The sequence below is a fragment of the Pezoporus occidentalis genome, unplaced genomic scaffold (genome assembly GCF_034315485.1).
Source record: "Pezoporus occidentalis ecotype Australia unplaced genomic scaffold, CSIRO_AGI_Poc_V1 ctg187, whole genome shotgun sequence".
NCBI lineage: Eukaryota > Metazoa > Chordata > Aves > Psittaciformes > Psittacidae > Pezoporus > Pezoporus occidentalis.
Genome location: NW_026913715.1, coordinates 151813 through 285447, shown reverse-complemented (window position 1 = coordinate 285447; position 133635 = coordinate 151813). Strand labels below are relative to the sequence as shown.

General features: G+C 59.7%; 9 protein-coding genes across 21 annotated transcripts; 5 read left to right on the top strand and 4 right to left on the bottom strand.

The window, feature by feature from the left end:
* The first annotated feature begins 3146 nt into the window (after window positions 1-3146).
* Window positions 3147-26396, top strand: NPDC1 (neural proliferation, differentiation and control 1). 2 transcript variants are annotated; one of them, XM_062615946.1, is made up of 9 exons: window positions 3147-3294; window positions 16290-16430; window positions 23142-23249; window positions 23392-23571; window positions 23692-23758; window positions 24128-24212; window positions 24910-24989; window positions 25100-25196; window positions 26193-26396. In XM_062615946.1, exons 1-9 carry the CDS (start codon window positions 3201-3203, stop codon window positions 26268-26270), a joined length of 930 nt encoding a protein of 309 aa, XP_062471930.1. In that variant the 5' UTR covers window positions 3147-3200; the 3' UTR covers window positions 26271-26396. The 2 variants fall into 2 exon arrangements, with proteins under 2 accessions (XP_062471930.1, XP_062471929.1); XM_062615945.1 differs by having other exon boundaries at window positions 16287-16430.
* Window positions 26397-31970: 5574 nt separating this feature from the next.
* On the top strand, window positions 31971-36442 carry LOC134162299 (POU domain, class 5, transcription factor 3-like). Its single transcript, XM_062615944.1, has 5 exons — window positions 31971-32564; window positions 33890-34001; window positions 34341-34471; window positions 35049-35213; window positions 35440-36442. The coding sequence occupies exons 1-5, from the start codon at window positions 32010-32012 to the stop codon at window positions 35689-35691; spliced, it is 1215 nt and encodes a 404-aa protein (XP_062471928.1). The 5' UTR covers window positions 31971-32009; the 3' UTR covers window positions 35692-36442.
* Window positions 36443-38747: 2305 nt separating this feature from the next.
* FUT7 (fucosyltransferase 7) lies at window positions 38748-41969 on the bottom strand. The gene is made up of 2 exons (XM_062615943.1): window positions 41749-41969; window positions 38748-40088 (listed from the first exon to the last, which is right to left on the bottom strand). The coding sequence occupies exons 1-2, from the start codon at window positions 41931-41933 to the stop codon at window positions 39005-39007; spliced, it is 1269 nt and encodes a 422-aa protein (XP_062471927.1). The 5' UTR covers window positions 41934-41969; the 3' UTR covers window positions 38748-39004.
* A 3258-nt stretch (window positions 41970-45227) lies between these two features.
* Window positions 45228-77246, top strand: ABCA2 (ATP binding cassette subfamily A member 2). Of its 6 annotated transcripts, none has more exons than XM_062615966.1 (49): window positions 45228-45484; window positions 51728-51821; window positions 54062-54173; window positions 54576-54742; window positions 54968-55095; window positions 55329-55433; window positions 55881-56057; window positions 56135-56353; window positions 56914-57242; window positions 57510-57669; window positions 57860-57988; window positions 58274-58441; window positions 58753-58849; window positions 59243-59416; window positions 59499-59601; window positions 60219-60333; window positions 60680-60870; window positions 61028-61178; window positions 61415-61619; window positions 62163-62327; window positions 62615-62798; window positions 63066-63278; window positions 63567-63763; window positions 63848-64030; window positions 64455-64639; window positions 64741-64861; window positions 65125-65415; window positions 66464-66676; window positions 66848-66950; window positions 67297-67619; window positions 68143-68356; window positions 68516-68621; window positions 68947-69058; window positions 69478-69538; window positions 69778-69952; window positions 70040-70155; window positions 70415-70562; window positions 70922-71045; window positions 71808-71940; window positions 72107-72224; window positions 72335-72513; window positions 72820-72961; window positions 73300-73434; window positions 73647-73750; window positions 73971-74063; window positions 74311-74413; window positions 74567-74704; window positions 74933-75139; window positions 75345-77246. In XM_062615966.1, the coding sequence occupies exons 1-49, from the start codon at window positions 45419-45421 to the stop codon at window positions 75378-75380; spliced, it is 7512 nt and encodes a 2503-aa protein (XP_062471950.1). In that variant the 5' UTR covers window positions 45228-45418; the 3' UTR covers window positions 75381-77246. The 6 variants fall into 6 exon arrangements, with proteins under 6 accessions (XP_062471950.1, XP_062471949.1, XP_062471952.1 ...); XM_062615965.1 differs by having other exon boundaries at window positions 55878-56057; window positions 62618-62798; XM_062615968.1 differs by having other exon boundaries at window positions 55878-56057; window positions 65125-65334.
* Window positions 77247-77801: 555 nt separating this feature from the next.
* On the top strand, window positions 77802-81231 carry CLIC3 (chloride intracellular channel 3). The gene is made up of 6 exons (XM_062615977.1): window positions 77802-77930; window positions 78593-78702; window positions 79413-79538; window positions 79674-79780; window positions 80008-80183; window positions 80445-81231. The coding sequence occupies exons 1-6, from the start codon at window positions 77820-77822 to the stop codon at window positions 80604-80606; spliced, it is 792 nt and encodes a 263-aa protein (XP_062471961.1). The 5' UTR covers window positions 77802-77819; the 3' UTR covers window positions 80607-81231.
* Window positions 81232-81539: 308 nt separating this feature from the next.
* PAXX (PAXX non-homologous end joining factor) lies at window positions 81540-83862 on the bottom strand. Of its 3 annotated transcripts, none has more exons than XM_062615976.1 (7): window positions 83706-83826; window positions 83558-83618; window positions 83394-83428; window positions 83135-83325; window positions 82337-82597; window positions 81968-82061; window positions 81540-81858 (listed from the first exon to the last, which is right to left on the bottom strand). In XM_062615976.1, the coding sequence occupies exons 1-7, from the start codon at window positions 83789-83791 to the stop codon at window positions 81819-81821; spliced, it is 768 nt and encodes a 255-aa protein (XP_062471960.1). In that variant the 5' UTR covers window positions 83792-83826; the 3' UTR covers window positions 81540-81818. The 3 variants fall into 3 exon arrangements, with proteins under 3 accessions (XP_062471960.1, XP_062471959.1, XP_062471958.1); XM_062615975.1 differs by having other exon boundaries at window positions 83135-83329; window positions 83395-83428; XM_062615974.1 differs by lacking the exon at window positions 83558-83618 and having other exon boundaries at window positions 83135-83428; window positions 83706-83862.
* On the top strand, window positions 83784-85312 carry TMEM141 (transmembrane protein 141). Of its 5 annotated transcripts, none has more exons than XM_062615982.1 (5): window positions 83784-83914; window positions 84019-84085; window positions 84187-84270; window positions 84913-85038; window positions 85203-85312. In XM_062615982.1, exons 1-5 carry the CDS (start codon window positions 83861-83863, stop codon window positions 85280-85282), a joined length of 411 nt encoding a protein of 136 aa, XP_062471966.1. In that variant the 5' UTR covers window positions 83784-83860; the 3' UTR covers window positions 85283-85312. The 5 variants fall into 5 exon arrangements, with proteins under 5 accessions (XP_062471966.1, XP_062471965.1, XP_062471964.1 ...); XM_062615981.1 differs by having other exon boundaries at window positions 84907-85038; XM_062615980.1 differs by having other exon boundaries at window positions 84862-85038; window positions 85206-85312.
* Window positions 85313-86950: 1638 nt separating this feature from the next.
* On the bottom strand, window positions 86951-98170 carry ENTPD2 (ectonucleoside triphosphate diphosphohydrolase 2). The gene is made up of 9 exons (XM_062615942.1): window positions 97875-98170; window positions 91169-91286; window positions 90503-90653; window positions 89717-89876; window positions 89389-89616; window positions 88745-89011; window positions 88441-88560; window positions 88054-88188; window positions 86951-87467 (listed from the first exon to the last, which is right to left on the bottom strand). Exons 1-9 carry the CDS (start codon window positions 97983-97985, stop codon window positions 87267-87269), a joined length of 1491 nt encoding a protein of 496 aa, XP_062471926.1. The 5' UTR covers window positions 97986-98170; the 3' UTR covers window positions 86951-87266.
* An 18102-nt stretch (window positions 98171-116272) lies between these two features.
* SAPCD2 (suppressor APC domain containing 2) lies at window positions 116273-129564 on the bottom strand. The gene is made up of 6 exons (XM_062615970.1): window positions 129102-129564; window positions 123275-123408; window positions 119402-119548; window positions 119152-119253; window positions 118506-118619; window positions 116273-118121 (listed from the first exon to the last, which is right to left on the bottom strand). The coding sequence occupies exons 1-6, from the start codon at window positions 129499-129501 to the stop codon at window positions 117993-117995; spliced, it is 1026 nt and encodes a 341-aa protein (XP_062471954.1). The 5' UTR covers window positions 129502-129564; the 3' UTR covers window positions 116273-117992.
* Window positions 129565-133635: the final 4071 nt, after the last annotated feature.

The following is a 133635-nucleotide window of genomic DNA, read 5'->3' as shown; positions in this document are numbered from 1 at the left end:
TCCCATTCATGGTGGCTTTTGCTCAGGGCTCTGCTGCTTGTTGCTCTTCACCTCGGCTGGCTCTTGAGTTCCTCAAAAAACACAGAGAAAATGACACAGGTGGCTGCTGCTGTGCACAGATCAGAGCTGCCAGGAGCTAGTCTCTTGCCTCCAATCTCGAATGGTGATCAGCCAGCTCCACCAGTGGACATGGCACATGAATGGCATCCACGTCCTGGAGACTTCAGGATGAGACCAGAGGGTCTGCTGTGCTAGAGCTCTCCACAGCCTTCTGCTCTTTCTTCTTTTGCCTAGCACTGAATAGAGGTTCCCCCCACTACCTGTGCATTCAGCTCAATTAATTGGGTGATGACTCTGTTCCTCCTAGAAAGGTGTCTGATCTTGGGTAGAAGATGAAGGAAGATGGGAATCTGAGTATTCCCTTGACAGCTTCCTCTCAGACATCCCTGGCATTGCTAATTGCAATTGGAATTGCCTGAGCTCAAGCCCTGTGGGCAGCTTTGCACCTTCCCCAGAAGTTGTTCAGGCTGGAGCAACCACATGGCCTTTGGAGCTGCTTTTTGAGGAGGCCCGTTGGGAAAGCTGGGAGCTTTGCATGCCATTAGCTGGAATTCAGTGGTCTTTATTTGCTCTCCAGACCTGCAGGATGTGAGCAGAGGGTAATGGTCCCAAAAGAAACCCGATCAACTTGGTCAAGATGCAAACTCCTGTAAGTACCAGGGGAGCACGAGGCAGGACACGGGACCTGACCCAGCAGCAGAACCATGTTCAAACTTTGATTAAACCTCCACACCCATGGCATGAACATCGATGAAACCTATTCCCCACCGCATAGGTGGCAGTTTCATGTACTACCAGAAGGTTTATCAGGAGGAGCTAGGGATTTCCATGCCCCACTCCCTGGGGTCCCAATACCAGGCCCTCCAGATAACGGTGCTGCCCTGTGAACATCTCCACCCAGGCACAGGGACCCCTGTCCCAGAGCCCACTCCAGCCCCATGTACCTTCCCAGCTCTCTCTGCAGAATATGCTGGACTCAGGATTTGCAGGTGGTGCTTCCTGGGGCAGAAAGGTCCCTTTTCTGTGGGGCACTAATGTGGCCTCATCCCAGCAACCCTCCACCCTCCTGCACGGCAAAATGCAGCAGGTTAAAGATGTGGTTACTGGCCCCACCATGGGCACTTGCCCCAGTTCTTCCAGCACCACCACCTGGAGCACTTGCTGGTCCCAAAGGTCCATGTTAAAATTGAGAAGCACTAACGAGTACAGAGCTGGAGCAAATCAGAGAGCAAAGAAAACACACGGTATTTCCTTTGAAATTAAAATCCCAGACAGCTGACGGGAGTGAGAAACCAAGAAAATCAAGGAAGAAAGGGAATGTTAGCTGCCTGTTCTGCTGGAGGCAGATGACGAGGCTCAGAGCGTTGTCCCCATGGCTGTGCTGTCGCTCACCTCTGCCTGCACCGTCCTGTGCAGCCGCGGTGGCAGCGGGCACCGCGGGCAGGGAGCAGCCCCTGCCGAAGCCCAGCCCGGCGTTCCCAGCACGCTGCAGCTCCAGCCAGCGCTCCAGCAAACCTCGGAAGTGCAGGAGCCGCTGAGAGGCAGCCAGGGCCCCGCGGATGCCCGAAAGCGGCCCCTGCCGTGCCCGCCGTTGGCTGGGACCAAGCCCAGGCACGCGGCAGGACACCAGCATCGGGAATCCCTCCTCGGAGAATAAGCAAGGAAGAGCCAGCATATGTCGGGCAGCGGGAGCCCGGGCACCAGGTCCCATCCGGCATCGTGCCAAGGTCTCAGGTCTCTGCCCAGAGCATGGGGCTGGAGATCGGCTGCCTGGGTTTTGCAAAGCTGTCTGCCTTGGTTCGGGGTGGGGGGAACCCCTTGCGGGGATGCTAAGATGATAACCTGAGATCCCGGCTGGACTCAGTGGTCAGCATCGCTGGGGTGTCTGTGGGGCATCCTGGAGCTATTGGCATTGGAGGCACAACTCCACTGAGACCCACTGTCCTGCAGTCAGCTGCGATGTTCGCGCTCCACAGAGGAACCAAGGGTTAGAAAACAAACCCTAGAGACATGAGACTGGTCCAGGGCATGTCTGGATGGGGGTACAGAGGGGGTTCAAAAGTGAGCTCACCCCAGAGGAACACAAGCATGTGGCTGTGACGAGGGATGGATGTTTTGGCTGTGCACAGCTCTGCCCAAGGCTGCAGCTGAGATCTGACAAACTCGGTACTCGCAGCCAGGAGCCAGAGTCGCTGGACAGACAGGGACGTAACACTCCTGCCATAGCCTGGGCATGGCCCCAGCAGCAACATGATCTGCACATGGTATTTCCCAGACCCTCCTCCCCAGTTTGTGCCATTCCTGTTGGGACTGGAGCAGTAACAGGGTCCCAACATCCCCTGAGCTCTGCTCCTGGAGCTTGGCAGAAACAGCATTGCTGCTGTCCCGTGCTCCTCATCTCTCTGTGCAGGCTGCATTGCTGGTTTCAAGTTTTATGTCATCTGTCCCACCTGGCATGTACAGACAACCCCACATAAAACACTGATGCTGCCAAGCCGAGTGTGCAGAGCGACTGTCCCATCCTGGCGTGCTGGAAAAAGCTCATGTTTAAAGGAGGGTGGTTTGGGGGCAGGTTAAGCCTCAGTTTATGCCCCACTGAGGGCCTTAATGCCAACATAGGGATCATAGAATAAGAAAATGGTTTGGGTTGGAAGGGACCTTAAAGCTCATGAAGTTCCAACCCCTGCCACGGGCAGGGACACATTCCACTAGAGCATTCCCTCCAGGCCCTTGTCCCAAGCCCCTCTCCAGGTTTCCTGCAGCCCCTTCAGGCACTGGAGCTGCTCTCAGGTCTCCCCTTCAGGAGCCTTCTCTTCTCCAGGCTGCCCCAGCCCAGCTCTCCCAGCCTGGCTCCAGAGCAGAGCTGCTCCAGCCCTCGCAGCATCTCCGCGGCCTCCTCTCTGGCGCTGGATGCCGTCACCCCGTACGTGTCCATCCCCCGCCAGCGGGATCCAGCCCGTCGGGCCCGCAGGGACGTCCGGGATGGGCTGGACCGATGCGGGATGCGCCGAAGGCTCCGGCGGTGCTGCAGGAGGGGCGGGGCCAAGGCTCCACCCCCCAAGGGGCGTTTCCATCCGGATGGCCCCGCCCCGCCGCTCCCGCCGCTCGCGCCGCCCGCGGCCCGCACCGCCCGGCGCGCGATGGTGTCTGCCCGGGGCGCCGCCCGCCGCGGAGCGCTGCTGCTGCTGCTGCTGGCCGCGCTTGGGGCCTGCGGACCGCGCCGCGCCAGTGCCGGTGAGTGCGGGCGCGGGGCTGCCCCGTGACCCCCGTGTCCTTCCCCGGCCCCGCCGCACCGCGGGTGCTCCTGTCCCCTTCCCGAGGGATCCGCGCTGCCCCTCCCGCCGCGATCCCGGTGCTGTCGTTCCCCGCAGCCCCGCGAGCGATCCGCATCCGCGGGCGTTCGGGCTCCCAGCCCCCGGGTCCCTCCCCGCTCCGCCGCCCCCCGCACCGCCCAGGCGTGGGGGAGACGCTGCTGCGGGTTCGGGGCCGCTCGGCACCCCCACGACTGGCAGCGGGGTGCGAGCTGCTCTTGGGTCCCCTCTGTACCGCCCACCCGGTGTCTGACCCCCCCCGCCTTCCACGCTTCCCCCCGGTACCGGGCCAGAGCACCGCCGCCGACCTTCCCCCGCTGCTGCAGGCAGGGTCCCCCCGGGGCAGCGGCGCAGGGGTGACCCCGGCTGCGGTTTGGGGTGTCAGGAGGAGCCCACAGACATGGGGCCTGTCATGGAGCGGGGAGAGAGCATGAACTGGGGGAGAGGCCCTGCCCCGGGGCCCTCGTGAAGCACCTGTATGGGGAAAAACCCTAAAACCAGGAAAACAAACACAAACTGCGGTATCCCGGAGGGGTCGCACCGGACGCGGGGCACCCTGTTCACCCACCGGACGGGGCTGAGGGAGCAGCAGCAGCAGGATTGCCCCTCAGCACTGTACTGGTGACTGCAGTGTTTCTTGTCTCCCCTGGGGCAGAACACGTGTGGCTTTGGTTCCCCACCAGCAGCAGCACCCCCTTTCCTTTCTCACTGTTTCCCTAAGAATTGTTTTGATTTGGATCTGGTTCGGTTTGGGGTTTTAGTTTTGGAGTGTGGGTCAGAGCACTGCGCCTCCCGTTGGGTCTTGCACTTGCCTTGTGCCATGTCCCCTCACTCTGTGCCTGCTGCTGAGGTGTGCGGAGCCATAAACACCCCCCTACAATCCCAACAAACCCTGGGGAGCCCCGGGGGTCGCACTGCTCTCGGTGGCACCAGCAGCGGGGGCCGTGTCCCTGCCTGCGGGACTCCGTGTCTCCGGGCAGGTTCTTTCCGCCTCGCTGGCCCCCAGGGCTGGGGAGCTCCTCCTGGCTCCCAGCATTGTTTGTGGCTCCCATATTGTTCTCCCTGCTCCAGCTCGCAGTCAGCCGCACTGTGTTCCAAGGGAGGGTGAGGAGGCAAAATACGATGCTATATTTGTTTTAAATCTGCCAGTGGTTCAGATCATCCGGGTCTTTCCGTGCTGGGGCTGGAGGCAGAGGTGGGGATGCTCCTGCGCTCTCCCTCTTCCCATGTGTCCAGGCCAGGGTGGCCTGGCTGGGGGTACCAGTGACGCAGGCTGCTATGAGAGGAAGGAGATCCGTGTGGCTCTGGTGCAGCTGCATAATCTCTGCTGCCTCTGAATTAAGGGGTTGAGGTGGGATAAACCGGCTTGGCAGCGCTGCCGCGGAGGGACCCCTCTTGAGGCTGCTTGGGGCTGGCACAAGGGGGGAGCAGAGTTTCCCCTTCCCCACCATTCCCACCCCATTGGCTGGGTCTCTCGGCACAAGCAGGGCTGGGATTTTCAGCTCAAGGGAAGGTGGGGATGGTTTCTTTGTGCTGTTTCCAGTCATGTCGTTGTTGCACTGTCTGGAAGTGCCGATGGCAGCATCCCGTTGCTGGGAGGTTGAGATTGTGCAGCGTGTGGCAGTGGGGAGTTCCAGGCTGGTGTCTCCTGGGATGGCTGGGGCAGCTGGAGGAGCCTCTCTGGGATGCTGAGCAGGGAAGGGAGTCACTGTCCTGTCCCTGCAGCCTTCCCCCCTGAGCGTGGCAGGGCAGATGAAACGTTGGCTGCTTCTTCCCATTTTATCATTGCTTTTCCTGGGCGGATGGGGCAGAGCTGGGTTTTCTCTGCAAGGTGGAGCTGCAGGGCCAGGGGCAGCTCCCACACTTCTGTGCTGGTAGAACTGGTGAGGAGATTGCTGGGGGAGAAGGTCCTGGACCATCATACCCACATCCTCCTGTTTCTGTGGCTTCAGCAAAGCTTCTTCAAACGGAGGCTGGCATCTCCTCCCCCCCACCTTCTGCAGCCCAGAGGCCCCTGCAATCGATGCTGCCTCCTGGGACACAGCAGCACATGGCACAGGTACATCCTCATCGTGCCTGGTGCAAGCTGCAGGAAGGGCAGCAGCTGCTCTGGAGGCGGTGCTGTGGTGGGTCAGTTTTGGCTGGTGCTCCTTAGTTGTGTTTTCCCCACGTCTCCATCCAGCATACCTGGCTTTGGGCACTGCTTTGCCTCCTTTTCTGGATGCATTTCCTGGAGCATTAGTGGCAGTTCTCACCCCTTCCCAAGGAATTTCATTGCCAAATTTCATCTAGTATTAGTATAAAAAAAAATTAAAAAATGAACTGATGGGCAAGAACCTCTTTTGTTAATAGCCCTGAAAAGCTCAGCCCAGCTGCCACAGCCAGCACTTGACATCAGAAACTCCAGAGAAACTGCTCAGCAGAAAACAAGTGGTCCTTTCCAGTCCAAGTGACCCATTTGGCCACGTGTGAATCAGCAGCTCCTCACTGCCTTTCCTCCTGGTGCTGCTCCTCAGGGATGCAGGTGGGAGCAACAAATGCTGGTGCTGATACCAGCTGCCCCAGCCCTGCCGTGGTGCAGGATCCAGAGCTGGGCACAGCAAGGGGAGAGCCATCCCCTATGAGGTCCTCACAGCTCTGCTTGTGGTGTACTGTCCACCTCTTGCTGTTTAATGTGCTTTGCGGTCACTGGGAGCCATGGCAGGGTCAGGGTGCAGTGGGCTGTCCTTGGGGCCATCACTGTGAACACTGGAGCTGGAGCAGCTCCAAACCCTTCTTGGAGCATTATGGTGGAGCCCAGGTGGAAATGGATGGACAGAGGCCACCGCTCTCCATGATCGCAATTCCCAGTGCGGTCAGCATCAAGGAAGAAGAGTCTATGGAAAAGACAGTGAAAATTCCTCCTCTCCTTTCACTGCAGCTTGCTGGGGACCCACAAACCAGTGTGCACCCCAGCTGGGCCCTGCAGGTGCTGGTCTGGGGAGAGCTGGAGCTCAGGGTGGAGACAGTGGTCCCAGAGCCTGGGAGTTGCTGGTGCAGGGTCAGGCCTTTCGGATCAGCCCTCTCCTTGGCGGTTCCAGGTGTGGACTTGGGGTCTGCAGTCGATCCCGAGGGAGCAGGATCCTGGCCTAACCTCACAGCTGGGCTGCACTGCCGGGGGGGGTCCCTGGGGCTGCCCCCCTTCCCCAGGGACCCCTCGGTTCCCAGGGGCTCCCACAGTGCAAAGGGGAAGATGAGTCTGGGATGTTTGCCTGAAACAGCTCTTCTGGGCCGTGGGGGTATTAAGAATTAAATCGGCTTAGCTCTGCCGGGGGGGACACTGGGGACAGGAGGGGTGACAACATGATGGGGGCACTGGGGACAGGGAGGTGGATGGTGCTGGGGTCTAGAGGGGTGATGAGAATACTTGGGATAGGAGAGGTGATGGGTACTGGGGATAGGAGGGGTGAGAGTGCGGCAGCGGTGATGGGGAGGTGTGTGGTGATGGGGAGGTGTGTGGTGGATGGTGTGCTGGGAGAGGAGAGAGCTGGGGATGCTGGGAACAGGAGGGGTGATAGCATAGTGGGACACTGGGAACAGGAAGGTTGATGTGGGTTGCTGGGGACAAGAGGGGTGACGGGGGTACCAGGGACAGGAGGAGTGACAGGGTGGCTTCTCTCCAGGTGCAAGGCACTGGGGACAGGAGCTGCCACCAATCCTGTGCCTGTGTTAATCCCATAAACACAATGCCCCAGTTCTTCATTCCAGTGGGGGGCTCCAGGTCTATCCCTGATGGGTGCACTGGGTCCCCCCCAGATGACTGCCCCCCAATACTCCCCAAACCCCACAGCATGGCCCCAGTGCTGCTGCAGCCACATCTTCCTCCTGTGTCTGGGTTTTGCTGACTGCTGCTGCTGTGGGTGAGCAGAGCAGCAAGTGGCAGCCTCAGGCCTATAGTGTTCCATGAGCTAACGAGAATTGCAACGGGAAGAAACTGGCTGTGAAGTGCCTGGAGTGCACTTTGAATTGGAGGAAGGAAACGCAGCTGGAGCAGGTCCCAGTCCCAGCCTCTTCCCATCCCAGAGCACTGGAACTCTGTGGGCTGCCTGCCCAAACCAGTGCACCCCGGGGGGTGTTGCTGGGGTCCGTTCTGTGTGGACAGAGTAGCAAAGCTTTGCAGGAGAGAGGTTTGCTCTTTGTTGGAGGGACCTGCTCAAGCGTGTTCAGAGGAGGCCATGAGGATGCTCTGAGGGCTGGAGCAGCTCTGCCCTGGAGCCAGGCTGAGAGAGCTGGGCTGGGGCAGCCTGGAGAAGAGAAGGCTCCTGAAGGGGAGACCTGAGAGCAGCTCCAGTGCCTAAAGGGGCTGCAGGAAAGCTGGAGAGGGGCTTGGGACAAGGGATGTAGGGACAGGCCAAGGGGAATGGCTTTAACCTGCCCGAGGGAAGACTGAGATGAGCTCTTAGGCAGAAGCTCTTCCCTGTGAGGGTGCTGAGGCGCTGGCACAGGGTGCCCAGAGAAGCTGTGGCTGCCCCATCCCTGGCAGTGTTCAAGGCCAGGTTGGACACAGGGGCTTGGAGCAAGCTGCTCTAGTGGAAGGTGTCCCTGCCCGTGGCAGGGGTTGGAGCTGGAGGAGCTTTAAGGTCCCTTCAACACAAACTATTCTGGGATTCTGTGACCCATCCCTTCTGGTGGGTGACAAGAGGTGACATGTCAGCTAGTGTGCTGGCAAGGACTCTGCTCATTGCAGCATTGGGGTCCCCTGCGTTCTGGCCCCCTGTTCCCCTCCTGCAGAAAGGAGACAGCGATAGAGGTGGGGATGGTGCTGCTCTCTCTGTGCACCCAGAGAACCCATGGCTGCCAGCGAGGCTTGACTAGGGTCCGCAAAGGAGCATGTTGGGGATCCTGCAGCTCTCACATGCAGGAGGAGCAGCTCTGTCTTCAGAGCTCATCCTCTCACATCTGTTGGGGATTATTTCCCAGCCACCCGCTAAGCCGGGTGGCCCCAGTGAGCCACAGTGATGTGACCCGTCCTGCAGCATAATTCTTGGCTTCCTGGCTGAGAAGGAGAGCATTCCCCTGAGCTGGCTGCCTCCTGCAGGGGTAAAGAACAACAGAAATCTGGGTCTGGCTGTTTGGCACCGCCTGCAGCCCTTTCCCAGCACCCCGGGAAGCGGCTGTACCTCCCTTGGGCTCCCTTTTCCTGGGCTCTCTGCCCATGTCCCGCAGGTCTGTTGCTGGTGTCTAAGTCAGCGCAGGCAGCATGGGGTGCAGTGATGCAGCCCCAGCCCTTCAGCCTGCCTCTGCCCTGCGTGTGTGCCAGGACATGGGCTGCCCGCCTGGGGGTCTCCAAGCTGCTGGAAAGCCATAAAGATCAGTCCCTATAGCACCAGCACGTCCTGCTGGGTGTCTGTGTCCCCAAGCCCCCATCTCAGGCTGATGGGCTGTTGGAAGCACCGAGGCTGTGGGACAGATGGTGGGGGCAGGATGGGGACCCTCTACCCCATGTGGAGCTCCCTGTGCTGCTGCTGCCACCTTTGAGCTGCCCAAGAGTGTTCAATCAGCAAAATCCTGTTGGTGCATCTTCAGGACTGCAGAATGTCTGTGGCAGCGTGGGACGCAGTGAGGAGTGGGAGGGCTCTGGCTTTGCCAAAGAGCATCTGGCCCCACGGGCGTAGCAGCGCTTCATGGGAGCTGCTGCTCCAGGGGGGTGCTGCCAGCCGGGCAGCAGGAGCGTGGTTGGACACCATGGCCGAGCTGTGCCAGTGCGGCTGCACGGGCTCTTGGCCCGACAGCGCCTCGGGGCTCAGCTGGAGGTGGGCGGCAGTGGGTCTGCAGGGACAGCTCACTGGTGGCTGTGGCTCACCGGGCAGCAGACAGGGCTCTGTGGGTGCTGGCCTGCCCATTGGTCAGTGCTGGCAGGGAGACAAGGACACTCAAGGCTGCTTGTGGCTTCCGATGAGTCCATGCTCAGGAGAGCTGCAAAACCCCCGCATCACAGAGCAAGTGTGGTGCAACAGTGGTGCCAGCGCTGCCTGTCCTCTGCCTCCTGGCACCACACTGCGTTGCCCACTGCAGTGCCCCAGAGCACTGCGGGGATGCTGGGGCATCCCCATTGCCAATGGAGCCATGGTACTGTGAACTCAGCATCGCACACTGCTCTCCTGCCTGCGGCGGTGCTTTGAGCCATGGCCTGAGCACCGTGTTTTGCCCATCACACAGTGCCAAACCTCAGAGCCAGTGACAAGAGAACTAAAACTCCCAACCTCAACCCCTGCCCCGTGGGCTCTGGGCAGGGGCACAGCCAGCTGGTATTTGCTTGAGCAAAATCTGATTAACACGACTGAGTGGGTGGTTTGAACTGAAAGAACGAGGTGTTTTTGGCGTGGGGTGGCATCGGGGACACTATGGGATTCCTGGTACTGGTGGGTGCACACCCAGCAGAGCTGGGACTGGCGGTGCAGAGCCAGTGGCAGGTTTGGGTGGGCAGCAGCAGGGAAATTACAAAGAGCATCTGGCATCCCGTTTTATTTATTTTTTATTATTATTTCTTCTCATCCTGAATATCTGAAGCAAAGAACTTGTGGCTGGAGCAGCCCTGGCACTGCAGGGTGCAGCAGGGTGGGGAGGCAGCGTTGTCACCCCAGGCAGCCTGGAGCTGCCCTGAGCAGTTCAAGGGGGCAGTGAGCCAGGGCCGGAGACAGCAGTGCCTGGGAATGGCTGGGATGGGGACAAGGGGGTCTTGCCAGCTCGGTATCCTCCTCACCTGCTACAGGCAAGGGAGCTGCATCCTCTGCTGCATCCTGGCCCTGCCTGGTCCCAGCTGCGGGTCTGGGGCTGTGGTTTGCTGGAGCCGTTTCCATCCATCCAGGTGGCATCTCCCCTTCCTGCAGCCCCGTCTTCCCCTGGTGTGCCAGGTGGGTCCTGGGCCAGGGAACGGGGATTTTTCCAGCTGTCTGAGAGGCTTGAGGAGCAATGACACAAAATGTGGCTCCCTCAGCCTGGCAGGGGGAGGTTGCCTCGTGCTTCCCAGGACCACAGCAGCAAGCTAAGGTTCTGGGGCTGCTTGTAGACGGGCTGTGCAGTAGCACCAGTGGTTGGGGAGGTGAACTATTTGGGGTTGTGAAGAGCTGGATGTTCTCCCACCTCGGGGGCAGCCTGGCTCAGCCTCTTCTGTCCCTCCATTTCCCCCTTGGCATTGAACCTGGAGGGGGACCAGGCTCTGGGAGCCCACTGTGATGGCCTTAGGGCTGCAGCAGGCAGCTGCCCTTGGCACAGCTCCTGTCTCCTCTGCCGTGCAGCCCTGATGCTCCCATAGGCCTCTGCCTCCCCTACACTAGGTCTATCTCCTCCTGGCACTGCGTGCACACCATAGGCAGCAGCCCTGCCTGCAGCAGTGGCATTGACCCAGGTGACTGCCCGTGGTCTCACTTCCATCGCTCCTGGGTGGGGATGCTGCTGGCAGGACCATCCCCTTGGTGGGAGCAGGGTGCATCCGGACAGGGAGGATGTTGCCAAGGGGTCCGTGTGGAGATAGCCACATACCCCTCCCACGGCTCAGGGCTGCTGGCACTGTCCCTCGACTGTGACACCAGCCGTGCTGGGGACGTCTCTGCTGTTGCGCTTTATCAGCTGGATAAAGCCCAGCTGAACCGGAAAAGCTGGAAGCTGGTACCTGAGCCCCAGTGGGCTCAGGGACGGGAAGCACGGTGGCACATTGCCTTTGCCTGGACGAACCTGACCAAGCACAAAGCAAACAAGTGCTTTGCGCTGCCAAATGCTCTCCCGAGGGCTGGCGTGTGCTGCTGCTGCGGGGGGGCCATGCTTCATCCCTCCGTGCCCAGGAGTGGTGTGATGTGGCTGCATCCCCTGCTCCCCATGTGCGGGGTTGGAGTGTGCAGGAGCTGCCTCCGTGCAGGAGGGGTCTCCATCCTCTGCTGCACTGCGGGGGCAGCAGTACGGTGGTGATGTGATGTGATGATGTGATGTGATGTGATGTGATGTGATGATGTGAGCGGCGGCAGCAACACAGGGCTCCCATGGGGCTCCTAGCTGTGGCAGAGCTGGTACCACAGTGCCACAGCTCTGCCCATGTTGCATGTGGGCAGCAGAGCAGGGTGCCAGGGCCCCCTGGCTGACCCCCAGCATCCAGCCCCAGGCTGTGTCCATGGGCATAGGGGTGTGTGGAGCTGGGGCATGGGGGTGTCTCAGCCCCCCTGTTTCTGCCTGCTGCTTGGCAGGAGCCCCTGCCTCAGGGAGGCTGTGGGCAGAGGGAAGCAAAACCTCAGAGGCTGGGGTGCGGTGTGGGGCAGCACATCCATCTGCTCCCCAGCCTGCCTGCCTGCCTGCCCCTCTGCCTGCCCTCCTGCCTGCCTGCTTTCCTGCCCTGCCTGCGGCTGTCTCCAGCCATTCAGGGCCAGGAGCGATGTGCAGAGCTGTGAGAGCCCCAGCCAGTGCCAGCTCACAGCAGAGGCGGTGGGGCTGGGCAGGCAGGTCCCACAGCAGGTCTGACATTACCTGGCTGGAGGAGCAGTGACCTCGGTGTGGAGCTGGCACTCGCTGCACCACTGCGGGGCCCAGGCTGCAGCCCCTGTCAGGGACCGGCTGAGCCCTCGGCCGTGGTCAGCCCTCGGCTGCAGCCCTGTACCAGCGCATGGAGGCTCAGATGGGAACAGAGACCTGCACCCCTGCTTCCCGGGCACCCGGCAGCCGCCACCGCCTGCGGTGGCCCCATGCCCTGGCTCAGTGGCCAAACCACCCGAGGGACTATGTCCTGCGCCCACCGGGCTCTGCCAGCTCATGCTGCTGGCACCGGGTCCGTCCTCTGGGCGTTGGCGCTGCACGGCGCAAGCCCCAGCCCTGATGAATTGCCCTCTGACGTTAACTTTATCTCCCCATCGGCGCAGGGACGCAGGAGGGGCAGGCGCTGCCCTCCCGGATGTGTTCCCCAGCTGATGTCTTCCCTCCTCACCGGGGGGTGTTGAACTGCTTCCCCCGGGCTGTGCCCACAGCAGCTCCGTGCCCTGCCTGGCTAGGCCAGCCCCTCTCCCGGGGGGGTCCTTGGGGCAGGGAAGTTGTCCTGAGCTCCCCCCGCCGCGCTCGCACACCCCCATTTCCTCCTGCGGAGGGGCCGCTCCTGCTCACCCGGCTCCTGCTCCCCACTGTTTGTGTTCCGTGTTTCGCCTGCTGCCTGCCTGCGCTGGAGGCTTGTCCCAGCACAGAGCCCCTGTGAATGGCTCAGCTCTGGTGGCGCTGGGCTCGCTGGAGGTTTGTGCCAGCAGCGGTGGGATGGAGCAGCCCCCTCCTCCAGATCCCCCTGCACGTCTGGGCAGCAGTGTCCTGGCTGAGCCACGGCCGGCGCTGCCTTCAGGCTCGTTACCGCACGTTCCTCTTGCTTTGCCTGACAGCCGGGTTGCGCTGTCCTGCAGGCGGGTCTGTGTCACCCCACTGTGTCCACATCTCCCATCCACCTATGGCCAGGCCGAGCCTCCTGTCCCACAGCAGCCGTGCTGAGCTGCTCTGGTGCCAAGCAGGGGACATGGCAGAAATAGGGGTATCCAAAATTCAGACTCAGCAGTAGCCCCACAGGAACAGAGGCAAGACTGCGAGGCTTAAGCCTGCAAGCTGGCCCTGGCACAATATGTGCTGGTGTTTGGACATGTAGGGACAGGCCAAGGGGAATGGCTTTAACCTGCCCGAGGGAAGACTGAGATGAGCTCTTAGGCAGAAGCTCTTTCCTGTGAGGGTGCTGAGGCACTGGCACAGGGTGCCCAGAGAAGCTGTGGCTGCCCCATCCCTGGCAGTGCTCAAGGGCAGGTTGGACACAGGGGCTTGGAGCAAGCTGCTCTAGTGGAAGGTGTCCCTGCCCGTGGCAGGGGTTGGAGCTGGAAAAGCTTTAAGGTCTCTTCCAACACAAACCATTCCATGATTCTACAGGCAGGCAGCATGGCCATAGCACAGGGTAGAAATGGAACCCATGTGCTGTGCCACCACCTTGGGGTGGGAGCAGGGACCTATGACCAGGATGCTGGGGAAGCCAAGGGGTGGTGGGGAGGGTCAGGTACCTGCCAGAATGGGAGCAGGACCCCACCATGTGCCTGCTGGAGCCCTGGACAGGGTGGCACCAGCCTCCTGGGCACCTGTGGGGCAGGGAGGGACAGTGAGGTTGGGGGATGGCAGTGGTTGGGGTCAGCAGTGTCCCTGTGGCAGTGCTCATCCCCAGCACCCAGCGTGACCAGGGAGCAACTGCTGCTCTTTGGGGTGGGCTCAGACAGCAGCAAAGCCACCGTGGGACCCCCACTCCACAGGGTGCCCCACGCTGCGATGGCTGCTCACCAGCCACCAGCTGACTGCGCACGGGGAGCTCCATCAGCTTCGTGCTGCCTGTCTCACTGCTAATGCCAGGCTGCGACAGCTGGGCAAGCACAGCTCGTTCCTCAAACAGAGATAACGACCTTGCTGTGTGCCAGGCTGCCTTTATTTAACCATTGCTGGGCTCTGGTTGGGGCTGCCCTGCCTGGATCCTGCAGGGTGCTGCACTGCCAGGGTCCCATACTGCCGTGGCTTCATCTCACCAGGGAAGCCTTGGGGGGGACATGCTTCCACAAGCCCATGACAGAGGCCTGGGGGCTCCACTGTCCCACCCCGTGCCCCACAGGGATGTGGCACATCCCCACATGGGGCCTGTGCAGTGCAGAGCCTCCTCCTGCCCCGGAGCCTGTCTTGTGGTGGTTGAACAAAGTGGCCTTGAGCTCGAGCCCGGGGCAGGCGCTCAGGTCCAGTCTAATTGCTGTGTCTGAACATCTGATTCTTTTCCCATGCAGCTCTAGTTCTCCCCCAGCCGCTGGGCTGAGCCCCACTCCATCTCTGGGAGGCAAACCCAGCCCCAAGGAATCCTCTCCAGGCTGCTGGACCTGGTGTGGGCTCAGCCAACCCCAAGTGCAGCTGATGGGAAAACCCTGCCCGCAGGAGAGCCAGTGCAGCAAGGGCAGCTCTACTCCTTGTCACTGCCATTCACACTGGCACTGAATGCAGTGCCCCATGGGGTGCAGTGGAGAGGCGTCTGGGTGCAGCCTGGGGGTCATTAGTAGTGGTTGCACCCTCCAGTGAGTAGTTTAATGGTGAAGTAGGGCTGTGCAAAGGAGGATTTCTTGTGGGTGGCATCTCATGTGTTGCTTGGGGTGGCATCCTGCTCAGTAACTACACCCCTGCTGGGGGTGTAGAGCTGCCTCAATGGTCATAGAACCATGGAATGGGTTGTGTTGGAAGGTACCTTAGAGCTCATTCAGTTCCAACCCCTGCCACGGGCACGGACACCTTCCCTAGAGCAGCTTGCTCCAAGCCCCTGTGTCCAACCTGGCCTTGAACACTGCCAGGGATGGGGCAGCCACAGCTTCTCTGGGCACCTTTTGCCAGCACCTCAGCACCCTCACAGGGAAGAGCTTCTGCCTAATGTCTAGTCCTGGTGGCTCCATCCCGTGCTGGCACGCTCCACTGTGCTGTGCCTGCGGGGATGGGGATGCTCGGGGAGTCCCCAGAGTTGACATGCACCTGCTCACGAGCTGTTTGGTGCAGAGCTGCACCAGAGCTGTCCCTGGAGCTGCCCCTCCGGCACAGGAACAGGCAGATGGTGTTGGTGTGGGCAGGTGAAGGCTGGCGGTGCTGGTGCCAGGAGCGTGGGATGGGGCTGGAGCTGTGACTCATCTCCAGGTCTGGCCCCGCTCCCGGTGGGAGCCCTGGTGCACTCCTGACTGTGAGAAAGCTGAGGGCACGGCCACCCCTGGAGGAGAGCAGCAGCGCTGGGAGCTGCGCTCCATCCAGCCGTGCCCAGCACAGGGCAGGAGTGCACTGAGCGGTACCCAGCTCACACTGCCACCAGCCTGGCAGTGAGGGATGTCTGTGCTCTTGCTGTTGACAGCTTCACTGTCCCAGCAGCTGCCGCGGCCATCAAAAGCCAGGACCCAGAATGTCCCCACAGCCCCGTGCTCAGGTGATAGCTCTGGGCTGGCCCCATGTGTCGCTGATCTGACTGTCGTGGTCCCCCTCTCCAACCCTGCACAGGGTTTGCCACCATCACCCGGTCTCAGGACTCAGCTTTGCATAGGACCTGGGGACTTTGTGTCCCCCCAGGAGGTCCTGCTTTACCCCAGGAGGGGTAAAGAATGGGGGCTGCTCCTAGCCATGGCAGCGCTGCCAATGTGTGCTGGGTCCAGATGGGGTCAGAGCATGGGGGTTCCTGCCTGTCCCCAGGTAGCAGAGAAGTCCCCAGGTGTGACATGGAAACAAGATCCTTAATAATGCATCAAGAGAGGTTTGGGCTGTGGTGTGTCACCAGGGGAGTTTGGGTCCCGTCAGTTTCTTCTGTCATGATGCTGAAGGGATGGAAGCTGAAGCTGCTGCTCCCAGTGAAGACCTGTCACAGCCATGCTAAGGCTCTGGGGGGTGGAGGGCTTGTTTGTGGGGAGGTTGTTTGACAGCTACCACACGCATGTCAGTTTGTGTTGGCTGTATTTCAGCTGCCATCCTGCTCTGCATGGTGCAGGCAGGGGCTGGAGTCTTGTCACTGCCAGCTCTGCACGCTTGGGGTGTCCTGGAGCACCCTGGGGCTTGGGGCATCCCATGCGACAGTGGAGGCTGGGGTCCCGTGTGGGAGGATGGGCGCTGCTTGCTCATCCCTGCCTTGCACAGGTCATAAAATCATAGAACATCTCGAGTTGGAAGGGGCCCAGAAGGATCACCAGGTCCAGCTCCCAGCTCATTGGTGCCTGTGCTTAATTGCAGTCAGTTATGGCTTTGTGAGGGTAAAGGGGGCTGAGGGGCACCTCTGGTGAAGCACATCCACACCCCTTACACGGGGTGCAGCAGGAGCTGGCTGGTGCGCTGGGTCCCACGGGCCATGGACAGACCCTCCTCCTGACCTGTTGTCTCCTGTTCCTGCAGCAGCATCGTGTCCCCGGAGCCTGGACTGTGCTCTGCAGCGCCGGGAGTTCTGCCCGCCGGGCTCGGGAGCCTGCGGCCCCTGCCTGGCCTCCTTCCAGGAGGATGAGCATGGGCGATGCGTCCAGAAGCACCTCCCCACCAGCGGTAGGTGGCCCCCCCTGTTCTGCCCTGCCCTGCCTGCAGACCTGCCCCCAGCCCTGCCTCAGCACTGCCCTGCAGCTGTGCCGCTGCAGGAGATTCCCAAGCCCCCGGTCCCTGCTCCCCATCCTCTGGCTTCTCTCCACAGCAGCCATGTCCCTGTGGGCAAGGCAGCTCTGCTCCCTCTCCCCAGGCACCAACTGTGGGGGGTTGTGGGGCTGTTGGGGAGCACATGGACCTGATTCTGCTCCTTGTCTGTCCTGTATCCACACCAGTGACCATGCATGCTGCTGGGCCCTGCCAGCACCCAGCGGTGCCCAGAGGCCAGGGACTCTGGGGTCTGCCTGGCTGCCCTGCAGGAGCCGGGAACCGGCTTCTGTGCACGAAGCTGTGACTTGTTCAGACATCCTGTGGCCTCACCTATCCTGGGGCTGAGCTGTTTGGGATTTCAGTTCCTGGTTCCCATTGGTTTGAGATGTTGGGCTGTGGTTTGTGGATGCAATCTCCTCCTCTGGTGATGCCCAGCATCCGTGGTGGGAGGGTTGGAACCAGCAGCACTGGGTGGGAGCCCTGCCTGGCTGTGCAGGAGGCACCGGGGGCTGCTCTGGCTGTGATTCCCCTGCTCCAGGTTCCCATGGGAGCTGAGGGGCTGTGGCAATGGGCAGAGATGGGCAGAGCATCCCCAGGCAGCAGCAGCCTGTGGTCACCTGTGGCACTTGCACAAAGGTCTTCCACCCACTACTGCGGAGCCTTGAGGAGCTCCCAGTGCAGCCATGGCACCTGCACCCAGCTTGGTCGCACAGCAGCCAGAGCGATGAGAGAGGGGATGGCACAGGGAAGAGAGAGGGAATGGCACAGGGAGGAGAGAGGGAATGGCACAGGGAATGAGAGAGGGGATGGCACAGGGAATGAGAGAGGAATGGCACAGGGAATGAGAGAGAGGATGGCACAGGGAATGAGAGAGAGGATGGCACAGGGAATGAGAGGGGATGGCACAGGGATGAGAGAGGGGATGGCAGAGGGAATGAGGGGGTGGCACAGGGATGAGAGAGAGGATGGCACAGGGAATGAGAGAGAGGATGGCACAGGGAATGAGAGGGGATGGCACAGGGATGAGAGAGGGGATGGCAGAGGGAATGAGGGGGTGGCACAGGGATGAGAGAGAGGATGGCACAGGGATGAGAGAGGGAATGGCACAGGGATGAGAGAGAGGATGGCACAGGGATGAGAGAGGGGATGGAACAGGGATGAGAGAGAGGATGGCACAGGGATGAGAGAGGGAATGGCACAGGGATGAGAGAGAGGATGGCACAGGGATGAGAGAGGGGATGGCACAGGGAATGAGAGGGGATGGCACAGGGATGAGAGAGAGGATGGCACAGGGATGAGAGAGGGGATGGAACAGGGATGAGAGAGAGGATGGCACAGGGATGAGAGAGGGGATGACACAGGGATGACAGAGGGAATGGCACAGGGATGAGAGAGGGGATGGCACAGGGAGGAGAGAGGAAATGGCACAGGGATGAGAGGGGATGGCACAGGGAATGAGAGGGGATGGCACAGGGATGAGAGAGGGGATGGCACAGGGAATGAGAGGGGATGGCACAGGGATGAGAGGGGATGGCACAGGGATGAGAGAGGGGATGGCACAGGGATGAGAGAGGGGATGGCACAGGGAATGAGAGTGAGGATGGCACAGGGATGAGAGGGAGGATGGCACAGGGATGAGAGAGGGGATGGCACAGGGAATGAGAGGGGATGGCACAGGGATGAGAGAGGGGATGGCACAGGGATGAGAGAGGGGATGGCACAGGGAATGAGAGGGGATGGCACAGGGAATGAGAGGGGATGGCACAGGGATGAGAGAAGGGATGGCACAGAGAATGAAAGAGGATGGCACAAGGATGGGAGAGGGAATGGCACAGGGAATGAGAGAGGGGATGGCACAGGGATGAGAGAGGGGATGGCACAGGGAGGAGAGAGGGAATGGCACAGGGAGGAGAGAGGGGATGGCACAGGGATGAGAGAGGGGATGGCACAGGGAATGAGAGGGAATGGCACAGGGAATGAGAGAGAGGATGGCACAGGGAATGAGAGAGAGGATGGCACAGGGAATGAGAGGGGATGGAGAGGGGATGGCACAGGGAATGAGAGGGGATGGCACAGGGAATGAGATGGGATGGCACAGGGATGAGAGAAGGGATGGCACAGAGAATGAAAGAGGATGGCACAAGGATGGGAGAGGGAATGGCACAGGGAATGAGAGAGGGGATGGCACAGGGATGAGAGAGGGGATGGCACAGGGAGGAGAGAGGGGATGGCGCAGGGAATGAGAGAGGGATGGCGCAGGGAATGAGGGGATGCTCAGGGACGAGAGAGGGGATGGCACAGGGTTGGGGTCCAGCCTTGGCATTTGGCAGTGAGCAGGGCTGATGCACCCTGCCACAGGCTCCACATTGCCAGGTACCAAATGGCTTTAGCAGTTGTTTGTGGTTTATTTTTTAGTGTGAAGTCTCTGGGAGCAAATTCCCCTCTTGGAAGGGCTGCTCATGCGCCAGCATCTCCATAGCAACCCCACTCGGTGCTGGCTTGGGCAGGGAGATGCAGCCACAGTAGCATCTCGCCCATCTTTGGCAGAGATGTGGTACCGCGGTAGCATCCTCTGCCAGCTGCTGTGGGACCACGGCAGTGTCCTCTCCAGCTTTGTTATGGAGATGTGCAGTCGCATCTTCTGAGAGGACACTGGGAGATGAATGGAGCCCATCCCAGGGTCTCTCCCAGCCCCATCCTGTTGTTCCAAGCAATGCCACCAGCTTTGGCAACAAAAGTCGGGGGGGTAAAAAAGTGGGATCCCCTCCGAAATTCTCCATTTTAGCAGACAGGGGAATGCCCAGCTCCTTTTGGCAGGGAGGCACTAATTTATCCCATGGGTGCTTTTGCATCCTACAGGTACCTCAGTCTGTCAGCAGCAATAGCTGTGTTTGGGGGAGTGCAATGCAAAGGGGGGGGCTGCCATGGCTCAAGGATGCAGAACCCTTTAAAGGGGCTGCCCACGCTGTGTGGTAGCATGGGCAGCGTGGGCAGCCCCTTTAAAGGGTTCTGCATCCTTGAGCTGTTTGCCACTGGCAGTGACGCCGATCCCGGGATCCCAGCAGCTGCCACCGTCATCCCTGCGATTGGTTGTGGCTCCCAGCAGGAGCGTGGGCAGGCACCAGGGCTCTTCTCCCTCATCATACCCTTACAGACAGGCACCAAGAGCAGGTTTTGGGGGTGACAAGCAGCGGGTTTGGGGTCTCAGAAGAGCGATGCATGTGAGCGGCATGTTCCTGCCATTGGTGACGGCGTGCATGGGTGTCTTGGCGTACCCGGTGCGGCACTGGCACAGAGGTGAGACGGGACGCACGGGACCTCATGGCGCGGAGCATCCTGTTCCCTGCATCTCGCTGGTGCTGCCTGTGCAGGGGTCTGAGCCCCCCAAACCCTGCCAGGACTAGATCTGAATTTGCTGTGATGGGTTTGCATAGTGTGGTTTGGGCTGGTGGGTCCTGGTCGCTGTGTGACCCAGCCAGCACTGAGTGAGGGCTGAACCCCCCAGGCTGTGGGAAGCGCTTTGGGAAGAGGAGGAAAAGGAGATCCTGGCTTATGTCCCTGGGGATTCCCCCCTTCCTGCCTGCTGTGCTGCCAGCAGCTAGGAGGACATCGGCTGTCCTAGGGCAGGACTGTAGAAATCAGTGGATTTGTAGGAATTTTGTGCCCTCCTGTGGAGGCTGTCGGCATCAGGTCTCCCCCGCCCCGGGCAGAAGCCACGTCCCTTCTTGCTCCCTGCTGTCCCCAGACCGATCACAGTAACTCTTCAGACCCCCAGCCTTGAGCCCTGGAGACCCTGGGGAGGGGGGAAGGCCCGGGGAAGACCCTGGGCTGGGTGCTGTGTGCAGGCAGGCAGTGAGATCTACCATGAGAGGGCACCCGTGCCCTGTGCAAGCCCTGTGTGCACCCTGCATGCACCCTGCATGCCTTGTGGATGCACAGCCTGCACTTTGCATGCACCCTGTGCCCACCAGCATTCCCAATGCACTGCAGTGGAGCTGGGGGAGTCTGTCAGCATGCTGATCTGCTCCTCTTGAGAGATCTGGGATCTGTTCCTTGGGGAGCAGCTCTGGGCCAGCATCTCAACCCTGTGTTTCACCTCCGTGGTGCCCAGCGGGAGCCGCCATTGGTGCCAGAGCAGTTCTGCCCTGAGGATGCAGGGGGGTCGCAGGTGTGGCATCAACAGGGGAAGTCTCTTTGGCAGAACACAACAGGGGTGTGGGGATTTAGCCCCTGACAGGGAACTTGGTGATGAAGCTGTTGATGAGGGTGAGCAGCACTGCCAGGGCAGTGCTGGCAGCACTGGAAACAGTAAACAGCGTGGCTGCCCTGGCTTTCCTTGTGCTGCTTGGCACAGCGGGAGGCTCAGAGTGACCTGGGAGCTGCTCTTGCTGGTTTTCCAGCTTTATTTTTCCTTTTCCAGCCATTCATCCTCCTGAAGCATCTGCTGTTGAAGGCCAAGGGGTGCCAGAGCAGGGCTGAGCCCCAGGCCTGATGGTGACACATGAGCGTGGGCAAGGCTATCCCTTAGCTCCTGTGGGAATGAGGACTGGCCTTTCCCCAAGTGCTGTAGGAAGCTAGGGCCACGCTGTCACCACGGGGCACAGGGCTGTCACCCCCATCCTATGCCAGGTCCCTGCCCATCGGGAGAGCCTGGCCCTGTGCTGGCGCTTGGCACCAGGACACTCAGCTGCTGGGCACAGCACTGGTGGCACAGCCCGGACCTGGCAATGTGGCCATGGTGCTGCTTTGCAAATTGCTTTGGGGTGAAAGTAACAGGGTCAAAGAGCTGGGGGTGCTCCAGCTCCTGCCAGGGCTGGGGGCTGGGGCAGTTCAGGGCACAGGGACAGGAGACAGTGGCTCTTCGTGACTTGTTTAAAGCAAAGTGCCCCCTTCTAAACTGTTCTTGGCTGGCGTGGCTCTGAGTCACAGCGTGCCTGAGTGGCCTTTGTGCCCGGCTCCGGAGGGAAGTGGGGTTTATTTCCAAACACTGGGAGTGAGGCGGGATTCCCGAGGAGCTGCAATTGTTATAACCTTGCATCATCCCGGAACGGAGCTGCCGGTATCACCTCGCCTTTGTATGGCTTGATCTCCCCTCGGGGCTTCCCGCTGAGGACCGCCTGAATGCGGCAGTGGCGCAGGGAGCAGGGATGGGGACAGGGACGTCTCCTGCCTTTGAAGCTGAGTTTAATCCTGTTAATATCGCAGTGGGAAGATCAGAGCTTGGCTCTGCTCAGCAGCTCTGGGGACAGCAGCTCCACTCCTGCTCTGCACTGTCCCACTCTAGGTGGGCACCGTCCAGGCTGGGATGTGGATCCTGCCCATGTCCCATGCCACAGGAGCACCCAGAGCTTGGTGGAACCCTGCCTTGCACTGGGCTGGGGCAGCCAGCCATAGAATGCCCAGCCAGCCCCACGGTGGTCCTCACTGCAACCTTCCCCAAAAGGGCTGCATCCTGCCTCGCACTAGGCAGAAACCAGATCCTCAGCTGCAGTGAGGGATCCCACCAGCTCCTCGTCAGCCCTGGACGAGCTGTATTCTGGGGTGGCTCCAGCCCTCCAAACATGCAGAATGTGGGGTGTCTGCTCTGAGAGACCCCCCTGGAGCCCTGATCCAGCTCTGGGGCAGCAGCACAAGAGGGACGTGGAGCTGTTGGAGCGAGGCCAGAGGAGGCCACGGAGATGCTGTGAGGGCTGGAGCAGCTCTGCTCTGGAGCCAGGCTGAGAGAGCTGGGCTGGGGCAGCCTGGAGAAGAGAAGGCTCCTGAAGGGGAGACCTGAGAGCAGCTCCAGTGCCTAAAGGGGCTGCAGGAAAGCTGGAGAGGGGCTTGGGACAAGGGCCTGTAGGGACAGGCCAAGGGGAATGGCTTTAACCTGCCCGAGGGGAGACTGAGCTGAGCTCTTAGGCAGAAGCTCTTCCCTGTGAAGGTGCTGAGGCGCTGGCACAGAGTGCCCAGAGAAGCTGTGGCTGCCCCATCGCTGGCAGTGTTCAAGGCCAGGTTGGACACAGGGGCTTGGAGCAAGCTGCTCCAGTGGAAGGTGTCCCTGCCCGTGGCAGGGGTTGGAGCTGGAGGAGCTTTAAGGTCCCTTCCAACACAAACCAGTCTGGAATTCTGGGATTCTAGAAAAAACAGTGTTCAGATGTGCCCTGCCCGCTCTTGGAGCAGCCCTGCTGCAATTCACCCTGCCAGACCCATCCGTCACACAAGAGCAGGACAGCTCTCCTGGTCTCTCTTCTGGTCCAGCCCATGTCCCTCCTCCCCCTGTAAATCCCCCAGGAGCAGGGACATGGGGCAGGCCCTATGCAGTGATGCTGGCTTCCTGCTCTTACAGGGCTCTGCAGTACTTGCTGGCTCTGGCATGGGGTGGGAGCTGTGGCTGCTGTTGCTCCCACATCCTCCAGCATTTGTGGGGTGAAAAGCATCCAAAAAACATCAAGGACATGTGCAGGTTCCTGGTCTCGGCTTTGGGACCGTGTGGTGCTGGAGGGCTCCATCCAAGTGTGCTTGGACTCCAAGCCACCCGCCATTGCCTGTGCTGGATGTGAGCCGCGTCTCGGCAGGGTTCTGGGTGTCCTGGGGCTGGGAGCCCATCCCAGGGTGCCCGGCTCATGCTGCTCTCTCCCGGCTCAGGGCGGATGTCCCTTTCCACCTTGGAGAAGGAAATCGATTTCCTGGCAGACGTGCTGGCCAGGCAGGAGGCTCCTGGCTCCCACCTGCTGAGGGATGGCAAGCTCAGGTGTAAGTGTCTGCTCCCCACCTCCCACCACTCTCTGCAGTGGTGCTGGGGACCCCATGGCAGCCAGGCCCTGCGCTCCAGGCTGCTTTGCCCTCCAGAGCTGCCTGGGCGCTGCTCTGCTCAACCCTTTGCTTTCTCCTGCAGCCACCCTGGTCCCTGCCAGCAGCAGACAGCGTGTGCCCAGTGGGCTGAGGCTGGGGCTGCTGCAGCAGGGTCCCGCCAGCAGCAAGGCAGCCACCACCCTCGCCACCTCCACCACCGCCACCATCCAGAAGTACCCGGTGGAGGCGTCCCCCATCCCTTCCAGTGATGATGTGGTGCTCGGTGAGACCTCGGGGATGGGCCCTTCACAGGAAGGGGCTTCCTGTCGCCGTGGGGAAGGGTGGGCTGGTGGCTCCATGCTGCTGCGCTCACGCGTCCCTTTGTGTCCCGTTCACCCTTCAGGGCTGATCGTGGTGTGCACACTGGCCGGGCTGTCAGCACTGGTTGTGGCCGGGGTGTGCTGGTGCAGGTGAGCTGGGGTCTGCCCGTATGCCCTTGTGCCCAGGGGAGCTTGTTCCTGAGCTTCCCAGGCTGGGGGGTGGGCTGGAGGAGAGGCAATAGCTGCCCTGCAGTACTCAGGGCTGGACGACACCAGTGGGACATCCCTGTGCCAGGCACAGCCTCCTGGGAGCGGGTGACACCTGGATTAGGCATCACTGCAGTGCTCACTCCATGCCCAGCGGGAGGGACATGGCTGTGCCTGGAGGTGCCACTGGTCATGGGTGCCATTGCAGGGAACAGGGGTGTGGGTGGGGGGATTGAGCCCATGGGAGTCCCTGGCTCCCATATGGAGTCATTGGCTGTGGTGGCTCCTGAGCGCTCTCCTCTGCCCCAGCAGGCTACAGAAGGAGGTCAGGCTGGCACAGAAAGTGGACTACTCAGCACAGAGAGCGGCCAGCCCCCTGCCCTACGACAAGATCTCGGTAAGGCGTGTGCCCAGCAGGACTGGGGCACTGATTGCCCCCATGCACTGGGCACTGGTGAGGCTGCACCTGGAATCCTGGGTTCAGCTCTGGGCCCCACACTACAAGAGAGACATTGAGGTGCTGGAGCAGGACCAGAGGAGGGCACTGGAGCTGGTGCAGGGCCTGGAGCACAAGTGTGATGGGGAAGGGCTGAGGGACCTGGGGGGCTCAGTCTGGAGAAGAGAAGGCTCAGGGGGGACCTGATGGCTCCCTACAAGTACCTGACAGGAGGATGGAGCCAGGAGGGGCTGGGCTCTGCTCCCAAGGAACAAGGGATGGGACAAGAGGAAACGGCCTCAAGCTGCACCAGGGCAGGTTTAGATGGAGCTGAGGAACAATTCCTGCCCCAGAGGGTGCTCAGGCATTGGAACAGGCTGCCCAGGGCAGGGCTGCAGTCACCGTCCCTGCAAGTGTTCACACAGCGTGGAGCCGAGGCCTCAGTGCCATGGGTTAGTGGTGGCCTTGGCAGGGCTGGGGTAAGGGTTGGACTGGATGAGCTTAAAGGGCTTTTCCAAGCCAGTTGATTGTATGTTTGGTGTTCAGGCCAGGCCTGTGCTCTGCTTGAGGGGCTTCCAATATGTTGGGGTCTCCCTGCCAGCAGAGCTGGGGCTTCTGCAGCGCAGCCTTCATGGCCATGTCTTTGCTCTCTCTGCAGCCCGGGGACAAGACACTGGCTCAGAGTGCCCAGATGTACCACTACCAGCACCAAAAGCAGCAGATGCTCTCCATGGAGAAGTAAGCAGCCCAGGAGTAGACAGCAGCCGCTGGTCCATGCCCTGCCATTAACTGGGGTGCCAATAGTCATCCCCCTGGGCTTCACCCCTTCTCTGGTCCTTTTACCCCAGGCATAAAGAGGAGCCCAAGCTGCCAGACTCTGCATCATCAGACGAGGAGAATGAGGATGGAGACTTCACTGTGTATGAGTGCCCTGGGCTGGCTCCGGTACGGTGGGTGCAGGGTGGCCGGGGGGGACCTTGTGCACGCAGGGTGGGATCCAACCTGGGGATCCATGGGTTGGGATCCATGCCTGGGATGTGCAGCTCCTCACGAGGAACTGTTTCAACGTGTCCTTCATCAAACCCTGATATGGTCCAACCCCTGCTTCTCCCATGTGCCCTGGCTAGGTCATAGCATCACAGGTTAGGGTTGGAAAGGACCTTATAATCATCTAGTTCCAACCCCCACTGGAGCTCTCCGAGTCCTGGCATGGGGTTTTACCCTGGGGGGTGCTGCCCCATACACCCTGGAGCAGGGAGCTGGGACAGCCCTTGGCAGATCCATGATCAGGGACATGGTCACCTCGGACTCCTGGGCACTGGGACCATGGGGCTCATTCTGGTGCCTTCCCAGCGCCTGGACTGGGGAACCTATGACCCCTTAAAGCCGGGGGGGGGCGGGGGGGGGAGACGGAGAGGGGAGGCTGGCAGGGGACCCCGGGGAAGGGCAGCTCCTAACAGCCCTGGGTACAAAGAGCACAAAGAGACCCGAAAGGAGCCTTTCACATGGTAATGGCTGCGGAGCCCGGCCATCAGGACCCAGATTGAGGGTCATCATTAGGTCTTTACAGGACCATTAAAGGACACTTGATGGCAGGCAGGCAGTCTGGGCACAGAACCCCATTCCTGCCAGCCAGGCTGTGAGTCCCGTCCTGGGGTCCCCAGGCAGGCTGTGGGATCCCATCCCACTCAGGCCCGTGGGTTTTACACACCATCACCCCATACCAGCATCCCCAGCCACGCCTGGCGGGGAGGCAGCACCTTTCAAGGGTTAACGGCAGGGTCCTGGTGTGAGTCACCCCATCCCAGCCCAGGAGTTACCCCCACCTTCCCTGCTGGGCTGGGGTTCAAACTCAAACCCCCGGGGATGGGGCCGCTCAGCCCTGGCTGGTGTCTGACCTCCTGCCTTTTCCTTCCCATCCCACTCCCTCCGCCGCTGCAGACCGGAGAAATGGAAGTGAGGAACCCGCTGTTTGACGACTCCTCCTTACACCCCTCCAACCCCAAGTCGCACCAGTAACGCCCCTCTGACCCGAGCTCGCTACAGACTGTGTGCCCGGCGCCACACCGATGGGCACCCGCAGCCGGGTGAAGGGGCTCTGCCGGACTGTTCGACGCCTGCCCAATAAACACCCAGTAACAGCTATGGGAGGGGGGGATCGCCCCCGTTTCCAGCGTCCTTGTCCTCTTTGCTGCTGTGATCCTGCTGTGACCGCGTCCCTGCCTTGCCCTTGGCTCGCTGCTCTCGGGGATGTGCCAGCCCCATGGCGGGGAGGCAGCTGCCTTGGCACAGAAACTGGGGGGGAAGGGGGGGGTGCTGCGCCGCTATCTCTTTGCATTTGGCTTCAAGGCAGCGGCTGCTGCCGTGGTTGCTGCTGGACTGATGCAAGAGCAGCTGGGAAAGGGATGGAGAGAGGGTTGGGGAGCAGGAGAGGGGTCAGTGGAGCTTTGCAGGAACGTGTCAGTGCTGCCAGCTTCCCAGAGCCCCTCTCACAGGGATGGAGACTTTCCCTGGGGCAGGTGGCATCGCTAAAGGTTCCTGTGCCAGGTCTGTCTGCTCCTCCCCAGCCCAGGCAGCCCCTGGCATCAGGATCCTGCTCCAGGAGCTGGGGGCAGGCACTGGCTTTCCTCCCCAAAATGCACCATCAGATGCTGCCCTTTGCAATGTCCATCCAGGAGCAGAGGCTCTGCCCCAGCCCCTGTGCTGGCTCCATCCCCTTCTAGGGGTGCTGGTGCTTGGGGTTCCGCGGTGCAGGCAGTCCCAGTGCCTGTGGCCTGGGAACAGTGCCGGGCTGTGCTGGCAGAGGATTCCCTCACAACAGCCCTGGGTGCCAGCTGGGCTCTCACTCGGGTGCTCAGAGAAAAGCTCAGCTCTCTGTGATGCTCAGTGTGAAGCTCAGAGAAGGGGTTGAGGGGTTTGGTTTTAAGCCTGTGTAGCCATGGGGGAGGAAGGAGCGAGGCTGGCGGGGGCTCTGCTGGCTGCGAGGGGTATCTGAGGCACATGGGTTTGCTGTGCTGGTCTCTGCCCTGCGGAGCCTGGCTCTGTGCTCTCTGGGCATCCCTCCATGGCAGGGGGTGGTGTCTGCTGTTCTATCCCAGGCACTCCCCCTGGGCTCCAGAGACCCCTGCACCCCTCCACTGTCCACGTGTGTGTCTGGGCTCACCAGAGCTCCTTGCTCAGAGCCCAGTGCTGTTCCCCAAAGCCTCCCAGGTACGTTGGCCATGGCCGGTGTAAGGATGGCTTTGAGTTGCTTTGCACAGAAGTGGCTCCGTGTCCAGCCCCCGGTGTGGACTGTCCCAGCCGCAGGTCACCCGTTGCATGCAGGGGGTGTCCCCTCGCACGCTCAGGAGCCATTGCACATACGGGCAGCACGGGTGGGGGGGGCACGGTGGCCGGGCTGTGCTGGTGACCCATAGTGCTGTGGGACCGGGGCCGCGGGCAGAGCCCATCGCCACACAGCACCTTCACCTGTGCGCTGCTCCCGGCCCATAGGCTGCTGCTTCCCCACACCCTTGTTGTTGTATGTAGTTCTTTTAACAGGAGATTTTATTAAACAACCATGTTTGAGACCCATGCGAGTGTGTGGTGTGGGGGCAGCCCCCTGGTCATGCTGCTCTGAGGAGTGGGGAGGGATGGGGTAGACAGGGAGGATGCTGTAGGTCTCCCATCCCAAAACCTTCCCTGGGGAAAAGTGAACACAGCCATCCGGCCTCTGCCCCCAAGCCCTTCCCAAGGGATTTTTCCCAGACCAGACAAGAACCAGAGTCGATTTTCTTGCTCCAGTGTTTGCCAGGAGAGGTTTCCCCAGCAAAGGGCTGCGTGGGAGCCCCCAGCTGTGCCTGCACAGCCCACACCCAGCCCTGCAGCACCCAGCACCCACCCACCCCATCACCCCTCACCCCAATGGCCCTTCGCACCTCTGTGGGGCCAGCAGATAAGGGCTATCGTGGCCCCGCATTGTACTCTCCTGGTCCTTTGATCACACCAGCCCCCCATCAGGCTGATACAATCTCGTCTCCTCCTGGTTTCAGCAGCCCCAGGGTGGCTGGTGGGTGCTGACTCACCGGCAAAGCACCTGGGCACCCTTGGGGATGCTCAGCTCAAAACCACCCATCATCATCACCATTATCATCAGGACCATGGCAGCATAGCAACTCAAATCACCTGGGACTGCCCCAAGGCTCACACATGGGGACACCCAGCCTTGCACCCATGTGGAGACCCAGCCTTGCACACTCCTCTCCAAATTCATCCTTTGCTCTCAGCGCCCCGCAGCCTCTCACAGCATGCCCAGGCTTTTTGGGAAGCCCTGAGTCAAACATGGTTCCTCCCAGGAACAGCCTCCGGCTCAGGGCACCGCAGTAGTAGGAGCCCTTTGTCCCTTGGGGAGTTGTGTCCTCACCTCATTGCATCCTGGCATGGAAGAAACATTGGTCCTGAGACTCCAGGTCTGTGCTGCAGACAGCCCAGGACAGCCCGGGGCTGGGTGCAGGGTCTGTGTTCAGCCCCAGCATGTCCATGCCTCAGTTTCCCCAGCTGTCCATCAGCAGGAGGAGCAGCCGGGGTGTTCAGGCACTGCAGTGATGCAGGCAATGCCCAAACTACACCCGGGCTCTGTAACACAGAGGCCGTTTAATTCTTCCCTTGTGAGGCGCTGGCACAGGGTGCCCAGAGAAGCTGTGGCTGCCCCATCCCTGTCAGCGTTCAAGGGCAGGTTGGACACAGGGCCTTGGAGCAAGCTGCTCTAGGGGAAGGTGTCCCTGCCCGTGGCAGGGGTTAGAATTGGATGAACTTTAAGGTCCCTTCCAATCAAAACCATTCTGTGACTCTATGAGGGAACAGAACTGGACCAAAATATCCTCTTATGAGCTTTCCATCCTGTCCACCCAGACCAGCTGCAGCCAAGTAAACTATGGTGCCATGCAAGAGCTTGTTCCTTCAAGAGATGTGGCTTCTGAAGCTGAACACACTGCCCAGACCTTTGATGGACCCAGGGTGAAGACTGGGGCTGACTCTGACCAGAGGATCAAGGTGAGATTGCTTCGGGCATGAAGCTCAAGAGCACCCAGCACAGCCCCAACTGCTTCTCCATCATCTACCACAGAGAGAGAGTGGGTGGACAGTGAATGAAGCACCATCTGCAGTCATACACTCTCTTAAAATCTGATCTCCACTCCAAACCAGCCTCAAAACAGTGCACAGCAACAGGACACACAGATGTGCAGCTCTGTCTTCCCCAGCCTGCTGCCACATCACTGAGCTGGGGAAGCTGGACATTTTTCTCCTCCTTTCTTTCTAGCAGGATCTCACTGATTCCTGGCTGCATTAGACCACAGAGCTGGGCCTGAGATCCATCCTCCTGAAGCAGGTTGGAGTCTCTGCTCCAAATATTTGGCCAAACCCAGCCACTGGTGCACAGTGACCCCACACAGTAACCGGGGACCTCTCACAGCCCCCCAGAATCGCCCCATTGAAATGTAAGGGGGGGGGGGCATACACTGAGAACCCCTACTGACTCCCTCCACATCCCCCAGCTAAAACCATCACTGCCACAATAGGCCCTGCTCCTACAAAGGGGACGGTTCAAAGTCAACGTCTCCCTTCCCCTCTGCCTGTATATGAAAGGGAGCAGGAATGCGTTTGAGGCCTGTCGGGCTGGGGGGGGGGCTTCCTGGGGGGATGGAGAGAAAGAGCAGGTTGGCAGGAGGAGGGGGTCCAGCCCGGGAACAATAAATCAAAGGGAAGGGGAGTTACTGCCCAGCCAAGGATCTTCTGAAACCCGGGACCGCAGCGGGAGCCCGGGAGGAGCAGGGTTGATGGCTGCCATCGGAGTCCCGCAGAGACACTTCCTCTGCCCGCGGCATCCCGGGAAGCCCGATGCAGCACAGCCCAGGGCCCTGCTCTGCCCTGGGCACGGCTGAGCCCAGCACCCGCACAGACGGAGCCTCACCGGGGCAGGGCAGGGGTGAGCCCCCAGTGGGTCCCGCAGTCCTAGGGCTTGCTCAGGGTGACCCGTGTCCTGTCAGTGCTGTCCATGTCCCCTCATGGCTGTCCACACCGTTTCAGGATTGCCCACATCCCCACTGACTGGCTTTTTACATCCTCTTGTTGCTGGGGCTGCTTAGCATCACACACCCTCCGCAGAGCAGCTGGGCACATATGCCACCAGGACTCAGGATGGGGCTTTAACTGATTCCAGCTCAGCCACTTAGTTTTTTATTCTTTTTCTCCCTTATAGATCCATCAAGCAGAATTCATCCTGCCCCAGGAGCTGTGGCTGCCCCACCCCTGGCAGTGTTCAAGGCCAGGCTGGACAGAGCTTGGAGCAAGCTGCTCTAGTGGAAGGCGTCCCTGCCCATGGGAAGTGTTGGAACTGGATGAGCTTCAAGGTCTCTTCTAACACAAACCATTCTATGATTCCATGACCATTACAAGGGGGGCTGTTCTGCTCCCCCCATGTGCAGTGGTGCGGGAGGCTGCTGGCACTGTGGGTCCCAGCACTTCCAGGAGCCAAAGCAAGTGCTTCATAAGAAGCACCAAGCGTCGTCCCCCAGCTGTCCCATCCCAGCGCCGCGGGGGAGGCTCCTCCAGCCTATCTCTCTGGCATATCTCCAGTGCCAGACAGCAGCAGGCTGCCTGTAATCCGGGTTAATAAACAGGGAGCTGTGCTGGCAGCCGGGTGGTCGCTCACTCTGCTCCGGCTGTGGTCAGGGGTAGCCGGGACCATCGGGCAGGAACTGGGCTGGCAGGTCCCAGCAGAGGCTTGATGGGGCAGCAGCGTCGGGATCAGGGAAGCTCCCTGAGGAGGGAGGGAATGGGGAAATGGCTGCAGCTGGCCCCGATAGCGCCATTGTGAAGGGCAGTGTGAGGAAAGCCCTTAAGATAGAGAAAATATCAAGCGTGCTCCTTGTGGAGCAATGGGGCTGATAGCCAGGGCTGCAATTAGCTCCCCGGTGGCACACCCAGAGTTTCGGGGCCTCTCTGCTTGCAGAGGCCTCCAGGAAGGACATGGTCCCTCAGAGTCATTGCCTTCCTCTGTGTGTGTGGGGGGGGGGGGCGCAAAAGGAGGTCAGTGGGAGTGAGAGGGAGCCGGGGAGCCCTCGCTTTGCCCATGAAACATTCTGCAGGACTCTCCACGGTGTGTAAGGCCGCCGCTGGGATCAGGTGTTGCAGAGGGGCAGGAGGGGACAGCCAAGCCCTCGTCCAGCGCGATGGCACCAGCATCCCCAGGGCGAGGGGTTGCTGCGGCTCTGGGTAGGCTGCGCCCCCCGCATCCCAGGCCGTGGCTGCTGCCCAGAGCAGTCCCGTTCCCTGCCCGTGCCTGGACCCGGCGACACTGGGGAGCTCCCAGGTGGGGAGACGCTGGGGCTGATGCTGCGCCAACACTGGGGGATGTGAGTCCCACCGAGCACCCCGGAGTCGGGGCTGGGGGAGCTCTGCCCTTCGCCGCACACGGGGCGAGCGGAGCCGGAGGGGCACAAGACCCCTCAGCGGAGCACTCCCCGCCCCGCGGCCAGACGGGAAGGGGACAGACGGGTCCCAGCACCCAGCCCACCTCCCATCGCACCTGCCCCCCACCCTCAACCCCTCCCGGGGGGATCAAGTTCACGCCCGACCCACCGGTGCGGGGCCAATGGGGCCGGGGTCCATTTCCATACGGCCCAGCACGGCCCCGCCGCCCTCAGAGGCCCCGGTGGCGCCGCAGCAGGGAGGCAGCGGCCGGCAGCCCCCACATGGAGCCCTAGGCCCGCGGGCAGCATGTTCAGCCCGGACGGGGGGCTGCCGGCCGCCCACTTCGGCCTCCTGCCCGAAGCCGGCCCGCCCTTCCCCCGCGGCGGCTTCGACGGGGCGGCCGCTCAGCCGCTCTTCTTCCCTTTCGCCGCCGAGCCCGAAGCCACCCGCGATCCGCCGCCAGCCCGCGCCTGGCTGCCCCCGCCCGCGGGGCCGCCCGCCAAGGCAGAGGCGCGCCCGGCCCGGCCCTGCAGCCAGCCCTCGCCCGAGCCCCGCACCGCGGCCTGCTGCGGGTCGGCCTGGACCTCCCCGCCTTGGGCCGGGCCCGCGCCCCCTGGGGCCGCCGCCGCCCTTCCCGGGCCGCCCTTCCCCGGCCCCGCTGCCTTCCCCGGCCCGCAGCTCTGCCCCGCCGCCCTGCAGCCGGGCTCTGGTGGCTTGTCGGGGTTGGGCAGCAGCGGCAGCTCCAGCGGTGCCGCCAGCGAGGGCGGACACTCCAGCGACAGCGGCGACGAGGTGAGACCCGACGGGACGGGAACAGGCAAGGGCTGCCCTCCGCCCGGCCAGCCCCGGCACCCCTCGCAGGTACCGCGCTCCCATTTTCCTGCCCCCGATGCCGCTGCGGAGGCGAGGGACAGAGCCCGGCCTCGCTGCCGTGACGCCCCGTCGGGGCAGGGACCCGCTTGGCCGCCATCTGGCGTCGCTGTTAGCGGGGACCCCGTCGGTGCCGTCCTGCTCGTCCGTCCCCTCCGTCGGGTATACCCCCCTTCAAGTAGGCCCGACGATTCCGTCTTCCGCGGGTGGAACACTTCGGGGAGGCTGTTTTGGGGGGAGAACGGCGGTTTGGGGGACTCGGGGCGGCTTTTCTTGGCTGATCGCCCGGTACACGCTGTCCCGACCCTGGCCCCTCCTCCCATGGCTTCGTGGGTACCGGGATGGGCAGAGCCAGCCCGGGTTTGGGTCGGGGGCAGCGGTAGTTCTCGTGTCTGGCAGTTGGGGTTTCGGTTTGGTTTTAGTGTTTTTAAGCCGTAGCACAGTTTTAGCCCGTCCTCCCGGGCGGGCTCCGCGGGCGCGGCTGTCGCGGGGGTCGGAGCTCTGCCGATGCGGGCGTCGCGTGCCGGGGAGCAGTCCCCGCTTTGATGGAGGCTACGAGGAGCAGCTTTTCCGTGCTGAGGGTCGCCCCGTGGCGGGGATGCTCCCGGGTTCCTGCTGAGAAGTCCGGCAGGAATTCAAACCTGAGGCTTAAGTGGCAGGAGGGAGATCCGAAATTGCGCTGCCAATATGGAAATCGGGTGAAAGATTCCAGCGTGCGCCCGCAGCAGTTGAAGGCTGCGCTAAGGGAGGAAGAGAAGCACAGGGAAAAGCAGCCCTCCTGAAGGAAAGAGCTGGGTTGTGGCACGGAAGTGTTGGGATCCTCCTGGAGTCATGGGCCCTTCCATCACTCGCTTCACCTGTGGCGTTTCACTTGTCCCGGGCTCAGGGCTGCCCCGTCGGGGGGGCGGTGGGTGCGCACCCCCGGTAGCGCAGAGCTCGTGGGGACGTGTCGTGGGCTGAGGGGACATTCCCAGGTGCGGTGGAGCAGAGCTCTGAGTACTCCCGACCCTCTCTCTGTCCTTGGGCCACCTGGGTGTGTGTGGAGAAGGGGTGTGCAGAGGGTACGCAGGGGGTGCTACGTACAGTAGGGCGGGGGAGACATTTTGGGATCCCTGAGCAGAGTCCCTCTTTCAGAAATTGAGGAAAACCCTCCTACCACCCACCCCATCATCCCCAGCACCCCATTGCCCAGAGCTGGCAGCCGCTGGTGGGTGCCAAAAGCTCCACTGAGCCCTCCTGTCCCACACTGACCACCGCACATCGGCAGCCCATGGGCAAGGGTTGTCCTCTCTCAGCTTCTCTCTGCCCCTGCCCAGGATGCACCAACCTCGGAGGAGCTGGAGCAGTTTGCCAAGGACCTCAAGCACAAGCGCATCATGCTGGGTTTCACCCAGGCTGATGTGGGGCTGGCTCTGGGCACCCTTTACGGTGAGCACCCACTGGGGGGGGAAGGAAGGAGGCCCTGGGGGATGGCTGGGGGGAAATACCTGAATGCCTTAGCAACCTGCAAAGGAGGTGGCAAGTATCAGCCCTGGGGCTCCTGTTAAGTACTTGCTTAAGCCCAAAAGGGTTTGAGAACAAGGAGCTGATTTTAAATGGCTGCAGCTGCTTTTGGAAGAGTGTTGCAGTGGTTTAATTCGGTGTTGAAGCATCAGGGAGAGTGCCTTGCCTTGTTCCCCATCCCAAGGGACAGGGGATGCTGGAGGGGGGGCTCTGAGGGGACTGGTGGGGCTGGAGCAGTGTGTGATGTCCTGCCTGCCCGCGCAGGGAAGATGTTCAGCCAGACCACCATCTGCCGCTTCGAAGCGCTCCAGCTCAGCTTCAAGAACATGTGCAAGCTGAAGCCACTGCTGCAGCGTTGGCTCAACGAGGCAGAGAACACGGACAACATGCAAGAGGTGTGGGGCTGGGGCAGGCTGGAGCCAGGGCACTGCACACTCGTGAGCCCTCGAGCTGCAGCTTCTCCCTTTCTTGAAATAACATGAGTTTTTTGGGAGGGGAGAGGAAAGGAGCAGCAGGTACTTCGTGCCACAGCAGCATCTCACTGCCAGGCACAGCTGGGCTTCTCCTTCAGCCCAGCTGTGGGGGGAACCACTGGGTATCGCCTGGTGCCAGGCTGGGGAAACCCCACATCACCCCCCAGAAACCTTGTGGTCCCATCTTGGAGCAGGCAGGTCCTGCTGGAATCACAGATAGGCTGGAGATGCAGCTTGCTGCTCCCTTGGGGGGATGCAGAAAGACATGTCCGTGTGAACCATGGACATGTGCACCACATGCACCCTGTGTTCCTCTATACCAGCTGCAGGCAGTGGTGGAACACTGGGAATGGCCTCAGTCACAATGGGGTGATGCTCAGTGGACAGTAATCAGGACAAAGCCTGTCCCCATCCTGCCTAGACCACACATGTGTCCATATCCTGGTGGGGACATCACTAGCCTTGTGATCCAAGTGTGTGGTTCCTCTCTCATTTTCAGATGTGCAATGCGGAGCAAGTGTTGGCCCAAGCCCGGAAGAGAAAGCGCAGGACCAGCATTGAGACCAACGTGAAGGGGACGCTGGAGAGCTTCTTCCGCAAGTGTGTGAAGCCCAGTCCCCAGGAGATCTCCCAGATTGCTGAGGACCTTAACCTAGACAAAGATGTAGGTTGGAGGAGTTTGGAGTGCGGGTATCCAAATGGCCGTGGTCCCTAAGCACTTGCATCCAACTGGTTCAATACTGGAAGCTGTGGGAGAGCGGCCATCCTCAGCTCTGCCCCAAGAGGAGCTGTGGCAGGACTGGGGCTCTGCTGTGGAGATGCCACCTGCAAAAGGGTGTCCTTGTCACCCTCTTCCCCCCTCACCCTGTCCTGTCTCCTCTCTCTTGCAGGTGGTCCGGGTCTGGTTCTGCAACCGGCGTCAGAAGGGCAAACGGCTGCTGTTGCCCTTCGGCAACGAGGCGGAGGGGGTGATGTATGACATGAACCAGCCCCTTGTGCCCCCCGGCCTGCCCATCCCGGTGACATCCCAGGGCTACAGCCTGGCACCCTCCCCTCCTGTCTACATGCCACCCTTCCACAAATCTGAGATGTTCCCCCCCGCGCTGCAGCCTGGGCTCTCCATGAGCAACAGCAGCCACTGAGCCAGGGCTGCGCAGGCTCTATGGGGCAGCTTTTCCCCGAGCAGGCTCAGGCACGGCCCCGCTCCGGGGCACTTGCTGGGGAGTGCAGGGCAGGGGAAGGGCTGGAAGCCTGGCACAGGGGTGTCACCCGCTCCCTGCGATTGCTCCCAGCTCTTCCCAGTTAGGCGAATTTACTGCTTCCAGCAGCATCTGACCTCTCCTGGAGGGCAGCTGCCCCACTGCACCCTGCTGAAGCCATGTGTGCTGAGTGGAGCCATTTGTGCCCAGCTGAGCTGCTCCTGTGAGACCCAGAAAAAAGTGGGGTTTAGATGATTTGGGGGGGGAGGGGAGGGTGGTTTTATTTTTTTATTTTTTTAATTTTTTTTCTTTAATTTTTTTTGGTCGTAGTTGTTAAAAAGCCAAACTCTCTGTAGTGATTCCTAGTTTCCCAGCTTGACTCCTCCCTGTCACACAGAGCGGGGCTGGGGCGCTGTGCCCGGGGCTTTGCCACCCTCACCCAGTGGCACAACAGGGCTTCACCCATCCATGGGCGGGCTACTGTTGGGGCTTGCTTTGGGGGTGCTCAACATCACCCTGGGTCCTCTGTGCCCTTTCCAGTGTGGTCCCTCTGCCCCAGCGTGGCTGCCCCAAGGATCATCTTCCCCGGGGGTCTGATACTGTCCTGTGCTGCGAGCACCCCTGTGCCTTTGAGCCTGCTGTAGTTGATGATTTCTATGTTTTCTTAATTATATTCCCTCTGACAATGAAATAAATATCGGTTCTTTGGGGCCTGAGAGCAAGTTAACCCTTTCCTTGCCTCACTTCAGCCCTGCTCCTGCATGCTGCCAGCACGCCAGCCTGGTTGGCTCTGGAGCAGCACGGTGAGGCTGGACCAGAGCACCCAAATAGGGTGGAGGAGTCCCTGTCACACCAGCAACACACAGCTTTTTGCTGCCTGTAGGTCAGCCCACTACTAGGACAGCGGCAGCTTGTCAGGTTCTGTCCCCTACCTCCCCCCATCACCCTATACCCAGTTGAAGCTGCTGTTTTTCCGTGGCTGCTTTCGGGAAGGGAGGGAATGCAGCAATATCCTGATTGCAAGCTGCTCCAGCAGACACTGTGCACCTCACAGGGATGTGATGGGAGCTGCAGCACTCCATGACTTGGGGTGGGCAGAGAGGTACAGGAAGTCTGGACTGCCCTTGCCATGGGGCTGCCAGTGTGACACTGGTGGACAAGGGATGCTCCTGTGCATGTGATGCAGTGACCATGGTGGCTGTGCCAAAGTGGTGCCAGCCCAGGCAGGTCCAGGTGAGCATCAGGGGCTGAGCTGCTTGAGATTGGAGGTGCCAGACCAGCCAGGAAAATCGAGCAACTGAGAGATGACACCTTGCTGTTCACTTCCATGGCCTCTGCAGTCTGGTTTGGCACCAGGCTCTGCTCCTGTAGGGAAACTGGCTTTGGAACAGCCTGCCCAGGGCCCTGGAAGTGTTAAACCATGTAGGTGAGGCCCTCAGTGACATGGTGGCCTTGGCAGTACTGGGGAGCAGTTGGACTTTATGGTACCAAAGGTCTTTTCCAATCTGGTTGAGTCTATGATTCTAGGAAACTTCGGAAAAGCCCCTTCCTGTGTTTGGCTGCCAGTAAATGGGTTTGCACTGGGTCTGACCCCAGCCTTGCTGCCATGGCCCAGGCAGGAGTGGGGACCCTGTGAAGGCTGAGGTGCACACACCAGGCTGGGTGCCAGCCCCGTGGTGGGATCCCCTTGGCTCACCCTGTGTCCCCACTAGCTCCCCAGTGCCCAGGGGCGCAGGCCACTGCTGCCTTTTGGTGCTGGTGCTGCAGCATAGCCAGTAGCAGCATGCCTGGGAAGGATGTCACCTTTGAGGTTTGCTCCTCCACATCTTCACTATCTGGTTTTCTCCTCCAGCATAAGGCCAGCCAGGCAGGACCTCTGATCCCCACCAGGGGACCCCAAATCCCAGTGTCCTGCCCCTGGGCACTCTGAACCCTTCCTGCTGCATTTTCAACGTGTCCAGAAGGCAAAACCAAACTGAAATTTGAAGCCTCAGAAACTGGAAGTGCACAGCATGGCCACTGACCTGCTGGGCACACAGGGATGTGCCAGCCCAGGGCAGGTACAGCATCTGGGGGGGGTATGCTGCACCCCGGGCATGGGGAGTGGGTCCTGGCGGCACTCAGCACCTTGAGGGGTGGCAGCAGTGGGGTTAGGTGATGTAGGGCTGCAGGGAGGGAAAGGGGCAGGAACTGAAAAAAGAATTTTTTGTATCAAGGGGTTGATGGCACCAAGATGAGGGGCACGGGAGCAAGGCATGGATGGAGCTGTTGTCTCACTGCCTAGTCCTGTCGCCCAACCCCAGCATTGCCACTCATCCTAGGTGCAGGTGTCCCCTTGGGGTGCCTGGCATTGCCTGTGCCCAGGTGCAAGGTGTGTGCATGGGCCAGGGTGCCCACAATGTATGCGCCGGGTCCAGCTCTGCACCATGCTGGTAGTGTGGTGCCTGGTGTGTGCAGTGCAGGGTGAGCAGGACCTTCCATGGCAGTGCTCAGGGCACATGGATCAGGCTGCCGGTGCCACACATTGTCCGGAGGCCTGGCTTTGCTCTGAGCTTGCTGCTAGGCTCCAGCCTCCACCGTGTCTCTGGCTTCCTGCAACATCGGGGCAGGAGAGTGAGAAACCGCAGCAACCCTCTGACTGCACTGAGCGAGCTGAGATTGCACCCAAGAGCATCCGGTGTCCTGGTCCTCACCAGCACGGTGACACTCACAGCTCGGCAGTTGGGGTTGTGGGGGGAAACGTGCTGGGGTGGGCCAGGAAGTGGGGGAGCAGAGGCTGCGCTCCCTATCTCCAGCCATGGGGTACCGGGTTCTCCCTGCTGACCTGACCTTGGCTCCTCCAGCCCAGCCAGGAATGTCACCACAGGGTCTCTGGCACTGCAGCTTCACTGTGGAGGGCACAGAGCAATGGCAGGGGAAGGCTTGGGAGCCCCACACCCCCCACCCCCAACCCCTGTCCCTGCCCCACAGCACAAGCAGAGCCTTTGCAGCACTCATTTATTTCCAAAGCACCATATCCTTCCTGCACCATGGCAAGGTGGGTCAGTGTTGGGTCAGGTGGGGGGGTCGCTCAGTTTTGCTGGAAATAAAGTCACAAGTAGTTGCTCAAGGTCCCAGTGTGGCAACAGCCAGGCTGGGAGGAGAGGTGGAGACTCCCACATCCATCCCTGCCCCATGTCCTGGTCTAGGACTGCTCCGTGTATCCTCTGTACCCCACCCCTGTATCCTCTGCCCCGATGGTCCCAGCACACCAGCTCTAGGTGTTGAACCAGCTCTCGAGGTCAGGATAGATGCGGCCACGGGGCAGGCTGGGGTAGGTGCTGCAGATGGTGCAGATCCGCTCCCTCCAGTCGGTGTAGAGCTTCACACTGTACCGCCTCTGCCAGGCAAAAAACTGCCGGTAGCGGCTGGAGTTCATGGTCTTCAGGAAGGTGGCCAGCTCTTCCAGGGAGCTGAAGTCATCCACGTGGATGAAGGAGTCTGCAGGGACAAACTGCTCGTAGTTGGCCCGGGGGGGACCGAGCACCACAGGCACGGTGCCAGCCATCAGTGCGTTCCTCCAGAGCTTCTCGGTGATGTAGTCTTGGTGGATGGAGTTCTCGAAAGCAAGGTAGAACTTGGACTTGGATGTCGTTGGCAAGAGGCAGTCCTTGCAAAGTGGCTTTTTGTTTGCTTTCCCATATATGTTCACCTGGAGGTACCTGGAGAGGTTCTTGTAGACTTCAGCTCTTTTCTGAGTCCTGTGGTAGTTGCTGATGACCCAAGACACCAAATTGGTCTTTGCAGGGATGTTCACAGTGGCTGACCGGTTGGGCACAAGTTTGCCATAGGGGATGAAGATGTCCGAGTCCCGTCTGTAGGTCATCACCCAGTTGAAGGTCTGGTTCCATCCCGCTAGAGCTTTAGTGTTGGAGGGGGACTCCAGGGACACCCATACCCAGCTCTGCCACGGTGGCCTGTCCTTGGGCAGGCTGTCCCTGCTGGGCTGCAGCCTGGTGTGGGGGAACACCACAACATCCGCCCAGTGCAGGAGCTGGCGCTCCATGGTGAGCCAGCAGCCTGTGATGCCATACAGCTCGCGGCAGACATCCCCACTGACATTGGGGACCTGCTTTGTGGGCCATTCCCAAACCAGGACCAGCAGTGGCTCCATGCGCTGAGGGGCTTCTCTGGAGGCCTGGGGAGGGCTGAGGAAGCAACTCAGGCTCCAGAGGGTAGTTGCAAGCACCACTGCAATGGCTACTGCCTTCAGAGCGGGCCGGCCCCCCAGCAGCCGGGGCAGCAGTGACACCCGGGGCATACTGCCAGGCTGGCTGTCACCTCCAGTGACAAGCTGACACCTGGGAGAGAGGAAAGGACACCAAGGCCTGTCAGCTCAGCTTGCAAGGGGCAGTGGGGAGGTGCTGGGGCTGGAGGGGTGGGAGAAAGGGCTCCACCAGCACCCCTGAATCTCCTGTTGCCCCCCCCCGCCCCTGATGTCATTCCGTGGTGGGTTTTATGTCACCCTCCCACAGTCCTCAGCATCTCCACCTACAGGGCAAGCAGGGATGTGCTGCCAAGGAGAGTTCTGCATTCAGCTCTGGGACAGCAGCACAAGAGGGACTTGAGCTGTTGGAGCGAGGCCAGAGGAGGCCACGGAGATGCTGCGAGGGCTGGAGCAGCTCTGCTCTGGAGCCAGGCTGAGAGAGCTGGGCTGGGGCAGCCTGGAGAAGAGAAGGCTCCTGAAGGGGAGACCTGAGAGCAGCTCCAGTGCCTGAAGGGGCTGCAGGAAAGCTGGAGAGGGGCTTGGGACAAGGGGTGTAGGGACAGGCCAAGGGGAATGGCTTTAACCTGCCCGAGGGGAGACTGAGCTGAGCTCTTAGGCAGAAGCTCTTCCCTGGGAGGGTGCTGAGGCGCTGGCCCAGGGTGCCCAGAGAAGCTGTGGCTGCCCCATCCCTGGCAGTGTTCAAGGCCAGGTTGGACACAGGGGCTTGGAGCAAGCTGCTCTAGTGGAAGGTGTCCCTGCCCGTGGCAGGGGTTGGAGATGGAGGAGCTTTAAGGTCACTTCAACTGAAACCAGGCTTGGATTCTGTGAAGGGGGGGTATAGGGCTGATGGACAGCAGCCAGCTCTGTCTCCCACACCTGGCACCGCTCCTCATCACACCATGGATTCAGTCCTTGGTACTTGCTCTGGTCTCCAGTTTTCCCACTGACAAAGAGCCATGGTCCCACCTCCACACTTCCTGCTTGCCTGGGTCAAGTCTGGAATGCCACCTGGTGCCTGGGAGTTAGCAGGATGGGGCCACAGAAAAGGGCAATAATAGGGGACCAAGCTGGGAATGGTGTTTACCTGGAATCACTGAGAAGTCTGAACCCCCAACTGGGGTGTCCTGCCTGAGAAGTGCCCTCTTGCTCCAGCACCCTCCTGCAGTGATGGCTGGGCTGCCCCCCGGTTTGGGGTGTTCTCCCCAGCCAGCAAGTGCACAGGGAAGCCCAACAACCTGGGAGCTTGCAGCCTGAGCCCCGCAGGCAGCAGGAATGCCAGTCCCAGACATGGGGCTCAGCCCCCACATACAACCTCCAACATTTGGCACCCAGGGTGGTTTCCTTTTCCAGGTAACCTCTGGAAACACATGGGCTGCCAGCCCTGCTGCTGGCCAGGGCTGTGCCCATTCTTCCATGGTTTTTGAGCCTTCTGAGAGGTGGTGCCCTGTTCTCCCACCCCAGCTACTGCCACTTTGTGAAAAACCCCTTCCCTGCCTTTGCCCCTCTGCTAAAACACACAAGCTAAGGTTAGGGTCCAGAAAAACCTGGCATCCCAAGCAAGGAGGGCTGGGAAAGCTTTGCCTGCTCCCTGCACTGCACACCAGTGCTTCTGGTCACTCTGGTCCTTCTGCCCACCAGTCCCTGGCCCTGTCCGCAGATGCTCCAGTGGGGACACCCTCCCTGGCAGTGCTGGGGTTGCCCTGTTCCTCAGCCCCTCTTCCTGCCATGGGCATTGGTGCTGAGCTCAGACTTACCGGGCCGCGCCGCGCTGCTGTGCGAGAAGCCTGTGTGCGTGTGCCCTGGCACCGCTGCTGCTGGGCTGGGGCACTTGAGGGCTTCCTCTTTTCTGTGGTTTTGCCTCGTCCTGGCCCCACAGTGGGTCCTTCCTGCCATGCTGCAGCTGGCACAGCCCCCTCCCTGCACTTCCCCTGCACCACATGGGCACCGGCTGACCCACAGCGGGGTGCTGCCCCAGAGGTGGATGGGTGCCCCATGGCCGAGTGAGTGCCCCATGCCTAGGCAGGTATCATGTGACTGGGTGGGTGTCCCACAGCTGATGGGTGCCCTCCGCCTGCATGCCCCTGGCACACGCGGCTCTCTCAAGTCACCCAGCAGTAGCTGAACAGCGAGATTCTCATTTGTCTTGCACTGACACCCGGCGCTTCTGCAGCATTTGCTGCCGCCCATTGCAGAGCCGCTGGGATGGAGCCACAGCCTGGCACAGCCACCGGCACCGCCTGTGTCACGGCGGGGCCATGGCAGGAGCCAGCACCTTGCCCTGGTGCGCGCACAGTGTTGGAAGCCCTTCCTCTGCTGGGATGGGTGCGGGAAACCTGCCTTGAGCCTCGCCAAGGTGTCACCCGGTTGAAACCAGGACACCAGCCTGGTGCTGGCTCCCCCTGACTCATCTTGAAATGGGCAGGAACAGCAGCTCCTCAGTGCTGCCAAGCCCCTGCACCTACCCCAGCTGGGTGTTTGCTGCCAGAAGGGGAAGTGGGCATGTGTGATTCTCACAGAAAGCTGCCACCCGTACCCCAGCTCTCTCCCTGCCCCTGCCCCTGCCCCTGTCCTCCTCTGGCCACACACTTGTCTTCTGTGCTGGCATTGCTGTCTGGGCACCAAATCTTCTGGAAAGCCCTGGCAGGCAAAAAAAGATGGGGAAACTGAGGCAGAGGTGGGGAGGGGACCCCCGGCATGCAGCATTGTCCCTGGAGCTGGCACACCGGAGCTGGCAGCAGGGCCCATGCTACTCCACGGGGGTCCTTGGGCTGCTCCAGCATCCCTGGGGTCCGCATCCCCCCTGGCCCCTTGCTCCTGCCACTGTCCCAGATCCTGGGATGGCCACAGGTAAGGGGCCAGGCAGTGGCTGGGCACAGTGCAATACCACCGTACCAGGGTGTAGCTGGGCTCTGTGGTTTCAGTGCCACCCTGGGAGCCCTCAGAGGCCAACTGCAGCTCTGAGGCTGGGTGTTTTTTCCTCCCTAGCATGTGCCCTGTTTCCTGTTATCTTTCTCGCCCTCTTTCTGCATTTCTTCCCCTGCACGATTGAGAAGCCAGATACTGGGTGCTGCACAGCCCATGGGGAACCATTCCCAGCCTTGCCTGCCCAAACCCTGCTGGCTGCAGGTGGCATTCCCTGCCAGCACCATCCGTGCTGCCGTCCCCTTCACCCCTGCTCAGCCCCAGGGACCAGGGTCACACGTGACAGGGCCATTCCCCTTCACAGAGGACAGCACTAGGGACATGCCCTGGGGGACACTGGATGGGTGGCAGAGCAGGAGGGAGCTTTGACCTGGCACATGTAGCCATCACTGATGGATGCTGCCCCAGGACACCTTGGCACAAGGGACGATGTCCTGGGGGGGTTCCTTGCAGGCAGTGGGTGCAGACACCTGGACCCCTGCAGCACAGGGATGTGGCAGCATGGTGCCAGAGCCTGGGACTGCCTGTGTGCTCTGAGCAAGGCTGGGAGCCAGGGCCAGCTCTGCCAGAAGCCCCCAGCACCGGGGGCCAGGCCATAGGACCATCAGGTAATGTGAGCACTGTGCAGGTGGGTGCTGCCGTCTGCAGATGACACCACGAAGATAGGGGAGCTTGGCTACCCCCAAGGTGGTCCCCTGAGAGACGCTCAGAGCCTGTCCATGGAGGAGATAGGCCACTAGTTCCCCAGGACTTCATGTCCCTAGGTCCATAGAGGAGATGGGTGACTGGGTCCTGGAGCTATGCTGTCCCAGCATCCAGTCGCTTGGGTCTTGTCTCTTGCTGGCCCCTCACGGGGTTTCGTGGTCATGCAGAGCAGAAGAGGAGCTGTGGGAGCTCAAGACCACCCAGGGGCAGGAGGAGGGAGCCGGGCAGGAGATCCAGGTCAGGGCTTTGAGCCCACATCACCCATAGCTCCACACACGACCCTCTCCTCTACTCCTGAGCTGGGGACCCGCTCTGTTGCAGGGTAGGGCTTTTTGAGGTGCTCCTAGTGTGTGCTGGGGACAGCCTACATGCAATCCCTTGGGAGCAGCCAAGGGTGGACACATCCCTCCTTCCTCAGGGACCGAGTAACAGCCACTGCTGGGGAGGGGTGCATGCCTAGCCAGCCTTTTGGCTGACCCCCCTGGCCCAGGTCACCTTGACACTGGATCTCCCCAGCATTTCAAAGCTGGAGAAACACCAGGAAAACTCTGGGTCATGGCAGAGCAGCAATCCCGGGTTGCAGGGCAGGTGGGAAGCGCCCTGCACCCTGCCCACACACCTGCAGTGCTCCCAACAGCAGGGCATAGGACCACCTGCATCCCAGGCATCCCAGAGCACCCCACCCCGAGCACCCCTCAGCCTCCCTTGCCCCAGGGCAAAGCTTCACCCAGAAATTCTTTGAATAACGGCTCTTTGTGACAGGACAAGGGGAACTTTTGTCAGGGCCCGGGTGGCTGCTGCTGAGCCCACCCCAAACCAGCCACCCCCAGCAGCACCACAGGCTGGGGCAACCAAAGGAGTCACCACAGCTCCAGCTGCTCTGGGCCCTTAGAGCAGCACTGGGACAGAGAGGCATAAAGAGAGAAGTGAGAAATGGCGAGAACCAGAGGAATGGAGAAAGGAGGGAGAGAAGAATGGAATGCTGAAGGGAAGGGAGGAAGGAAGGAAGCAAGCATAGATGGCTGGAAGGAAGGCAGAAAGGAAAGCTGGCCTGGTTCACCTGGGGGTACACTTGCTGCAGGCAGGTTGGTCCCCTCAAAGGACACACGCAGACACCCTCCCAGTTCCCTGGGATGGGGTGGGCAGGGGCTGGGGCAGCTGGGCAGAGCAGGGCAGGCAGGGTGTGGGGACAGCAGCACCACCCAAGCTTCATGCAGTGCTCAGGGACACAAACACAGAGCTCCCTGCACCCCTGGCTTGGGGAGCAGCAGCTCCTGCAGGCAGAGTTTGCCCTCCCGCAGCAGGAGGACCCAGACCACACCGGGCACAGCCCCGGGGCTCCGTGCTGCGGTCCCCAGGAGGAGCCCGCCGACGGGTGCCCGGAGCCCTCCAGGGACGCGGTGCGGTGCGGTGCGGTGCGGTGCGGTGCGGTGCGGTGCGGTGCGGTGCGGTGCGGTGCCCTGTCCGGCGCCGAGACGGCTCCCCGAGGCCCTGCCCCGGGCGGAGCGCCCGCGGCCCAGCTGTGCCTTTAAGGGGCGGTGGCGGGCGGGCGGCCCGGGCCAGGGGCGGCGCTGCGCAAGGCCGGGCCGGGCCGGGCCGGGGCCGGGGCCGGCGCTGGAGCCGGAGCTGTCACCGGGGTCTGTCCCGCTCGCTCCCTCCCTCCCTCCCAGCGCGCTGCGGACAAAGGCGGCGGTGGCGGCGGCGGCGGCCCGGCGGGGGATGGCAGTGTGCGGCGGGTGAGCGCGGAGCCGAGCGGGGCCGCCCCTGCGGCGGGGCTGGGCCGGGCCGGGCCGGGCCATGGGGTTCCTGCACCAGCTCCATCTCCTGCTCTGGAAGAACGTGACCCTGAAGCGGCGCAGCCCGGTGAGCGCGGGGGAGGGGGCCGGGACTCCGCTGCGGGCCTGAGCGGCTGCTGCGGTGGGGCGGGAGGCAGGGCCCGGAGCGGGGTGTCCCCGCGGCCCTTACGGCCCGGGCCCTCTCTGCTTGTCGGGCGCTGCCGGGAGCCAGAGCCGTGGGCACCGCTGCACGGAACCCCCGCAGCGGCCCCGGAGCTACCCCGGCCCCGCAGCCCCGGCGTGGGCCCAGCCGCGGGGCAGCAACAGTTGGGCCTCTCCTGCCCTGGGGCCGCGGTTGGTGCCGTGCGATGTCCCACATACCGCGGGCACACGGAGCCCTGTTCCCCGGTCCCCAGGGCCGCCCCTGCGGGTACGAGAGGAGCTCTCCCCGAGCCCTCGCTTCCCCTGGGCTATAAATAGATCCCCTCCCCTATGTGGGTCAGAGCTGCAGGAGCGGCTCCCGCTCTGAGGACCGCGGGGGTCCCGGGGCCTGGGCCCCTCCCGAAGCGGACCAGCCTTGTAGCATGGCACCTGCCAGGCAGGAATCGGTGTAGGGTGTTCCATGGGTGAATCGGTGCAACCGGGCCCTGGCTGCACCTCTGCAGGGATTCCCTGCCAGAGCCAGTGAGTGGGCAGAGGTGACCCTAGCCCCAGGGACCCCGGCAGCGCTGGGCAGGGATGGGGCTGCTGGGGGACAGGGATGGGGGTCCTGGGGAGCAGGGATAGGGGTGCACTGGGCAGGGATGAGGATGCTGGAGGCGGGGACAAGAGTACTGGGGGCCAGGCATAGGGATGCTGCTGGGCAGGGATGGGGGTGTTGGGGATGGGAATGGGGGTTCACTGGGCAGGGATGGGGGTGCTGGGGATGGGAATGGGGGTTCACTGTGCAGGGATGGGGGTGCTGGGGATGGGAATGGGGGTTCACTGGGCAGGGATGGGGGTGCTGGGGATGGGAATGGGGGTTCACTGGGCAGGGATGGGGGTGCTGGGGATGGGAATAGGGGTTCACTGGGCAGGGATAGGGGTGCTGGGCACTGAAGGAGCCAGTTATTTTTAGAGGTGGGGGAGGGTAGTGAGCTACTGTGGAGAGCGAGACAGCTCCTCTTCCCCCTCCCAAATATCCTGCAGGCCTGATCCTGCTTTCCTTTGCCAGCACCAACCCTTGCTCTGTCCTGGTGGCCAGAGCACCTAGGGCCACCTTGGGCCAGGGGCAGGCAGGGCTAAGGCAAGTGCCTGCTCGTGGGCTGCCCTTGTGCCCCCAAGATGGGTGATGGGGGTCATGCTTTGGCTGAGTCATCCTTGCTTTGTACCCCTTTGTACCCCGTGCCGCCACGCTGAGGGACTGCCCTGTGGCAGTGTGCCATGGACCCTGCCCGTGAGGCTGCGTGGTGGCATTGCTCTGCCCTGGCACACCCTGGCCTGGGCCTGGCAATGTGGCTGGTGGTTGGGCACATCTTTTGGGGACCTGTTTCAACCTGACCCCCCCCCCCCAGCCCTGTGGGCAGTATGGGGAGCAGTACAGGAGGTTGCAGTTGTAGGATATACCCAGACCCTGTCACTCCCACATGTGGGGACCGTCACTTGAGTGCCCTGGTTGCTGCTGGCAGGGTGGCAGGGGAAGGACCAGCCCCTCCTTACCCACCCAGTGATGCTGTGGATGGGGCATGTGTGTGCCAGAGCAAGAGGTGCCCCTGTGCTGCTGGTGCTCAGGGGTGGATTTGGTGCAGCCCTTGGGGCAGTCGTGCCCTGTGTGGTGTCTGTTTCTTCGTGCTCCTGCTGCCTGCACATCCTGCTGTCACCTCACACTCCCTGTCATCATCCTGCCTGCTCCCAGGGAGTGCTGCCCTCTCCCAGCAGCCTGAGAGTGGAGCTGGCCAGGGAAGAGCCCAGCCTGTGCTCTGCTCTCCTTGGCTGCCTCCCCCAGCACAGGTCTGCTCTGCCCCCATCCAGAGCTGGATGCTTCACTCAGCTCCTTGTCCTGCTGCAGAAGGCAGAGGCTGGGAGCTTGGAGCAGGGCAGGGGTCGGCTTGAGCCCCCTCCCCTGCTGGGAGTCACTCTGGGGGTCAGAGCTGGGGTTGCTGAGTTCTCCCAGTCTCACAGATGGAATATGGTGGGTGCCTTGTCTTACTGGTAGCTGCCTGTTGGCGCAGCTCCATGCTGCTGGACGGGATGGGGAACAGGCACTGCATGTTTGGCTGAGGATGCTGGGTCTCAGGAGAGCTGGGGCCAGTGCTTTGCATTGCCCTGAGTGCTGGTGACTCTGGGGGGATGCCCATTGTCTCTTGCAGTCTCTGTTGCAATCTCACTGTCCCTTGCTCTGTGGGGAGCAGCACTGCGGCAAGGCATAGTGATGGTTTTGGGTCAGACTTTGTCTGTGGGCACTTGTTGAGGGCTTGGCTGGTGCGGTAGAGGTTCAGCGGTGGTGGGTACAGGGACCAGGTGGCCTTCGAAAGAGGTGTGAGAAGTGTGCTCTGACTCACAGCACCATGTCACAGGGTTCAGTAACCCCCTCTGTCACCAGAGGATCTTGCCTGTAGCCTGGTGAGGTTGATGGCTGGGCACCTCAGTAAGGGTTCATGCCCAACCTGAGGGATGGTTGGACTTAGTCTCGTGTGGCTGAGTGGTTCTGGCAGCCACTCTGAGGTTTAGCTGTGATGTGATTCTCTCCAGGGCAGGACTTCAGGCAGGAGCCCTGGGGGGGGGGGTGCGCTTTGAGCAGAACAGTGGAGGGAAGCCAGGGCTGTAGGTGCCCAAGGCAGCCCTGGCCCAGTGCAGGCTGTGCTGTCCTTTGCATTGCCTTGGCTGTGCTGGCACAGGGGCTGAGCTCAGCTGCCTGTGTCCTAAGGGTGGGCTCAATGACTTCTGGTAGCTGGTTTAAACCCCTGTTGGATGTAAAACTGACAGGCAGTGTGACTGCTTCAGCCTGTGCAGGGTTTGTGCCTTCTGCTCCTTGGCCAAGAGCCAGGAAAGCTCCCACCAAAGGGGTTGTCCTGGCCGATCTGTCCCTTCCTCCCTGGTGTGGGAGCCCAGCTGTGGGACCTTGATACCTCCAAAGGAAGAAAGGCTGAACTTTGGAGTACTGGGGTTCACCCAGTGGCAGGGCCCTGCTGCCGGGGCTGGCTGGGGCAGGAGCCGGATCTGAAGCAGGAACTGATGGGGCTAGCACCACCTGCTCAGGGTGCTCTTTGCCCCCTCGTTGTTTGCAGCTGGCGGGGGTGAGGGGGGACCCGCAGAGTTGGCAGGGTGCTGCTGGCCCGGCAGCACTGGGCAGTGTCCCCAGGAGCACCCGCTCACAGGCGGCTGTGGGGACACTGGTTGTGGAGCCGTTGGTGGCCTCTGTGGCTGGGAGCAGGGTAGACGAGCTGTCAGGGCTGCAGCGCTCTGCCTTGTTCCTGGCCCGCAGGGAGAGGCTGGGGTGGCTGGCACTGGCCTCCACACTGCCACTGCCAGCACAATCATGCCACTGCTCAGGACAGGCCTGTGCCAGGGAGGGTGTCCCTGTGCCACGTGCCTGTGCCGAAGTGCTACCGTGTTCCCTGGCATGCTGGTGCCCACACGACACAGCACCGCAGGGCTGGCACCAGGGACAACCGTGCTTCACTCTCCCTGGGATCCCAGCTCAGGAGAGGTGTTGGCAAATCCCATCCCAGTGGGATTTTCCTACTCTTCCAACTTTGTAGAATCATAGAATCCTGGAATGGTTTGGGTTGGAAGGGACCTTAAAGCTCATCCAGTTCTACCCCCCTGCCACAGGCAGGGACACCTTCCACTACAGCAGGTTGCTCCAAGCCCCATCCTGCCTGGCTGGGCAGACCCACACAGCCCAGCTGAGCCCCGACCCCACGTGGGGGGACCCAACCACAGACACCTACTGATGGTCACCACCAGCCTGGGCACCTCCCAGGGATCCCCCGAGTGACCTGCCTCTGTCCTCACCAATGGGGACAGCCAAGGCCTGGCTGCAGCCACTTCTTCTTCTGGTCACACTTTTGCTCAGTGCAGGTTGTGCCCATCCATCTCCTGTTCCTCTTCCACAAGCTCCCAGCGAGGGCACAGGAATGAGGAAGGGAATGTGTGAGAGAAGAGGACAGAGCACTCTGGTCAGTGCAGGGCACAACCAGCTTCTAGCAGTCAGTGGCCCTTTTCCTCTCCTTGTCCTGTTGCTCTCTCAGCTGCATGGATGCTGATTTTCCCTTCTGCTTGCTTCCTCATACAATTCCAAAATGTCCCCTAGTGCCCTGCACCTGCAGGCAGGGACCCCTCGTCCCCAGGCAGTGCCATTGTGGGATGCTCCCTTGGGACGGCATCCCTGCCCACTGCTGCATGCCCGAGGCTCTGCCCCACTGTGGGTATGGAGCAGCCATGGTCTCCCTGGGAAGCTCCTGCAGGTGACCAAAAGGGGCAGGATCAGCCCGAGAGGGTGTGGGCTGGGGAGCCCCACTCTGCCCCTGTGCCCATCACTGTGTCAGCCCAGGCTGGTGGTGGGGACACTTAGCCCTGGCTCTGGGGTGTGCAGTGGTGCAGGCAGGGTTGGGGACAGGGGATGCAGGAGATGAGCAAAAGGTCAATGACCCACGTTGCAAAGATAAATGAGGCAGGTCCCTCCCGTCACCACCAAGGACCCAGCGGTCCCCAGGGGAGCCTGGTACGGCCCAGCGGGTTTGTGGGGACAGTCCCACAGGCATCTGGGCACAGAGGCCCGATTGTGTCCCTGGTAAACAGGCAGGAGGTGGGTGCAGGCAGCGAGGGGCAGGGCCAGGGGCTGGCAGAGCAGCTCGGAGTGTCCCTGGTTCCCTCCCTTGTACCAGGACAGCGACACTGGGGACCATGCCTTGGACTGGTGGTGCCGGAAAGATGGGGATCCCCTGGCACTACTGCTGGGGCATCTGCCCTCCCCATCCCCTCCAGCCTTTCCCCCTCTGGTCTTTGCCTCCCCTGAAATTGGCAGCTCTGAAAGTGGGGAGGGCAGCATGGGGGACACCCGTGGGTGCAGCCGTGTCCATCCCATAGCCCTACCAACCCTGGTGCTCATGGGAGTGTCACTGCCACATGCCAGTGAGTGTGGGGGTGCCTCAGGGATGCTGGGAATTTCTGCCAGAGTGTTTGCAGCCCCTGGCTGAGGGCAGTGTGGAGGTGGCACTGCTGGGGACAGGAGGGCCTGACCCTGCCATCAGCTGCATCCTTCCAGGCAGCTGCTGTGGGGTTAAAGCTGTCTCTTCCCAGCCCACTGCATCGTTCTGATACCTGGACACTGCTGGTGACTGGGCTGGTGAAGGAGCTGGTGGTTGGTGCCCAGCAGAGATAGGGCCTGTTCTGCTTGTGGTGGCAGCAGGTTCCAGGGTCTCAGCACCACCCCGGCATCAGATCTGGCCATGGAGCAAGCTCATCTCACCCCGTGCCTCAGTTTCTCCTCTCAGCAGCAAGGGCAATGTGACTGTGGCATGGCCTGGGCACTCCCAGTGCAAATCAGCAGTTGATGCCCATCTCCAGGGCCTCTGGGCATGGAGCCCAGCCTGGACTGCCTGCACGATCAGGGTCAGGGATTCCTGGGGATTTGCTGTGATTATCCTTATGCTGCTGGAGGAAATCCTGGGCAAACATAGCTTTCTGGGAGGGCCCAGAGGGTGTGCCTGGACCCCCAGCACTGCCCCCCTTCTGCATCTGGAACCAGTGCCAGGGTCTGGTCAGACCGAACCTTGTCATGGCGCGGTTGGGGTCTGTCCCCTACACAGTCCCTGGGTGGTACTTGGCGGTGGCACAGGTGGCAGGGGGACATCATGGCAGGCAAGTACTGACTGTGGGGGCACTGCCAGCATGAGGGCCTACTGCTCTTTGCCAGCCATAAGGACTTGGGGTAACCTCCCCATGGCAGCCCTGGCTATGGTGGCCTGCTGGGGTTGGGCTTGAGCCCCAGCACGCTGTTCATATTGATGGAGTAGGTATCCCGCAGTGATACCCTCTCCTGTCCTGAGGTGCGCCTGGGCAGGATGGAGCAGGCAGGGTGCAGGCAGGGGCAAGCAGGAAATCCTGGGGTGCCCAGGGACCCTTTTGTCTCTTGCTGAGCTTCGACAGTGACAGCAGCCACCTGCAAGATGTGGACATGGTGCTGCCCTGTGCAGGCATCCCATCCTATCCGTGCTCCTTCTTGGTAGGTGGGTCCTGTCTTCAAGCATCACGATCCCTCTGCTTTGTGTAACCCAGGGGAATTGGAACTGGATGATCTTTAATGTCCCTTCCAACCCAAACCATTCTGTGATTCTGTGTTCCCCAGTGGGTGCTGACCTTTGAGATCTTCATCCCCCTGGTGCTCTTCTTCATCCTCCTGGGGCTGCGGCAGAAGAAGCCAACCATCCCTGTGAAGGAAGGTGGGTGTCAGCAGCGTGGTGATCAGAGCACTCATACTTGGGGCCACCCTGAGTCTCTGGGGAGCTGCTGCAGCCCCCCAGGGACAGCCTGGGGATGGGGGGGACACGCAACAGCTGGAAGGACCCAGATGGGTCTTCTGCGGGACACATTGCTGGGCAGGGGCTGCAGCTGAGGGCTGGTGGGGCAGATGCAGGGGCGTTGGAGAGCCAGACGCATCCCATCCGTGGGTGCCACCCTGGGGGTGCCAGCACCAACCAGGGCTACCATCAATAGGGGTGTTCAGGGGGGGAAAGGGGAAGTTGGAGCTGGATGGTGCTGGGACAGCTGCAGTACCCCTGAGTGCTCAAGGAGTGGTGGGGTGGTGCTGGGAAGGGTTCCCAGCTCCTCACGGTGCCGGGGGGCACGTACTGCATGGAGCCATTTGCCTAGCTGGGGCACTCACAAGGTTGGGACCAGCGTGCTCCTGGAGGTGTGTACCCGGAGCTCTGGCTGGGCTGTGCCTTCTGGTGCCTGTGGGCTGCTGACTTGCCATGGCTCCATGGGGCATTGAGAATCCCTGGGGGATGCCCATCCTGGCGGGTGCCCTTGCACTAGTGGCATGGTGGGGCCAGTGGGAGCTGCTGTGGTGGTGACCCAACATAACACTGGCCCAAGCCTGTGTTTCAGCGCAGCCGGCGAGGGAGAGCCCAGGCTGACCACGGGTCTGCCTGCCGGCAGTGGCGGGTGCTGTCCTGCCCCTGCCCGGCACTGACGTGTGCTCTGTTGTGTGCTGGTTTTGGGTTGGTTTTTCTTTTTGCTCACGTTTTCTTTTTCTTTCCTACCATCTACCCTGCCTGCCTGCCCTCCATGTCTCTACTGCATGCGCCAGTCTGTAAGTTGGTGGGGTGGGTGGGTGCCTCCCCCCCTTCCCTGTCTGTGCCAGCCACGTATTCTGGGGAGAAAGAGCCTAGTTTGGATCAACTCACTCTGGCCTAATGCACACCTCTGTAATCTCATCGCCTTCCTCTGTGGCTGGTGAAGATGAGCTTGGGCACTGGGGGCTGCCCAGCCAGGAGTGGCCCATGGTGGTGTCCCCACCAGGCTGGTGGTGCCAGGTTCTCCCATGCTAAGGCTACTGGTGGCAATTTAGCCAGTCTCCTTGCCTGCAGAGGGCTCTCCAGGCCAGGTGGAGGCTTGTCCTACCCTGTTTTCTTGCCTCCCTTCTGGGGCAGACCCTGCTGGGTGCTGGCACCTAAGTCTTCCCCAGGCTGGTCCCTAAGAGTCTGGAGTTGGCTTCCACCCTTGCACCACCACCATCCCTTTTCTGGTGCCTTGCAGCTGGGACATGGCACTACCGGGACCCTGGAGGCCAGCAACATTCCATCCGTGCGCTGGCTTTGTCACCAAAGTGTGGCACGGCCACCAACTGTCTACACTTCCCCCCCAGCAAGCTGCTGGCCCTGTTCATGCCAGAAGCCCATCTTCACCAGCCCCTGACCGCCACAGCTGTGCTAACAGCACTGACCTGCCTCTTAACCATGGGGCCACCGGCCGGGGTGCAAGAGCAGGGTCCCTACCCTGTACTGCCCAGTGACAACCTGTGGTCCCCTTTGGACAGGACCCTCCTGGGCTTACCCTCCATGGAATGACCCCAGCAGGGATGATGGCTTGGCACTAGTGAAGGGGGGGAAGGTTTGCTGTCTCCTTGCTGCTCCTCATTTTGTCCATCTCTCCCCACTGTGTTTCCATGTCCACACATCTCCAGCAGCCGGATGGGGGGAGGTCGGGTGCTCTCAGGGCTGTGGGTGACAACTCTTCTGTTCCTTGTGTTCTTCCTTCTCTTCCTCTGGAGACCTGGTGGTGCCTCGGAGGTTACTAACAAGAGGGGCCAAGAGGCCGGGGGAGGTTGGCAGCCGTCTTGGGGCAAGCAGCAGAACCAGCATTGTCCTGGGGCAGCAGGGACCTGTCACGAGGGGGGAGTGAGCAGGGGCAGGAGCCACCGTGCAAGAGCTGCCCACAGCCCCAGGGCCACCAGCCAGGGCCGGCCTTGTGGCAATGCTGCAGCCTTGTGACCTTGGCCGTCAACCTCCCGCGGAGCTCGCAGGGCCCAGCTCCTCTTTGAACTGAGTGTCTGTCTCTCTGGTGGCCCCTTGCTTCCCCTCTGCCTCCTCCCTGCTGCCCTACCTCCCTTCCTGCCCTACCTCCCTTCCTGCCCTGGCCGCACCTTCCCTGGCCTCTTCCGCACTCTTGCTGGCTCCAGCTTTCTACACGGCGGCACCGCTCACCTCGGCCGGGATCCTGCCCGTCATGCAGTCCCTGTGCCCCGATGGCCAGCGCGACGAGTTCGGCTTCCTGCAGTATTCCAACTCCACGTGAGTCGTGCCCTCACCGCGCCTCCTCCTCCCCCGGCACGCTCCTGCGCACAGCCTGTCCCCTCCCACGCTGGCACTGCCCCACTACAGGCGAGCCATAAGTCTGTGTCCCCCATAGTGTTTGGGTGCAGAGCACCGTGTCCTTGGGCTGCAGGGGACACCTCAGCCTGTTCCCCCCTCGGCTCCTGGGTGCCTGGTGCTGGGAGGAGGATGGTGGCCCTTGGGGAACACCTGTGGGCTCTGCTTCGTGCCCCTGGCACGGTGGATTTGGCAAGGGCAACTCCATGGCAGCAGTGCCTGTGGCAGGTGGCACCACTGCCTTGTGAACCCGAGGGACTCTGGAAGGTGTTCCCATCCCTCTGTCCCTGTCCCTGAAGCTGCAGTGGTGCTGGGCTCCTGCAGGGTGACACAGCTGCTGGAGCACCTCAGTGAAGCAGTGGAGCAGAGTAGCCTCTTCGACCCAGAGCACCCGGGGCTGGAGGAGGAGCTGGAGTCGCTGCGCAGACATTTGGAAGCTCTCAGCAGCAGTGAGCCCAGCTCCATGGAGACCCACTTCAGCAACCCAGCAGGTAGGCTGTGTCCTGCCTGCCCCTTGCTGCCTGTGCAGGCAGGGATGGAGATGCCCATCCACCAGGCAACCAGCAATGTGATGGCATGTGGGCAGTGCCTCATCCCAGGGCACATAGTGTGTCACGCAGGGCCAGCTGTGATGTGTCCCCCCATGGGACTGTGCTATGTCCCTGATGCTGGGGGGCTGCTCTGACTGCCCTGTCCTGTTCCTTGTTCCTTGACAGGATCCAACTTCACACTGGCATGGGCAGCCAAGGACCGGGGCGAGCTGCACCACTTCCTGACACAGAACCTGTCCCTGCCCAACAGCACAGCCGAGCTGCTCCTGGGCTCCAGCGTTGACCTGCGGGAGGTGGGTGACAACCTGTGGGAGGCAGGGACTGCCCAGCAGGGCTCTGCACTGCCCCAGCCGATGAGCATATCCTGACCCAGACCACTCTGAGCACCAGACCTGCAGGGTGGGAGTCCAAGGGCACCCAGCAGGACTTGTCCTGTGCTGCCACCCCACCATGCCAGGGCATGGCTGCGCAGGTGGGTGCCTGTGCTCCTGCATGCTTGGCAGCCCTGCTCCCACCCCTGGTGCAGGTCTATCGCCTGTTTTTCGGTTCCTTTCCCTTGGTGTCCGATGAGACCTGGGAGCGAGACCTGTGGGATGGGTTTGGTGCCAGTGAGAAGATGACACGTCTGGAGGTGAGGAGCAGTGCCATGCATGGGGGATATGGTGGGGTAGAGCTCATCCTCCATGTCCCACCACAGGGTGATCCGGGGGTGTCCATCCCAGCAAGGGGGATGTGATGGGACTCTGTCAGGTGGCCAGAGCAGCTGCAGAGATGGCTGAGTCTTGTCCTGTTGCTGCCACTGGTTCCCCAGTGCTTTGAGGCACATCAGTGCCTGTGCCTCAGTTTCCCATTGCAGTGCGAATGGGATGGTGAATGTGGAGGAAGTGAGGGAGATTGTTCCCTCCCTTGGTTAGGGTGCAGAGAATCCATGCTCCCCCCATCTGCATATCCCTCTTTCTTCTCCTCTCCATGGAGACTGTGGACATGGGTGCTGTAGGGCCATTCCCTTGTGCCTAGTGGGGACACATGGAGGGGGACCCCAGGGCCCCCCCCCCACCAGCCACTCCTCTTGCAGCAGAGTCTGCCAGGCAGCTGGAGAAGCCTGCGGGAGGGGCTGGTGCACAGGGCGCTGCGGGACCCTGCCGCAGCCCCACGCCGCCCAGCACTGCTGCGCCTGCTCTCCCGGGCCCTGGGTCTTGCCACACCGGCACCCACTGCCTCCAACAATCCCCAGGCCCTCGTCACAGAGATGGAGGTGAGCAGCTCATGGGGCGGGCGCTGTGCCGGGGCCCTGCAGCCTGCGCAGTGCCCGCATGGCTCCATGTCCCGCAGGGTGTCCTCTTCACGGGGCCGGTGCTGGAGCAGCTGACGTGTGAGCGGAGCCCTGCAGGGCTGCGGCGCCTCCTGCGCGTGGGCCCGGCGCAGCAGCCGGTGCTGCAGGCGTACCGCATGCTGGCCTGCAACGGCAGCCGTGCTGCCCGCCGCGACCGCTTCACCCAGTTCGCAGCTGAGCTGCGGGACCAGCTGGACACCCCCAGGATCGTCAGCAGGGTGAGCGCGGGGCTGTGGGATGTGCTTCCTGACAGGCGCAGGGTGGGTTGTGACAGGGACATGGCCTGGGCTGGGTTTCCCCCCTCGCCAGGGATGTGTGGCTTTCTTACATGGCTCAGTCCCTCCTGATCACCCCTTTCCCCCACATGGGCACCCACTGCCCAGTCCCACAGCAGGACCCCAAATGATTCCCCTCCTGGCACCTGCTCATGTGCTGCCCAATGGATAGGCTTGGGTGTCCCCAGCATCCTCCAAGCATGTCTGTGCAGGGTCCTCTCCTTTGGACTGGCAGTGTCCCTGGTGGCACAGCTCCCCAGGGCTGGCTCTGAGGTCCCCCTCTTTGTCCCACCTGAGTCTGACATGTCCCTTGTGGCCACCTCTCCTGCCTGAGATCTTCTGTCCCCAGCAAGACCATGCCAGCATTTCCGTGCACTCCTGCTGTGTGATAACCATGGGTGCACAGCACTGAGTGTGGGGCCCCAGCTTGATTTAAGAAACGGGACATGCTACTGCTTGGTATTCCCCGTGTCACCCAGCCATGGCTTACCCCTTTCTTGCAGCTGAAGCTGGATGAGGTGAACAGCACGACTGCCCAGCACCGCCTCCATGCCCTCCTCGAGGACCTGGTAGAGATGGAGAAGGTTCTTCGTGATGTGAACATCCTCTCGGCACTGGCCAAGCTGTTGCCCAGGGGAGCCTGTGCCAGCAAGGCCCCGCCACCCACTGCCAACAGCACTGGCTGGGCCACTGCTAATGCCACAGCCAGCAACACCACAGCGGAGGAGGGTGCCGGTGGGAGCCCAGCTGGGGGTGAGAACCCCCAGGGACAGTTTTCGGCATTTGTGCAGCTCTGGGCTGGGCTGCAGCCCATCCTCTGCGGCAACAACCGGTACGAACCCTGGGGGATGGAGCAGCTGGATCTGACTGGGACAGGGGTGTGGAAGCGTGGTTGAGGGCCCCAGTCACCCCTTGATGAGCACATGGTAGATGGATGCTGCACTGCATCCTTGTGCGGTGCGCGGGGGAAGCTCCCTGTGCTGGGCACCACTGCGCTGGCATGGGATTGAGTGGGGAGTCCCCTCCCAGGTAGGGGTGGGAGCTGCCTGCAGTAAGGGGTGCTGGGGAGCGGCGTTGGCAGCCTGAGCCACTTTCACAGGACAATCGAGCCTGAGGCGCTGAAGCAGGGCAACATGAGCTCACTGGGCTTCACCAGCAAGGAGCAGCGGAACCTGGGCCTCCTCGTGCACCTGATGACCAGCAACCCCAAAATCCTGTATGCGCCTGTGGGCACTGAAGTGGATAAGGTCATCCTGAAGGTGAGGGTGCAGAGGCCAGGGCTTCTGTCCTTCCTCTCCCAATAGCCCCTCATGTGCCCAAGCAGGCTCAGTGGGGCCAGAAGCAAGCAGCTGCCCTGGCCCTTGGGGCAGCTGCCTCCATGCTGCTGGTCATCCCAGAAAGCAGGGGACCTCCTGCCTGCTCCCATTGTGTGACCTTCCTCCCTTCCAGGCCAACGAGACTTTTGCCTTTGTGGGCAACGTCACCCACTATGCCAAAGCATGGCTGAACATCTCCCCTGAGATCCGTGCCTACCTGGAGGAGGGCAGGCTGCAGAGGCGCATCCGCTGGCTCCAGCAGGTAGGAAGGTGCAGTGGGGACTGAGCCAGCCTGGGCTTGGGAAGTGGGTGGGAGTGGGGTGTCCTGCCCCAAGGCACCTCATAGCTTCTTCATGTGAAGCTCTTGGGTGGTCCTGGGTGCCCACCCTGCTCTTGTGAGGACCAGGCTGATGCCCTGGTGGATGCTGGGGTGGATGCTGCTTCCCCCATTCCCAGGAGTGTTGGGTCCTGCCTGTGCCCATAGGAAGGACAGGGCACTGAGAGGCAGGGTGTGTCCCAATGTCTCCCTTCTGTGTCTCTGTCCCAGTTCACTGCTGACCTACACAAGCACCCAGAGATCCTGAACGTCTCTGACAGTGATGTTCTCCACAACTTCCTCAACGGCAACTTCTCCTTGCCCAATGCCAGTGTCCTGCTCCAGCAGCTGGACACCATCGACAATGCTGCCTGTGGCTGGGTCCACTTCATGGCCAAGGTGAGGTTGTGCCCTGTGGGAACATGGGTGCCAGAGCAGGACCCACTGCCCACAGCCATGCTCTGTGGGGCTGAAGAGGGTTAGGTCTGCTCAGACTATCTTAAAGCCATGGGGGACGAGTCCTGGAGGAGACAGTGGCTTCAGTAGTGCCATGTGCCTTAGGATAGATGTAATTTGCAGAGGTGCCCATCCACCATTTGGTTCAGGGGCTCATGGAGTGGCTGCAGGTGCACATGCTGCACTGTCTGCAAGGGTCCATTTGCTAGACCGTCAGGAGCAGTGGGTTCTCACCAGCCTTTCCCTCCCGCTAGGTCAGTGTGGACATCTTCAAAGGCTTCCCAGATGAGGAGAGCATCGTCAACTACACACTGAACCAGGCCTACCAGGACAACGTCACAGTCTTTGCCAGTATGTCCCCAGGAACCAGCCCGTTCATAGGCATCCCTGAAGCTGTGTCCTTTTCCAGCTGTGCTGTGAGCTGGGGCCACTGGGTCTGTGAGGTGCTCCCTTGCGCATGCATTGCGTGGATGAGCAGACCTAGCATCTCACTGTACCCATCCTCTGCCCTGGCTGAGCCCTGCTGGGCACAGCACCCTGCTGCTGTCCTTGGTTTTCCACTGTCACTGCTTGCTGCCTGCGTGCCCTTGTAACCCAAGCCAGGACCATGCCCACCCCACCTAACCCATGGCAGCCCTTGTGATGCCCTTGCTTGGGACATGCTGAACCTCTGCATGTCCCTGCCTATGACTGCAGTGGCTGTGTCTCGTGGTGCCAGTGGCCTCCCTGCCTCTCCCACTGCAGGTGTCATCTTCCAGACCAACAGGGACGGGTCGCTGCCTCCCCACGTCATGTACAAGATCCGGCAGAACTCCAGCTTCACGGAGAAGACCAACGAGATCCGGCGGGCATACTGGCGGCCTGGCCCCAATACTGGTGGCCGCTTCTACTTCCTCTATGGCTTTGTCTGGATCCAGGGTGAGTGCCAGTTCCCTGCCACAGCCGCCTGCAGCCCCTGCCTGCGCTGCCTGCTAAGCTCAGCCTCTGCTCCTCCTCTCAGACATGATGGAGCGTGCCCTCATCAATACATTTGTTGGCCACGACGTGGTGGAGCCTGGCAACTATGTGCAGATGTTCCCGTACCCATGTTACACCCGGGACGAGTGAGTAGCACCCATGCGGCAGGGCAGGACGTTCACTCTTCTCCTTTGCAGGCCAGGACACCTCAGCTGGGAGAAAAGGAGTTTGGGGGCTTCTGGGAGGTTGGTGACATTGGGAATGATGAGCAACCAGTTAAACACTGTTCCTTGGACCACCAGGCTAGGAAAACAAGGGAAGGATTTTTTGCCCAGTTAGTAGGTGAAGTGAGGAACTCATGGCTGTAGGGTGTCTTGGAGGCTGAAAGTCTTGGGAGAGCAAGAGGAGTGGAGTAAATGGATAGCATGTGGATCTGTTGGTGGTTATTGAACACAGTGGTGTGGAGAAAGCACCTGGAGAAGTCCCAGATGCACCAACCTTCCAGGGCAGAAGGGTGGATAGTGTCTTGTCTACACCAGGGTACGCAGGGTGCTGGGCTGATGCCTGCCAGGACCTGAGAGCCAGGACACTAGATTGTCCTATGGGCTCATTGGAGAAGCTCTTTCAGGGTACTGAGGAGCTGCTGGACTGGAGGGCTGGTTGTCCCCGAGCAGTGGGAGAGCCCCTCTTCTGCCCTGTGCCCTAGGGTCTCCCCAGATCTCTGTGGTGCCACCATCCAGCTCTCCCCTCTCTACCCCAACAGCTTCCTCTTTGTCATTGAGCATATGATGCCCTTGTGCATGGTGATCTCCTGGGTCTACTCAGTGGCCATGATGATCCAACACATTGTGACAGAAAAGGAACATCGCCTGAAAGAGGTAGGGATGGTGAGAGAGATCCCTGGGGAGAAGCTGCCATCTCTGAGCTCTACATCCTGTGCTGTCCCTGGGCACCTTCCCCATTCTCTGGGGTGCGTGAGCTGGGGTGGGCTCAGATCTCACATCACTGGACTGAGCTGGTCCTTCCAAGTGTTCCCAGCATGAGCCCTGCTCAGTGCTGGAGGGAGCTGATCCCGTTGACACCCCGGCACAGGGTGCTGTGTCCTGCCCGCTCCCCAGCCCCCAGGGACCCCTCAGTGCTGCCCGTTCCTCCCAGCCCCAGCAAGTGAGGCAGCCGGGTGCACAGGGTAGGGGAGAGCACGACTGAGCAGTTTTGGCCCTGCAGGTGATGAAGATGATGGGTTTGAACAACGCGGTGCATTGGGTGGCTTGGTTCATCACTGGCTTTGTCCAGCTCTCCATCTCAGTCACGGCACTCACGGCCATCCTGAAGTATGGCAAGGTCCTGATGCACAGCGATGTCCTCATCATCTGGCTTTTTCTTGCCATCTACGCAGTGGCCACTATCATGTTCTGGTGAGTGCCTGCTCCGCTCTGTGGGGTGAGGAGGCATGGGCAGTGCTGGGGTCCTTGTGCCATGGGGCTGATTTGTCACCTCAACACTGCCAAAATCAGATGGTTTGGGGAAAGCCCTGGTGGGGTAGGACCCAAGGTGATGCTGTCCTCCCTGCAGCTTCCTGGTATCTGTGCTCTACTCCAAGGCCAAGCTGGCCTCCGCCTGCGGTGGCATCATCTATTTCCTCAGCTATGTGCCCTACATGTATGTGGCCATCCGGGAGGAGGTGGCGCACGACAAGATCACAGCCTTTGAGAAGTGCATCGCGGTGAGTTGGCTGCAGCTGCTCGGGGCATGCTTTGCCCTGGGTACAAACCTCTGCCTGAATGAACCAACTCCCCAAGGGGCTTTGGAGGCATCTCCAGAAAGTTTGGTGCCTCCCAGGGCAGGGACCATCTCCACGGGGCTGGGTGAGGCAGCATTGGACAGGAATTCCCCCAGTCTGTCCCTCTGGAAGTGCCCTGTGATTCCTGCTGATGTTTCATTCTCTTCACCTCTCTGCAGTCCCTCATGTCCACCACAGCCTTTGGGCTGGGCTCCAAGTACTTTGCACTGTATGAGGTGGCTGGTGTGGGGATCCAGTGGCACACCTTCAGTCAGTCGCCTGTGGAAGGAGATGACTTCAACCTCCTCCTGTCCATGATGATGCTGATCGTGGATGCTGTAGTGTACGGGGTGCTCACATGGTACATTGAGGCTGTGCACCCAGGTAGGTGTGCACAGTGGGGCATGAGGGCACCTCTGATCTTACAGGAGCCTCCTCGCTGGGGAGGCTGCTGGTTGCCGGTGTTGCTCAGCCCTAACATGGTGGGATTCAGCACAGTGTGCCTTCAGGGTGCCCTGCGTGTGTTCTGCTGGGGACACCTGCCCGTATGCCCTGACCTGGTGACACCAGCAGGTTCCTTGGAGATCTTCAGTGGCATGTCTCAGTTCACTGGCCAGCTGTAGCAAAGCAAGGTGTCCACATGGAGCACAGGTCCCCTTTATTGTCGACTTGGGCAGGGGTCTCACCTACTTCCTTGTGTTTCTGATGAAACCAAAGTGTGAGCCAAGCCCACCCCAAAGCCCAAAAGACCTTTCTTCCTTGCACTGCCCAGCAGCACTGCCCTGAGCACAGTTGGCCAAAGCACCTGTAGCCTCCACCCCACAGTGATGTCCCTGAGCTGGGAAACGTGCAGGCCCATGCCCTTACCTCTGTCCTGCCTCTCAGACGTGGGTGCAGGGCTATCCTGACCACACTGGGTGATTGCAGGTATGTTTGGCTTGCCGCGGCCCTGGTACTTCCCCTTCCAGAAGTCCTACTGGCTGGGCAACGGGCGAGTGGAGACCTGGGAATGGACGTGGCCCTGGTCCCGCACCACCCGCCTCAGCATCATGGAGGAGGATCAGGCCTGTGCCATGGAGAGCCGGAGGATGGGTGAGGGCAGACAGGGACTGCAGTGGGTGGCACAGGGTTCTGCTGTGGTCATGGAGCCCTGTGTGTCCCCTGTGCCCTTCTAAGGGCAGGATCCTTACCCAGGCACTGCTGCCTGTCTGGGAGCTGCTGTTTGTGGCATGGGATGAGGGGAAGCTGGCAAGATGAGGAGGGGAGGGGGCCATGAGCTAGCACAGCTGCTGTGGGATGAAGGTTTATCCCTTGGGGATCCCTCCTCCAAGCTCATCCTTCCTGACCCACTCCAGCTCCTCACCATCCCGCTTTCACAGCAGAGGAGACACGCGGCATCGAGGAGGAGCCCACCCACCTCCCTTTGGTTGTCTGCATTGACAAGCTCACTAAGGTCTACAAGACAGACAAGAAGCTGGCGCTGAACAAGCTGAGCCTCAACCTCTATGAGAACCAGGTGGTGTCCTTCCTGGGGCACAACGGCGCAGGGAAAACCACCACCATGTGAGTGCCCGTCAGGGTGGACATGGGCCATATCCTTCTGGCCAGCTGCAGTGGGTGGGAAGGTGCTGTGTTGTGTTCTGGCAGGGCCTGTGGGCAGGTAGTGCTGTGCAGGCAGTGGTGTGGATGTAGCGGTAGTATGAAGGACAGGCAGCAGGCCCTGCACTGACTTGCTCTGCTTGAGCCCAGCAGATGCTCCTAGAGGTGGTTAGGATTGAAATTGGAGGAATCCAAGATTCCTCATATTGTTGCCTTTTCCCATCCTTCCAGGTCCATCCTCACTGGCTTGTTCCCTCCAACCTCGGGCTCCGCTACCATCTATGGCCATGATATCCGAACAGAGATGGATGAGATCCGGAAGAACCTGGGCATGTGCCCGCAGCACAATGTGCTGTTTGACAGGCTGACAGTGGAAGAGCACCTCTGGTTCTACTCGCAACTCAAGAGCATGGCAGAGGAGGAGATCCGCAAGGAGATGGACAAGTAGGCACCCTCCAGCTCCTTTTGCATGAGTGGGTCCCCTTCCTGCTGCCTAAAGCCATGGTGGGTGATCTGTGATTCTATGACCCGGTAGCAGAGCTGTCTCTTGGAGCAGCTTGACCAAGTGCTTTCCAAAACCTGGGGTACCAGGCTGTGGAAGCCAGCAGAAGGTGCTGTTGTAGCCTGGCTGCAGCTGGGCTGTCCCAGCAGCTGAGGGCCATGCAGGGAAGAGGCATCATTGGGCACCAGTACGGTCCCCCAGCATCCCTGGTGCTTCTCCCCTGTCCCCAGGATGATTGAGGACCTGGAGCTGTCCAACAAACGTCACTCTCTGGTGCAGACCCTCTCAGGGGGCATGAAGAGGAAGCTCTCAGTGGCCATAGCCTTTGTGGGTGGGTCACGGGCCGTTATCTTGGATGAGCCCACAGCTGGTGTGGACCCATATGCACGCAGAGCCATCTGGGACCTCATCCTCAAGTACAAGCCAGGTGAGTGGAGGTGCCAGAGCCCAGCGTCACTCCTCTGGCTGCAGTGGCCCTGGCCCCTCAACTGAAGCTCTATGACACCGTCAGGGAGGACCATCCTGCTTTCCACACACCACATGGATGAGGCTGACCTGCTGGGTGACCGTATCGCCATCATCTCCCATGGCAAGCTCAAGTGCTGTGGCTCTCCGCTCTTCCTTAAGAGCACATACGGTGATGGCTACAAGCTGACAGTAGTGAAGAAGCAGTCAGACACCAGGAATGGCACAGGTCTGGGGGCAGTGGGACCCTCTGTTTAAAGGCGTAGGTGGGACCAGTCCTTCTTCACCCCAGGAGAGGAGCGAAAGGTCCACACCCAAGTGCTCCCTCCCTGAGTCTCAGGCCAGATGGAGGGTGGAGGGGGACGAGGCAGGGCTGTATAAGGTAGCATTGCTCTGCCTTGATTTCTCCTGTCTGGGTCCCAGGTTAGACCCTGCTTGGTTCTGTCTGGCCCATGGGCTGCCCTTGGAGATGTCCAGTGTGGCTGCAGTGCAGAGCACCATCCCCAGGGCAGGCTGGGCTGCCAGGAAACCACAGCACCCGATGATGAAGGCTGGAGGAGCCCCCACAGCACTGGGGTGTAGGGTGAATGTGTTGGGTCCTGATGTTGGGGCCAGTTGTGTAGTGACCAAACGGTGCTGCCCCTCTGCCCCAGAGCCAGCCCAGCCGCACAGCCCGCCGGCCCACTGCTCTGTCAGCCCCTGCTCTGAGCCTCGTGTCTCCCAGTTCATCAAGAAGTATGTGGCCTCCTGCCTCCTCATCTCAGACACCAACACTGAGCTCTCCTACGTCCTGCCCAGTGAGGCTGTCAAGAAGGGGTGCTTCGAGAGGCTCTTCCAGGTACCCACTGGGGCTGGCAGGGTGGGCAGACAGGCAGTTGTTGGGGGCCCTGGCACTGTGGGCACCTCCTGCCCTCCTTACGCAGCTCTTTGCCTCCACAGCACTTGGAACAGAGCCTGGAGGAACTGGACCTCACCAGTTTTGGGCTGATGGACACCACATTGGAGGAGGTCTTCCTGAAGGTGTCTGAGGAGGACCAGTCGCTGGAGAACAGTGACGCTGGTATGAGCAGTGGGAACGCATATGATGCTGCTGGGGCTGGTGAGGGGCCATGAGCGTTTGCAGGTGCTTGGTGGCTCCTGTCCCCTTGTGTGTGGCTGCCTTGGGAGTCTCCTGTCCCATGGGGAGGAGAGGTCTCCAGTGGAGTCCATCCCAGCCCAGGGCAGCCAGCTTTTGCTCCACGTGTTCGCAGAGCAGGTCCATCCCTACTCTGTACCACGCTTAAGGGGTGGCATGGCCAGTGGCAACCTGCTTCCTCTTTCCAGACATGAAGGAGTCCAAGAAGGACACTCTGCAGCCACCCACCCCCGAGGTGGGCCCGAAGCCTGAGGCCAACGGGGAGGTCCTGGCCGAAGCAGCTGTACTGGAGAAGCCTGAGGTGGAGCTCAGCAACCTGGTGACATGCTCCAAGCTGGCACAGTCACAGGCGTCCCTGCGCTCAGCCTCCTCGGTGGGCTCCGTGCGGGGTGATGAAGGTGGGGCTTATTCTGAGTTCTTTGGGGATTACGCGCCGCTGTTCGATAACCGGCAGGACCCCGATAACATCAGTCTGCAAGGTTGGTGCCGCCGGGGCCTGGCCAGCGTCAGGCATCTGCGAGGCGGGGACATGGAGGGTGGCCAGAGCAGTGCCAGCCCCTGTCTGTGCCGCTGGGCAGGGGACATGGGTGTGCCTGGTCTGGGGGGGGATGTGGCGAGACTCTGCATGGGATCTGATGGTGCATCCACCAGCATTGCACCCTGAGAGCTGCAGCCTGGGTGGGAGGGCTGGAAACGGGTCCTGTCGCCAGTTCTCACTCCCAGACTGGTGGGGTATGCATGGGGCACCTGCGCTGAGAACATGGAGCTGGTGTGCACAGGCACAGCCAGCGTTAGCTCTGCCCCTCACCTCAATGCCGCGAGTGCCACCTTGCAGACACACCCTACTAACGTGCTCGCTCCTTGCACTGGCTCCCAGGTGGTTTGTCTCCTCTTGGCCTTTGGGCATGGAGTCATCTTCCAGCCACTGGCTTCACTCTCCGTACCCTGACCTGGGCTTGGGACTCTCCCTACCCAGCTGCTGAGGTTGCTGGAGGATGGAGGATGCAGGCAGGCAGCAGGAGGCTGCTGTTTTGTCTGCAAATCCTTTTCTGAGTTATCCCAGTGGGTCTTGTCATGGTTAATTCAGGGGCACGCTCTGCTGCTTCCCTGGCCACGGCTGCTCTGAGTGCTGTGATTTGGGTGGTGGGAGGCAGAGCCAAGGCAGTGCCACAGCAGAACTCCAACCCCATGCCTACTGCCTCACTGGGTCACCCACCCACATCCCAACTGTGCTGACCCCTTGTCAGTTGGGAGAGCGGATGGGACAATGGAGGGGTTCTGCCAAAACCACCAATTTTGGTTGTTTTTTTTTTAACCTATTGTCTAAATTTCCCATTTTGGGCCAAGAGGAACCCGCCAGCCAGCTGCCTCACTTCATGTCCCAGTGCTGCTGGGGCTATCAGTGTTGGGTGCTGCCCTGTCCCATGGGGTGGCTGCACCCAGCTTGGAGCCCAGCTCAGCTCCCTGAAGGACACAGCCGGTGTGGGAGTGGCCATGCTGGGGGCTGATGTCCTTTTCCCCTCTCAGAGCAAGAGGCGGAGGTGGAGGACCACGACCTGGCTGGGCAGGGGAGCTTCAAGCTGGAGGGCTCCTGGCTGAAGCTGCGCCAGTTCCACGGGCTGATCGTCAAACGCTTCCACTGTGCCAAGCGCAACACCAAGGCCCTCTTCTCGCAGATCCTCCTGCCCGCCTTCTTCGTCTGCGTGGCCATGACGGTGGCACTCTCTGTGCCTGAAATAGGTGCGTGTGAGTCAACCCCACACAACGGGGACTGCTGGTGGCCTTTTCTGCCTGCCCCAGTGTGGCTGGTGCAGACAGTGGCTGGGTCTGAGCAAGGATGAGGCTTGCCCATGCTCTGCTGCTCTGCCTGGGGGCAGTGGTGTGAGCAGGTTCATGTCCTTGTCCCTGCAGGTGACTTGCCACCCCTCATCCTCTCGCCATCGCAGTACCACAACTACACCCAGCCGAAGGGCAACTTCATTCCTTATGCCAACGAGGAGCGGCGTGAATACCGGTGAGAGCTGCTGCCTGCAGGTGACCTGGTGTCTCATGCCCCATCCCTATCTCCATCCCTGTGACTGCTGTTGGGGGCAGCAGGGAGAGCAGCCTGCAGCAGGGCTGGCTCAGGCTTGGAGCAGAGCCTGGTGTTCCATGTCCCCATACAGAAAGCAGCCTACATCCTCCCCAGGGTGTCTCTGGGTGAGGTGCTGACAGATCAGCAGCTCAGTTCATGTTGGGCATGGGCTGTGTGTGCCTCTTCAGCCATGTCTGTTCCGCCCATGATAAGTGCCAAGGCCTTGAGATACCATGAGAAGATGACCAAGGTGGTGAGACCCATGTCTCTTGCTCCTCTCCTGCAGCATCAGGCTGTCTCCTGATGCCAGCCCCCAGCAGCTGGTGAACACTTTCCACCTGCCCTCTGGTGTGGGGGCCACCTGTGTTCTCAAGACACCCTTCAACAACACACTGGACCAACCCATGCAGAACCTCAATAGCAATGAGTCCAAGATGCTGGCAGCCAAGTACTTCGATGCCATGTGCATTGACTCCTTCACCCAGGGCCTGCCGCTCTCCAACTTCGTGCCGCCGCCTCCATCCCCGGCTCCCTCTGATTACCCCATCTCGATGGATGAGGACCTGCTCCGTGCCTGGAACTCCACAACTTTCTCTTCTGCCGTCAAAGGTATCACCTGCATTTGGTACTCAAGTGTGTCCAGGCCTAGGATTCAACTCCATCAAGGAGGTGGTGCATCTCCCCCACAGAAGCGGCTCTAGGAATCCTTGTCAGTTGGGCCTGGCCATAGCAGAGCACTGCATTGCTGGGCTGGACTTCTGCCTCAGGGCTGGTACTGGCCATGGAGCACTGCTCTCTGTTCAGCCCTGGCAGTGCTGGTAGAACTCCCTGGGATGGTGACACCCTTGAGAGCCCTGTGGACAGCCTTGTGTCACCCTCGCTGTGCCATTGCCTTTTTCAGCCACACTTCATGACTCCTCTCTGAAGTGTTTCTGCCCTCTGAAGTTTTCCCCCATGTCCATCTCGGTCCTTCTCAGTCACCAGGACACAAAAGCGCTCTCGCTGGCTCAGAGCATGCACTCCCTCACTCCCTGCCTGGCTGGGACCCCTTGGCTTAGCCTCTTGCCCGACATTGTCCTGGGCAATGAGGCAGACAGGAGCCTGGCTGTGAGCTGCCCTCTCTGCTCCTCAGAGACCGTGACCTCAGCTCCTGCCCTGCCCCACATTGTCCACGAGCCCATCAAGTGCACATGCTCCATGCAGGGAACTGGCTTCTCCTGTCCCAGTGGTGTGGGGGGCCACCCGCCACAGATGAAGGTGGTGACAGGGGACATCCTGGCAGACATCACAGGGCGCAACGTCTCTGAGTACCTGCTCTACACCTCGGACCGCTTCCGGCTGCACAGGCAAGAGGGAGGCGGGGAGGGCCTGCCCTGGGCCATGGAACAGGGCTGGGGGACCGAGGGGCTGGGGAACACCTTCCTGGGGTGCTGACAGGAGCATGGCCCCACTCCGGGAGGTGGGGGACAGTGGCCATGGCTCTTTGATGGTGCCTCGTCCCACAGGTATGGGGCACTCACCTTTGGCAACGTCCAGAAATCCATCCCGGCCTCCTTTGGGGCCAGGGCTCCTGCCACGGTGCGCAAGATTGCTGTGCGGAGAACGGCCCAGGTATAACCACACTGTGCCATGGGGCTGGGGATGGGAGGGCAGCGGCAGCCACGGCTGGGTGGGGAGGAGAAGGGGACAGCAGTGCTGTGGGCACAGCAGGAGCCCCTCACCCTGCTCTACAGCTGTGCTCTCCACTGAGGAACCTGATGGGGCTCTTGCCCCACACTGTTCTGCAGCTTCTGCCCCAGCAGGTCTGGCCCAGCATGGTCAGCATTGACCTGCTGTCCCCACAGCCAGGAGCACAGGAAGTGCTGTGGCTGTCCCATCCTGCACAGTTGCCATGGGCCCAGCTCTTGCCACCTCCCACCACTCTTCTCTGCTTCAGGTTTTCTACAACAACAAGGGCTATCACAGCATGCCCACCTACCTCAACGCGCTCAACAACGCCATCCTGCGAGCCAACTTGCCCAAGAGCAAAGGCAACCCTGCTGCCTATGGTGAGGACCGGGAGGCAGATAAGGGAGGAACAGCTTTAGGGCATGGTCCAACCAGGCTCTAAAGTGCAATGTTCCCTCCTTGGACCAAGCAGCCTAGTGCCCAGTTGGGGCAGGGAGGTCACACATCTTGGCTATACCTGGGCTAGGCAAATCTCTCCGGTCTGGGCTGGGAAGAATGCCCCCGAGTGCTGCCTGGAGGCACCTGGACTTGCAGTGTCTGTCTGAATGCTCTCTGCCAGCTGGTGAGGGAGGGCTTGGCCTCAAGGTGCTTGGAGGCTTCAGACAGCTCAGCTCCTGCCAAGCTGCAGGGAGAAAACGTGTCCTCGTGCTCAAAGCCAGGACCAGGCAGGCTGGGGACAAGACTTTTTGCGCTGAGCCAGCCTTCACATTCCCATGTTTCTTCTTGGGTCATCTTGCAGGCATCACGGTCACCAACCACCCCATGAACAAGACGAGTGCCAGCCTGTCCCTGGATTACCTGTAGGTCCAAGGAGTGGGTTGGAGGGAGGGCGGCTGTTCCGTGGGAGGGAAGATGCTCCTCACCGTGGGTTGCAGGGCAGTGCTGAGGTTTCTGCCTTACAAGCTGCATGGCAGGGGACCGGGTGGCTGTGCCGTGGGGGTCTGTGTGCCGTGCCCTGTCCCACCCCAGGACCATGTGGTCCTTCTCTGGGCAGCTGAGGGTGATGGGGTCTCTGCTCTCCTCCTTGCTCCCCATGCAGCCTGCAAGGTACCGACGTGGTGATTGCCATCTTTATCATCGTGGCCATGTCGTTTGTGCCAGCCAGTTTTGTGGTGTTCCTGGTGGCTGAAAAGGCCACCAAGGCCAAACACCTGCAGTTTGTGAGTGGCTGTGACCCTGTCATCTACTGGTTGGCCAACTATGTGTGGGACATGGTGAGCAGGGTGCATGGTCCCACCCCATGGCTGAGGCCCCAGGGCTGTGTGTGGCTGAGCAGCCACAGATGTTCCTGTCTTCTCCAGCTGAACTACCTGGTGCCGGCCACATGCTGCATCATCATCCTGTTCGTGTTCGACCTCCCAGCATATACCTCTCCTACCAACTTCCCCGCCGTCCTCTCACTCTTCCTGCTCTATGGGTACGCTGCTTAGAGGGGTGGTCAGGATCCACTGGTAGGTCCCTGCTGTGCCTCATCTGCACTGGCTGCATTGGCAGGATCTGGCCTTGGTGCTGCTAATCTGGCTGACATTCTGCAGCTCCCATAGCTGGTGGGCTGCAAGGGCTGGGGTGGGAGAGCCTAGGGAGGGCAGTGCTGGGAGGTGGGTGAGCCTGAGGTTGCCACTGCCCTCTCCCTCTCCTGCCACACTGATGTGTGCTCCTGCTGCTCACCTCCCCAGCTGGTCCATCACACCCATCATGTACCCTGCCTCCTTCTGGTTCGAGGTGCCCAGTTCTGCCTACGTCTTCCTCATTGTCATCAATCTCTTCATCGGCATCACAGCCACTGTTGCCACCTTCCTGCTGCAGCTCTTTGAGCATGACAAGGTATGAGATTCAGAGCTCTGCCTGGGGCCACCAGGAAGGGAGAAGCTGGTATCAGGTTGTGGGACAGCTCAGGCTGGGAGGCATCTCGGGGGGTCTCTGCTCCAAACTCCTGCTCCCAGCAGAGTCCACTGTGGGACCTGACCAGGCTGTATTGTAGAATCCTAGAATCCCAGACTGGTTTGGACTGAAAGGAGAGCAGCTTGCTCCACTAGAGCAGCTTGCTCCAAGCCCCATCCTACCTGGCCTTAACACTGCCAGGGAAGTGGAACCATATCTTGGTGGGAATCCTGACCCTGCCATGCTCTCACAGCCCTCAGGGGTATTTCTGATAGTAGTGTCCTCTCTGCCCATCCTCACAGGATCTGAAGGTGGTGAACAGCTACCTGAAGAGTTGCTTCCTTGTATTCCCTAACTACAACCTGGGTCATGGCTTGATGGAGATGGCCTATAATGAGTACATCAACGAATACTATGCCAAGATTGGTAAGGCCTCTTGTTCTTTCCCTTCTTTGCTACAGGGCATGTGGCGCTGGGTGTGGGGGAGGGTCCCACACATCCCTTGCACCTGCCCTGTGTGGTGTCCTGAGCCCCAGAACACAGGAACAAAAAGCCAGGGGCTGTGGACTAGACTGGGAGAGTTGCAGTTGGTCATCATGGCCTAGTGCTGGTGATGATGAAAATGATTCCTTGGGCTATCAATAACAGCCCTATAGGGAGAGCAGCCCTGGCAGAGCTGTATGCTGCTGCTGCAAACTGGTGGGGGCGGGCTGTGGTGTGGCCCCATGGTGGGGCTGTGGTGGGGCTGTGCAGTATGAGGGATGGGGACTGCAAAGGCTCTTTCCTTCCAGATGTCTCTTGCTTGCAGGGCTGTGCTGCCCAGCTAGAATGAGCCCTTTTCTACTCACAGCTTCAGCTTGGCCTCAAAAAGCTCCTGCTGCTCTCTGCTTCTCAAGCAGCTTCCATATATAATCCAGGTGCTGCTGGCAGCACGAGGGACAGTTTTAGGGTGGGATCTGACAAATCCATCCCAACTCTCAGCTGATTCATCCTACTGAGGCTGAAAAGTTGGAAGATGATTTCAACAGCCCATGTGCTGTGAATGGAAATCCTCGTGACCAGGCAGCTGCAGCGGGGAAGGGGACAGAGCAGGACAGTGTCATTGTCACAGACCAGCTCAAGACGTGGAGCCGGGTTATTCCCACCGTAGGGTGTCCCCAGCTGCTCTCTTCTCTTCCTCCCACTCAGGGCAGTTCGATAAGATGAAATCGCCCTTCGAATGGGACATCGTGACGCGGGGGCTCGTTGCCATGACAATCGAAGGCTTTGTCGGCTTCTTCATCACCATCATGTGCCAGTACAACTTCTTCCGGAAACCCCAGTGAGTGTGGCTGGGCCCTGGGGGTAGGCTGGAGGGACACCCATGGGAAGTGCTTTGCTGTCAGGGCCCTTCAGCTCCAGGCTGCCCCTTCTGTGGGTGCAAGCTGGGATCGGGGATTCCGGCCGGGAGCCCCCATACACTCATCCCCACTTGTGCCCCCCTGCAGGCGGGTGCCCGTCTCCACCAAACCAATTGAGGACGACATCGACGTGGCCAACGAGCGGCACCGTGTCCTGCGCGGCGATGCTGACAATGACATGCTGAAGATCGAGAACCTCACCAAGGTGCAGCCACGGTGGGGGATGTGCCAGGGATGCAAGGAGACACCTCAGAGCCTTGGGGCTGGGGTACAGGTGTCTCCGGGTGGGCTGAGTCCCCATCCCCTGCCCCATAGGTGTACAAGTCCCGCAAGATCGGGCGCATCCTGGCCGTGGACCGGCTGTGTGTTGGCGTGCGGCCCGGGGAGTGCTTTGGGCTGCTGGGTGTCAATGGAGCGGGCAAGACCACCACCTTCAAGATGCTGACAGGGGACGAGAGCACCACTGGTGGAGAGGCCTTCATTAATGGGCACAGGTTGGGCAGCATGAGCTGGGTGGGAGATGGGCATTGCCTGCTGTCCTGGGCATGAGGTGGGGTCTCCCAGGCTGAAAAAGGGTGAGTCTGCCCATGTGGCTCTTCGGGAAGCTGCAGGCATGTCCTGCTGGGCTGAGCATCATCTGGGAGGTGGCAAGGGACACCACCTCTGAGCCCAGGCTTCCTCTTGTGGGTTACCTGGTAGAAGGTGCTCCAGTATAAAGGCATGTGAAAGTGGGGGTGAGCAATGGGGTGCTCCTGAAAAGCAATTTCTTCTCCCCACGGCCCCTTCCTTCTTTCCCGTAGCATCCTGAAGGAGCTCCTGCAGGTCCAGCAGAGCTTGGGCTATTGCCCCCAGTTTGATGCACTCTTCGATGAGCTGACAGCCCAGGAGCACCTCGAGCTCTACACCCGCCTGCGTGGCATTCCCTGGAAGGATGAGGAGCGGGTAGGAGCCTGGGTGGGCAACATGGGCTGGTGCTGTGCCACGAGGATGGAATCTCACCAGCCTCCATCAGGGACCTGAGCTGGTGCTGGTGCCTCATGGCAGAGCCATCCTGGTGGTGCACGCACATATGGGGTACCAGGGGTAGGCAAACACACTTGCAGGTCCCTACCAACACTCGTGGCTGTGCTGGGGGCTCCATGGGGCTCCCCTGGCTGGCACATGGCTTGCGGTCCCCTTGGCTGCTGTCCTGTGCCATGGAGCTCAACTGTGGAACCGCTGCCAGCTCTGCCAGCCCCGTGGCCTTGGCAAGGTGATGGCAGCAACCCCTGTGCTTGCAGGTGGTTAAGTGGGCCCTGAAGAAGCTGGAGCTGACCAAGTATGCGGACAAACCTGCCAGCACCTACAGCGGGGGCAACAAGAGGAAGCTGTCCACAGCTATCGCACTGATCGGATACCCGGCCTTCATCTTCCTGGTGCGCCCTGGCCTCCACCACCCTGCCTGTGGGATCCTCCTCCCACCCGCCTGTCCCTGGGGTTGGCACTACGCAGGGTGGAGAAATGCCCCTGGGTGGGAGCTGCTTGCCCCCAGCTCCACCACATGTCCTGGGGTGTGGGATGGTGTGACAGAGGGGGAAGGGCAGGGTACCAGGGGCTGGCATGTTTGAGGATGCTGTCTGTCCCCCAGGACGAACCCACCACGGGGATGGACCCCAAGGCACGGCGCTTCCTCTGGAATCTCATCCTGGATGTCATCAAAACTGGGCGCTCCGTGGTGCTCACATCTCACAGGTGCAGGGGGCTTCAGACTGGGCCTGTGGTGCCTCTGGGCACCTGGGTGCTGTGGGGTGGGAAGGTCTCTGGACCCTTGGGCAGGCAGCAGAGGGAACGTGGGACACCCTCTTGCCTTCTGCTATCCCTTGTGGTGGAGCCACAGCACCAGGGTAAAGGTGTGGGAGTCCCCTACTGTGTGTCCCCATGTCACCCTGCTGAAGCCTGCTCTGTCTCCCAGCATGGAGGAGTGCGAGGCGCTCTGCACCCGCCTGGCCATCATGGTGAATGGGCGGCTCAAATGTCTTGGCAGCATCCAGCACCTGAAGAACCGGTAAGAGCCCAGTGGGGATTCACATGCACTGTGGGAAGAGGTAGTGGTGTGGCACCCATGGTGAGATGTCAGCGTGTATGCGAGCGCTGCTTTGAGGGTGAGCAGGGGACGAGCTCACTTGGAGCATCCTGGCACTGTCCTCGTGGGTGCAGTAGCTGCCAGGGAGCATTGTCCTCTTCCATGCGGTCCTTCCCCACCGAGGTGCAGGTGGTGGTGGGTCCTCATGGGGTCCCTTGTCCCTGTGCAGGTTCGGTGATGGCTACATGATCACCGTGCGCACCAAGTCCAGCCTCAACGTCAAGGAGGTGGTGAGGTTCTTCAACCGCAACTTCCCTGAGGCTGTCCTCAAAGTGAGCTCCCTGTGATGGTGGTGCAGTCCCCTGCCAGCCCCTGCCTCAGGGCACAAGCAGCTGGCATCCTCCAAGGGACACCTCTGTGGGACCCCTGCAGGGGACAGGAGGGGTCAGGGAGAGGGGGCTCAGGTGTCACCTCATGTCCCACAGGAGCGGCACCACACCAAGGCCCAGTACCAGCTGAAGTCGGACCAGATCTCACTGGCGCAGGTCTTCAGCAAGATGGAGCAGGTGGTGGACGTGCTGGGCATTGAAGACTATTCTGTCAGCCAGACCACGCTGGACAATGTGAGACTGGGGATGGCGCAGGCTGCTGGATATGTGAAACCAGGGAGGGTGGCCATGCCCACTGGGGTGCCTGTGCCAAAGTGCCTGGCAGAAACTGCCTTTGGGATGGGAGGTGGAGCTAGGTGGGAGCATGTGGTAGCCACAGCCTGTGGGATGCTCTGGGGCCCGTCTCCAGTGGCACGGATCATAGGTGAGGGGTGGCCCTAACTCTTCTGGCCCTGCCCCCAGGTATTTGTGAATTTTGCCAAGAAGCAAAGTGACAACCTGGAGCAGCAGGAGACGAGCCCAAGCTGCGCCTTGCAGTCACCCCTGGAGCGTGTGCTGAGCTTGCTGCGCCCTCGGGCTGCCCCCACTGAGCTGCGGGCCCTTGTGGTGGAAGAGCAGGAGGACCTGGAAACCGATGATGAAGGCCTCATCAGCTTTGAGGAGGAGAGGGTGAGGAGAGGTTGCCCCAGATGTGGGTGTCCCTGGGCGCTGGGCACCAGGAATGGGTGCTGCGGCACCAGGCCTCATCTGGGGGTGGGGCCAGGGATGGACCCAAGTGAGGTCTCGGGGGGGCAGGTGATCCCCAGCAGCACTGGGTGTTCTGGGCAGAGCAAGCAGTCCCCAGCCAGCTCCTAAGCCTGCTCCGTGCCCTCAGGCTCAGCTCTCCTTCAACACGGACACTCTGTGCTGAGACCCCGGTGCAGCCACGTCCCCCAGCTGTGAAGCCACCGGACCTGTTCAGCCTCTTCCCTCTGCCCTGCTGAGCAGAGCTGTCGTGGCTGGAGGCATGTGCCAGGGATGACATGGTGCATTGACCCCCATGAGCCAACACAGCCAGCTGGTCCCCTTCAGCTCTGGGGCAGTGTCACCGTGTGGTGCCAGGGCCACCAGCTCACCCAGCCAGCACGTGCTATGGATGGAGACTGTGAAGAGAAGGACATGTGTCAGCGCCAGTGCCACCAGCCCTGCCTGCCATGTGGCAAAGACGAGGCCTTGTGAGTGGTGCCTTGTCTTTGTACCCACCCCTTGGACCCCAGCTGCAGGGACATCCCCCAGCACTGTCACCACCCCAGGCCTAGCCCCAGCAAGGTCAGAGGAAGGATATGGCTTTTGCTTTGTTTCCATTGTCCTTGGCTTGGCACTTGCCCTTGGGTAGCTTGCAGTCCAGTACCAGGGTCTGGTGCTTCACCCCAGGTTGATTTCTGTCACGAATGGGGTGGCATCATTGATATCCTGCTTGTCCAAGGCAGGGTTTCCCCACTGGAGCATCCTGCCCAGTCTTGCCACACATGCACTGGGCACTTGGCCAGGGCCCGGGGCCAGGCAGGGGGCATGCGGGATGGTGGGGTGTTTCACAGGGTATTTCACATGCTGGCACCAGCTGTTTCCCCCCTCTGCCCCCAGCCACGTTCCTCCTCCCGGAGCCACTCACCCTGCCTCCTGCCACCCCACCGCAGGGCACTGCTACAGTGGTGGCAAGTTGTGCCCCCCTCTTTCTCCCCTTTGCTACTCATAGCTTAGTGTTCAGCCCTGTGCAGTAGACACCTGCATTGGTTTCTTATTGTTGGGGCACTGGTGGGACTGGGAGAGGGGTTGCTGCACCCAAGGATGGCTTTAGAAGCTGGGAGTGGTGGGGTAGCCTTGGGATAGAAGGACAAGGCAGCACAGCTTGGTGTGGGTGCGGTGCCTGGGCTCGTGGGGGGACGATGGACTGTGGCAGCAGGGCTGTCAGTGCCCCTCCTTTCTGCAGAGGGTCCTGCTGCCTTGTCACCCACCCCAGGGACCATGCCTAGCAGCACCCCCAGCCTGCAGTGACCCGCAGCTGTGCCCAGAGGTGGGGTGATGGCCAGACCCATGACACAGACCCCAACCACCCACCCCTGCATGCCCCATGTTCTGCAGCAGCCAAGGGACCTGTGAGCAGTTCCTCTTTGTTCCAGGAGCACCTGGACCTGGCTGCCCCTTCTGCCTCCTGGCATGGGTTCAGCAGGAGGCCCAGGGCTGGCTCCTGCCATGGGCAGCACCTAGTGCCAGTGCTGGCCCCACTCTGTTGGGGCAGGGACAGCCTCTCCATTGTCCCTGTGCCCCTGGTCCCCTCCAGTCCTGTATGCCACCTGCTCTAGATTGTGATACAAAATACAGTATTTTCAATAGGGGAACCTGGGGGGAGATGAGCTCTATTTTCAGATTTTTCAGACCATATTTTTTTTACGGCATACAGGACAGGGGCTGGCGGGGGGGGGGGGGTGTGGTGGTGCTGTGCATGCGCTGCCTTCCCTGGGGCACCCCGGGGAGGAGCCAGCCTGGGGTCAGCCCTTTGCCACCAGGGCAAGAAGGGATGGTGTCACCTTTGGGTCCCAGCTCACCTCACTGGTGGCACCCCAAGGTAGAGCCATGCTCTGGCCAGGGCTTTGTGCCTGCCCCACTGCCAGGTTCCAGGTGGGTGCTGGCACTGGGGGTGTGGAGCATCCCCTAAACCCTCCCATTGCAGAGCTGCCCCCACCCTGTGTGTGCCACTGTCCCCATGCCCCATGGCTTTCGGTGGTCAATGGTGGCACAAACCCCACTGGGGGCACCCTGAGGGTGGCGGTGGGGTGGGAGCAGGGGGAGGGGTGGTTGCTGCCTTAACACTATTTGCTTGGTTGAGTTTGGCCTTGCCTCCGTCTTGCCTCCCTTGGCACGTCCTTGGCCACCAGCTGCAGGCACAGTGCCAGTGCCATGTGGGGCATGGGGTGAGGACGCCTTGGAGGAGCCTGTACATTGCTAGCAAAAGAAACAAGAGATTAAATGTGAAAAATAATGATCGTTTTAAATAAAAAAATAACTGGACCCAGCAAGAGTGTGTGGGTACTGATGGGCAGGAGCACCAGGCCTGAGTGCTGGAGAGGGCAAGGGCTGAGGAGGGGGGGTCACAGTGCACATGCATGGGCAGGAGCCTGCAATGGGCAAAGGGAGCTGGGCCCCACACAGGGCTGCACCCAGCACTTGGCATCTCCAGGGTGGGTGGTGGAGCTGGCTGGGGACACAGGCAGGAGCTGTCCTTGCAGGACTGGGGCTGGGCCCCATGGCAGGGCGGCCCTGGGTGCTGTGGGGCCAGGCATGGGTGGGAACAGGTGCACCCTAGGGAGGAATGTGGGCTGGGACCAGGCACGGCTCTTGGGCGCTCACAGCACCGCCACCACTCAGCCAGGAGCCACCACCCAGCATGGCAGAGAAACCCCAAATCCAGCTCTTCGTTAAGGTGAGAGGGGTCAGGGGGACCTGGGGTGCCCCAGGCCGGTGGGCACCTCTGGCAGGGCCTCAGGCGTTGCTGGGCTGGCTTGGCTGTGCTGCCTCTGCCCACTGCAGTGCTCATGTTGTGCCGTGGACGGCAGCGGGCAGCTCAGGGCTCTTCCCCAGGACACAGCATAATGCTGCCTGTGGGCAGGGAGGGCTCTGGTGCTCAGCCTGGGATGCTGGGCTGGGATACCCCCCACACCAGCCCCCTCACTCCCCAGCCACTGCAGCATCCCCTGCACCTGCCCGGCCCTTCCTGCCTCCACCCGGCCAGGGCAGTTTGTCTGGCTGCACCGGGCAGGACGGGCCCGCCTGGGCTCACACCCGGGAGCGATGGGGCCACCGGCATCACCATCACCCTTCTCCAGCACGGTCCCCACCGTGCTGGGCTCTCCTCTGCCACAGCTGCCCCAGGCCCCGTCTTCCTCAGCACTGTGGGGCTGGGGTCCTCATGTCCCCCAGCAGGCCAGGGCCAGCACCAGCCATGGAGGCTGATGGGGTGAGGCAGCAAGGCCCCAGGAGCTGGGAGGTGCTGGTGCCCTGCCCAGTACAGCCGATGCCAGCGCTGCTTGGCTGCCTGTAGCCATGCTGGGCAAAGGGGCCACTGAGCTCTCCCTCTGCCCACAGGCAAGTGAGGATGGGGAGAGTGTGGGCCACTGCCCCTTCTGCCAGCGGCTCTTCATGGTGCTGCTGCTCAAAGGTGTGCCCTTCACCCTCACCACCGTGGATGTGAAGAGGTGAGTGATGCCTCCTCCCAAGGGTCTGCCAGCCCTGGGGTCACAGGCAGGGTGGACAGACTTGCCCTGGCACACTTTTCCCACCCAGGGAAAGGTGCGAAGGATGGGCACTGTGGGACTATGGCAACTGTTGTGCATATCCACCCCCCCCGCTGTCTGAGGGAGGTATGTGGGCTTCTTCAAGGACTGAGCTGCAACAGGCACATGCTGAGGAGATGCAGCCTGGGAGCACCACCTCGTCCCTTTGCCCAGGACACACATGTGGTGCCCTGCAGAGCCCTAGGAAGTCATGAGGAATAGCTGAGGGACCTGGGGGGTTCAGTGTGGAGAAGAGAAGGCTCAGGGGGGACCTGATCGCTGCCTACAAGTGCCTGACAGGAGGATGGAGCCAGGAGGGGCTGGGCTCTGCTCCCAAGGAACAAGGGATGGGACAAGAGGAAACGGCCTCAAGCTGCCCCAGGGCAGGTTTAGATGGAGCTGAGAAACAATTCCTGCCCCAGAGGGTGCTCAGGCATTGGAACAGGCTGCCCAGGGCAGGGCTGCAGTCACCGTCCCTGCAAGTGTTCACACAGCGTGGAGCCGAGGCCTCAGTGCCATGGGGCAGTGGTGGCCTTGGCAGTGCTGGGGTAAGGGTTGGACTGGATGAGCTTAAAGGGCTTTTCCAACCTGGTTCATTCTGTGGTTCTATGATCTGTCCCCATCTCCTGCAGGGCACTGGACGTGCTGAAGGACTTTGCGCCGGGGGCCCAGCTGCCCGTTTTACTCTACAACGGCGAGCCAAAGACTGATACTGTCACCATCGAGGACTTCCTGGAGGAGAAGTTGGGCCCACCCATGTCAGTGGTAGCTGCTGCCCTGACAGGGGTCCAGGGGCCAGAGAGGGGCAGGACAGGCTGAGGAGGGGCAGCAGACAGCACATGAGCTCCTGCTGGCTCCTGCTGCCACCCTCAGTTGTGCCTGTGTCCCGGCAGGTTCCCCAGCCTGGTCCCGCAGTACAGGGAGTCCAGCCTGGCAGGGAATGACATCTTCCACAAGTTCTCCACCTACATCAAGAACCCAGTGCCTGCCCAGGACCAGGGTGAGCCGCTGGGTGGGGGACAGACACCTCATGCAACCTCTCAGGTGGCACCACCCTAGAGCCCCATCGGGTCACCCTGAGCCACTGCAGCCCTCCCCTGCCCCAGCTGGGGCTCCAGGCGCTGTCGCTCCCCACAGCTCGGTGTGGCTGGGTCCACGTGTAGGGCTGGGCGTGGGGCAGGAGCTGCAGCACAGCTGAGGGGCCCTGATGCTGCCACCCCTTTGCAGCACTGCAGCGGAACCTGCTGCGGGCCCTGCTGAACTTGGATGAGTTCCTGAGTGCCCCCCTGGAGCACGAGCTGGCCCATGAGCCCTTCCTCCGGGCCTCCCGACGCCGCTTCCTCGACGGGGACCAGCTCACCTTGGCAGACTGCAACCTGCTGCCCAAGCTGAACATCGTGCAGGTGAGTGCTGGCACCTCAGCACCGTTCACCTGCTCCTCTCCCTGGCTCCCCAGTCCTGCCCCTTGGTGCCTGCAGCAACCCCCTGTTCACTCGCCAACCCCCATGTCCTCCATGAGAGACCATCCTGTGTAGTCCCAGGGATGTGCCCTGGCCCCCTGCCACCCTCCTGCTTGTCAGTACCAGCCCCTGGCCATGGGGCCCTCCTTGGCACACCCCGGGCATGCAGTGCTGGGCAGAGGTTCACCCCGTTCCTGCCCGCAGGTCGTGTGCCAGCACTACCGGCGCTTTGGGATCCCCAAGGACCTGCAGGGCGTGTGGCGGTACCTCAACAGTGCCAGGGAAACCAAGGAGTTCAGATACAGCTGCCCCAGCAGCGAGGAGATTGTACAAGCCTATCGCTCCGTGGTGCGGTCGCTGCAGTGAGCACTCGCCCTGGTCCTGCTGTAACCATCACGGTCCTGCCTGCATGCACTGGGGAGGGCAGTGAGCATGAGCTGTGCACTGGCACCCACATTCCCTCAGCTGGCACCCCTACCCGAGGTGCTGGCAGCTATCTGCACTGCACTGCACCCGCAAATGCGTTTTCACCTCTTGTGCCATCCTCCCAGACCAGCCAGCACCCCCTCAACCTGCCCTGCGGTTCCTCAAGCATTGTAATGGGTACAAGGGGGCCAGAGCCACTGGCACCATCTGTACCAAAGCTCGGCAGTGCTGAGGACAAGGCCACCAGCTGGGGAGGAAAAGCTGCCCAGAGCAGAGGGCTGTGGGGCAGAGAGGGCAGTGGGCATGCCTGCAGCCTCCCTTGGAGGTACAGAATGCCACCTGCCAGTCAGTGACCTGCAGCATGATGTTCCCAAGCAGCTGCACCAGTGAGGGGAACCAGCACAGCCATGGCACAGCCCTGCAAATGGGGGGGGGGAACACAGCATGGGTGGAGGAGACGGCAGGGCCCCATCCCCTGGGCAAGGGGAGCAGAGGGCACTGCGCCCCTTGAACCTTTCATTAGGAAGCTCTCAGGAGCAGATTTGGGAGAGGGATGGGGGTGAGACAGGGCAAGTCCAAGCCATGTATCAGAGCTTCTGGAAATCAATAAACGCTTTGCAAGTGAGACAAGTGTGTCAGGAGTGACCAGCCTCAGCAGCTCTCATGCCTCACAGGACTTGACACCCAATTCCCAGTGCATAGCGGGGCCTGGACCCATTCTCCCAGCTCTCCTGGGAAAGCTCCAACCACTCACCCACCAGCCCACTGGCACACAGCTGTCAGGAAGGTGAGCTCTGAGCCCCTGACCCTCCAAGATCAGTTGAAATTGGCCACAGGATTCCCAACCAAAGGAAAGGCAGAATGGACCACCCATGTTGTCCTGGTCCCCAGAGACCAGCTGGCTAAACATCTTTACTGGCAATAAGTTAAGCACAGGCAATCTTTTAGTTATATGGCTATATAAAAATTCGTTAAAAACCCCACAAATTCATGGCAAGTGAGGTGGGGAGGTGGCCCCTGCCAGCAGGGAAGACCTGCAGGGGAAAAAAGCCAGCCCTCTGGGTCCTGCTGGTCCATCCGTCTTCCCAGGTGCAACTGAAACCTTCACCTGCCAGAGCCGCAGTTGGCCAGGCTCTGGTAGGGCAGCACAGGTCAGGAGTCCTCAAAGTCTACTCCAGACGGTGCCTTCTTGCTAGAAGGAGATGGAGGGAGCATCACACCCCCTGCTCCCACGCAGTTACAGAGCAGAGTCCACGGGACCTCTACACAGCCCATCCTTACCACTTGGCCCCAGCACTCACCTTTTAAAGCCAGGATTAATGAGAGACTCCCCTGGGATCTTCCTCCTGGCTGGCAAATCAGAGCCAGCACCCCTGTTCTTCCAAGGCTTGGGGTCTGCCTCGGTGAGGGACAGGCAGGACGGATTGCAAAGGGTCAGCCAGTTGCTCTGGCAGCCCTGCAAATCCCTCTATGCCTAGGGTGAGTGCCCAGCAGCCCAGCCTGGCAGGCCCAGCCTCCACGGTGAGCAAGGAAGGGCCCAGCCTGGCCTCCTCTCCCAAAGGAGCAGGGAGACATGGACCTGCCCCGGCCTCCAGCCTGGAGGAGCAGTGAAGCCTGACCTCCTCCTGGAGGCTACCACGCAACCTGCCTCATGATGCCTGGCACCTGACCTGAGCACAGCACATCCCAGACACCCACAAGACACCATGCTGACCCCTGGCCTCTTCTGTGCCAGAACAAGCCACAGTCAAGGGGGCTCAAAGTGTCCTGGAGAGCACATGGACACAGAAACAACAGCCTCCTAGGGAAGAGAAGACAAACAGCAGGACCAGGGGAGGTGCCCCCTGGCAACTGCTTACCTGGCAGGAACTGCTGCTGGTTCTGGGCTGTATTCTTCTTAGGGCTGCAGGAAGATGCCAGTGTCTCCACCACTGTTGAGGCAAGAGCCAGAGCCTGTGACCGTACACACACTCTAATGCAGCAAGCAGCACCCCAGGCCTTCCCTGCAAGTTCCATGTCCTCTACAGCCAAATATTCTCCTCCCAGAACTCTCACCCAGGCTGCCAAAGCCCCAAGATCCCCCTAGGCCCCCAGAACAGAGACCTCTGTAAGGTGAATCCCCCCTTCCTGATGATGGGGCCACGGGAACAAGGTTGTGTTTCTGCACAGGGACACAACACTGGTCCCACACAGGAGCCCTTCCACCCGAGGTGATGAAATGCAAATCCTGGCCAGCTTTGGGAACTAGGCAGCCAACGAGGAAGAAGGCAGCAGCATCACCTCTACTGCCTCCTTGTCAGTCCATGTGGGACCAGGGAGGAGAAACCACCTGGGGTGAGGCCAGAGAGGCCCAGAGCTCGTCTGGATCCCTCGGGGCAGCTCTGGGTGGGCGGATGATGCTCTGAAGGCTGCAGGGCGCTGCCCACCCCCGTCGCGCCTTCACCCCGATTCAGTCGGCCCGCACGTACCGCTGAGGCGTCTCTCCAGGCTCTCGATGCGCCCCGCCATGCCGAACAGCAGCGCCCGCAGCTGGCTCCTCGCCTCCCCGGCGGGCAGCGGCCGGAGATCCAGGGCCGAGCACGGAGCGTCCCCCTGCAGCCGTAGCGTGCCCGGGGCCTCCCCCGGGCTCAACGAGCCCGCGCCGCGCCCCAGGGCCTCCCTGCCCGGACGATCCGGGGTCAGCGGGGCCCGGAGCCGGGGCCGGTCCCCCCGCTCTGCCGCACGCACCTGAGCTTCGCGCCGTGCTCCTCCGGCTGGCACCGCTGCACGGGAGGAGGGCAGGTCCCGAAACCGCTTGTCTCTGGCCAGGCCCCGGCCCCGGCCCCGGCTCCCGACCCCGGCCCCGGCTCCCGGCCCCGGCCCCGGCTCCCGACCCCGGCCCCGGTACGTACGCAGCCCAGCGACGGGGGGGCGCCGAGCCCCCCAGCCCACACCTCCAGCGCATCGGTCACGCTGCGGAGAGAGCGGCTCAGGTTGCGCCGGGGCTCCCCAGCCTCCGCGCGGCCGCGGCCCCGGCCCCGCTCCCGCTCCCGCACTCACTAGACGCTGCCGCCGGGCCCGCAGTAGCACAGGTACCGGCACGACCCGGCCTGCAACCGGTGGAAGGGCCCCGCCGGCTCCGCCATGGCTGTCGCGCCGGAAGAGGCGGGCGAGCCCGTGCGGGCCCTCCCTGCTGCGCCGCCGCCAGCCCGGCCATGGTGACGCTGGGGGTGCGGCGGGTGGAGGATGAGGTGGCGGCCAAGCACCCGGTGCGCTGCGGGGCCGGCGGGGAGGGGAGTGGGAGCCGGGGCTGAGGGAGCCGGGGCAAGGGGGGAGCGGGTGTCCGCGCCCCGCGCTGAGCGTGTCCCCGCAGGCGCTGCAGCAGTACGCGGCCTGCCAGTCCCACGCCTTCCTGAAGGGCATCGGCACCTTCCTGGCAGGTAAGGGCCCAGCTCCCGCAGGAGCTGCGGGCAGCGGCGGGGGGCAGCGGCCCGGGCGGGGCCGTGGCCGGTAAGAGCGCCCGAGCCCTGGGTTTCGGCAGGCAGCGGGGCCGTGTTCGCGGTGCAGAAGCTGGTGACCAGGAAGGTGCCGTACAGCCTCCAGTGGAGCTTGCTGCTGGCCGGCGGTGAGTGTCCTGCCCCGGGGGCGGGTGGCAGCGGGGACGGTGCCGTGTTGCAGGCAGAGGAGCTGCTTGTCCATAGCGTGGGGGGTTCTCTCCCCTGGCTAATCCCTCCTCCATGGAGCCCTGTGGGATCAGGGATGGCCCACAGGCAGCTGCACCAGTAAGTGCATGCCAGTAGGTGCTTTCATAGGATTATGGAATAGCTTGGTTTGGAAAGGACCTTAAAGCTCCTCCAGCTCCAACCCCTGCCACGGGCAGGGACACCTTCCACTGGAGCAGCTTGCTCCAAGCCCCTGTGTCCAACCTGGCCTTGAACACTGCCAGGGATGGGGCAGCCACAGCTTCTCTGGGCACCCTGTGCCAGCGCCTCAGCACCCTCACAGGGAAGAGCTTCTGCCTAAGAGCTCATCTCAGTCTCCCCTCTGGCAGGTTAAAGCCATTCCCCTTGGCTTGTCCCTACAGGCCCTTGTCCCAAGCCCCTCTCCAGCTTTCCTGCAGCCCCTTTAGGCACTGGAACTGCTCTCAGGTCTCCCCTTCAGGAGCCTTCTCTTCCCCAGGCTGAGCAAGCTCAATTCTCACCACTGCTCTTAGCAGATGCCCTTGCTGTTAGCTTTCTCAGGAGCACCTTGGTCTCTTCAGCTGCAGGGTCCCTCGCCAGCTACGTGGTAACCAGAGCTGAGACACAGAAATGCTCTGACTTCTGGATTTACCTGGAGACAGGCAAGTTCCCACAAGAGCTCGCCATGGCTGGTAGAGTGTCTCAGCCTGCAGGTATGTTCACATCCCTCCCTGCTGCCCTCCCTGGGCTTGTCATGCCTGGTTCTTCCCTGCTGTTCCTGTCTCATAATTAAGCTGGTGACTGTCATTGCCAAAATCCCCATGTGCCCAGTGGCACTCTGCAGCTGAAGGATGGGAGCTTGTTCTTTCTGTTGCAGAAGATCTGCCTAGTCCAGAGGACAGAGGGAGTGCAGCACCCCTGGTGAGGAAGAACAAGTATGGGGACGTTGTGGAGTAGCTGGTAGAGCCCAGAGCACCATGCCCTTCTTGCCCTCCCTGCCTGCTGTGCCTGTGCTGCCTGCCAGCCTGGTGGGTCTGTGGCGCTTTCCCGCACCTCAGATGAGTTGATCGTGCAGTGAGAGCGTGGTAGAGGCACCACGGGGTAGAGGCTGCCTCCCAGGCGGCCTCTGAACATCACATGTGCGGGATGCAATAAAAGTCGAGAGCTGAAAGCGCTTGTGGACGGAGGCGGGCGGTGGTTCCGGGGCCTCGCCACGGGAGGGAGGCCCTGTGCTGGGGAGATGAGGGGCCCGGGGCGCGACCTTGGCTTTAGCGCTCAGAACATCTGAGCTGGAATCACATTTGCTCTGTGCAGAGATGGGGAGCAGCCAGAAGAGTGAAAAGCAAAGTGGCTGCAGGGGGCGGGTGTGCTGAGCCACAGTGCAGCGGGAGCAGGGAAAGGTGTTGATGGAGCAGAGCCCTGGAGCAGAGGTCGTGCCAGGAAACCGTAGCTCTGTTGAAGCCGCTCCTCTCCCGGGGTGTGTGGAGGGACACAGAGGGCTGGAGGATCGCTCCGGATGGGGTTGACAAGTCGGGACTGGGCCTGTGCTGGCAGCTGGATACGTGGTGGCTCTGAGCTGCCAACAACTACATGAACAGAATTGTGGGCTGCTCTCCTGCTCTGCCTGGGTACCAGAACCAGTCTCTGGGAGCAGAGGTTCCCTGTGTGTTCTCCTTGTGTGGAGTGAGCACAGTAGTGAGTGCATAGGACAGTCAGCTTGAGTGCTGCCTGCTCATGTCTTTGGACCTTCTAGGCTGATTAAAACTCTTCCACCTCCTCTTGGTCCCAGGTCTGGAGTGAGGTTTCAAGCCCACCTCAGTCTGTCTTCAGGCTGGTAAAGCATATGAAGCCATGGTGGTGTCTCAGCACTGGGCAGGCTGCAAAGGAATGAGACCTCCAGGCAGAGCCTGACTTGTGGCTGTGTCCGTGTAGACCCCGTAAGTGGCTCTACCCCTGTGGGACGGCCAGGCTTGACCAGCCTGTTGCTGATCGTGAGCCACGGAGCCATAGGAGTGGTTACAAAGATTTATTTCTGATTATAAAAAAAAACCCAACCAGACAAACCCAGACCTGCCTGTTTGCATGTCCCTGTTCTTGCTCAATTGGAAATAAAGGCGCGTCCTCCCAGCTGCCTGGGGAGGGGTGCTGCAGGGATCAAATCCTAAAGCAGAGCAAAGCCCCGCTCCCACAGTGAGCCTGTCAGCCTGGGAATGGAGGAGGCTCTGGCTATGGCCAGAGGCGAATCTGGGTTAGGAACCACAGGAATGGGGAAGGCACCATGAAGTTACTGAAGTGGGACCTGGGAAGCTGCCTGCTCCCCATGTCTGGTTGTTGCTAAGCCGCTGTCCAAAGCTCATGTGCTGAGACCAGTGAAAGTCTAGGCCAAGATCTGACCCTCAGAAAGGTCAGTGGGATTTGTGTGTCATCCAGAAAGACAGCATGGGCTCTGGCTGATGCCCAGAGCTCCCAGGAGGCAGGGTTTGTGCTTCAGGGACAGGCTAGAGAGGTCAGCTGTAAGGACTAGTGTAAATGTTCCCCACCCATGCCATGCACATGAAAATAAATCCTACTATTGTGACTTGCTGACCCAGTTCAGCCCAGGTCTGGTGGCAGAAAGATAGCCCAGGTCTGGTGGCAGAAAGATGCCCCAGGTCTGAATGTCCAAATCCCGAGTCTGCTCTGGGGTCCGTCCCTGAGTAGCACTGGGAAGCCCTTAAGCTGTTGTCCTGCCAGGCCAGCACTCCTTTTCTGTCCCTCCCTTTCTGCAGCTTGAAAGCAAGGGGAGGGCATGAAGGGGCAGCTTTCCTTCTGGGACAGGCAGCATCAGGCATGGGAAGAGGACATCTCTGAGCACTTGCTGCATTCCAAGTGTTCAGGCCATGGAGACTCCAGCAGGAAGGACGGTGCAGGGACCTGCAGACAAGGCTCCCTGACAAGGCCATTAGATTGTGCCAGACTTGCTGCGCCGGAGCAGGCAGACAGCGGTCACCAGAGATGTCAGGGTGGTGACCACAAAGAGCAGGATGAGGATGACCCAGTAGTTGTACAGCATGCTTTTGTGGGAAGAGGGCTTCTCTGCTGGGATCATGTTGGTGAGGTTCAGCATGTAGCCCAGGGCCCAGCCGATGGAGGTATCTCCTGCCTGTTGGAAGAGCATGGTGTGGTCACCACCCCACTCAACCCATCTCCACAAGCCTCAAGAGACCTTCCAAGGACCACCTCAGTGTTAGCCCAATGGAGGAGATGGGGGTGTGTGGGGGGGAATTCAGCACCGTGAGCCCTCGCTCGCCCATAGGTCCAGCCAGCCCAAGGATGAAGCAATGACTACCCTGTGCTGAGCTGGGCTTATCCAATGGGAACAGGATCTGGTCTGCTCAGGCTGGTCCTGACTTCACTGCCCATCCTGTGGCTCAGGAAGGCATCAGAGGTAGGATTCTGCTCTGAGATAACTTCCCAGCAAGCCTGAGCAAAGAGTTGTTTGCAGTGGCTTTTGTCTAGAGGGCCAGGGAGGGACTGGAGGACCTTACTCCATGCCCGGTCAGCTTAGCTCAGTTTCTTTCACCTCCCAAAAGATTCACCGAGACCCTGAGAGTCCCATCCTGTCCCTCTCCCCGAGATCTTCCCTCACACTGCTTAGCTCTTTCTTAGTGTGGGGCTCTCCTGCAGAACTTTCTGGCCTGACTCCAAGCAGATACCACGGGATGGGGATGTCCTCTGGCATTGCCCACCTTTTTCTGGAAGGCGATGTTGGGGAAGGAATGGTTGTTGAAGTTGTAGCCTTTGGTGGTGAGCAAATAAACAAACATGGTGACGGCGCAGTAATCTGGCAGCCTCTTCTCCAGCTTGGGGGCTTTCTGGAGCAGCTGGATGGGATGCATGGAGGGAGAAAGAAAAAGGGTCAAGCCAGGAGGGTTCAGGCTTTGTTTCTGTGGCCTGAAGCACCTGTCTGGCCAAGGCACTGCACATACCCACCTGAGGCACTCCTGATCCTATCACCTATCCCCCTATTCCATGGGTGCCAAGACACCCAGCTCCCTTGAAGGGCTGCTCTCAGTTCCTGGGTGATGCCCCACATGAAGCAGCCCTCTCCACCCCACCATGCCAAGGGAGCCCACCTCGCTCCAGTTGGTGGCACAGATCATCTCAGCAGCATCCTTCAGGTCACTGGGCAAGCGCACAGGCCTCCCCATCACTGTCTGGATGAAGTCCACCGTGTAGAAGAAGGCAGAGAAGGCCTGATGGAGGAAGGGAGACAACTGGGGGACAGGCTGGGAGCAAACCTTCTTGCCACCAACAGCCACTGTGGTGTGGTAGCACCAGCAACGGCCCTTGCAGGGCTGGGGGTTTGGGTTTGCTGCTGCATGATGCTGAGAGGCTGGGGAGACCTGGCCCACAATCCCATTCCATGCCAGGACTTACAATGAAGTTTCCTGAAACCTCTGGCTGGAAAATGCCATCAAAGGAACAGTGGGAGAAGGAGCAGGAGGTGAAGTCGAAGAGCTTGTTGACGTGCAGAGCACAGAGGCTCCCGTTCCCAGTGCCGACCACAGTGATGGTGGTGTCAAGGGCAAGGCTTGGCTTCTCCTTCTCCGTGCAGGGGCTGTCATAGACGCTGCTCAGCGATAGGCTCTTGTGGTAGCCCATGGGCCAGCAGGGATGTGAAACAGTGGCTTGGTATCTCTCAGCCTACCGGAGAAGCAACATATGTGAGATGAGCTGTAGCCCTGACAGCCCCGGCACTGCTGCCTCCGTTCCCTACCGGGAGACGCAGAGGGGACTGGGCAGCAGGATGCACAACTGGCAGTTGCCACAAGCATCTCGAGATGACTTAGGATGTCTTGGCTCTGGCCAAGGGGTGCAACACCTTATGGAGAAGGTGGGAGGAAGCCCTGGGACCATGGGAGAGGGTTGTGGGCAAAAACCTAGAGATGGGTGGGAAGGAGGTGCAGCTGGCCCTGTGGGGCTGTCCTAGACCCAGGGCTAGGGGCCACCCTTGTATAAACACCAGGGTGAGGGCACAATGTGGATGACAGACGGCATCCTGATTGAGCATATGCTGGTACCTGGAGGAGCTTTGAGAGCAGCCTCTTGAGGACCTGGTCCCTTCCATAGCAGAGGAAACTGTGAGTGTACACTTTGTACGTCTGGCCGTACAGCTTCAGCATCACCTCGTTTCTGGGGTCTTCAATGGTGTCCCTGGTTTCAAAGGTGATCTGTGTGGAAGCGCCCCCAAAGTCCATCGCCCCCAGGGTCTTCTTCTGGGGCTGGATCCATTCTCCAAGCCATCCACGCTGAGCAAGAAATACAAGAGTGGGCATAAGGATGTGATGAGGTACAGGACTGCCCAGCCAGCGCAGCCACCACTGCTGGGTGCCACAGTTCCCTGCCCACCTTGATGAAGTTCTCCAGGAGGTAGTTTGCGGTGACCCAGCCGAAGACCCCTTCTTCCTCCCCAGACAAGATCTTTGAGCCCCGGAAATCAAAGGGGTACGACTTCAGTGTGGTCGCCACAGCACCGAGGACGGCGTCCGAGGCCTGCTGGCTTGAGATGCTGCGGAGCAGGCAGAGTGGAGGGCTGGGCTGGGTGCTGCGATCACACCCCACTGCCCACACAGCCCTTGGGTCCCACCCTCACCATGGCACTGGGGCAAGAGGGAGGTGGGTCCTCACCCAGGTACCCATGGGGTGTCCTCAAAAGCCCCAGCTAATTCCCCTTCTTTCTGCTGGAGGAGGCAGGGACAGGGATGGGGTGTCCTCCCTCCTCTCGAGCCAGATCCTGTGGCTGGGCAAGGGGAGCACAACTCCCTCCTCTCCATGTTTTTGGGGGAGTAGTTATTCTCACTGCATCCCGTGAGGCTGCAAAGGGTGCAGGGGGCCTTCCCTCCCAGCTAGCTGTAGAGACTGGCTTGGTTATCCCAGTGTTGGTCCCACTACAGCCCTTTTCAGTCAGGGGGGCTGGCTGAGCTGAGCACTGCAGAGCATCTCCTGCTCTGAGAGGCAGGAAGATCTCTGTGAGGGACACACAGCTGGGCAGCTGGGAGCGTGAGGAGCTTTGTCTAGCAAAGGGGTTCCCTCGGAACTGTTCTTCACCATCTCCCACCCCTGGGTGAGAAGGCGCAGGGTGTCATGGAAGAGCCCCTGGGCAGTGTTTAAGGCTGATGTGCACAGGGCACTCACTGGAGCAGGCGCATGCCGGCTGTGGCACCCAGGTAGAGCGGGGTGCCCACGTGCTTCTCCTTGGGCACATCTCTCAGAGCCTGGTTCAGGCATTGCACCAGGCTTGTCCCGGCAGCTGGAGGACTGGAGCTGTAGCTGGAGATGCCGGGACCTGTGGAGAACAAACAACATTGCTCCCTGCGGGCAGTGGGAAAATGCTCCCTGGGCAGCTTTGCCTCTCCCAGGCTGAGGCCCTCCCAGGCACAGCCTGCTTCAGAGGCAGGTGCTCCAGGTTTCTGTGGGTATGGAGCCATCCAGAGTCCAGTAGTGCATCTCCCTGCCCATGCTGCATCCCCCTGGACAGACAGCCTGGGAAAGGTTGCTTAAATGGAGAGTGGAAAACCATCCCTCGCTCCTCACGGGGCTAGGCAGGGAGCTGAAATGTTTCCTGGGAGCTCAGTGTATGGCAGGAAAAGACAAACCACTGGCGTGCACTGCAAGCCTTGGGGGAGACGGCAGAGGTCTGGGGAACAGGGCTGGACTCCTAAGGCACCTCCCTGTGCTGGTGGATGCACGGGGAGGCAGCTGGGCATGGCCGAGCATTGGCAGCATCGTGGGGCCCTGCCTGCTGGGGATGGGACACAGCCTGCCACCAGCCCCTGGCCCCGGGATCAGCACAGCCCTTACCCTCCACGTCGCACATGCTGTGCTCGCTGACCACCCCGGTGTCGTTCTCCTTGTCTGCAGGCCACTTGTAGACGAACATGGCCGTGTGGGAGGACCCGGCGTCCAGCACGATGCCATACTGCAGGGGGAAGCAGTGGGTCAGGCCTGGAGGCAGCACCCCGCGGTGCGCCAGATCATCCCGGGAGCAGGCACCGGGGCTCGATGACCCACCACAGCCCGTGCCCTGGCCAGCATCTTCAGGAGCATTGCCTGGCAAACGCAAGCACTGCTCAGCCCAGTGCAGGCATGGCCTTGCCCTCACCAGGCATGGGCCCTACCAGGATGGGGCTGGGAACAGGCGCTCTTCCCAGCCAGGGATACTGGACATCTTGGGATGCTACTTGGCACAGGACTGGGACGTTGACTTTCAGGGCATGGGAACCCCCTCACCCTCTTGAGCACCTGCTGTCTGCTCCCAACACCCCACGGCATCACTCCTGGCCAGCGGGCAGCCACAGGCATCCATGGGCACCCACATATGCCCATAGACATTCATGGGCACCCACAGACACCCATGGCTAACACAGACATCCATGGACAGCCCACAGGGATCCATGAGCATCCATGGGCATCCATGGGCATCCACAGGCATCCATGGGCTGCCAGAGACATCCACTGGCACCCATGGCCATCCATGGGCAGTCGTGGGCAGTGGTGGGCAGTGGTGGGCAGTGGGCAGTGGTGGGCAGTGGTGGGCAGTGGTGGGCAGTGGTGGGCAGTGGTGGGCAGTGGTGGGCAGTCGTGGGCAGTCATGCTGAGCTGTGCGGGCAGGTCCCTGACACCTGGGAGTGTCCCCTCGGGATGCAGCTCTCCAAAGATGGTCAGCCCGGCACCTCGTCCCTCCTGCCCTTGTATGGCTCGGCCATTCTCTGGCTATAAATAACCAGCTCCCTCCTGCCAAGCCGTGGTTCCTGCTCCCAGGGAGGGGCTGCCCTGTGCCGCCTGCACCCCCTGCGCTCAGGGTTGCTGCCCTGGGAGGAGGGAGTGAGGTGGGATCCCGCTGAGCAGCTCTGGGGGTGAAACCACTTCAGGCTTAGACCTGGCTTGTACAAAGGCTCTGCCTGCTGCCTGCCTCGCCCGGACTCTGGGATCCACCTTGGCCCTGCCTGGTGGGTGCTTCTGGTCCCGTCCTTGTCCCCGTCCATGTTCCCACAGAGCCTAGGTGGCGGCAGGTTTGGGTTTTGGCCAGCAGAAATAAATTGTCAGGGCAGAGGCCTGCGGTCCCTGCTTACAGGCAACTCCCATTCCTGTGTGAAGCCAAGGCCCCACACCAGCAGCACCCCCAGCTTCCCCAGGGAACCATTTCCAATGGGTGAAACCCCTGCAGCCTCCTCCAGCCCCTATTAACCATCAGAGGCTTCCCACACATCCTGGGACAAAAGGCACTAGCCAACAGAGAATCCGCAGACTGCTGCGTGGGGAGCAGCTACTGGTGACTGAACCCTGCAGAGAGGAGGAAGGGGGGGTCTACAGCTGCCCCCCCCCCCCCCCCCCCCCCGCTGCTTCTCTGAAGCACAGCACTGGGGAGCGGAGCAGGGCCCCCAGATTGGGCCATTTCTGGGCCTGGTGCTGGGGTCAGTTGCTCTGAGCAGCCTCTGAGGGGTCTCAGCCCCTTCTCTGCCCAGCGGGACACGGACCATGGGCCAGGCACCCCCTGAGTGTGACCCCAGGCCCTCCTCACCACAGCACCCTCTGCCTCACCCAGCCCCCCTGCACCCCCAGATGGGCGTCACCCACCAAGCACAAGTACTAGAGGACCCTGAGGCTGCTCCAGTGAAGCTGCCTGTCCCAGGGACACCCACTCACATGTCCCCACTAGCTCCCACCCCATGATCCTCTTCACATGTCCCCTTTAGTGTCCCACTGCTCACAAGTGGGTGCTGGCATCCCCAGGAAGGGTCCAACCCCAGCAGACCCCGCCATCCACCTCTGCCACACGTGTGCCCGCAAACCCTGCAGCCACCATGCAGATGTCTTCAGTGTCCTCATGGGCACAGCACCACCCCGGACATCACCTGGAGTGACATGAGCATCAGCAGGACAACAACACTGTCCCCAAAGGGAAAGCATTGACAGGTGCCCCAGACATGAGGCTGAGCATGGCCAGGATCCAGGGAGCTGTGTCTAATCCCAAGATGATGGGGGAGGACAGGACCTGCAGGCTTTGGAGGGGGACAAAACTCTAAACTGGAGATAGGGATGCATACAGGGTTGCAGGGGTTAAGAAACGCTGGAGCAGGAGGCAGTGAGGATGACCTGCAGTGCCTGGAATACAGTGCCACACACCAGGAACAGGGACAGCCCAGGAGGAGCAGCGCTGGGGATGTGTATGTGCATGGATGTGCATGGATGTATGGATGTGTGCGTGGGGTGTGCATGCCTGTAGACGCCTGTGTGGAGATGTGTGTGTGCATGGACATAGGGCATGTGCATGTCTCATGTCATGCACTTGTGGGGTTTGCGTGGCTCAGCACCATTAGGGTGCTGAGGCGCTGGCCCAGGGTGCCCAGAGAAGCTGTGGCTGCCCCATCCCTGGCAGTGTTTAAGGCCAGGTTGGACACAGGGGCTTGGAGCAAGCTGCTCTAGTGGAAGGGGTCCCTGCCCGTGGCAGGGCTTGGAGCTGGAGGAGCTTTAAGGCCCCTTCAACCCAAACCAGTCTGGGATTCTGTGATCATATGTTATACACGTGTGTGCAAATTTCAGTGTGGAGGTGTGTGTGCAGGGTGCATGGGTGAGCTGCACATGCATGCAGGCATGCTGACGTGTCTGCATGCATGAGTGTGCCTGTGCCTATGTGTACATGCACATAGGTGGTGTGCACTGTGCAGACATGTGTGTGGGTGTGTGTGCTTGGGGCAGCCGTGCTGCCTGCTCAGCCCCTGCAGCCGAGCACATGGGGCTGTATCTGCCCTCCCCGGTTGTATTGGGGTGACAGTGACAGCGCTGGAGCTGGCATCAGCACCAGCTGACCCATGCAGCACATCCCAGTGCCTTTCGCAGCAGCACCTGTGGGTCAGGGTGGGGGTCTCTGCTCTCAGACCCTCTGCACAGGCAGACCCCATCGCTGCCGAGTGGGGAGCAGCAGCCCCAGGCCTCGGCATGGGATGGTCCTCCAGACTGCCATTAGCCTGGCCCCAGCTCCATGGCATGCTCCACAGGGTGCTCCATGGTGTGCTCCATAGTGTACTCCATGGTGTGCCCCATGGCGTGCTCCATGGCGTGCTCCATGGTGTGCTCCATGGTGTGCTCCATGGCGTGCTTCCTGGTGTGCTCCGTGGAGTGCTCCGTGGCGTGCTCCATGGTGTGCCCCGTGGAGTGCTCCGTGGCGTGCTCCATGGTGTGCTCCGTGGAGTGCTCCATGGCGTGCTCCATTGTGTGCTCCATGGCGTGCTCCATCGTGTGCTCCATGGCGTGCTCCATGGCGTGCTCCATGGGATGCTCCGTGGAGTGCTCCATGGCGTGCTCCATGGTGTGCTCCATGGCGTGCTCCATGGCGTGCTCCATGGCGTGCTCCATCGTGTGCTCCATGGCGTGCTCCATGGCGTGCTCCATGGGATGCTCCGTGGAGTGCTCCATGGCGTGCTCCATGGCGTGCTTCCTGGTGTGCTCCATCGTGTGCTCCATGGCGTGCTCCATGGCGTGCTCCATGGCGTGCTCCATGGGATGCTCCATGGTGTACTCCATGGTTACCATAGCATGAAAGGAGCCACTGTGGCCTCATGGCACCCCCCTGTACATCCTCCCAGGGCACAGGGCTCTACACCCCAGGCCATCACCCTCCCCAGCAGTGCTGGGGGTGGTGGGCAGGGGAGGAAGGCAAGTGCACACATGGGGCATGGAGAGGCTGAGGGAGACCTGGAGGTTCCCTAGGGATGAACGAGAAGTCCCATCTCCTACTCTAGACCCAAGAGTGCACACGTCTCCAGCACCCACATGGGAATCAGGGGAGAGTCACCCACAGCAGCCCCTGTCCCTGCCCCAGCCCCCTTCCCAGCCCCTGTCTCTGCCTCAGCCATTGTGCCCAGACACTGGAGCCATGGCTTCAGGCGCTGCAGAACAAGCAGCTGAGTCGCACAAGCCGTGGCCAAGCTGTGGGCCCTCAGCCACATGGGGGGCACAGACAGGTCCCAGGATGGAGAAATCAGGCTGAAAGTCCATCTCATGGGTGATCTGCAGTGTAAGCACTGCCCTCAGCTCTTCAACAGAGGTGTCCTGCACCTGCCAGGGAGTGGGCTAGACATGAGGGTTGGAGGGACACAAGGATGCCCTGACATGCTCTGGCACCAGTGCCTGGCTCTCGCCATCCCTCTCATCCACCCCACACGCTCAACTGCCAGCACTCTGGGGCTTACCAGGTCCCCAAACGTGTTCATGGCCCTGGCCCCAGCCGGCAGGACAGTCCCCAACCCCAGCACCTCCTGCTGGCCCAGGGATGTGAGATTTTCCCAACAACAGGACCCCTGACCGGGCCCTGGTGATGCTGCAGGGCTGGGGGACACAGGTGGACCTGGCATGGCGCCACATCAGGACAGTGTCCCTGAGTCAGCCCAAGGCCTGTGGGCTCTGCCCCACCACAGCATTGCTCATCCCAGCCCCAGACTTGGCTGCTCATTCCCAAAGCCCCTGCAGAGGGGACGCCAGGGGAGGTTGTGTCCCCAAAGGCTACAGGGGAGCGAGGTCCCAGGTAGGGCTCCGGATTCCTGATAACTCCATGGCTCTGCCAGAAGCATCCCACACCCCAGGCAGGAAGGAGCTGGACGCTGGGAGCTGCCCAGCTTGCTGCAGCCTGGCTGCATGTCCATGTCTTGTGGCTGTGGGTGTGCCTGAGTTTCCAGCCCCCCCCATGGCTCTCTGAGCTGCCCCACAATGCAGAGAGGGCCCAGCCCTGCCCACAACATCCCAGCTCCCTTGAGGGTGGTGAGACCCACAGGGCCTCAGGTCTACGGTGGTTTCTTTCCTGCCACAGAGCTGCAGCTCCCCCAGGACAGCTGGCAAGAAAAGAGCCCAGTGCATTTTGTAATGGCCAGTGAAAAGATATGCCAGAAGAAGGAAAAACAAGGGTTGCCAATAGAAGGCACCAGCTCTCAGCCATCAGGCAGCAGTGCCCTAAGCCCCACTGCAGACCCACAAGGGAAGGGGAACACTGTGCTCCTGGAATCAATCCCTCTGGCAGCAGGATAACTAATTCAGGGTATTATAAGGCTATATTCCAAACAAAAGGAACTGGAAAGGGAAGACTGGAGCCATAGCTGAGCAGTGAACAGTGCTGTCATCCAGCAGCTGCTGTTAACATACACCAAGACAGCAAGGAGCGTGTCTTGCCCAGGCGGGCAGGGGTGATGTGCCCTACAGCTGGACCAACCTTCTCGAAATCATGTCAACATATTTTGCACTGAGTTAGGCTGACAAAGATTTGCATCCCCAAAGCAGCCCTGAGCTTTGTGCAAAAGCAAACCTCTTGGTGCCTGCCTGCTGTCAGGCCCATGGGAACAGGCACTGCAGGACACTGGTGCCAACCTGAGCCGGACTTCGTATGTGCTTGACACATCCAGGAGCAGTTCAAGCCCCCAGGTCCCTGAGTTGGGCCAGGACCCATCTGCGTGCCTGGGGCTGCCTGTGGACTGGAGGATGTGTCCATTCAGAGAGAGAAAAAAACACAAAAAAAGCACAAAAATTAAATATCTGGGAATGCATCTGGCTAAATGCATTCCAGATTGGAACTGGGAGGAGAAATGCATTTAGAAATGCATTTGGCTAAAGCTCCAGATTGGAGCCAGTAAGAAAAAAAAGCTTCCCAGGCTGAACCAAGTGCTGCACATATGGCTCTGAGGACGGATCTAATTCCCCCACATCCAAAGAGACAAAGTCCATTTTGAAACCAGTCCAAGAGGCCCCAGCACATGGCAATGGATGGCCATGAAAGGTGGCACAGGGGAAGAGTTCATCATTGCTAGTTATACCAACAGCAGCCAGCTCATTTTCCTAACCTAATCCTCATTACATCTGACAAACCCGGAGCGAAGGCAACACATCTGGCATTTGGGCTGGCTCTGAAAGTTTCCAAGCAAATTGCTTGGGATGAGAAAAAGGGGTTTTTTGATGAACCATTTTTAAGGACAAGAGCCTTTTTCCCATGGAATAGCTTGGTCTGTCACTGAAACAAATTACCACCATTTTAAAACAAAAGGGCTGCAAAGGAGTCAACTGGGGGACTTGGCCAGCAAGAGATTGCTTGGGAGCTTCTTTCAGCATCGGAGTTTAGAATGAGAAAGAAAACGGAGCAGCTCGTTTTCACAGGGAAGCACATGTCTCATCTGGCAGCGCTGGCTCAGGCGATGCAGCCGGAGCCCAGGGGCGATGCTGGGTGTGTGGGGTGCCCTTCCCGCAGATGCCGACAAGGCTGCTCGGGGCTGGGGCCCATCCCGACACGCCACCCCCAGTCCTCTCTGCAGGCGCGGGTCTGAGGTGCTGGGGATGTGCGGTCGGGTGCCCCCGCGACCCCCGACCGCAGCTTGGGTTCCCCCCCGTCAGCTCTGGGGACCCCCCTGGCTGCCGGCGCCGCTCCCGTACCGCGCATCCGCACATCGGGTGCCCGCTGCGGCTGCCCCAGTCCCCGGGAGCGGCGCTCCCCCATGCCGGGTGCCCCCTCCGTACCGGCCCTGCTCACCTTGAAGCCGGGCGGGCCCCGCGTGTCCCCGGACCCGAGGCAGAGAAGGAGGATGCCCAGGAGGCAGCCGAGGGCGAGCAGCAGCAGGACGGCGGCTATCCTGCGGGCCATGGCGGGGCAGGTGAGCGGCTCCTCGGTGGCTGCGGCGGCTCCTGCTGCTGCTGCTGCTCCTCCTCCTCCTCGCCCGCCTCTCCCGGCTGAGTCACCGCCGCCGCGGCCCCCCCCGGCGGGTCACCGGGCTGCGGGTCCCGCGGCTGCCCCGACACCGGGGCCGTCTCCGTCCCGCAACCCCGCCCCGGGCATCGTCCCTCGGGATCAGCCCCATCCACCCCCCTGGGCATGGTCCTTCACTCGGGACTCAGCCCCGGCCCCTCGGGCATCGCCGTCACCTCAGCGTTCATCCCCACACCATCCCTCCTGTCGCCGGGGTCGGTCCCATCTTCTCCACAATGGGAGATCAGACATGATCAGCCCCATCATTCCCCCCCCCCCAGACATCACCCCCACCTTGGGGCTCAGCAATGGGTTTGGTGGGAGGTGAGAACACCCCAAGCCACAGAAAAACTCTAGTCTCGCCTACCATGATTAACTCCAAACCTCCTCTGCCATGATTAGCAACTCTGAGCATCTTTCCACTTTTAATCATTACAAGGAGTTTGTGACAGTTCTGAGGAGCCCAGGCGTATATTGAGATTGTTTTTAATATGGTCACAAGTGAATAATGTAATGCATTTCCACATGGAGTAGCGAGCCAAGGAACGTTGGGCCCCTGGCTCTGAGAAGGCAGTTTTGAGCTTGCTTACACAGTGGGATAAAACAGTGAGCAAAATAATAAACAAGGAGATATCACCAAGGAGAGGAAGCTGAAGGAGGACATAGCTCCCAGCCCAGCCGTGATGCAGGGTCACACTTCAGCTCCTCACAGCCCGGGCTCACTTAGTTCTCTTTGAAGCAAGCGGCCCTTTCTGTTGCTCATGCTGCCCCCCACGCAGCACGTGTTGTACCAGCACTGGGGGTTCTTCAGGGCTTCCTGCCCATTGCCAGGGTATCTGGGTGCAGAGGCACTCGAGGGGCTCAACCTGTGCCCATGGTCCCACGGAGGCCCTGCTGCTGCTGGAGATCCTGTGGGGAGCAGCTCCAGTTTTGTCCCCCAAAGCAGCGTCTGGCAGCAGAGTCTGGAGAAGAAAATGGCTCAATACGGGCACAGTGAGTGACTGTTATCCTGCAGGTGCCCATCGCTCCATCACCTCTTCATGACCTTCGCAGGTGTGCCTATCTCCTCACTTCAGTTCATGAAGCATTTAACCTCTGGAATACAAAACTGCAAGACATCAACTTCAATCAACTCCAAGACATGAATATTTTATTTATGTGAAAAATTTTCTCTTTGTTGCTGCTGCTGCTACCGCAGAAGACCACAGTCTTGTCTCAGAGGCTTAGCAGAGCATCATTTTCTGCCTTCCTGCATTACTGCTGGTTTTAAGGTGCTTCTCAAGTTTCCAGGGGGAAATACCTGCCTAGTCCTGGCTGTTCTCCCCATCCTCACCCATCCAGTCCTTCTGAGGCACGCTTCTGTAACCCTCACAGGTGCAACCGCACCAGGGATTAACACAGAAGCAGAAACATCTCTCTGGATTGCAGTTAATCCCTTTTTTTAATATTTGCCAAGCCTCCTGTTTCTCTCTTAGGCCAGATGAGCATTGAGAAGAGGTCTTCAGAGCCTGAAAAGGAACAAAAATTCTCTTTTCTGACTAGTAACGAGCAGAGATGGGGCTGGAGGAGCCCTGTGGGAGTGGGAATGGTGCCTTGCTCCTCATCCTCATTTTGCTTGTGGAGACTTTGAAGCAAGTCCCTTTCTGGCAGGTGGTTACTTGGTGTGGTGGGACCTTCCTGGTATTTGAGTGGAGATGTGGGTATGGGTCTTGGTCTGGCACAGGTTTGGCCACACTGTTCCCAGGTTGGCATGGAGCAGAGGGTTTACATCCCTTCCCAGTGCAAAAGGGGCTCTTCCTCCTTTTCTTCATGGGGTTGTATTTGATGCCCTTTGTCTGGCCCCATGGAGTGGCAGGGTTGAGCCACAGTCTGAGGGAGCCCTGGCTGACTGCTGGTGTCCCAAGAGACTCAACCTCCAGCACAAACAGGGAGGCATCGAGAGCTGCAGTGCACTGGGATGGAAATGCTCCCAGCCGTGCAAAGGGAATGACAGCCATGCAGACCCGTGTAGAGCCAGAGATCTCCATGACAGTGTGTTCAGGCAGGGAGCATCTGGACACAGTTGCCCTGAGCCCGGCCAGAGTCAGCCCCAGGAAGGGGAGGTTTCTCATTGTCACCCATTTACAGGAGGTGCTGCCATTTACTGGTGGCACCACCACCAGAGAGCATCCCACAATCCTCATGCCCATGTACGCTCTTTGCTGTCCAATCTGACATCTTCCTGCATCCCAAGTCCTCCTCTGCAGGGCTGCTTTCCATCTGTTCATCCTGCCTTGAGTGTCCCCAGGGACAGAGGCAGATGGTGAAATGTTAGGGGCCTACTTTGATAGAGGAGGGACAGAGACCCTCAGCATGACCAGACACAGTAACCTGAAATAACCATTTAATCAGCCAGATGCAGGGCTGGGGTTTGCTGTGAGGCACAGTCAGTTCCCCACCGTTCAATGCCAATTTTCATGCTCACATCCCGTGTCTGGGGTACCTCAGTTAGGGGGGTATGGCAGCGAGGGGCCAGGTGTAGCTGTGAGATGGGGCATGGTAAAGGGAACCCAGCAGAGAGCATGGATGTCACAGGCAAAGGGGAAACCACATCAGGAGCCCCAACTCCCAGCTGTGCTGGTGCCTTTTGCTCACCTCACACCTGGGTAAACACTGAGAGCTTAGTCCCAGGTAAAGCTGGATGAGGATGTGCCACCAGCAAGCCTGAGGTGTCTGCAGGCTCTTGGTGTTTCCACATCCCATGCAGCTAATGTGGACACTGACTGCAGCTCAGCAGCATGAGGGATACAGGGCTTTCCTCCCCCAGCTCCGAGCAGAGGTGCAGGCTCTGCAGGGAAAACGGGTCTTGGTGGCATTCCCATACCAGCCTGTCCCCTTGCTGTGGGACTCAGGCAGAATGAAACATTCACTGAGGGCAAAGTGGCAGGTGGGGAACAAAAATGAGAAGGTGAGGAGTGTGTTACCCAGCCAGCAGTGCGGGATAGCCACTTCCCGGACAGAATAGCCACTTCCCGGTTGGGATAACCACTTTCTGGATGGGATGACCACTTCCTGGACAAAGGGGAGGGGTTTTTCCAATCCACTTCCAACGAAAGCATCTGACAAGGTGCCACCTGCGTGAGGGTGGCCTAAGCTGAAGGAATGATTAGTAGAGATACTGGAGTAAAAGAATTCACTGGCTGGGCCTGAAAGATGGTGCCTGGAGATGTTGGGGTTTGCTGGTGCTGGGGCTTACGGCTTCTCAGTGTCTTCATTAAGCATGGGCAAGCACATCTGGGAGCAACGGGTGGGCGGCACATCTGGAACACTGCTGAGCAGCACTGCAGCTCCATGTGTGGTTGGGAAATAACAGGAAGAACAAAATGAGCCTGGAGACGGGCAACAGGCGGGGGTCCAACATGAGAGATTATCAACAGGGTTTGCTGCTCCCATCTGCAAGCTCCTCAGCCAAAAGCAAGTGCAGGGGAGATGCATCCAGGAACATTCAATAATCTTGGGACTAGGATGAGCCACCAGTGTGGGCCAGCCATGAGCAATGTGCAGACAGTCCCACAATGCACTCAGGAGCTGCTACAGCACAACACTGACGTCAGCTCTGACAGGAGCCCCAGCGTGGTCCCGACCAGCTCCTGAGGGAGCACAGGAGGGCAACGGGGCTGTGGTTACTCTGCAGGGACACCTAGGGCAGGGAGCAGCAGGCAGGGAGAGAACAGCATGGTCCCTGTGCAGCCAGCACCATGTCCAGGATGGGGAGAGGCTGTGAAGGTGTCCCCAGCAGGAGCACAGCTCCTGTCTGCCCCACGAGCAGCGTGTGAACCAGGGGACAAGGGCAGAGGATCTCTCCTCAGCTACAGGCTGGGTTGCGTTTGCTCACAGGTCCACATGCTGTGGCCTGTGGGAGGTGGAATCCCAATCCCAATCCTGCCTGGGAGCAGCACAGGATGCCCAGCCCAGTGATAGGGCTGTGACCTGCTCCCAGTGAAGCTGGACGAACTGCGCAGCTCTCACTGGGCCCAGGACCTGGATGGACCCAGCCTTGGAGACTCGGCTCAGAAATCAGGTGGATGGCTGGGAGGGTGCAGGCCAGCGCAGGCCAGCCACTCGCTAAACCAGAGCTGTCATTTCCTCAGGGACCTCCAGGTCCAATCAAAGGACTTCGGTGTCTGGGCTTCCCAAACAGCTTGTGATGATTCTCTCCCAGGTGTCTCACTGCCAAAATCGTGCAGGGTACCAGGAAACCTCCCAGTAGCCTGTCCTACTGGGGGTGCATCCCTCAGCCCAGCAAAGACGTCCAGCTGGAGCCAGAATGATGCTTTTGCTTGGGGTGCTCCTACCACACCTCCATATTTCCAGCGTTACCTATAAACAGGAGCCAGCTCAGGGCTGGCCAGGAGCAAGTGCCTGCTGGGAATAGCTGGGAGTGCCCACACTGGCCCCAGCACTGAGCAAGCCCACAGCACATGTATGCAAGGCGTTTCGGTTTGGGTTTGAGCCTGTGGGCAATGAGGCTGTAAATCCAACCAGTGTTTCCACTGGTAGAGGAGAAAAATAAGGGGGTGCAGCAAGTGGAAGCGTGACTGGGGGCAAGTCCTGCTGAGCCAGTAGCTTTGCCTTGACACCCTGCAGGTGGGAGCTCCCCAGTGAACTTGGGACTTGGCTTCAAGGCCAGAGTTTTTCATCCTGCAGACACAAAGACTGGAAAGACCCCAGTGTATCCAAGGCTATAATCCTCCTCCTGGCAAGGATGCTTGCCTGGAAGGAAGATCAAACCCAAGCATAAGTCTCCATTCTTCCCTTACTTTCTAAACCGTTTTCTCTATCCTGTTTCCCAGGGCAGCGTCTCTGTGATGCCAGCCCAGGGGGGGCTCCCATGGCAAGGGATCTGCTCCCTGTTGTCCAGGCACCAAAGCAGCCAGGAAATAGGCGGCTTCTCTGGCAAAGTGCCCCTGGGTTCTCCCGGCTGCCCTGCCAGGAGCCCTCACACGACAGAGCAGACGCGGGGGGCATCCAGCCGTGGGACAGCTGCCGCAGCCAGGGGCAGCACAGGCTGCCAGGCTCCCGGTGCTGTCAGCTCTGCTCATGGAGCTGTGGCGCAGCACCTGATGAGCTGTTTCCCCAGGCTCATGGTAACAGGCTGAGGAGCATGCGACATGGGGCCCACTGGCCATCCTCAGTGTGAAGGAGGCAGGACAGATGATGGTAGCACACACGGGACAGACGATGGTAGCACACACGGGACAGATGATGGTAGCACACACGGGACAGATGATGATGGCATACACAGGACAGATGGTGGCACACCAGGAGAGATGGTGGCACAGACAGGACAAATGATGATGGCACATACAGGACAGATGATGATGGCACACGCAGAACAGATGATGGCACACACAGGACAGATGGTGGCACACACAAGACAGATGATGGCACACAGGACAGATGATGATGGCACACACAGGACAGATGATGGCACACACAGAACAGATGATGGCACACAGGACAGATGATGATAGCACACGCAGAACAGATGATGGCACACGCAGGACAGATGATGGTACATGCAGGACAGACCGTCTCCCACCACCACAGCAGCAAGGACAGCGCGAGGTGCCAGCAGCAGCCTGGGATGCACCTGGCTGTTTACAAGGACCCGTTTGCAGGGATAGCTGCAAAGGGACACTCTGGAGCACAAGGACAGGGGAGCAGGATCTACCTTTTGGCCAGGACTCAGCCACGGGAACCCTTCTTTTCCCATTTTGCTTCCCAGCCCTTGGTGCTGCCCTGCCCCGCTGCCTGGGCCTGCTGACAGCTCCTGCCCTGGGCAAACACCACTGGGAACTTTCCTGGAGACACTTCCTCAGCATCTGCCTCCCAGCAGCTCTCCAGCATCCAGGCTCATCTCCTTCCAGCAAACCCAGTGCTCCCCAGGGCTGCCTGGGAGCAGGGATGAGCTTCATGGAGCTGTCATGATCTGTCACTGAGATCAGCCTGTTGAACTGATCCATACCCTGGCCAGGGAATGAATCAGCTGTCATCACTTTTTAAAATCCATTTTTTTTTCCATATATAACCCTCCTTTTTCACCAGCATTGCCCACTCTGGGGCCTTTCGTATGAGCCTGCCTGCTGAATTCCCAGTGCACCCCTTGCTCCCCCAGCTCCCTTTAGGTTTTTATCTCAGTTGACTCAAACCTCAAACATGGGAGTCAAAGAACCCAAAATCCTGACATTTAGAAAGAAAGGAAGAGTTTGTGAGCTGCAGACATTTTCAGAGTTTCACTTTTCAGGTTTTGAACACAACTGCAAAACTGAAGTTTTATCTTTCAGGGAGAACTGGAGCTTCTGAGCTCATCATGGGATGCCACCAGCTGCAAGTTGAGAAAATCATGTGCTGTGAAACTCTCCAAAAGCCCCTGAAAGCCTCATTCATTTCCTCTTCTTCCTCACTACAAAACAGTACGACTTGTGAGCAGATGGATGCTCTGAGTACGCACAGGAATCTCTCCAGCTGCAGATGGACACCCTCAAATGCACCCCGGTGCTGCAGGTTTTCTATTCCTGCCCCAAAACAGAGACATCTCCGTGGGTTTTCAGGCCACTCCAGGATGGGCAGCTGGCTTAGTGCAAACCTCAGAAAAGTGAGAGGAGATTGCTTCAGCGTGAAGCAATGAGGGACTGCGGCACATCCCCTGCCTAACCCCACGGCACCGGTTCTCTCAGCTCTGGGAGCGGCAGCCTGGGTCCAGCCTCAGGATGGGTCCAGCCCCCCTCCTTCACTAATGTTTGCAACATAGTCTGAAGAAACACGGTCCCACACAGATGTTACAGGCTGCAGGACAGAAGAGCAAGCAGGGCCCACACCTGGGGTGGCACCGCTTAAACTTAAGTCACTGAGGCTGAAGCAGGTTGCAGAGGTGATGGAGTCATCGTAAGGGGAAAGGAGATGGAGAATAGCTGTGCTCTAGGATAATCTTGGAGGCCTTCAGAGCTAATGATGCTCCACTCAGAGCCACCACCCTGCCCTTTTAAGTCTGTGCTTTGTAACAGGGACAAAAGGAAAAGAAACACACAGGCAGGTTCATCTGTGGGAAGCTGGCAGTGCCACTTCCAGGTGCCACTCTGTGCCCGCTGGGATGGGGCCATGCTAGGGAAGGGCATGGGAAGGATGCTTTCCCACCTCCGGGTTCAGTCCTGCTCTCAGGCTTCAGCAGGTGGCTTGGATGAAAGTACTAAGTGCAAGTTTTCCAGCTTCAGCTGAATTTTGCTATTCGCGGGGTAGAAGAGCAACCATCACTCCTCACACTGCTGCTGGGAGCTGCAGGGAGCCAGTACCCTGCTCAGGGAAGACATTGTTCACTGGAATGAGTTTTTCCAGCTCAAAGGTCCCAGGGCAGGGCTCAAGTTAAACACTCACTGCAGAAAAATGAGACTTTGCACGAGTCTGAGGTTTGGCAGACCAGGGCTGCGGGACTTGCCAGAGGAGCACTCCACAGCCAGCAGCCGGCCAGGTCCAGCTCCAGAAACACACCCCGTGCTGGTGTCAGAGGAGCTGCGCAGGCTGGGAAGTCCTCACGAGAGCCACATCCAGCCCAGGCATGTAGGATGCTGCTGTTGGAACAGAAATGATCCTTCCCAGTACGTGTCAGCCAGATGGGAACTGGGCAGAAGTTGGTGTGGGCAAGCGTCCACATCCCGCTCCCAGCGCGTGCCTCTGCTCCAGCCTTGTCCTCCTCCTGCCATGGAGACACCTTGTCCTTGAGACTGCATTGGGTTTACATGGCCAGGTTTTGGTAGTGGGAGGCTGCATGGGTGGCTTCTATAAGAAGACACCAGAAGCTGCTCCCATGTTGGGCCCAGCCAGGTCCAACCATCTCCAAGATGGACCCACCACTGCCCAAAGAGCTAAGTTGGTGGCTCTTCTATAATAACATTTAAGAAAGGGTAAAAACCACTGCACAGCAGCTGAAGAGAGGAGCCAGAATATGTGGGAGCAGCAGCTCTGCAGATGCCGAGGTCAGTGAGGGAGGAGGGCAGGAGGTGCTCCCGGCACCAGAACAGATCCGCCTGTGGCCTGTGGTGCAGACCATAGAATTACAGAATCAGAATGAACCAGGTTGGAAAAGCCCTTTAAGCTCATCCAGTCCAACCCTTACCCCAGCACTGCCAAGGCCACCACTGCCCCATGGCACTGAGGCCTCGTCTCCACGCTGTGTGAACACTTGCAGGGACGGTGACTGCAGCCCTGCCCTGGGCAGCCTGTTCCAATGCCTGAGCACCCTCTGGGGCAGGAATTGTTCCTCAGCTCCATCTAAACCTGCCCTGGTGCAGCTTGAGGCCGTTTCCTCTTGTCCCATCCCTTGTTCCTTGGGAGCAGAGCCCAGCCCCTCCTGGCTCCATCCTCCTGTCAGGCACTTGTAGGCAGCGATCAGGTCCCCCCTGAGCCTTCTCTTCTCCAGGCTGAACCCCCCAGGTCCCTCAGCCCTTCCCCATCACACTTGGGCTCCGGGCCCTGCACCAGCTCCTTTGCCCTTCCCTGGCCCCGCTCCAGCACCTCAATGTCTCTCTTGTAGTGAGTCGCCCAGATGATGGTGAGGCAAGCTGTGCTCCTGCAGCCCACGGAGGTCCATGGTGGAACAGATATCCACATGCAACCCAGGGAGGACTCCATACCTCCACATTCCTGCAGCAGGAGCCTGCTCAGCCTCTGAGGTGTGCTTTGAGAGCCAAACTGCTGCCAGGAGCCTGCCCGGCTGCCACTGCATCCATCCCCCACCTTGTCATGTAGGAAAGCTTGCATGTACCTTGCATGATTCAGCTCTCCTTTCTCACTGCACATGTGCCTCCCTTTGGAAACGAGCCCTGAGCTCAGCCCTTTCAGCTCTGCTCTGGTTACCGGGTGCTGGACCACAGCAGGACTCCCACAGCTGGGGCCAAGCTGCCACATCCCGGCCAGCGCCAGCCAGAGGCACAAGGGCCCACATGGAGATCCTGAGCCCTGTCTGATGCTGCAGATGGAGCTCAGGCTGCTCTCATCCCCCTGCCAAGACTGTCTCACTGCAGAGTGGGAGGAGATGGGTGCCAGGTCCCACGGCTTCAGTAGTCTGTGTGAGGAGCCACATTTCCAGTGTCTGGAGTAACTGGATTCCCCTGGGAGTCACCAGGCAGCTCGTGGTGAGAAGCTCAAGCTCACCAAGGAACCAGGCTTAGACCCTTTACAGGTGCAAGTTTCACTGGTTTAAAAAATGACCATCTCAGGGCCCAGCCAGAGCATGTGCTCGCTGCACTCCTGGCTGGCACACACCTCTGAGCAAATAAGCCTGGGAGCAGCCACCAGTAACACAGTTATGATGTCCCCACTGTCCCCTCCTGCCACCCAGCAGTGTCCAGAGGTGACAAAGATGACAGCAAGTGTATGTGATACTTCCCTTGAGCTCTCTCCCTGTCTCCAGTTGTTTTCAGCTCATTTCCTGAGCCACATGTGATTTCCCAACGTCCCTGTACTTACACTCGTTAGTAGATCCCTCCTTCCTGGACTTGTCAAAAAAAACCCTTTGGGCACAGGCAAACCCCCAGCATCAGCACGATCCCTCCACAAGGTGCTCCTGCCACCCCTGGGTGGAGAACTGCCTACTTCAGGTTGGGTTAAATCTGGCTCCCACCTTCACGTCATGCGTTGGAAGAGCTGGTGGCTCTTCTCTTCTCCAGCCTCTTGGACAGTGCTCAGTTTCCAGATGCCCAGTTGTATCTTCTCTGGCTGGAGGCTCCCATCCTGCTCAGCTAGGAAGGTCCCTTCCCACCAGAGTTTCTCACAGTGATGCCTGCAGGCAGGGCTCACCCTTCCTGGGGCTCATCTGCTCCTCACGCACCACCCTGTGTGCATCCCAGGGAGCAGGATCAGCTCCTCGCAGCCCTTGCTGCCGCACTGACTTCACTCTGCATGCAGGTCCCACCCTGCATCCCACCTAGGGCTGAGCAGGACACTCACCATGGGACAGAGGTACTCTGTTACCTCACTGGCTGCCTCTGGCCTCTCAAATTTTCCCTCCAGCAATGTATTTTCCATTGCATTTAAAAATAAAACCTCAGCAATAAAAGCTCTGGCTAATTTTATACTGGGCCTGGTTTTCCCAGGCTCCTGCAGGATCTGGTGCCTCTCCAGCCTCATGGTGCTGGTTCCCCTCCCAGCACCAGCACTGCCCACATGACCGGGGAGATCCCACAGGGGACTGTAGGTGGACGTGGAGTGTCTGAGTGGATGTGGGGTCCCTGGAGTGGATACTGAGCCCTAGTGCTGCCCATGAAGGGGATTCTTTCTCTTTGCCTTGCTGGGGAGGCAGGAACCAAGTGGGAGGGCAGGGACTTGCTGTGTGGGGTGGGTGGCACAGTTTGGTGGGGTGTGAGCACAGACACGGTGTGACCGTGGACACGGTGTGAGCACAGACACGGTGTGACCGTGGGCACGGTGTGAGCACGGACACGGTGTGACCGTGGGCACGGTGTGAGCACAGACACGGTGTGACCGTGGACACGGTGTGAGCACGGACACGGTGTGACCGTGGACACGGTGTGAGCACGGACAAGGTGTGACCGTGGGCACGGTGTGAGCACGGACACGGTGTGACCGTGGACACGGTGTGAGCACGGACACGGTGTGACCGTGGGCACGGTGTGAGCACGGACACGGTGTGACCGTGGGCACGGTGTGAGCACGGACACGGTGTGACCGTGGGCACGGTGTGAGCACGGACACGGTGTGACCGTGGACACGGTGTGAGCACGGACACGGTGTGACCGTGGACACGGTGTGAGCACAGACACGGTGTGACCGTGGACACGGTGTGAGCACAGACACGGTGTGACCGTGGACACGGTGTGACCGTGGGCACGGTGTGAGCACAGACATGGTGTGACCGTGGAAACAGGGCAAGCACAGACACGGTGTGACCACAGTCATGGTGTGCACAGTGCCAGCGAGCCTGGCACGATGGGACCACGAACATGCTGTGCCCATGCCTGGGCCCACGTGTCTGCCCAGGGCAGGGGGTTTCTCCAGGAGTGCCTGACTCCCAGAGCATTGCCCTGAAGCAGTGCCAGGAGCGCTGGCACGCTGGTGTCTGTGCTGGAGTCTCCCTCCAGCAGCTCCCCATCTGCCTGGCATTTGAGTGTATTCTGTAGCCCCCTCACTGGCTGTGCTGGAGCTCTTGAGCTGCAGCAATTGTCTGCAGGGCCAGGCACATGCCCAGGCCTGGGTAGCTGTCACAGCCTGACACCGGCACACATGGGTACAGGGAAAACCACCTCCACCTCCTGCCCTGCGGCTGGGCTGGCAGCTTGGAGAGATGGACAAAGTTGCCTTGGCCCTGCATTACCCTGCAAGTGGGAGCCTCCAGCCAGCACAGCCACTGTGGTTGCAGCAGAGGGGGTGGGTGCCAGCCCAGGTAGTGAAGGGACCTGGCAGAAGAGATCCCAGAGTCCAAAACTGGTTTGTGTTGGAAGGGACCTTAAAGCTCCTCCAGCTCCAACCCCTGCCATGGTCAGGGACACCTTCCACTAGAGCAGCTTGCTCCAAGCCCCTGTGTCCAACCTGCCCTTGAACACTGCCAGGGATGGGGCAGCCACAGCTTCTCTGGGCACCCTGTGCCAGCGCCTCAGCACCCTCCCAGGGAAGAGCTTCTGCCTAAGAGCTCATCTCAGTCTCCCCTCTGGCAGGTTAAAGCCATTTCCCTTGGCCTGTCCCTACACCCCTTGTCCCAAGCCCCTCTCCAGCTTTCCTGCAGCCCCTCTAGGCACTGGAGCTGCTCTAAGGTCTCCCCTTCAGGAGCCTTCTCTTCTCCAGGCTGCCCCAGCCCAGCTCTCTCAGCCTGGCTCCAGAGCAGAGCTGCTCCAGCCCTCGCAGCATCTCCATGGCCTCCTCTGGCCTCGCTCCAACAGCTCCAAGTCCCTCTTGTGCTGCTGCCCCAGAGCTGGATCAGGGCTGCAGGGGGGGTCTCCCCAGAGTGCAGCAGAGGGGGAAAATTCCCTCCTCAACCTGCTGGCCTCCTTTCCGGCAGTCCCACATCCTGAACCTGCCAAGCAAAGATCCTGTGAGCGGGAAGAACCGCGTTTCCACTGGGAGAAAATCCCCGGAAAACTCCCTGGAAAAGCCACAGGATGCAGAGACCGGTCCCGGTGCAGCATGGGTGGGTGGGCTTTGAGCTCCCACTGTCCCCAGGCCATGGGTAGGAGCTGCAGCACCCCCACATGCCAGCATAGGCACCGCGGGACACGCAGCAAGGGAGGTGTTTGTGTGGGAGTCGGATCCTGTAGGATCCTGCTCCCTGCTCCCAGCGCAAGGCCCCAGCGGCTTCGCCTTTCTTAATGAAATAGAGGTTTGCAGCACTGAAGGATTCACAGCTCCTCTGGTTTCATAAGACCAGGCTCCACCAAGGGTGGGTGCCACAGAGGAAAGCTTTATGGTGGGAGGGAGAAAGGCTGTGGCCCCTGGAGAGGAGCAAATGCTCTCTCAGAATAGCATTGTTTGCTGAAGTTGGTTCTTTTTCTTTCTTTTTCTCTTTCTTTTTTCTTTTTTTTTTCTTTTTTCTTTTTTTCCATTTTTTTTTCTGCTGAATTTCAGATTCTGGAGGCCCGGGGATGTTTGTTCCTCTCTGGGAACTGGCAGCAGCACAACAGCTACTTATGAGAGGAAAATGTGAAAAATGGGCTGGAAAACAAACACGAGTTTGGACAGAGTTGCAAAACGAGACCTGAGCCATCAGTGTCCTGGGTGGTGCAGAGCACAGAAACCCTGGGGTGAGGGTGCCCCTGCAGACCCCATAAAGAGCCCTACCAGAATCAGGTGAGTGCCTCTGCCTGCCCTGGATGCAGGGATGTTACCAGGATGTTGCCGGGATGCTGGGCTCAGCCATCCCTGTGGGACAAGCCTGGCAGCCTGGCACAGAGCAGAGGCCATTGTCACTGACCAGCCCCATGGCCACTGATGAGAAGGTGTTTGAGCAGGAGCATCAGCACGAGGATGATGGGCTGCATCAAAAGGAGCGTGACCAGCAGGTCGAAGGAGGTGATCCTGCCCCTCTACTCTGCTCTCGTGAGACCTCACCTGGAGCATTGTGTGCAGTTCTGGTGTCCTCAACACAAAAAGGACATGGAACTGTTGGAACAAGGCCAGAGGAGGCCACGAGGATGATCAGGGGACTGGAACACCTCCTGTATGAAGACAGGCTGAGCAAGTTGGGGCTGTTCAGCCTGGAGAAGGGAAGCTGCATGGAGACCTCAGAGCAGCCTTCCAGTATCTGAAGGGGGCTATAAGGATGCTGGGGAGGGACTCTTCATTAGGGACTGTAGTGATAGGACAAGGGATAATGGGTTCAAACTGAAACAGGGGAAGTTTAGATTGGATATAAGAAATTCTTTCCTGTGAGGGTGGTGAGGCACTGGAATGGGTTGCCCAGGGAGGTTGTGAATGCTCCATCCCTGGCAGTGCTCAAGACCAGGTTGGATGAAGCCTTGGGTGACATGGTTTAGTGTGAGGTGTCCCTGCCCATGGCAGGGGGGCTGGAACTGGGTGATCTTAAGGTCCTTTCCAACCCTAACTATTCTATGATTCAATGTCTCTTACAAGCCCAAATTATTCTCTTCCTAAGCCATCAATATTAAATATTTAATGATGAAACCCATCCAATGATGGTGACCCATCCAGCTGAGCTCTCTCCAAGATGGCCAGGAAGATAGAAGGTTTTAGAAGATAAGGTCTAATGAAGATTTTTGGAAGCATCCCGAAGAAGTAGAAGCTATCTGCATGGCAGAGCTCAGCAAGAAGTACCAGGGCAGGGCCATTTTTCTCTGTGCTACTTAGAAATTACTTTTACATTTCCACTGGCCCTAAATAAAGCAGAAGAAAAAAAGGCAGTGTGTTTACAAAGCCCAAACCGAACTCAGAACACAAAATATTTTCATTTTGGCCTAAACAAAACCAGGGGGCTGAGGCAATAACTTCTGGGTTTCTTAGTCAATAACTAAAAAACTGTTTCTTTGTGTGATGAACACTGCATGGGAGCTGTTCATCTTCAGCAGGGACGGAAAAGCCACTGTGGCTTGAGAGCTGCTCAGTGCCTTTGTGGAAGTGAAGCAATGCAAAACCCCACTCAAGACCCACAAAAACCCCACTCAGGACTGCCCCTGCCCACACCCTGGCATCCACCATGCTCAGCCTTTCCCCACCGAGCCCAGTGCTGCCTGTGGCACAACACATCTGGAGAGTTCCTTCATCCCTCAGCTCCACACAGCATCACAGACTGGTTTGGGTTGGAAGGGACCTTCAGAGCTCATCCAGTCCAACCCACCTGCAATGAGCAGAGACATCTGCCACTAGATCTGCTTGCTCAAGAACCTGTCACATCCCTCCTGGGGACCCTGAGCAGTAAATGCAGATAAATCTTTTGCCATGCATGTGTGTGCAGCAGCACAAAGGGGGAAACTACCCACGCTTTGGGGCACGCTCTCAGTACAGTGTGGCCAGATTTCTGCTTCCCTTGCCCACCTCCTTTGCAGATCTACCCAAATTGCCCACCCTGTGATGCTGGCACCTGGTTTAGGTGTCTGCTGGGACCACAGCGGGGTCACTTGTGACAGCCTCCTCACAGGCAGGTCCTGACCAGCGCCAGTCCCTCCTTGGTGGCTCGGTGGCTGGAAGCCACCCCAGGGCGCAGGGGTGGAGGGGCACGGACTAGGACATTCTGCGTGCACTGGGCTGTCACTGCTGTGCCTCAGCGCTGCCCTGCGGGGCCCCATCCACAGGACACAGAGATGCGGCCTTGGCCACGACCCTTGCCTGGGGGTGGCTGCAGGATGCCCCTGTGCGGGCAGAGCAGATCTGAGCAGAAGGCCCTGCTGCTGCCAGCTTCCTGATGGGAAGTTTTGATGTTTTCATTTTTTTCTCTCAAGGAAAGGGGCCAGGGGACATCCCGACAGGTGCCACATCCCTGCCTGGTGCTTCCTTGGGCAGGTAGAGACCCCCCAGACCTCTTTCAGAAATCAAACCTGCCTGCCTGGGCCTGCGAGGCGTGGAAACAGATGGAGAAGTGCCCTGCTGCTGCAACTGTGCAGGCACAGAGCAGCCCGGGCTGCTGCCCTGGGGACCTGCCGCTCCGTGTGCCCGTGCCTACAGCTGTGAAACTGAGGCAGAGAAGTCAAACAGTGTCATCGTGTGGAGGGTTCTGATCACTCCCCGGGCCATGGCTGCAGCCCAGCTTCCAGCAGGCCCCGTCCATGCAGCCATTTCTGCCCCTTCGGCTGCCTGTCCCTGTCCCTGCCCCTGTCCCTGCCCGGGGCCGTGCTGGCCTGGGCACGCCCGGCATGGCCCCATCTCTCCGGAAGAGCGAGCAGAGCTGAGGGCAGGGCAGGAGGGGGCCGCCTCCACAGGGTCTGCACCCCACTAAGTGTCAACAAGGGGACCCTTTGTGCCTACAGGCGAGCGCGGTCCCGCCAGGCCAGGACCCCAGCCCCTGCTCTGGTGCGCAGCAGCCGCCCCTCTGTGGGTGACAGACCGGGGGGTGACGGCAGCTGCCTCCCGGTGCGATGGGAGCGCGGCCCCAGGCTCCGGCCCGCAGCTGCGATCCAAGCGGGGATTCCGGGAGCCCCGTCCCGTCGCGCTGGGTCTCCCCGGAGGGAGCTGTTGCCTTCAATGGGCTGTACCGGGGGAGCGGCTGTGCTGCCCGCACTTAACCGGGCTGGGGCTATGGCCTCAGGGAGACCTCAGAGCTGCAGGGAGCTGGCCGGGCGCTGGAGCAGAGCCAGGGTGCTGTGCTCAAGCCACCCATGATGGAGATGTTGAGGGCACCTGGCTCCAGTTATCCCCTGGGAATGAGCTGGGATGGGGCAGCAGAGGCTCACCCACCTTTGCCCCTGCCATATCCCACAGAGCAGAAGGCAAACCCGGTCCATTGCCACCTGGATCTTGGTTCCACCAAGCCTCGGTGGAAAATGAAATTTTTCCATGGCCGCAGCCAGGGCGGAGGAATGGGGAGCATGGAGTCAGGTAATACTGCTAAGGCAGAAGGCAGCTCTATCTCTGCCAAGAGGAGAAAGGCTTTGGCAAGCTGGAATCTGGGATACAAGCAGGGCTGTGGCAACAAGGTAACAGGATGGTCTGGAACAGGAGAACACGAGGGACCAAGGGGATGAGCAAGTGGTATCGGGTGCCAGCTCACAGGTCTGCGATGCACCAGGCACCCCTTCAGCCAAGACAGCCCTGCATGACCCAGGGCTCCCCATCCTGGTGAGGACCAGCCTCAGGACCCAGGGTCTTCTCCAGGTCATCACATCCTCAGTTCATCTCCCAGGGATTTGCATGGGTTAGAGCAGGACAGTGGGTACTCAGGACGTGGGCTGGCAGCCCAGGAGATGCTGCAAACCACCCAGAGCAGCGAGGGCCCATGATGGGCACAGCAGCTCCTGACCACGCAGCACGGAAGAAAAGAAAAAAAACATGAAAGGTTCAGGCTGGGGGCTCCAGATGCAGCTGCTCCTGTTGGCATTTGGGATAATTGTTCTGCTGGGAGAGCAGCCTTTCTCTAAGGGGGTAGCCGGGCACAGAGCCCAGCCTCAAAGGGCGTGAGAAGGGCATGAAGCTGGGCAGGAGGAGTGAATCTACAAATAGACCTGGGGGACTGGATCCTTCCCAAACCACATGGCTGAGGACAAGGATAAGATTCTGGGTGCCAGGCATGTTCCCAGGTTGAGTCCAGGCAAGGGCCAAGGGCACCATGCCCCCAGTAAGAGCCCCCATCACCAGGGTCTGACAGTGGGGACCCCCCGAGCAGCCTCACCCCGGCACCTGTGATGAATGCAGTGACATGAGCGTGGTCTGTGTGGTGTGACCCTGGCCCTGACAAGCTGCAGTGTGGCAGGGCTGAGGCGGATTGGCAGGAGCTGCCCTGGCTGGGGACAGCAGAGCTCTGCCCCAACTGCTCCCAGTGTCACCACAGCTCCACATGGCAGGCACCAGATGTGACCGGAGCCATGGAGGTGCCTTCACAGACCTATGCTAAAGCACTGGAGGGAACAAAGCCTGAAGGGAAGGTGTCACCCACGTCACCCAGTGCATTGCTTACAGACCTGGCCAGGACAGGCACTAAACCAGGTAACTGCCCCCATGGTGCAATGACACTGCAGTGAACACAGCCCAGACACTCAGGTGAGGATCAAGCACAGGCTGGACCCATCAGGGACCCAGAAACAGCATGGCCAAGCCAGAGGCACAGCTCGAGGTCAGCCTTGCTGCCCAGCCCCAGCCAGCCCCTCGGCTTCCTGAGATCCTCAGCACCGTCCTGCAGGGAGTGGGCCCAGGGCCAGCACTGCCAGGCCATGGCCAGGATGTTTCCTTGGCCCGTGGAGCAGGGGAAGAGCTGCCCTTGCTCCGCACACAGCAGCATTGAGCGCAGACAATGATCCTCTCTTACATTTGACAGCTCTCACAGGCTCTGCATCCAAGCAAAGGCTTCAAATGGGAACTGAGGGCAATTATCCCCCTCCTCCTTGCCCTGTCTGGGACTTGTGGCTACCATCAGCACCACTTGAAAGAGGCTGCAGCTGCAAAAGACTTGGCTGCATCCCCATGCTGGCTCTGGGAGGCTCAGCCCCTAAGGCTCTGCAGCACAGGAGGTCTGAGCTCACCAGAGGGGCAAGGGAAGGTGCCTCTGACCCCCAGAGCCTGAGGCTGGCCACCCTCAGCACAAGGCAGAGGGACATGGCTGCAGCACACAGAGCTGGCGTGGTCCCCTCTGGCTGCCCCTGCAGGAAGGAGTCAGTGCAGAGCACCATGGGCAGCCACAGGGGCCAGCTCTGAGGGAGGGCTGTGAACGACACCAGCACCACCTGAGGAGCACAAGCCCCCAGCACAGCTCCTGGAGGAGCAGCTGGGTGAAGGTACAAGCACTGGAAGGGGTGTGGATGGCTTTGTGACTCCAGCCACAGTGGTGAGGAGACACTGGGGGGACCCCAGCCCCAGGGGAAGCCCAGAGGGGATGGAAAAGGGCATGGGAACATGGCCTGGAGCAGGGACCCCTTGCAGGGACCCTCAGGCTGTGACTGTGTAACCTCAGCTCACCCCACATCCTGTGGGACAGAATACTCGAAAACATTAAGGCTCGCAGCAGCAGATGAGCTGATTCAAGCACAAAGAAGGCTAAATTAAATAATTCACCCCGCTTTATTACTCCCATGGACAAGAGACCCTTCTCAGAAAGAGGGTCACATTTAAGTCTCAGGCAAAACAAGCTGTGAACACCAGAGGTGGCATCACAAAAGTGGCCCAGAGGACAACTGATGTCCTACTCTCACAGCTAGAGGACACAACTAGTCCTGGCCTTGCTCCACCTCCCTCACCCTGGCACTCCGTTGATCCCTGCTCCATCACAGAGCAGCAGACACAAGGGTAGAGCAGGGATCCATGCGTTGCAGTGAGCTTCAAGTCAAGATCAACCTCAAAGAGAGGAGCTGAATGGGACACACAGCACTGGACACATAAAAACCACAAATAAGAAAGGAACTGGTCTGCACGGTGCTCAGGGCAGGGCAGGTCCAGCACCTTCTGCCCAGCTCAGTGCATTGTGCTCCAGCATCATGCCAGGAGAGGCAGGAAACAATCCTGTAGAGAAAGGTCCTGGTCTTGGAGCTACAAAGGGCCAGATTTGTGCTACATGGGAATTCACAAGGATCTCCTATGAAAGTACCATAAATATCAAGTACCAAGCCACAGTGGAAGACATCATTCAGCTCAAGCATCATCACTGAGCTGGGTGTGAAGAAGAGGTATCCTGAAATGCACCAGTCTAACAGGACCCATGCTTAGACCACCCCACCCTCCCAAGAGACCTGGAGGAAGGTGCAGTTCATACTCAGGATGTTGCCCCAGGAATCCAGCATCCACCACCAGGACAGGCAAAGCTGCCATTCCTCCACTTGGAGATACGCAAAGGAAAGAGCCCATCAGCACCCACTCCATCGCTCAGTTCATTACAAAACCCTACCCTGAAGCCTCCTCAGAAGTCAGGCTTGTGTTAGCATCCTCCTGCTGCAGGACTTCCCCTTTCCTTTTAAAGTCATCATGGAAAAAAAAAACCAACAAAGTCTGGCAGTCATAAGAATCCATTTGCCGGGTCAAGGCAGACCAAAGGACTTGGAAGTGTCTGCCTCAATCTGCAAAGAGCCTGGAACTGCAGCTCAGACGTACGGGCTACCTCGTTCGAGTCTATGGCTCATGAGCTACAGGAGCCTGCACACATGTAAACAGCAACTATGGCATCACTACTGCAATTGGAAAGAGGGATTGCACCAGAGGAGCATCAGCTCAGGTGCTGCTCTGGCCCAGGACAGTGTCACTGGCAGGCAGGACTCAGGCAGCAGAGGGGCCAGGTAGGCCCCATCGGATTTTCAATTTGTCTTCCAACAGCAGCACAAGCAGGGGTCAGGCCACCCCCTCCAACAGCCATGCTTGCCTGGAGGTGCCAGCAGGAGTGTTGAAGATACGTGCTCTTTTTAGGACAGCAGCCAAAATTCAGCCCAAGTGAGGCCAAGGGCACAGCAGCTCCCCCCACACAGGCAGTGGCCATTTCCTCCAGCACATCAGGGACCCGGGGCTGGGGCACGATCTCTGAAGTCCCCTTAGAGATGGGAAAGGAGCAGCTTGAGAGCAGCACAGCTGAAAAGCCCAGCGGCAAAGCAGTGCAGGGACGCTCCCAGGTGGGGCCAAGGAAGTTCCAAGGGGTTCCTGGATTCCTCCTACAAAGATGCCACCAGCAGTTCCGGACATCAGGATAAAACACCTGGAGCAACGGATGTGGTGGGTTTGGGGCAAAAGTCTCATGAAACCCCCAGGAAAGCTTGAGGCCGGGGAGGTGGGAGCTGGGTGCTAGATGAAGGTGGAGTCCAGCTGGCTTGTCTCATGGTTATTGCGGGCATGAGCCTCAAAGAGCTGCTTGATCAGGGCAGATTTCTCCTGCTCCAACTGGGTGATGCGCTCGCTCTTGTCAGTCACCTCCTGCGTGGGGCAGAGGAAAATGCTGTTCAGGAGGAGAACACCACCATCTGCTGTGCTGCAGGTGCTGGGATGTGAACCCCAGCAGTGAGCATGGCCCCGACTTCCCCAGCAGCCCTGCTCACAGATGACGGCTGCAACATCTGCACTCTCTGTGACCTCCATTTATTCCATTCCTGCCCATGGACCATCACCCAGCAAACAGCTGGACACAGCTGCATGACAGAGGGTCTCCATGTGCAACCCATGTGCCCTTCTCTGAGATGGGCAAGGTTGGCCAAGCTGAAGGAACACTTTCCACTGCCTTGTATTCCTTCTGTCCATCTCATTCCCCACTCCTCTCCCAGCCCCCCTCCTTAGAATCTCCTTCCCTTTCTCACCCCTCACCTTGGTGAGAAGCCGGTTTTGCTCCTTCAGCATGTTGATGGCTTGCTGGGAGCCTGCTGAGGCTGGGGACACCACAGGGACCAGCCTGCTCAGAGCTGAGGAGGGGTTTGCTGGCTGCAGAAAAGATGAAGGGAAGGGATGAGACATTGAGCCTCCTTCCCAGAGGCCCACCCCAGCCCTTCTCCAAAGCCAGAATCTGTTTCTGTGGCACACAGGGAACTGAGAGAAGCCCAGCACAGGATTAAGATCCCAGCACAGGATCTCAGGCAGGCAGGCAGACATGGAAAGCATTTCTGCCAGGAGCCCAGTGGGACAGCCAGCTCAGCAGGATTGTTTCCTTATTCACTTGACAATGTCTACACCTTTTTTTGGATTTGCTTTAGCCTCCCGTATACCTTGAGCATCCTCAGCCCAGTTGGGGCCTGGCTGTGCTGTCCTCTGGGCCATTCCCATCCCTCCTCTTGCCCACAGAGCCAAGTCACGTCCCCAGAGCCCAGGAGGCAGCCCCGATGTCAGCCCAGCCACCACAGCGGGGGATGACAAGGATCTTGGGAGGACAAGGACAAAAGGGACATGAGCTTGGGACCCATGACACAGGATGGGCCCCAAGCTCACGCAAACAAAGGTGCTGATGTGGTGCTCTCACCTTGCCAGCAGTGGACAGGAGGTCACCCAGGCAGCGGTTTACTTCCTGCAGCTTGGGGACCAGGCGCCCCAAGTGGCTTTGGCTGCCCTCAGTTGGAAAGTCCTGGGAGATGGGGAGGAAGAAGAGGCTGGGGGTTACTATGGAGCTGGCTCCAGGTCCAGCCAAGTCCCAGCCCACTTCTCCAAACCCACAGAGCAGCCCCAAACCCTCCCAAGCAAGTGGGTGCCTCAAGAACAAGTCCCATACTCACCGCACTGGTTTTGTTCTTCCCCAGAAGCCTCTGGCGTTCCTGCATGAACTGGATGTGCTGGTGGTACCACTCCCAGGCACACTCGACCAGCTCCAGACCCTGCAGCAGGAAATCCTTCTCCTGTTCCAGCTCCTTCATGTGCTTCAGCTGCATGACAGAGGATGCAGATGTGTCACTCTGTTCCCACCAAGGCCTTGTCAAGCCCCAGGAGCTAGTTTCATAAGGCACAGGGATGAGGATACAGTCTCAGCTCCTTTCCCCATGAAAGACTATAGAGGAGTGGGCTGATGGCTGCTACCTGATGCTGCTTCAGAAGAAGAGTTCTCTGGTTTGGAAGAACAACTGAGGCAGGTGAAGGACAATCAGGCCATCTCTACCCTCTTGCTCCCCACTGACAAAGCAGGTTTCTCCACCTCATATTTATTCAGTGACACAAGAGCAGGGCCTACAGCCACTTCCCAACACTGTGAACCTCAGCCAGCAGCACAAACACACCCGGCTTTGGGTGAGCAGTAAAGAGCCAAGCTAGATGTGCAGACTGGAAGCCGCACTCTACACCCCAGGCACCTCTGAGCAGAGCACAGCATGCCTTTCTGCTGAGTGTCTCTGCTGGTCTTTCAGGTTCAAGCACAAGCATCACCTGGAGAGGATGTGGGGACTTTCATACACCCAGAGAGCTGCTACTTGGGTGTCTGGAGCTCCTGTCCACAGACAAGCCCCTGGGACATGCAGAGCAGGCGCAGCCTACAGCCAAGGCTGCTGTAGGCCAGGCAGCCCAGCTCCTCGACCAAGAGCAGAGCTGGAGCAGGGGTCTGTGCCACAGGGGATGCAGGGACCCTGCTCCACTGCCACCTTCTTCTGCTGCCCCTCAGCACTGCGCTGCCACTGGCAACTGCAGAGGTGGTGGGACAAGAAGGGACATCCTGAGAAACAGAGCAACTGGTGCAGCAACCCTTTCATCAGCCATCACCCAGTGAGCCCAGGGCTCCTGCTCCCCTTCCCCTGAGCAATGCTGCCCTGTTCCACTGGCCCCTGCCCCCCTGTCTCCATGCCAAGAGTATGGGGAGCTGACTGCCTTGCTGCCTCTGTTGTGTCCTCTGCCACAACACAGCCTGGCTTCCACTGCCCATAGCACAGACTGGGCTCCAGGAGAACCTCCTCCAGGCAGCAGTGGGATTTTGATCACCCAGAAGCTGCTGGATGCTCAGGAACCTCTCCTGCTGCTTTGGACAGCATCTTGAGAGGGGTGATTCAGCTCAGAAGTGGACCTGAACAGATCATAGAAACATAGAATGGTGAAGAGCTGGAAGGGACCTTAAAGCTCCTCCAGTTCCAACCGCCTACCAGGGGCAGGGACACCTTCCACTGGAGCAGCTTGCTCCAAGCCCCTGTGTCCAACCTGCCCTTGAACACTGCCAGGGATGGGGCAGCCACAGCTTCTCTGGGCACCCTGTGCCAGCGCCTCAGCACCCTCACAGGGAAGAGCTTCTGCCTAAGAGCTCATCTCAGTCTCCCCTCGGGCAGGTTAAAGCCATTCCCCTTGGCCTGTCCCTACAGGCCCTTGTAAAAGATCCCTACCCTGGAGACATGTGAGACCACACCAAGACCTTCCTCAGGCCACCAGCACTTCCCATCCCCACTGCCAGCCCTGAAGCGCCTTAAGTGCCCCACACCGGCCTCCTCCCCACCTGGATGGACAGACTGACCAAAGGGGACATACCCAGAGGAAGAAGCGCAGAGCCTTGATGCTACGCAGGCTGTTGCTGAGGGGCATGAAGAAGGTGCTGTATGTGACAAGGACTCTCACCCAGCTTGAGCTGCAGGCAGCCACTACCTGGCCTGCTCCAGTCCCACCAGGCTTGCTGGCCAGTTTGGAGACTGGAGGAAGAGGCAGCATCCCACAGAGCAGTGAAACACCACCAGGGACAGAGGGCATCTCTCTAAGGATGGGAAGCTCTGGGGCAGTGGCAGCTTCTGGGGCAGGAAGAAGACAGAGCCCTGCACTTGGCTGCTGCTGCCCAGGGTAGGAGGGGAAGGGACAGTGCTGTACGCTGGGCTGCAGACAAATGGAAGCGCTCAGCCTCATACAGAACATCTCATCCAGCCACCCCTGTGGCCATGGAGAAATGAGGCCGATCAATGATGGACTGGCTGAGAACAGCAGCTAAGCAGACACCAGCAGTGGTGGTGCAAAGGGTCCTGGGCTGCAGTACAGCCCCACACCTCTGCTGCTGCTGCTGCTGCTGCTTGGGATGAACCAACCCTGGTGCACCTAAGAGTGCTGGATGGATACCAGTATTCCCAACCCCCATTAGGCACTAGACAAATCAGCCTAATCACAGCTGAGAGCTTTGTGTCTTCTGGGGCCTAACATACTCCAGCATGGGGAAGAAGGGAAGAAAGGCAGAGGGACTCCTTCCTACTGCTTACCCAACAGCCTGGGAAAACAGGCAAGCCAGAGCTCAAGGCAGTGGTGGGCTCCAGCCTGGAGCTGTACTCTCAGGGAAAAGCCTTGCCAGGGAAAGGAGGAACCTTCCACTATCCAAAACAGTAACTTCCAGCCACCAAAACCCAGAGAATCAGTCCCATCCCAGACACACACACACCCCTACATAACTCCTTGCCAGGACCTCTCATTAGAGACCTCCTCAGCCCAAGAGCACCCCAACCCTTTGCATGGCTGCAGGCCCAACAAACCATGAGTGTGCACAAGCCCCTTCTCCTCAGGCCAGGCTCTACAGCACGTTATGTCCCCCAGGGCCAGGCCAGGCTGTAATCAATGCTGCCCAAGCCACTGGTCAGCCCCACTGGGCTCAGGGTGATACCAGGGTGCAAGGACTGGAAGCGCAGAGGTGACAGCAGCACCTCTGACACCAGCCAGAGCTCATCCCGCCAGTCACGCACTCATCCTGCAGGCTGGGTCCTGGCTCTCATCCCAGGAAAAACCAGCTTGAGCTTGTGGACAACATGCCCAGGCAGCTCCTCCATCCCATTTCAGAGCAGCGCAGATCCCTTCATCCAGGGATTCTGACCCAAGCCTCTCCACACATGCATGGAGAGGAAGGCAGAGCCCTCCATGCTGGGCTGCCCAGCTAAATTCAGTGCTGATTTTTCTGCATTACTGGCAAACAACCTCTCAGGAGCCACGAGAATCTGCATGCTTGAGCTCCAACCTTCAGAGCACAAGCGGTGGGAGACCCAGCCCAGCACCACCACTTGCCAGCACAGAGCATACCTGACCTCCACTGAGTACTTGAGGGGCCCAGAGATGCACCTGCTCCTACACCTACATGTTTGCTTTTCCCTTCCCGGGATTTTGCCCACTGGTAGGCACCTGTGCAGTCAAATGCTGGCTCCACAGACTGACCTCACTCCAGGAGAAGGCAGGGGAACACATGCCTCTGGCCCTGTCTGGCACGATTCAGGATGGAAAGCACCTCAGAAGCAACAGCAGGACCTCCACATACATCAACAGAGCTTTGTATGCCCAATATCAGGATCTGCCCAACACCCCACAGTTCACACATGCAGGACTGGGCAGTGGGGAGCCACAGCCCAGAGCTGGTGTCAGTGGTGAGGGACCCTGTGACCCACCTTTCCCCAGGGACCAGGACTTCCCCAAAGTCTGTGAGGGTGCTGAGGCGCTGGCACAGGGTGCCCAGAGAAGCTGTGGCTGCCCCATCCCTGGCAGTGTTCAAGGCCAGGTTGGACACAGGGGCTTGGAGCAAGCTGCTCTAGTGGAAGGTGTCCCTGCCCGTGGCAGGGGTTGGAACTGGATGAGCTTTAAGCTCCCTTCAACCCAAACCGGTCTGGGATTCTATGGTATGACCAAGGTCCCCTTCACTGGAGCCTGTGGCAGGACTGTCCCCTTACCATGCTGAAGTCCACGCCATTGGTGATGGTGTGTCTCCGATGTTCTGCACGTCCTCTCTGATGCCTCCGAGCATCCCCAGCCCCTGGATGGCCACTGTCTCCCTGGGACTGCCCAGCAGCTTTAGCATCACCACCTGTAACAAAGGAAAGCATAAGGCCACCAGCTGCTATCTGCAGCATGGCCTTGCAGACATGGCAGGGAGCAGCTGAGCAAAGCACCAGACCAGGTGCCTGCTTGCAGGCAGAGCAGGCTTCAGCAGCAACTTATTTGGCTGTGCCAGGTTGGCAACACACCTTGGTCATCTGCAAAAAGCAGACAGCTTCCAGGCAATGCTGTTTCAGTCCTAGCACAGGCAATTAAACCATTACCAACACGGGCTACCCTTGTCCTGTCCTCATGAGACCCCTGGCTCCCACTCAGTGGCACAGGCTCTGCCCAGAATCTGACTCCTGAAGGCATCTCCTGCTTGGTGATGGGCTTGGCCATGCAGACATTCTCTCCCCAAAGCCTGTGCCTGTGGCCTAACCATGAGTAAATCAGGCTGTAGGTTTTCCAAAATGTTATTCAAATCCCAGCATCCCACCCTGCAAAAGACTGATCTCTTACAAACACGACACTGGTGCAAATCCAGGCATGACCTTTCTGCAGGTTTTCATACCGGCACGTTTCAGGCCAGATCAGCCACCTCCTGCCCATGTTGCCTGTTTGCCCAAGCAGGTATTGGCTGGGCACCTGCAGCAGAGTCAGTACAAGCCCCACATCACCCACCCTGGGGAACTCACCGGGAACAAAGCCCTGCAGCATGGCCAAGGCCAGCTCAGAGCCTGGTTCTGGCCAAGCACCGCCCCAAACCGCGGCACCAGAGCAGCCAGCACCATCTCGACATGCCTGGGCAGCGAGTGCTCCACCTCCCTTTGTGCCAGCTCCAGGCAGACCCTGTCTTGTATCCAGCCCTTGCTGCTGCAGACACCTCTCCTTCAGAGTCTCTTTCCCAGGCTGGCCATGGCACAAGAGCAGCAGAGAGGCAGGCGAGCAGCACGGAGGCAGGCAAGCAACGGCAGGCAGAGACAGCCAGGGAACACGCCTCCTCCTCAGGACTGCTGCCCACCTATCTCCCAGACACCCTTACCCATCGCCACATCTTCTCCCCCATGCAGGCTCCCAGGCACCAGCGCTGCCCAGCACAGGTCCAGTGTGTTCTCTGCTGCATGGGCACAAAAGGCAGCAGGTACCAGGACAGGGCAAGTAGCATTCTCCAGGCTGGCACCCACAGCCCACAGCTCCACAAGGCTCCTCAGCCAAGCACATGGACACAATGAAAGAGGGATACAGAGCAGGAAAGGACAGCACTGGGCACAGAACCACTCTCTTTCACCTTGAAGGCAATGAGGTCTAGGAGAGCTGCACCATACTGGGGCTGTCTGTACTGGCAGTTTCAGCAAGAGGAGTTGGACCCTGGCTTAAGGGGCAACAGGCCACGCTACACAAGTGCCCTGCTCAGCCTGTCATGTTGTGTCTCTGAGGAAAGAAGCTACTGTGGCATGGGAAAAATCCTCTTCTGGTTTACCATGTGTCTCTGCTTCCTCCTGGCTTCCCCTCCTCCCTGGCAGAGCATGAGGCTCACAAAGTCCTTGGCCAAACCAAAATATCCTTGTTATCAGCTCTGTTCCTGAGCTGAAAGTCAAAACACTGCACTGCACCAGCTACCAAGAAGGGGAAAAATGACTGCTACTGCTGAACCCAGGACATTATCCACCCCTTATTCCATACCATTCACGTCATGCTCAGATCCCACATTTTCAGTATACCATCACTCTTATCTCAGTGCATGGACCAGTCCCTATAAAGCTGCTGAGTCCATCTGGTCCATGATGTCAGGCTCCATCTCTTGTAACAGCCTTCCAGAGCAGGAGAGACTGTGTGCAGTGTTTTGACTTTCAGCTCAGGAACAGAGCTGATAACAAGGATATTTTGGTTTGGCCAAGGACTTTGTGAGCCTCATGCTCTGCCAGGGAGGAGGGGAAGCCAGGAGGAAGCAGAGACAGGACACCTGACCCAAACTGACCAAAGAGGTATTCCATAGCACAGCACGTCATGCCCAGGATGCAACTGGGAGTTAGCCGGAAGGGCCGGGGACTGCAGGGTTGGAGGAGGTATCGGTCTTGGTCGGGCTGGGGGGGCGAGTTATCGGTCGGCTGGTGGTGAGATGATGTATTCTCTTCCCTTGTTATTTCCTTTATCATTATTATCATTGGTGGTAGCAGTAGTGATTTGTGTTATACCTTAGTTACTAAACTGTTCTTATCTCAACCCGTGGGAGTTGCATTCTTTTCGATTCTCCTCTCCGTCCCTCCGAGAGCAGGGGGAGGGCAAGAAAGGGGGGGAAGTGAGCGAACGAATTACCTGACTGGGTTTAAACCACGACACCATGGCATCCTGCTTCTCCTACCAGCAAGAGCATCATCATAGACAGGTCTCCAGCATGTCAATAAACACAGTCTTTGCTGTCACCCATTCATGTTGTTTTTGTTTCATACCCCCATATCTACCTGGCAAGACCACTGCAAATACACGCATGCTCTCCTAGCAGACCTGTAGCACCGCCTGTTTGGGAAGCTGAGGAACAGCCCCGAAACTAGAGCTAGCTTCAACAGGCAGAATCCCAAAGCAAAGCTAGGAACACCTTTGGGAAACATGTTAAAAAGGTTTTCATGGCTGTTAATTGGAAGCGCCAGGTTGAGCTGAGCTGAACCTGCAATAAGAAGGTGCTCCCTGGTCAAACAACTGAGCTCTGTGTACCTGAGCTGACAATGTAGTGGCTAAACCAGGACCCCTGCTAATGAGCTGAGATAATTTCATCTTTGGCAAAGAGCAGTTCCAGCTCACCAGAGGTGGATGAGATACGGCCTCAGGGCACAGGCCCAGCATTCTCCAGCCAAAGCAGGTGCCCAGGACCGAGCAGACACCTCATGGTCATTTACACATTTACATACCTATCCTTGGCAATGGACAGTAACTGCTCCCTACAAACCACCCCCTCCTGCCTGCAGGGGCCACCGACACTCCAGGCAGCTGACAGAGCCAGGCCACCCCAGCAGTGGGGGCCAGTGCTGTGCAGGGAGGAGGCAGCAGTGCCCAGGCCACCACAGACATCCTGGGCGAGGCACATCCTAATCTGAACTTCCTCAGGTCTCAGCTCACAATGGAACCGCAACAGTAAAGACCCCAACACCAAGACACTTAGATGCTGCTGTGACAGGCCACCAGTAGTAGGGAAGCCATCACAGAGACTTTCCTGGCCAGCAACTTATCCAGTATCAGCCTCACCGTCCCGGCAGATGTTGTTGGCTCCCCAGAGAGCCGACAATGGTGGCCAGCAGTGGTTCATGGGCTGCCCCAGCACTGCTGGGCTGATCACAGCCCCAGCCTCTGCCATCTTGCTGTGATGTGAGTCCATCCAAATCACCTCTGATGCAGGCAGATGTCCCTGGACCAGAAAGCAGAGCTGGGGTGGCATCCTGTGAGTACCCCCTTCCCCCAAAATGCAGGTAGGGAGACTTTCTTCAGACTGTGTAGTTGATGAGCACTGATCCACCATCTCGCTGCCCTTGGTTTGGTTCTTACAGAAACTACCTCAGGCAGCTGAAGGCTGAGAGCAGCCTCAACCCTAAATGATAAGTTTAATGGAGACAGGTCTTTCGGGATCCACAGGCAGCTCTCGGCACATTTCTCCACAGCAAGAGCTGTGTCCTGCCACAGCAGCACTCAGCCTCGCAGCCTGGTGAGAATATCTACCCATTCATCCACACCTTAGGAAACCCTCGACAGTAGGAGGGAGCACTGGGCAGCTGTGCAGGATCCGGAGCTAAAAGAAACAGAATAACTGAGTTATGATGTTTGCTAAGCTGCTGAATCCAAGTGAGATTCCAGCCCTTTGCCAGAATAGGGCCCTGTGCTGCAGGAAGCTGGCAGCAAAGGCTGTGGCACAAACCCTACCTGCAGGCTCCAGACATCAGTATAACATCAGCTTACGGTGGGAAGATCCTCAGCAACCATGAAGCTGCTGTAATCACCTGCTCATTCCTTTCTAGGGCAGAGCTTTCCATTTGCTGTTTATTTACCAAGCAGGATTTTTGTTCAGGTTTTTCCAGATTTACTCTGTTGACAACAGAAGAACCAGCCTGCTTAATAATATTGCCCTAGATGAAGCTCCAGTAATTAGTCTGGAGGCAAAATGGAAAGCAGAGAACCTCAGCCACAGTTAAAGGCTTCTTCTCCACCCAACAGAAGAAAGGACTGGGAGGGAGCAGGGGAGAAGCAAAGGCAAATCAGCCTAACTTTCCCAAGGTTGAGGCAGTCATTGCGCTCCAGTGTTGAAATAACAAACACCAGCTCCTCACACAGACCTTCATGTCTGTAGATCTCAAAGCACTTCACAGATCATGGGCATGTAGGGACAGGCCAAGGGGAATGGCTTTAACCTGACAGAGGGGAGACTGAGATGAGCTCTTAGGCAGAAGCTCTTCCCTGTGAGGGTGCTGAGGCGCTGGCACAGGGTGCCCAGAGAAGCTGTGGCTGCCCCATCCCTGGCAGTGTTCAAGGGCAGGTTGGACACAGGGGCTTGGAGCAAGCTGCTCTAGTGGAAGGTGTCCCTGCCCGTGGCAGGGGTTGGAACTTCATGAGCTTTAAGGTTCCTTCCAACACAAACCAGTCTGGGATTCCAGGAGTCTAAAGAATTATTACCTGCATCAGATAAACCCAGAAGCCTGGTTTCCTGATTACATCACCTACTGACTAGCAACAAACTGAGATGCCAGTCAAATCACCTGCCCCTTGCCAGGGTCAGGGTCCCACTGGGGGTGGCAGACCCAGCACAGGGACCCCAAGAGCTCACAGGGACCTCAGGTGGCCTCTGCAGAGCCTGGCCATCAGGACACCACTGGGGGACAGCAAAGCACAATAAGGGGAGACCTTATTGTGGCCTTTCCGTACTTCAAAGGGGCCTATAAGAAAGATGGGGAGAGACCTTTTAGCAGGGCCTGTTGCGACAGGATGAGAGGTGATGGATTTAAACTAAAATTGGGAGATTCAGGCTGGATGTGAAGAAGAAATTCTTTACAATGAACGACTGAATGGTGCAACACTGGCACAGGTTGCCCAGAGGTGGTAGATGCCCCATTCCTGGGGACATTCCAGGCCAGGCTGGATGTGGTTCTGAGAAACCTGATGTAGTTGAAGATGTCCCTGCTTACTGCAGGGGCGCTGGACTAGACAACCTTTGAAAGTCCCTTTCAACCCAAACCATTCCGTGATTCTATGATCTCTCTGATGCTACTTTCCCATTTATTTATTCTCATAATCAGCGCTGCGGCATTATCCAAACAAAAAAGGTGGATCAGGCTTTCCTATTTTTTTGGTCCAAAACACAGATGAAATGGTGAACCCAGTGTCTGAGGGCACAGCACAGCACCCACTCGAGCTCACGGCTGCTCCGGTACTGGGGCTCCTGCTGACGCAGGCGACACTCCGAGATGACCATCGGCAGCACCAAAAGGTCACCGGCAGCCTCTACGCCGGGGACAACTGCGAACACGTTATGGTAAAGCCCTTAATTTTTCCTGTCACTGCTATGAACAGACAGGCCCGCGTGAGGAGGGGTGCGAAGGGAAGGAAGCACGAACCCGAGGCAGGCGGAACGGCACTGGAGCCCAGGTCAGAATCATCGGTAACTTCTCGAGTTCGGCACCCGGCTCGCGGGTCCGAGGCGATGCTCAGGCCTCGCAGGAGCCTCAGTGTCACAGCCGCCCCCGCCCGGTCCCCGCTCACCTCGGCCGCGGTGCTGGCCGTGCCCCGGCTCCCGCTGCCCGTTGCTCTTCCTGCGCCGCTCCTCGGCACAGCGCGGGCTCGGCGGCTTCTCCTCGCTCCGCCGCCCGCCGCTCTCCGCCGGGGGGTCAGCCCCGGGCAGGGAAGCGCGCAGCCCCAGGACGAACCTCTCGAAGGTGAGGTACCCGCTGGCCGGTGCCGCCCGCCGCAGCCCCTCCATCACCCCGGCGGGCAGCTCCCGGGCTTCCGCTCCCCGCCAGCGGGACTCGATCTCCCGTAGGTGCACGTAGCCGCGCCGCCGGTCATCCAGGATATCGAAGAGGGTGCGCAGGCTCTGCAGGAACGCCCGGGGAAGACCCTCGGTGCCGGCGGGGAGCGGCCGGTCTCCGCGCTCCAGGGCCATCGCCACCGCCGCTGCGGCTCTCGAGCGTTACTCGCCTCTCCGGCCCCGCGCTCCTATTGGTTGGTGGCGTTGGGTCCCGCGCTCTCATTGGCTGGTGGCGGCCGGTCGTGCTGGCCATTGGCTGAGGGAGAGGACGAAGGTTTTGAGTTCCGCGCGGTCCCCTCCCCACGCTCCATCGGGGAGAGGATCTGAGATGGGGAGGCCCCGCCCACCCATCCCGGTGCCGGCTCCGGGACCCGCCGGGCGGAGCCTCTGCCGGGCCCTCAGCACAGATCAAACCCCCATTCCCCGCCCGGCAGAGCTGCACCGCTGCTCCCATTGACCGGCAGAACTGCGGGTACCACTGCCCGCGCCCGACTGCAGCGAGTGCCTCTGCTGCCGGTGGCAACAAATAGAATCACAGAATCAACGAGGTTGGAAAAACCTTTGAGATCATGCAGTCCAACCATTCCCCAGCACTGCCAAGGCCACCACTAACCCATGGCACTGTGGGCGTCGTCTCCACGGTGTGTGAATGAACACTTGCAGGGACGGTGGCTCCAGCCCTGCCCTGGGCAGCCTGTTCCAATGCCTGAGCACCCTCTGGGGAAGGAATTGTTCCTCAGCTCCAGTCTAAACCTCCCCTGGCCAGTTTGAGGCCGTTTCCTCTTATTATTTGTTCCTTGGGAGTAGAGACCCCACCCCTCCTGGCTCCATCCTCCTTTCACATAGTTGTAGAGAGTGATAAGGTCCCTCCTGAGCTTTCTGAGGGTTTGCACTTCAAAGACACTGTAACCTTGCAGAAAGGAAAGCAGCTCTCTTAAGCAGAGATACTTGAACACCTTACATAGAATCACAGAATCTCAGGCTGGTTTGGGTTGAAGGCACCTTAAAGCTCATGAAGTTCTAACTCTGCCACGGGCAGGGGCACCTTCCACTGGAGCAGCTTGCTCCAAGCCCCTGTGCCCAACCTGGCCTTGAACACTGCCAGGGATGGGGCAGCCACAGCTTCTCTGAGCACCCTGTGCCAGCGCCTCAGCACCCTCACAGGGAAGAGCTTCTGCCGATGATCTCAGCTCAGTCTCCCCTCGCCTGCTTGTCTTGACCATTTCTTTCCACAAATTTCAAGGACCTGTCCTACCTGTTTTGAGATCTCTGCTTGGCATAGTCGTGTCTGACTGAACAGGTTCACACCTGCTCAGGATACAGGGAGAAGGAACCGGTGCATCAGCCCTCCCCTTTCTGCTCCGGAAACAAGGCAGTGAATGTGATGCTGCTCAGCTCTGATAGCATCAGCACATGGGCTGTTCTGCTCAGCAAAAGATAAATCTTCAGGAAGATGAGGTTTCTCACACATTTGGACTTGATGGAAGAGCCAGGAATTCAATATGACTTTAATGTCTCTTGTTCAATTTCCCTGCCTGGCAGGTCCCACCAGGACCCAGCAGGAAAGCAAACAGACACCAAAAATAATTCCTGCATTGTCAAAGTATTTCAGCCCAAATACTCTCACTCCTCCATGGGGTGCTTCCTGCTCCAGCAGCAGGGAGCAACTGCCCAGTGCAGCCCTGGTCTTACTCTGCTTTCCATAGCAAAGTGTCCTGGAAAGGCTGCTATGGGAGAGGCTCTCATCCTTGGTGTGAGCAGGTGAACAAGGTTTAGGAGATGTTGAAAATTCTTGGAAAAGTCTTCCCCCCCCCCCCCGAAAAGTGTATTTCAGGGCCGGCCCAGACTCTTCTGCTCAACAGCCATCTTTGTGTTGGGTTTGTTTTTACTCTAAACAACATAGTCATTCAGTTCTTCCTCCAAACTACTGGGAAGCACCAACTGCCATTCAAACCTCTCTCCCTGCTGGCCTGCAGGCACACTCACAGCTCCAGTGTGGTGGCACTCAGTGTATCACTTTCCCTCTCTGGGAGGCCATGGAATTTCTGATGTTCCCAGGAAGGTGCTGGCAGGCCAGTGTGTCCACCAACCAGCCTTCCCACCCCTGGGACGGGAGGTAACAGGAGCCACACCAAAACCCTGCAGAGCACTGGAGGAACAGGTGGTAGAGACTGGGGCACCTTCCTACATGACACTGGCCAGCTACAGGTGATGCTGGGTGACTGTGGCAGTAGATGAAGCCCCATGCTGACTACAGGAGCATGTAGGGGTTCATGTGTGAAGCTTGACTCTGCACAAGACACACAGTGACTGCAGCCATGGGGCTGACTATGTTCAAGCAGATGTTTACAGAGGCCTGTAAGGACAGGTCAAGGGGAATGGCTTTAACCTGCCCGAGGGGAGACTGAGATGAGCTCTTAGGCAGAAGCTCTTCCCTGTGAGGGTGCTGAGGCGCTGGCACAGGGTGCCCAGAGAAGCTGTGGCTGCCCCATCCCTGGCAGTGTTCAAGGCCAGGTTGGACACAGGGGCTTGGAGCAAGCTGCTCTAGTGGAAGGTGTCCCTGCCCGTGGCAGGGGGCTGGAACTGAATGAGATTTAAGGTCCCTTCCCACTCAAACTAATTTCGGGTTCTGTGTTGTTAGCTTCTGCTGCTGCTTTCTTCTGGTGGAGAGCAAGGTCTGATGGGGAACCAGCTGCATGTCTGTGTGCTCTCTGCACGCTTGCTGCTGCCTGACAGGTGGACCAGCCAGCACAGCACAGCCCTCCTCTGTGTATTGTACTGACAGTCTCAACAGTGCTGCATCCAAAATGAGTTGGTCCTCGGGCAGTGCAGGTTACCAGTCCATACCCAGGAACAGTTGGTCAGGGCTTGGTTAAGACCAGACCAGGAGCTGTGCACACAGCAGCCCAGATGCCAAGTTCTGGTGCTCCCACAGCTGTCCAATTCATTCAGCACAATTGCTGTTAAACTCTTCTTTCAGCCCCAGAGCCAAGGAGTGCCAGGAATCAGTTCCAGTAGGGTACCAAAGCGTTAACCCAGAAACACATCTGTACCCAGGAAACCTTTGGGCAGAGGCTGAAGGTTGCAAGGGCCACGTGGTTGGGGAGACACAGCAGACCTTCCCTTGGAGGGCGGCTATCTTGTTTGATCTTCCCAGCTCTGCACTGACATCTCATTTTCCATCTTGCTGCTTGCAGGGCCTCCTGAGGACCTGCTCTGTTTGCTCTGGAGGGGGCCAGCTGCTTCTCATAAAGTTGCTTTTCTTTCCTCCCGACTGTTTTTCCCTGCAAAGGGCCTTGAGCAGGAAGTGTGGTGGCTGCCTGGTGGCTTACAGGCTGTCACGAGGGCTGGGAGAAGCTGAGATCAGCTGTCCAGAGGGTGGGGGTTCTGTTTGCTCAAGCTGCAACATGCCTGATCCCGAAGCAAGGCCTTGTGTTGGTAGGAAATGTCAGTCACTCGTGTGGTGTCACCTTCCTGCCCTTCTGCTGATGGAGTCTCACACTGTGTAAGTAGAGGGAGTCATCCGGGGTTTAAATCAAAGTGTGACAGATGCTGCAAGTCCTCCCGTTAGAATCTATCAGCAATTGCTCTGTCCTACTGTAAGTCTCACTCTGCTGCTGCTGAAGTCATCTTGCAGGAGCAGCTCAAGGCAGTGTTCAGGAGCAGTCCTGCCATGGAAGACTGATGTAGGGCCTTAAACACAGGCAGCTCTGCCTGTCTCCTGGTGGAATTTCTTACACCTGACAGAGCACGGTTTGCTGTCTCTCTGCTTTCAGGGTGCTGGAGCTTTTTTAAGGATGAATTTCTTTCCTGTTCCACCTGCATGTTTGAGTCTTGTACCTCCTTCATGTTCCCTCAGGTTGTCCTGCCTCATATATTTGATCCCACCTGCTGCTATTTGCAGTGCTTTACAGAAGAAAATTTCTACCCACATGGGTGCAGTGGGTTCTGGAATCAGCCCAGTAGACTGTGCAGCAGGACAAACCTGTAGTGGGGGGGTGACTGTTACAGTAGTGATAGGCCAAGGGGAATGGCTTTAACCTGCCACAGGGGAGACTGAGATGAGCTCTTAGGCAGAAGCTCTTCCCTGTGAGGGTGCTGAGGCGCTGGCACAGGGTGCCCAGAGAAGCTGTGGCTGCCCCATCCCTGGCAGTGTTCAAGGGCAGGTTGGACACAGGGGCTTGGAGCAAGCTGCTCTATGGAAGGTGTCCCTGCCCGTGGCAGGGGTTGGAGCTGGAGGAGCTTTAAGGTCCCTTCCAACCCAAAGAG

Bases quoted from the DNA above. Each gene is read 5' to 3' on its own strand.
- LOC134162299 (XM_062615944.1), top strand. From the start codon at position 32,010: ATGTTCAGCCCGGACGGGGGGCTGCCGGCCGCCCACTTCGGCCTCCTG. The intron at 32,565-33,889 runs GTACCGCGCTCC...GCCCCTGCCCAG, and splicing joins AGCCCCGGCACCCCTCGCAG to GATGCACCAACCTCGGAGGA. The intron at 35,214-35,439 runs GTAGGTTGGAGG...TCTCTCTTGCAG, and splicing joins ACCTTAACCTAGACAAAGAT to GTGGTCCGGGTCTGGTTCTG.
- NPDC1 (XM_062615945.1), top strand. From the start codon at position 3,201: ATGGTGTCTGCCCGGGGCGCCGCCCGCCGCGGAGCGCTGCTGCTGCTG. The intron at 24,213-24,909 runs GTAAGGCGTGTG...CTCTCTCTGCAG, and splicing joins TGCCCTACGACAAGATCTCG to CCCGGGGACAAGACACTGGC. The intron at 25,197-26,192 runs GTACGGTGGGTG...CCGCCGCTGCAG, and splicing joins AGTGCCCTGGGCTGGCTCCG to ACCGGAGAAATGGAAGTGAG.
- CLIC3 (XM_062615977.1), top strand. From the start codon at position 77,820: ATGTGGGCTGGGACCAGGCACGGCTCTTGGGCGCTCACAGCACCGCCA. The intron at 77,931-78,592 runs GTGAGAGGGGTC...CTCTGCCCACAG, and splicing joins AAATCCAGCTCTTCGTTAAG to GCAAGTGAGGATGGGGAGAG. The intron at 78,703-79,412 runs GTGAGTGATGCC...CATCTCCTGCAG, and splicing joins ACCACCGTGGATGTGAAGAG to GGCACTGGACGTGCTGAAGG.
- ENTPD2 (XM_062615942.1), bottom strand. From the start codon at position 97,985: ATGGCCCGCAGGATAGCCGCCGTCCTGCTGCTGCTCGCCCTCGGCTGC. The intron at 89,877-90,502 runs GTGAGTGCCCTG...CCTGCTCCGCAG, and splicing joins GCCGGCATGCGCCTGCTCCA to CATCTCAAGCCAGCAGGCCT. The intron at 89,617-89,716 runs GTGGGCAGGGAA...TTTCTTGCTCAG, and splicing joins TCCTGGAGAACTTCATCAAG to CGTGGATGGCTTGGAGAATG.
- TMEM141 (XM_062615979.1), top strand. From the start codon at position 83,861: ATGGTGACGCTGGGGGTGCGGCGGGTGGAGGATGAGGTGGCGGCCAAG. The intron at 84,271-84,861 runs GTGAGTGTCCTG...TGCTCTTAGCAG, and splicing joins GAGCTTGCTGCTGGCCGGCG to ATGCCCTTGCTGTTAGCTTT. The intron at 85,039-85,202 runs GTATGTTCACAT...TTTCTGTTGCAG, and splicing joins TAGAGTGTCTCAGCCTGCAG to AAGATCTGCCTAGTCCAGAG.
- SAPCD2 (XM_062615970.1), bottom strand. From the start codon at position 129,501: ATGGCCCTGGAGCGCGGAGACCGGCCGCTCCCCGCCGGCACCGAGGGT. The intron at 123,409-129,101 runs GTGAGCGGGGAC...CCTTTGTTACAG, and splicing joins CGGCCAGCACCGCGGCCGAG to GTGGTGATGCTAAAGCTGCT. The intron at 118,122-118,505 runs GTGAGGGGTGAG...TGCCCCACGCAG, and splicing joins AAAACCGGCTTCTCACCAAG to GAGGTGACTGACAAGAGCGA.
- ABCA2 (XM_062615964.1), top strand. From the start codon at position 45,419: ATGGGGTTCCTGCACCAGCTCCATCTCCTGCTCTGGAAGAACGTGACC. The intron at 62,328-62,614 runs GTGAGGGCAGAC...CCGCTTTCACAG, and splicing joins CATGGAGAGCCGGAGGATGG to CAGAGGAGACACGCGGCATC. The intron at 75,140-75,344 runs GTGAGGAGAGGT...CCGTGCCCTCAG, and splicing joins TCAGCTTTGAGGAGGAGAGG to GCTCAGCTCTCCTTCAACAC.
- FUT7 (XM_062615943.1), bottom strand. From the start codon at position 41,933: ATGTGGTGCAGGGGAAGTGCAGGGAGGGGGCTGTGCCAGCTGCAGCAT. The intron at 40,089-41,748 runs GTAAGTCTGAGC...CCTCTCTCCCAG, and splicing joins CAGCAGCGCGGCGCGGCCCG to GTGTCAGCTTGTCACTGGAG.
- PAXX (XM_062615974.1), bottom strand. From the start codon at position 83,862: ATGGCCGGGCTGGCGGCGGCGCAGCAGGGAGGGCCCGCACGGGCTCGC. The intron at 83,429-83,705 runs GTGAGTGCGGGA...CCTCCCGTGCAG, and splicing joins GGGCCCGGCGGCAGCGTCTA to CGGTGCCAGCCGGAGGAGCA. The intron at 82,598-83,134 runs GTACGTGCGGGC...TTGCCTCAACAG, and splicing joins CCTGGAGAGACGCCTCAGCG to TGGTGGAGACACTGGCATCT.